Source organism: Peromyscus maniculatus, chromosome 4 (genome assembly GCF_049852395.1).
Source record: "Peromyscus maniculatus bairdii isolate BWxNUB_F1_BW_parent chromosome 4, HU_Pman_BW_mat_3.1, whole genome shotgun sequence".
NCBI classification, from domain to species: Eukaryota; Metazoa; Chordata; class Mammalia; order Rodentia; family Cricetidae; genus Peromyscus; species Peromyscus maniculatus.
The window spans coordinates 49,302,309-49,446,487 of record NC_134855.1 but is presented as its reverse complement, the minus strand read 5'-3'; the positions used below and the strand labels follow the sequence as shown (position 1 = coordinate 49,446,487).

The window sequence follows — 144,179 nt, the reverse complement described above, 5'->3', positions numbered from 1 at the left end:
GCAAAAAAATGAGCAAAACTCACAGTTGGAGAGCAGTGTGAACCTTAAGCCATCACAAAGCCAGTGCAGACAAAGCAGAAGTAATTGTTAAGGAGTTTAGCACCATTAAAAAGAAGCCTCACACTTCACACTGGGCCCCTGGGAGAAATGAACCTTGAGGGCTACCAGACTAAAAACGCAAAACTCATTTGCAAGACTTTAGAAAGAGAGAGCCCCAGGGGTTCCCAGCTTGCAAAGGGGGTTGCTTAGAAAAATCTCTAGACAACTGTTTTCCCATGTTTCACAGACACTCGGGGACTGCTGCAATTATGGTCCACAGAACCTGGAATTGCTCACATGGTGCCGTTTTATAGGTGTGCTGGCTAGGGTTTGGTTGTTTGTCTGATTCAATTTGATATAAGCTTGGGTGATCCGGGAAGAGGAATCCTTCACTGGGAAAATATCTCCGTAAGTTTGGTCTATAGGACTTTTTTTTTTTTTTTTTTTTTTTTAAATAATGATAGGTGTGGGATGGCCCAGCCCACTGTGGGTGGTGCCATCCTTGAGCTACCGATCATGGGTTGTATAAGAAAGCAAACTGATTGAGCTGTTAGGAACCAGCCTTCACTGTCTCTGCTTCAGTTCCTGCCTCCAGGTTCCTGCCCTTGGGTTGACTTCCTGTCATGACAGATTATAAGCTATGAGATGAAATAACTCCTTCCTCCCCAAGTTGCTTTTGGTCATGGTGTTTATCATAGCAATAGAAAGCAAAGTAATACAGTAGGGATGCTTGCAAAATACAAGTAGCCATGGAGGCTTGGCCCAAGATTCTAGAAAAACCCTGCAGGAGCAGGCAATATATAGGAAGGTCAAGTTTGTTGCAGAGAACCCCTGCTGTGTAAAGGTCTGGAGATGAAGCCTAAGTCGCAATGAGCCTCCAAAATGTTCACAATTCCAATAATGAGGAGCATCTGCCATAGTAAGCTGCCACCAAGTAGGACTGGCCAGCCCAAGGGAGAGGCCATGTGTAGCTGTACCTTTCTGTCCTGCCAGACAGTTCCCAAATAACCACACAAAAACTCATTATTAATTATAAATACTTGACCAATACCTTAGACTTGTTATTAACTAGTTCTTACAACTTAAATTAACCATATTTCTTATCTATGCTCCACCACATGGTTCAGTACCTTTCTTCAGCACAGAATGTTCATCTTGCTTTTCCCTGCATCTCCTTGTGCCTCTGCCCTCTTCATCCCTGTGCTCTTCTGCCTGTCTGCAAGTCCCCCCCACCTCTTCCTCCTGGCTATGGATCATTTAGCTGTTTGTTAAACCAATGAGAGCAACACATCTTCACAGTTTACAAAAAGATTATTTCATAACAGTTCCCTCCCTTTGTCTAATTAAAAAGGAAGATTTAACTTAAAATAGTAAAACTATATACAACAAAAACAGTTATCAAGTAAGAAGTACAGTCATTCTGGATGGTGGTTGCTGCACGCCTTTAATCCCAGCATTTGGGAGGCAGAGGCAGGCAGAACTCTGTGCGTTTGAGGCTAGCCTAGTCTACAGAGCAAGTTCCAGGACAACCAGGACTGTTATATAGAGAAATCTTGTCTCAGAAAATCAAGGGGGAAAAAAAAGAATTATAGTTACAATATCTAGTCCATTTGTATTTGGCAAATTTAAAAACAATACTCTATTATCTATCTTATCATTGTGAGTCTAAAGTTTATACCTAATTTTCTTTTTTATCATAAATAAGGAAAACTATAAGTTTAGCTTTTTAGTCTTTAACACCATCACAGACCCCAGAAGGATGTACTATTACCTAATGACAGGGACATCTGGCAGCCTGGAGAGTTACACAAAGTTTATCTGTAATGTTGGGGCATCCATCTTCAGCCTGCAGGCCTCTAATATCTGACAGACACTTTTGAGAAGCAGGGAATATTGAAGCACTGGCCTACCTTGTCTTGGCAAAGTTCAGCTGTAGCTGGAGAGCTTCTCTTGAGCTCCCGCCAATCCCCAGCAGTCCCGCAGCCCACTTATAAAATGAACACACAGACGCTTATAGTATTTAAACTGTTTGGTCTAATGGCTCAGGCTTCTTGCTATCTAGTTCCTATATCTCAAATTAACCCATATCTATTAGTCTATAAGTTGCCATGTGGCTCGAGGCTTACCGGTACCTTACACCTCGCTTGTCATGATGGCAGCTGGCAGCGTCTCTCTGCTTCAACCTTCCACCTCCCAGAATTCTTCTCCTCCTTGTCCCGCCTACCCTATCCTTCCTGTCTGGCTACTGGCCAATCAGCGTTTTCTTTATCAATCAATCATAGCAACATATATTTACAGCATACAGGACATCCCACAGCATTCAGCAGTTGCTTTCTTTTGTATTCTGTTTGTTCAGTTTGACCAGTATACTGTCAGCAATTGAGGCAAGGGCAGTTTCTTGTCCAAATGGCTGACTTTTGCCACAAAGAAACTATACTGAGGTTCTTCAATGCCTATCATCTTTTGTGAAGTACATTGGTGCTGTCAGGAGCACACATGTCTCATTGTCATGAAAAGCCCAAGGTTAGTAAACATATTAAATGCCACATTTTGTAGGACTTTGATGTGTTTGAAGACCATCTATCTAAATATATATGTTTAACCTTGAAAACATACCTAATATGACTACAATTTTGATTATTATAGATGACTAACTACTAACCTGTATTTCTTAATTATACATTACAGTTTAAAGAAGTTGCATTGGCACAATACCCCAAACAAGAGTAGAAACATACATATAGTATAGTAAACATAACTTAAAATTTGTATCAACATACCAAAATCAATAGTTGTTTTTTGGATTAAAATAGATTTAGTAATCTACCCTTTCCCCCTATCATTCCTATATCCCCCCCTTTTTTTATTTAGAAAGAGGTCTTTGAATTTAACTCTTTTGTTTAGCTTTTTCCCTGACCATGCCAATAACAACTTGTAACCAATCTCCCACAAATGATGACAAGCATCAATAACCCATCTCTTGAGAATGTGGGCATTGTTTTTTCTAGACTGCTTCCTGTTGTCTGCAGGTGCTGGCATCTTTGGGGGAACCTTGAGAAAATCAAGATAGTTGTTAAGTCCTGGCCGGAGTAGTCTGTGAGGCTGGACTATCTCAGTCAGCAGCCTTGAAGCTTTTCTGGATCCAGAACTCTGAGTGACAGGAGCCATAAGCCTAAGTGACCCTTGACACACATGCTGCCATATTTGTGTTTCTCTCCTCTTTTCTTAGATCTAGGCCTTGCTTAAGTCTCCATAGCACCAGAACCTCTTCTCACAGATACCAGAACCTCTTCTCAGATATCAGGTGAATGAGCTGCAGTCAAGCAATTAGGCAGTTAGACAAGAGTAGATAGATAACCTTCAGAGCAACATTTCCTGCTGGCCAAACAGCCCATAATTAAGTCCCTTCCTGCTTGCAACCCCCATTACTAAGTCCCTTCCTGCTCACAACCTCCTTTGCCTACCTATATATGCCTTGAGAGAAAAATAAAATTTTAGAGCTTGATCAGACGTCCTGTCTTGCTCTCATTCTTTGTGTCTCTTGTCCCTCTCATTCACCAGCCCTCCCTTTAGGTCCCCGTTGAAGACCCCACTGGTCGGGGCACTGAGGAAACTGTAAAGGTATTTTGAGATGCTGATCACCTGGGCCATTCATTTTCACTGGTGTCTGGTTCCCTTGCTCTGAAAACATATAAACTTTTAAAGGTAACATACATATCTGTATTAATACAGGTATAGACTGCACTGTACACAAGTCAGCCAAAGATGATTTTTGGTTTTATGTTTGAGCAGGTAAAATATACATCAGGTGTCTTGTAGTTTTCCTAGGTTTATTTCTTTTTGTCTGAAGCTAGCATTTTCAGAAGGTCTTCCCCAATCAAACCTGATCTTCTTTAACCCTTTAGTTTTCTGTGGGAGCAAAAGCATAACCTCTTTCCCAAAGCAACACATCTTTTGACTTCCATTTTGAAGTCAAGACACTTTTAATCCAGCAGCCTCTGTAATCCAATGTCTTCAGCAGCTATTGTTCATTCATCAGCAGTCAAAATATTCAAAGACAACACAATAACATACAGGATCTAGATTCCCTGTGTATTTCCCATCTCTTTGTGGCTTATTCTTTTTTTTTTTTTAATTTTACTTCTCTCTTTAAAGACTCTATCATTTTTAAACTATTCTTTTTCTGTGACTGTCTATATCCTTTCTCTTTTCTTTATTAAGCCTATGTCTACTTTTAAACACACTGTAACCTGTTTAGATTTTGGTTTTGGTTTTGGTTTTGGTTTGGTCTGAATCTGTCTTTATTGAGTATCTGTAGTATTCTCTGGTTGTATGAATCTTAAACTGCTATGTCAGTCACTGGTACAGCTCAACTTAGTGCATGATGCTAGCACATGGCAGTGGCAGCTGGCTCTACCCCTCTCCATTCCCTGAGAGTCTAGCCATGAGTGCTACAGGTGGCAGGGCCACAGGAGAGAGCCTGCATCTACCCACTGGAGTTTATGGCATGAAACCACGTGTCCAGAAGACCAGGCATGGAACCACAGGACTTAATGTTTGCCCTGTTAGGTGTTAGTCTTGCTTTGGTTCAGTCTTTCCTTGGTATCAACCTGTTGGGAATGAGACTGTTCACTTGTGACACTCTACATGAGAAATACATACCTCCTTTTGTTGTTTTTCAGGGGCTCATGGGTAAGTCTTTTAGGTCTCTGAGAAGATTTTACATTGGATTTTTTAATAGAGTTGGAACTGTTGGGACTCAGAACTCTTGAAATAGATCAAATGCATTTTTCATTTTGAAATGACCATGAGCCTTTAGGAATTGGGGATAGAATTTTATAGTTTGAATCTGAAACATCCCCCAACAGGCTCATGCTTTAAATAGGTGTTCTCTAGCTGGTGATGCAACTTGGGGAGGCTATGGAACCTTTTGGGGGAGGGGGGCTAATTGGCACAAGTAGGCTGCTGTGGGATGTTCTGTATGCTGTGAATATGTGTTGCTCTGATTGGTTGATAAATAAAGCTGTTTGGCCTATGGCAAGGCAGCTTAGAGGCAGGCAGGAAATCCCAAACAGACAAGAAGAGAAAGGAGAGGCAAGGCAGATGCTGCAAGCTGCCGCCAGCAGAAGCAAGATGTAAAGGTATTGGTAAGCCCCAAGCCAATATACATGTGGCAAAGTATAGACTTATAGAAATGGGTTAATTTAAGATATGAGAGCTAGCTAGCCAGAGGCCTGCCATAGACCATATAGTTTGTGAGTAATATAAGCCTCTGTGTGTTTAATTGGGTTTGAGCAGCAGCAGGACCTGGTGGGCCCCTGGGGTTAAGCCTTTAAAGGTTATAGGTGGCCCCTGGTTTAAGCCTTTAAAGGTTATAGGTGGCCCCTGGTTTAAGCCTTTAAAGGTTAGGCTGGGCGGTGGTGGCGCACACCTTTAATCCCAGCACTCGGGAGGCAGAGCCAGGTGGATCTCTGTGAGTTCGAGGCCAGCCTGGACTACCAAGTGAGTCCCAGGAGAGGCACAAAGCTACACAGAGAAACCCTGTCTCGAAAAACCAAAAAAAAAAAAAAAAAAAAAAAAAAAAAAAAAAAAAAAAAAAGGTTATAGGTGGCCCCTGGTTTAAGCCTTTAAAGGTTATAGGTGACCCTGGTTTAAGCCTTTAAAGGTTATAGGTGACCCTGGTTTCAGTCTTGCTCTCTGCTTCCTAGTCTATCATCATGTGAACAGCCAGCCTCTGCCACGCCCTCCCACCGCCATGGACCCAGCCACTCTACTGCGCCTTCCTCACAGACAGAGCTCAAGCTTCTGAACCATGACCCCAAATAAATCTTCCTCCCATAAATTTTTTCTCTCAGGCATTTTGTCATAATGACACAAAAATTAATTTAAATAAGATCCTGGGAATCCACTTCTTTTCCCACTCCCATAAAAGCTCTAGTCACAGAGGATGCTAGAGAGAAAGAGATCAGAAAAATGAGTTCAGTCACAAGTCAGGGCAGCTAAGTAGGGCCAGGTCCTCTGGAGCTCAGGACCAAGACCCAGACCTATTTCTCCTTGGATGAGCCTAGGAGATGAAGTGGCCTTCTTCAGCTCCTCAAATCTTTCCTCTACCATCAAATGGAGGTGGTGGTGGGAAGTCATGAGGTCTCAGGCTCTGTCTAATTTTGTGACACTCAGAGATGTCAAGAGGGACAAGAGGTCTCCAGATGTAGTCCTGTAGAGTCGGGGTGCCTGGACTCCTCAATGGTCCTGATGCTGATTGTTTAAGAACAATGTTGGATGAAGAGGATGCACTCGAACTTCCCTCGTTCTTGATTCCTTTGCAAGAAGTAAGGAGTGATAAATATTTATACCCTGTTACAACACTGTAGAAAAGAAACATAAAACTGCAAGGTTTCTTTTATATACTATGCTATTTTTACCTAAACTAGGAGAGCCAAAGTCGTGTTTTAAGTTTTAATTGCTATGCCTAAGAGATCCATAAAACAACAATGCCTCTCACCTGTAAGCCCCTTGCTTAAGGACAGACATGTCCTGAAACGCTGGAGGCTAAGGTAACAAGCCACATGTTTTCACTCCCCTAAACAAGTTTATTTGACTCAACTGCCTGTGCTTGATCACATGTAGGAAGGAGGTTCATAGGCAGGAAATACATCAAGATGTATGCTTGCCCCTGATTGGATAGAAGTGGGAGGTATGCAGGTAGGAAGTATTTCTGGATATGTGCTTGCCCCTGATTGAACCTGATAGGAAACGCATAGCCTTGAGGGTTTGCCTTTATAAGCCTCTGCATAATGTGACTCATAGCCATTTTCTGGGAACCCCTGAATGGACCTGGCCAGAGTCCATCATCCATTTCATTAAAAGCTTTCTTCAAAACTTGTGGTAGTGATCTTATTCTCAACCAATAGGATTAACAAACCTACAAACTGAGAAACTGATTCTGCCTGTGCATGTATGTGGTGTGTGTGTGTGTGTGTGTGTGTGTATGTGTGTGTGTGTGTGTGTGTGTATGTGCAGTCAACTTTAGGTCCTTTCTCTTCAGGTACCATCCACTTTGGTTTTTGAGGCAGTCTTTCACTGGCCTACAATCTGCCCAGTCAGCTAGGCTGACTGACCATCCAGCCCCAGGGATCTCCCAATCTCCACCACTTGAGAGCTGAGATAACCAGCATGTGCCATTGTACTTAGCTCAAATTCAGGTCCTCCCTCTTGCAAGTCGAGCACTTTACTGATGGCACTATCCCCCCAGCTCTTGTTTTTCAATTTTATGTAAGAATACATGGCTTTGCCAGACACATGTTGTCATGGACATGAGAAGGTAGGATGGGGCAGTCTCAGAAGCGAAGGGTGGTCCATAACTTCCACTGCATGTGTTAAAAATTTCTACCAACCCCCCCTAGCAGGGCAGCTGCTGAAAGAACAAGCCTTTTGTTTGTGGTAAGCGCTACAGAAACACCAGCATCTCCTAGAATCTTCTAGACAATCTATTGTACAAGAGATGAGAGTGATGGATTTCACTGGCCAGTGTGAAAGCATGGCCAGGAGAGGAGTCTTCTGAGGAGAAAATCAGGGCCTGGGCAAGCTTCCTGCAACCAGACAAGCAGATGCAGAGTGGAGGCATGGGCTTGCTTTCCAAATGTTAATGAGTGTTCCTAATCAGATAAATATGGCTTTCACCAACTTCTGCACCCACGCACTCCGGTTTGAGACTGGACTAGGCTGGTGTGCAGTTGATTAAACAGAGCCAAGATCTAATCCAAGGCACCTCTGGCATTTTCTCTCTTATAACATTAGGGGTGTTGTAAATAAAACAGATTCAGAAAATATAAATCTCCCATCTCTTCCAGTTCCAACAAAATCATACATCAATCGGCCCAAAGGATTCAGTACTTAGCTGAAAAAAATAAAAACAAAAACCTGTGTTTATCAGATCACAGAAAAAGTGAAGGGAGGGAGGGAGGGAGGGAGAGGGAGAGGGAGAGGGAGAGGGAGAGGGAGAGGGAGAGGGAGAGGGAGAGGGAGAGGGAGAGGGAGAGAGAGAGAGAGAGAGAGAGAGAGAGAGAGAGAGAGAGAGAGAGAGATCAATCCAGGCCTCTGTGGACAGTACAACATTACAACCTGGGACATCTTGTTGAGGAGATCACTCCGCCCCCAGCCCTGAGATGCTGGATTTCAAGTCATTGAGAAAGAAAAGCCGAGGCTCAGCATGCAGCAGAGCATCCTCACCACCTACCCTAGTGTCTGGATCTTTGACAGGTTCCTCCACTCCGCCCCAAGTGGCCACATGGCTGTAGTTGTGTTCAATCTCCAGCCCGGACAAAAGGCTAGGGAAGTTGAAGTCTCAATGAATCTGTTAGAACACAAATCCCAAACATAGAGTCCATAGCACATATTTTAATTCTTTCTTTTCTTCCTTCCTTCCTTCTTCTTTTTTTTTTTTTCTTTTTTCAAGACAGTGTTTCTCTGTGTTGTTTTGTGCCTGTCCCTGGATCTCGCTCTGTAGACCAGGCTGGCCTCGAACTCACAGAGATCCTCCTGGCTCTGCCTCCCGAGTGCTGGGATTAAAGGAGTGCACCACCACCGCCTGGCTAATTATTTTCTGTGAGCATTTGCAAGAGCTATCTACGTCTCTTGAAATCTAAGTCGGGGGCTCTTAGAACTTAGAATATAACACCACCAGCAAACAGCCCCACAGACAAAGAACACAAGGGCTGTCAAGAAGGAAGGAAGGCCATTGCCTACTCTAGTTTCCTTGACTCACTGCAGCTTTAAACAGGCTCTCATATAGCCCAGGTTGGCCCCAAACAAATTACATAGCCAAGGATAACATTAAACTTCCGAACCTCCTGCCTCCGCCTCCCAAACGCTAAGATCACAGGCAAGCGCCACCACGCCTGGTTTGCCACGCCCACTTCCGCAAGCATTGTTGCCATTGTATCCAACTCTTTATTTAAACTTTCACTTGTCATAATTGAGTTCCACTGACTTTTAAAGGGCTGAAGTCATACCAATTATCAGGGAAAAACTATTTCATCAGTAGGACGTCTGAGGCAAGTTTGGCTTTACCCACTGTCCCGAACACCTGCGCGTGGAGTTGCTCCTAGGTTAGAGGGTATGGGTGTGGCCACAAGGGAGGGGGAACCATGAGATTCAACCATTACTCACCACCTGGGTTTGTTCATCCTACAAACCCTGCCAAACAACATACCGCAGGCGCAAAGAGCTCCGCCTAAGTGTCTCCACGAAACAAAGGTGGTCCTATATTTTACGTGCCTGCCCGGACTTCAGGCACAGCTTTCCACTGGAGGCTCCTTCTTTCCTCCTGTTGTGCAAGCCTCTTGTTCCAAAAGGCTCTGCATCCCAAACAAGGGGAAACGCAGATCCCCTACCAATGACGCGGGAATGAGCGAGCGTGGGTGAGCCTGCCTCCTTCAAGAAAGCAGCACCACCGCACTGGGCATGGAAATGGGTACAGGATATTTTCTGAGGCTTACGTCACGTAGCTCATTTGGAAAGTTCAGCCTTCCAAGCTTTACAGCCAGCGCTCTGTCTCCCTCCCCTGACCTGTTCCTTTAGGTTGTTTTCTGTAGCTTTTTTTGGGTGTATAATAACACGCATGTAGTGCTCTTGATCTGTTCTTTAAGGGTATCTGCAGTTGTTTGGGTTTTTTTTTTCTCTTTGTTCTTTTGGGGGCCTGCCACCCAGCTCCCAAATAATTACACATGGAGGCTTATTATTACTTACAAATACTCAGCCTTAGGTTGGCTTACTTCCTTCTAGCCAGCTTTTCTTAACTTAAATTATCCCATCTACCTTTTGCCTCTGAGTTTCTTTCTTTTCCAACTTCTGTAATCTTACTTTCACTCTTACGCCATGGCTGGTTATGTGGCCGGGTGGCTGGCCCCTTCTTTTTTTCAATCTCTATTTTTCTCCTTCTGTTTATTCTCTCTGCCTGCCAGCCCCACCTATCCTTTCTCCTGCCTTGCTATTAACTGTTCAGTTCTTTATTAGACCATCAGGTGTTTTAGACAGGCAAAGTAACACAGCTTTACAGAGTTAAACAAATGCAACATGAAAGAATGCAGCACATCTTTGTATCATTAAACAAACGTTTCAGGGCATAAAAATATGTAACACACCTCAAAATCACATTCTACAACAGATATCACTTCATAGAAGACTATGACACTTCCTCCTGTTCTCTTCCCTCTATTCTCTCAATACAGACACATTAATCATTTTGGTTCAATGAACCGACTCTGAAGACAGAAACACATCATCATTTCCTTTCTTTTGTCTTCTGGCACCCAAAGGTGCAGCTTGAAGTTCCATGTCACCCCCATTCCTATTTGAATGGAGCCGGTAGTTGTCTCTCTAAGGAGATACTTGGAGTCTTCTTTGCGCCCACACTTTGAAATGTCAAGTGGTGGAAACTGGTGTGGATCTTTTCAAACTCATAGGAAGTTTTCTGGTATCATTTCTTCACTTTTCCTCTCTTTAGTCTCTGGAATCCCTGTCAGTAAATGTTAGCCCTTGCGATCAATGCTTTCATTTTGTATGACTTCACTATTGGCCACACCTCTTTTTTGTTGTTAATTTCCTGGGAGGTAGTCCCACTTTGTTCATTTAAAAGTTCTTCTATTTTTTAACTTCTCTAGGCTCTTTTTTTCTTGTTCTTTGATGGTCCCTGAATCAAAGCATCCTGCTTTTGATGAATGAACATCTCTTAACTCTCTAAGAATATTAAATGTTCTCTTTTTCTGTGTGTTTCCAAGGTCTTGTTCTGTTGCCTGCATCATTCCCATTTCTACTAAATCTCTCTTCCCCACTTGAATGACCCGAATCTCTTTCATGTTGATTCAGATGCTGATGCCTGAAAGCAGCCTGTTCATATTGAATCCTCAGATCCCAGACCTGACTGTGGATTGCTTTCAGGCGTAGCTAGAGGACTCGTGAGCTGGGGAAGCAAGTTGGCTGCAACCTAGTGGTGGTGCGGGTTTCTCAGGGTGGGAGCCTGAAGCAGTCTTTTCTTTCTGTCTGCTGGTTCTCCCAGGGGAAATCCTTGCCTTCCTTCCCGTAGGATGTACACTTGGATGCAGTGATCATCAGCAGCGAGGACTTTCCAGCAAGAGTCCTGGATCCCATTCCTGTTCTCCTCTGTGTATTCTGAGGTGATGCCCAGAGCCCTTGGGGCTCAGTATCTCTGAGAAAGAAAACTTCCAACTTTATTCAAGCAGGTGGCAGGGGAAGGCAAAGGATCCAGACCCCCTAAGAACTGTCTGTCTTCAGTTTCTCAGCTCCTTCCAGTGTGCTGTAGCACCAGGTATCACAGAGCCTCAGGCTTTCGGGGTTCAGCTGTGGGTGGTTCATTTGGCTGGAGAGCACTCCACAGGCAAGGCCAGCCTTCCATCTGCTTTGCATCCGCCTAAACAGAACAGACAATTAAAACTCCGCACAGTCCCTCTGTGCATGTGTCTGATTCATGTATTTATATCCTTTTATTGCTGTTCTGAATCTCTAATCAGAGTTTAAGTCTTAAATCTTAAGGCTTAAGTCTCCCATCTTTAACCAGAAGCCCCTTTTCATTACATAGATTTCACATTGCTTTGCAGAAGTCTCCATGCCTGGAATTCACTCTCTGTGCTTATAAAGGTAGAAGATCTAAACTTAGATCTACCAGGTACTGGCTATGTGGCCTTGGGCTAGTTCATTCACCCTGGACCTTTTTTCCTCCAGTATTAAATTGGTTTTTGGTAAACTTGTAATGGTTAATCTTTGTTGTTGATACTTCGGATCAATTACCTAGGACGGTTGTCCCTGGGCATGTCTGTCTGTGAGTCCACTTCCCGGGAGAGTCATCTAAGACGGGAAGCATGTGGGCAGCCCCATCTCATCGCCTTGAATCCCAAACTGAGTAAAAGTAAATAAATGAAAGGAAGAAAGAAAAAGGAGAGAGTTAGCTGAAGACCAGCATTCATCTCTCTGTTTCCTAACTGCAGACACAGTGTGACCAGCGCTCATACCTCGCTGCCATGCCTTCCTCACCGTGATGGACCGTTCCCTCAGAGCAAGGGCAAAAGAAGCACCTCCTCTCCCAAGTTGTTTCCACAGGTTGGTGCTGCCCATTTGCAGGTCCAATCCATCTTCCTAGACTAATCCTCACCGGAAACACCCTCACAGCAGCACACAGAGCTGTGATTTACTGATCTTCCAGGAAGCTTTCCACCCTCTCGACTTGGCAATTAAAGTTCGTCATCATAACCAAATAACAATTCAAGAAGACGTAGTACTTCCAGATCAGACTCTTTGTGTTTTGAGGCAGGACCTCTCTCTATGTATCCCAGGCTGGCTTAGAACTTCCTCTATAGCTCAGGCTGGCCTCCAACTCATGATTCTCCTGTCTCAGCTTCTCTATGCCAACAAGTCCTGCTCACATTTTTAAGTCAATACACTTTTCATTCAAGAAAGTAAACCATTTTTCCTGAAGTATTTCTCATCTGTGTAAATGAAGTATAATTGCCTGCATATTTCACCTGCTGCATGTTGACCCCCCCCCTGAGGTTTTAAAATCGCTCCCACCGTTCTGTCAGTCACAGAATCTGGTGCATTGGAGCTACAAGAGATCTGAAAGTTTATGTGGTCCAGCTCCCTCATTCTGGTGACGATTTAGATAGGCTCAAACAGATGAAATTACTCACTGATAATATGGAACTGTATCCCAGGCTAATGATAGCTTGAAACTGGAGCACCTGAGAGTACCCACCTGAGATCCTCCTAAGCCTGGGTTCATAAACATTCCCTCATTGGAGTGAGGCTCACAAAGCTCAAAGACCCCTCAGCAAGGATATGAAAGGGTTAACATTGCTGGAGTTGGGGACATTTCTGTAGAGGTGTAGCTGTTCCTACATTGTCCGTATTTCTGCAAGTAGCCTTCACCCATACTCTACTTAAACTCACCAGTTCAACAAACTAGACTTGGGTAGAATCAGTTCCTTGGTCCATGGCTGGTGCCCTACCTGGAGTGAATAATCAATATTTGTTCATGTCTCCTAGGAAAAGTTAACACCCAAGGGCTTCAGGGAAGAGTCAGAATCAAAACTTGACCCAGCTCTCTCCACTGTACTCAACCGGATTACCCAGAACAAACAGACGCTCAATAGGTTTCTGGTGTCCTCATCATGAACTAACCTCCCATGTTCTCTCCATTGGCCACTAGTCTGTTTTCTGTTGCTAAGGAAACAACCAAGACTGGTACTCTATAGGAAAAGAGGTTTATTTCTTTCTTATAGTTCTGGAAGTTCAAGGCATGCATGGTCTTGGTACTGACTGAGCTCTAGTGAAGCTCTTATGCTAAAGAAAACAATTCCATGTTGTTGTTCCTATCATTGGTTTGTGTGGTGTGAGAAAAAGTCCCTCAAAATTACCATGGAGCCTGAGAAATAAGAGTGCGAAACGAGAGGGTTGGCTCAGTGGTTAAGAGCACTGACTGATGTTCCAGAGGAACCCGGTTCAATTCCCGGATCGTCTGGAGTCCGATCACGCCAGGATTATAGATAGATAGATAGATAGATAGATAGATAGATAGATAGATAGATAGATAGATAGATAGATAGATATAAAAGAGTGCTAAAAGAGACCAGAAGGAATGGTGGTGGAGATGAGCATGAGATGAGTGCCCTGCTGTGTGCCACACACGTCTGTGTATCATCGTGATGTATAGTTATGAGGTTGGGAAGGACAGGTATCAATGGAGCCCACAGACACACAGGCCATCTTAGGAGGTATCAATCTACATTTCAGCATGATGCTGAATTGCATTAAGTCCTTTGGTTGAAGTAACATTTTAACTGCAGTGAGTCATTCAGTGTACAGATACAGGGGCATGCCCTGGAACTCTGGCACAGAAAGATCAGTCAGACAGTCCTGAGAAACTGAAGCATGTAACCAAATAGTTAGCAGTTCTTAAGGCAGCTTCTTGTTGTCTGGCTCTCGCTCCCTCATTGTCTCATCCTGAGGAGCCTCATAGTCTCTATGCTGCTGAGGGATGTCTTTCTGTATGCTGTGAATGTATGTTGTTCCCATTGGTTAATAAATAAGCTGCTTTGGCCTATGGCTTAGAGGCAGGCGGGAAATCCAAGGAGAGAGACAGGAAAGAGAAATATGGAGTCTGGAGAGACGCCAGCTGCCACCGCTTGAAGGAGCAGCAAGATGCCAGCAGTCCAGTAATGCCACGCCACATGGCAACTTATAGATTAATAGAAATGGGTTAGGTTATAAGAGCTGGCTAGCGAGAAGCCTGCCATAAGCCAGACAGTTTGTAAATAATATTAAGCCTCTGAATGGTTATTTTATAAGTGGCTGCGGGACTTCAGGGCCAGGCGGGACCTGAGAAAACCTCCAGCCACACTATGCTGACTGTCCACACAGCTTCCTCATCATTTCTGGGTCAACATGACCTTCGTTTTAGCAATAAGTAGAACCCAAGTCTGATATTTTTCAGTGTTAATGCCAAACTGGCATGAGAAAGGGCCTGATTGATCTTGTTTGATCCATTGTCTTTCCCTGTTCTATCAAATATGGCAGCTGAGGTGTTGACATGCTGTGGGATATTTGTACACTGTGTGAAGACATATTGCAGTGATTGGTTTGATAGAGAGCTGATCAATAGCTAGGCAGGAGGTATAAGTGGGGATTTTGGGCAGAGAGAGGAAGTAGGAGGAGATAATTGAGGTGTAGAGGAAACACCAAAGAGATACGGAGGGAGTCAGACAGACAGAATGAAAGAAAGGAGAGAAGCCACACAGTAAAATGTAGATTAATAAAATCAGGTTAATTTAAGTTATAAGAGCTAGTGGGACAAGCCTAAGCTAAGGCTGAGCTTTCATAAACCAATAAAGTCTCCATGTTGTTATTTGGGAGCTGGCTGGTGAAACAGAGAAAGACTCACTACACTAAAAGTCAACACAAGTCAATTTGGCCATTCATGCCTGTCTCATGATTTTTGATAGATAATGGTGATTTCCAACAAGAGACACGGAAGCCATCACTTTCCCCAACAATGTCAATGTCAGGGTGTGAACACAAAGTCTGTCACATATACCACCTTGTAAATAAGCAGGCACAAAAAAATGTCATGCTGCCTGAGCATGTGAGTTCACTGAGGTCGCGGCTCACACGCCCGGCATGACCCGCAGAGTTTACTAAAGATGCCATGGCACCCGGCAGCAGCAGCAGCTCAGCGTGCATGGCCGGCACCTGTCAGGGCATGGAAGGTAACAGAGCCTTTGGTGCTCATACCTCTCTGAAGGGGTTAAACTGGCAGGCCCACTCGAATACAGCACCAGTTCAAGGACAAAGGCGCTGTCACAACACTTGTAGCCCGTCTGCGTCTGGCCAAGTCAGTTCTTTCTGGTACCCCTTCTGCTAACCAATGACTCTAATGGAGACGCAAGTGGCTATTTCCAGTCACTGTAGAGTGTGAATCTCTCACTGGCGTCCTTCAAAGGCAATCACCAGGCCCGAGGCTTCAGATGAAAATTAGCATATATACACATATGTATGCACACGGACACACACACTCACACACACACTCACCCGAGGTGCAGTTATGGGTTAGTTGGTGAAGGGGCTCTGCCGGATAAAAATAATAGGTTCTCTTTTAGAGGGCTGTCCTGGAAGCCCTGCTCCCTACCAACAATGCAGCTGACATGTCACTAATTAGCCGGCCCCGTCAGGAAAGGAATCTGGAGTATTCTTTTTTTTCGAGACTGCATTGCTATTTGATTACTACAGGGGTCCTGTTGCTAAGGAAAAGAGTACATAGTGAGGGGGCAGCCAGTGGCCTCTGGGCACTGCTTGGTCTAACTCCAATCTCTTAACCTTTACCTTGGTTTCCTTATCTGCAAAACAGGTTCATCAGTACCCAACCCACCAGCTCTTCCAGGCTTTCATGAGTACCCAGTGAAAACTCTTTGAAAACAGGAAGCCTTGTTCAAATAGAAGGTATCATTCTGAGTGTTTATCTAAGAAACCTTGGGGCTGTATGACAGTGCAAACACAACTGAACATAAACGTTCATTCTTCATTTACACCAGATGAAAGTGTCATTTTTTCCCCATCAAGCCTCCATATGGCCCGTCCTCTCACCCGTGAAGCTAACTGGATACACAGAGACTCGAGGGTGATTATGCGGCATTATTGCAGCTGGTCCTGGGTTAGGCACTGTACTGCCCACGGCTGAACTTGCCTAATCCTCACACAGTTATTGGTGGGCACCCTGTTGTGCCACTAGCTGATAGAGGAAGCAGACATTGAAGGTAGAGAGCCCAGGCAAAGGGGGAGCAGGGGTGGGACTTGGCTCTTCCATGTGTCTAAACTCCTCTTTCATTTCAAAACACTGTAGATTGTAGTCACCATGTTGCTGGATTGAATTGCAACCCTCCTCCATGCCCCTGAAAAAGGAATGTTGATATTCTAGCTGCTGATGCTGGGACAGAGACCTTCTCTGGAAAGAATCTTTACAAACATTCAGATAAAGGGCTGAGGTGTAGCTCAGTGGTAGAGTATGACTTTTAATTTGCACAAGGTCCTGGGTTTGATCCAGCGCGCGCGCACACACACACACACACACACACACACACACACACATATATATATATATATATATATATATATATATATATATATATATATATACACATGCACACACTGGATTGAAGTCAAGATGAGGTCACCCTAGGTTAGGGTGACTCCCAATCTTATGACTCATGTCCCTATGCGAAGAGGGAACTCTGGGGACTAGAAAGCTACAGGACTGGGATAGAGTGCTTACTTAACTTGCACAAAGCCCTGGGTGCATGGCGGTACACACCTGTAATCCCAGCTCGCAGGAAATGGAGGTGGGATGAGAAGCACAGGAATCGGAGGTGGGATGATGAGAAGCTTAAGGTCATCCTGGGCTATATATAGCCGTAGCTCAAGGCCAGCCTGAGATACATGAGACCTTGTCTCAAACAAAAGAGGTAAGTTTGAACAGAAACACAGAGGATAGGGCCACGGGCGGGCAGATACACTGCCTGGGGTGCTGGGGCTGTAAGCAAGGGGCATGGAGAATCGCTGGCACCCACCAGAAGCTGGAGGTGGCCTAGAGTGGTTTTCCCATGAGCCTCCAGAAGGGCCAGTGCTGCCAGATCCCGGCTTCAGAGTCTGGCCTCTCACTCACTCATGGCTGCTGCTGCCACAGAAAGCTAAACACAGACAAATATGTGAAGAGCCTGGTGTGGTCTCTACTTCTTCCACCCAGGGCACAGGGCACTTGCTCCCGGAACCACAAGGGCCTCCAGAAGGCAGAAGGTTTGGCTAGGGGAGGACTGGACCATTTCACATTCTCTACATTTCAGTGATTCCACCTTCAAATACTGTCAACTTAATTGTTACCTCTGACTTCCCAAAGACAGCTGTAAAATGGTTCCTCAAATGGAAAGGCAAAATCACCGGCTGTAGACAAAAATTAAAAATATTAAGGTACAAAGTATTGATCTGCTTGTTTTTTTCTAGCAGTCACAAGCCACAGTGTGAAAGAAATGTAGTACTGTAGACCTTACTAAGCCGCTGTGAGGAGTCTCAACCCACCACAGATCCAGCTGTTTGGCACAATGTTCTGTAGGGAGAAAGTGCTGGAATGGAAAATATTAAAGACTTTTTAAAAAATATTTTACTTATTTATTTATGTGTTTAGTGTGTGTGTGTGTGTGTGTGTGTGTGTGTGTGTGTGTACTTGTGCTATGATACACGTATGAAGGTCAGAGGACAAGCTGTAGAAGTCAGCTCTCTCACTCCATCATGTGGGTCCCAGGGATTGAACTCAGGCCATCAGGCTTGGTGGCAAGTGTCTTTTCCCACTCAGCCATCGTGCTTTATTTTGTTTTGCTTTCATTATTTTTATTCTATGTGTTTGGGTGCTTTGCCTGCACATGTCTGTACACCATGTGCATGCCTGGTGTCGAAGGTGTTACAGATGATTGTGAGCCGCCACATGTGTGCTAGGAACTGAACCTGGAGCCTCTGGCAGAGAAACAAGTGCTTGAACCACTGAACCACCTCTCCAGCCCTTGCTTTATTTTTTAATACAAGATCTGATATATTATAGACTTCCCTGTGCACCCCAGGCTTGTCTTTTGGACTCATAATCCTCCTGCCTCAGCCTCTGAAGCTGTGGAATTACAAGCATGCACCCTTATCCTTAGGCCTGCCTTGAGCAGGCTTTTACATCCGTAAGAGCCATTCACATTTACAAGAGCAGCTGCTGGTCTTTCAACCCAGAGAAATGAGCAGAACGGACATCTACCATTAGCACGACCTTGTCAAATGTCACTTTATTACCCCAGATCATAACCACCGATGTGTCTCGAGTGGAGAAAATAAATAAGACCTTCAGGCTGAGAAGAGGTCTTTTCATTGTGCTGCTCCGAGGAGAAATCTGGAAACCCAGCCAAAGAACACAGGCTGACCTTTGTTCAGACACTGGCATGAGGGAGAGTGGAAAGGGCTGTTGGGATAAAGAGATATTTGTGTTTCCGACTTGCAAGGGCTGTTGGGATGAGACACTCCCCAGCACACAGGCCCTTCCGATAAGACTCAACATAAGGCAAGAGTGTCTAGTGAGGTCTAATTCTGTTCCTCTGGAAAGTTGTAAAGACCCCACAGGGATGAAAGCCCACTATACAGACAGAAGCCTGAGGGCCTAGTGTGCCCAGGAAGTCACCCAGACCGCTGGGTGTCTCAATTGTTGACATTTAAGAGATTGACCGGCATGTAAAACACCAATTAAGCTGTACATGTTTCCTCCCCCATCTCTTTCTCTGGCACAATGCCGTCTGTAAGCATGTTCCTTGCACGCTACGGCTGGACAGACAGATGGGTATTTGGGTATTTGGGTATATGGGTATTACTTTATCTGTGGGTCTTTACACTTGCTGAGCAAGAGTGAGGATCTGGGTTCAAATCCCAAGAACACATACAAAGGCCACGAGCGCTTGTGAGGCCAATGGCCCTGCAGTGAGATGGGAGGCAGAGACAGAGAACGTCCAGAAGTTCAAGGGCCAGATAGCTTGGCATACTCAGTAGCGAACATCAGAGACCCAGTCTCACTTAAATTCACACCTAAAGTTGTGCTCTGACCTCCACACACATGCTGTGGCATGTACGCGTATGTTCATGCATGCATGCACGCACGCACCCGCAGGCACACTTGCATACCGTCCTGAGTTCACAGTGGGAAGTCAAGGCATCATCAGGGCCAGGCTATGCCGAAGACGCTGGGGGAGACCCTCTCTGAGCTGTGATAGCTCCTTGGTTTGTGACAGCACACTCCTAGCGTTCTCTCTGGTCTTCCCTTTGTGACAGCTGTCAGTCAGACTGGAGTACAGTCTCATCGTAACAAATCACATCTGCCAAGACCCTCTTGCCAGCCAAAGCCGCCTTCAGTTAGCACAGGAATTTTGGTGGGGCATGGCTGAATCTGCAGCACGCCTCTCCCTGCGATGAGGCAGGCTGCCGAAGGCTGGCAGATGTCAGTGGTACACAGCAGGGCGGGGCTGGAAAGCAGCCGCCCCAGCCTGTTTCTCATGCCATTCTCCGGGCCTCAAACCCACCTGTAAGATAGGCAAAAGGGCAAGGGGATGCTGGGGAAGTCAGCCCTCGCCAGCACGAGGCCGAGAAGGGAGAAGACTGAGTGGGCTGTGTGCGTGCGTACGTTCCCGTAGGGGCAGGAAGAGGGGGCGGACGGCTGAAGACCAGGGTCTGGATGGGTTAGGGACAAGTTGCAGACTAGTGAACACGACACAGTGACTTGGATGCTTGGAGGGATAATGAACTATTGCCCCGAGGACACTGGCCACTTTCATACCTATCGGCATATGGTTTTCATTTTTTTCTTTATGTGGATAGAGTAGGAGGAATCAAACCCAGGGTTGTTGGCATGCTGGACCCTTTGCCACTGAGCTGCATCCCTCTTTCAGCACTCTGCTCACCCGCCTATATACGGATGCTCTTCAATTCGTAACACCTTACTCGGTTCATCATTGACTTGTGTGTTAGAGACCTGTCCAAAGCTGGGATAAAAGTCTATGACCAAAGCCACTTAATAATAACTGGGCTTGGATGTTCAGAGTTAGAGTCCATGATAGCTGAGCCAAGGCACGGTGGAAAGAACTGCTGAGCGCTCTGTACCAGAAAGCCACAAGCAGGGGGCTAAGGGTCACCCTGGGAGTGACTTGAGTCTTTTGAAATCTCCAAGCCCATCCCCAGTGACACACCTCCTCCAGCAAGGCCACACCTAATCCTTCCAAACAGTTCTACCGACTGGGTACCGACATATGAGCCTTCAGAGGCCATTCTCATTCAGACCGCCAGTCAGTGATTTAAATACTGTCTTTTATAGACCCTTACTTTATGGCTCCATCAGAGCCATGATTTGTATCCTTTTGGACAACATTATAGACAAACAACTCATATGGTTCTCAGATTGGACTGTGATCTTGGGTCTTTGTACAAGCTAGGGGCACTGTCCAGAACGTCTGTCTCCCTCTTTTTTCCTCCCTGGAGAGCTCCTAATCATTCTTCCAAGTCCAACTAAGGAGTGCCTTTTCTGTGAAGCCTTCCCTGATTTCCTCAGGAAGTTAGATGCTCCCGAGTTGAGCAGCACTTTGCACACGCCTCTATTTCCATGCTTTGCACACCGTAGTTTTTTGGACAAGCTTATCCCAGGACATTTCACATTGCTGAATATTTGTTCAACACATTCACCTGAGTGTGTTAGGCTGTTGGGACTAAAGCCCGTGAAAACAACGTAAAGGGGGACGTTTTTATACGGGATCACAGTTTGGAGGATTCAATGCATTACGATGAGGAGGGTGTGGGGGGACATGGCAGCTCTCGTGTGGTGGTCAGGAGGGAGGGAGGGAGGGAGGGAGGGAGGGAGAGAGAGAGAGAGAGAGAGAGAGAGAGAGAGAGAGAGAGAGAGAGAGAGAGAGAGAGAACCTTCACTAGCTGGCTTCTCTTCATTTACCTGGGGCCCTAGACCACTGGATGGTTCCATCCACGCCAGAGTAGGTTTCCCTCTGCTAATCCTCTCTGGAAACACTGGCACAAACACTCCCGGAAGTGCGCTTTACAAACCCCCCCGGGAGCTTCTCAGTCCAGACAACTTGACAGTATCAGGAATCCATCCTCCCTCTTGACTGATGAACTAGGTCGTGTTTGTGTTTTCTTTCTTACAAATGAAGAAACCAAGCTTAGGGAAGGGAGAGCTCGCCTGCCCACCCACTCCAGCCCCACACAAATAAAACATTTGAAACTTTATTATTATTGTGTGACTGTGGGTGTGCATATGATGTGTGTGTGAGTGTGGGCATATGTTCCACGGCACACGTGTGGAGCACAGGGAACGGCTGCGAAGCGAGTTTTCTCTTCCGTTCTTCCACTGTGTCTTAGGTAGGGTTTCTATTGCTGTGAAGAGACACCATGATCATGGCAACAGTTAATTAAGGTGGCTCACTTACAGTTCAGAGGTTCAGTCCATTATCATCATGGTGGACCATGGCGGCACGCAGGCAGACGTGGTGCTGGAGAAGTAGCTGAGAGCTCTGCATCTTGTAAGCAACAGGAAATGGTCGATGTCACACCGAGCAAACCTTGAGCAAAAGATCCCACAGCCCGCCCCCCCCCCAGCAACACACTTCCTCCAAAAGGCCACGCCTACTTCAACAAGGCCACACCTCCTAATAGTGCCACTCCCTCTGAGATTACGGGGACCAGTTACATTCAGACTACAGCACACGGGCTCTGGGGGTTCTCCGGTTGTCCCAGGTTGTCAGGCCAGCAGGGTAAGTGTCTTCACCTGCCGATCCATCTTGTCCATCCTGCAAACCGGACACTGACCTGCTGTGCTGTGCTGCCGCAAAGCCTCCGCCCCCCAAATCTCTTTAACCTCCACTTGAGCAGAACGAAAAAGGGGGGCTCTTGTTCATCAGAGCGTAATGTATTTCCCAGATTAAGACTGAGGTGACTTTCAATCCTTAGGTTTTTGATCCTCAGAAATTAGCATGCAGCAACCAGGCAAGCTCCTTGGTTATTGCCGTACAGCGTAGCCTGACTTGAAACGAGTCTCCTGATCATACAGCAAGCGCCACACTTGACACACAGAGGAGGTTGGCAAATATCTGCCCAGAGTTAGATTGTGCAACGACATTGGCAACTCTGGTGCCAACTGCCCTACAAAGCAGCCAGTGGTTCCCTGGCCCTGGCACCACCTGCCCTTGCCAAAGACGGTCCTAATAAGGGGGCACCTACTACGGTGGTGGGGGTTCACAGAAGCCTCTGCGCTGTCTGATGCCTCTGTCTCCCCTCTTGGCTAGGCAGGGGAGAGGAAAGCAAGCGTGCTTCCACTCGGGAAGTGTTCAGCTTCCTACGGGCTTTAGGAGTACCTCACCTCCTCCCACTCTGGGTTGGCATACACAGGGCACAATGCCAGAGTGAGGCCTGCGGGTTGAAACTGAGCTTTGATTACCTGGGATGGTGTGATTAACGAACCTTTGATGTTGATAAGCAGCTGGGGAGCCCTTCATCTGAGCACACCCCTGTCCTTGGAGGCCTGGGATCCAGCAAAGCAGTGTAATCATTACCCAGGGCCCCAGACCGAGTGAAAGCTGGAGCTGGCCTTCAGGCAAGGCCAGGCGGCTGCAGATGCTATTTCCTCCTATGCCAGGAAAGGTTCGAATGCAAAAACAAACGTATTTATCACTTCCAAGCGCTGTGCAGGGCAGGGCATCCTGCTGCGGGGCGGGGTGTCGGTGTGCACCGGGAACAGTGGCAAGCAGCCAGAGGAAACTTGCACCCCAGTTCCCACCGCCCTGCAGCCATTCTGGAGGCCAGCCTAACACCAAGCTCAGGAGCCCGCCCCCTGGCCAGCCCTGAAGACACAGGCGCCAGGCAAGGGCTGAGCCCTGAAATCACCAGCCAACCAACTCCTGCCCAAGGGAGCCGGGCATTGAGACCAGATGAGCTGTCCCCACTTAGTCACCAAGACTCTTCCTAGCCCTGAGGTGTGGGCCAACAGTGAACTGGAACATGAGCAGGCAAGTGAGGATTTGCCTTTGAATCCTGGATGTACACACGCCCTTGGGCTCTCCGATTAAGCAACAGAAGGGCTCTCTGCTCTAAGACAATTCCACCCTTGCCCAGTGGCCAAGGGACTGACTAGCCATTTCTGGAAATGAGGGAAGTTGGTGCAGACCATGGAAGTTTGGCAGCTCACAGCCTCTGGGTCTTTTAGTAGCGCCCCTCCCCCTCCACACACACCCCAAGCCAGACTTCACACCTAATGGAACTCCTTTAAAAGACAAACTGGAGCTTGTCACCCTCCAGCTGAACCTCCCGGGAAGGCCATACCCCCATGGAGGCTATTCCAGACTCTTCCCTGGTTTTGCTGTACCAATCTGTCAATCTCCTCCCCCGACCTGCTTCACACATCGGCCCACATTTCCCAGGCCAGCCACCTACTTTCATGCCCAGACTGCCATTTTTAATTTCTCCACCTTCTTCTGCCTCTGCTGCATGGCTTAAAGGTGTCTCTAGGGTGAAATCTTCCTTGCCTTTTTTACCCTCACCCAGATAAAACCCGGGTGTCTTCCTGCCTGGGCCTTGGTAGTTCTGTGTACACACCATTAGGCACAATAACCCAAACTGCAGCTGACTTACTGGCATGTGACGATATACAGTCATATCAACTGAGACCTGATTATGAACGTTATTGAGTAAAGCGCTGTGTGTGTGAGTAAAGACTCTCTCTCTGTGTATGTGTGTGTATTATATGCATTCATGTGTTTATGTGCATGTATATGTATAGTGTTTGTTCATATATGTGCACGTGAGTGTGGAAACCACAGATTGACACTGGGTGTCTTTTTCAATTGCTTTTTACCTGATGCTCATAAATGAATTAGACCAGCTAGCCAATGAGCCCAGGGATCCCCCTATCTTTTCCTCCCTAGTGCTTGGGTTACAGGCACATGCTGTGCCCTGATTTTATGTTGGTGCTACGGATCCAAACTGAGGTCTCCATCCTTTGTGGCAAGCATTTTACCGATTGGGCTAGCTCCACCACCCCAATGACTCCTTTTTATTCATCTATCTATTCTCAGTCCAGTCACTGGCACACAAAAGCTGCTCAATTATAGGACAAAGAAATGACTGAATGTCCTTCCTTTTCCTTACGTAAAATAATGCAATTCTTAAGCCTTCTAGGAGCAAAAGGACATTTATTATCTGCAAGAAACGCTTCGCCCTGGACAGATTCCACCATCCCCGCACCCCTAGAGCAGCTCCAAGAGTACCAAGAGCAATGTGTAAATTAACTGCTTTCAGACCAGTGAACTCCCAGATGCCAACCAAGGCACTGCATGTTCAGAGCAAAGCCAAACCACACACAGAAATAAAACTTCCTAAACTACCCACACTCCAAATTGCTTTGACTGTTTTGGAAACTCCTTCTGAATGGAAAGGAGCTCCAGAGGAGAGGAGAGATTTTAGTGGCTCTCTTATGGCAAGTCTTCGGGGTTTTTTTTTTTTACTTCTGGATGCATTGCTTCCCACAAGAAGATAAGATGGGTAATGCTCCTCATTGATGGCCTTGAGTGGGCTGTCCCTGTAAAATCCACAGCCCTGAGCATCCTCATGATGTTTTTGGGTTCTTTTGATTTCAAAAGGATTATTGTTTGATGAATGTTATTGTCCTTATTGAGATTGTTGTTATTGAACAATCTCTGCAAATATTATTTGAAGCTTCTCTGAAAACAAGATGCACTAAACCCTGAAGCAAATATTTCAGCTTTCTCAAAGAGAGAATCCATAGTTCCCACATTATTATGGTAAAATCAAATCACAGTAGAGAATGTTACATCAACAAATCCCCTTTGTGGACAGAATCTCATTGGTAAGAAATGCTCTAATGTCTCAGTCCCCTTGGCAAAAGAAGGCCAAAAGTTTAACACTTTTCCTTCATCCTCACTCTACAGACCCCCTCCACCCTCTCTTGCCCACATGGTTGGAAAGGACACCAAAGATTCATTTAGCTCTCTTAAAATTTTTTTAATAAAATATAATTATATCATTTTCCACCTTCCCTCTCCATCCTCTAATCCCCCTATGTTCCTCTCCCTCTTCCTCTCAAATTAATGGCCTCTTTCTTTGGTTATTGTTACAGATAGGTAGGTAAGTAGATGGATGGATGGATGGATGGATGGATGGATGGATGGGCGGGTGGACGGACGGATGGACAGACAGATAGACAGTGTGGTGGTTTGCATAGGAATGGTCCCCAGAGGCTTATATATTTAAATGTGTGGTTGTTAGGGAGTGGCACTACTTGAGAGGAATTAGGAGGTGTGGCCTTGTTGGAGTAGGTGTGGCCTTGTTTGCAGAAGTGTATCACGGGGAGTGGGCTTTGAGGTTTCAGAAGCCCAAGCCAGGTCCTGTGGCTGCCTGTGGATCCTGATGTAGAACTCTCAGATTCTTCTCCAGCACCAAGTCTGCCTGCTACCATGCTTTTCGCCATGCTGAAAATGGACTAAACCTCTGAAACTGTAAGCCATCCCCAATTAAATGCTTTCCTTTATAAGAGTTGCTGTGGTCATGGTGTCTCTTCACAGCAATAGAACATTGACCAAAACAGACAGAGGGATAGATAGTAGACAGATGATTGTACAACTATATAAATACAACCTGCTGTGTCTGTTTTTGTTGTTTGTGCGTATATGATTTTAAGGCTGACCACTTGGCATTGGATAACCAATTAGAAGGCTCACTATTGGGAGAGGCTAGAATTCTCCCTTCCTCAGCAGTCATTAGTTGCCTGAAGTTCTTTGTCTAGGCATGGGCCCTGTGAGATTCTCCCCCTTCCGTCTTAGCATGTATGTTGATATTGTAGTTGTTCATGTCTTATTGAGGTGGCCATTTCTAGGAGACACAGTTCTACAGCAGACTTCCTGGTCCTCTGGCTCTCACCTTCTTTCCGACTCCTCTTCCCTGACCTTTAGGTGCGGGAGCTGTATTGAAGATATATCGGTTGGTGCTGAACTCCCTATGATCTGTTGATCTCCGCATTGTGTCTGACTGTGGTTTTTCCTAATGGTCTCCATTTGCTATAAAGAGAAGTTTCTTTCATGGGGGGGGGGTAAGAGCTATATTTATCTGTGGGTGTCATGGCCTGATTGCAAATGGCCCCCCAAAGCTCATACATTTGAATTCTTGGTCCACAGTTAGTGGACCTGGTTGGGAAGGATTAGGAGGTGTGGTCTGTTGTGTCACTGGGAGTGGGCTTGGAGGTTTCAGAAGACTCATGCTGTTCTTGGTGTACCTCTCAGCTTCCTGCTTGTGGCTTTCGGAGGTGAGCTCTCAGCTGTTCCTGCCACCATGCCTTTGGTTCACCTTCATGGACTCTGACCCCCCTGGAACCGTAAGACTAATTAAACCCTTCCTTTTGTAATATGCCTGGCTCATGGTATTTTACCACAGGAATGGAAAAGAAACTAATCCAGTGGGTATAAGGATGAGTTTTATAATGGCATCAGGAATCAGGCTGGTTTAGTAAAGGAGCAGCAGTAGACTGTCTTCTAAGACCCATGACTTCACAGCCCAGGGAGGTAACTAGGCTTCTAGTACCAGGCATGATTTTTATCCCGTTGAGTGGACCTTAAATCCAACTAGACGGCTGTTGGTTACCACCAAGATATGAATGCCACTGTTGTACCTGTAGGAACAGCTTGCCATGCTGGTTAGAGTTTTGGTTCATAGGTGTCACAGATGGATAAGGCTATTAATTGCAATACCAGAGGGACAAACAGCACTACAATTGTTCTATAAAGTCTCGAGGAATCATATCACTTTATATTTACCTAAAATGATATATAATGCATATAAGTGTGAGGATGTATATGTATACGAAGGTATGCCACCTAGACTGACAATACTCCCCACGGGGACCATAGACTACCTAACAAAAACCCGCATAGCAGGCATGAGAAAGCTCCATTTGAGTTGTTGGCCAGGGTAGTCCAACTGACGCCCCAAACAATGTAGGCCATGGCTGTTGCCACTGACTGCCTCTCAGAGGTTAAAGGCCAACATTTAGGACACTGGACTGCGATGATTCAGCTAGATCTTCCCTAACACCCAGGGGTCCAGTTTCTATAATAACAGAAAGTACTTTGCAAACTGCCAAGGGACAAAAGCAATCCCTGTATCTCTAATACCCCAGTCACCGTTCTTGGAAATGGTGGTCCCTAGCGGGATAAAGCAAGGTGTCCCCATGGCCTATTTCTCTTCGCCTCCCCAACGGCAAACTACTTACAGCTCTCCCAAATGCGCGGCACCCTGACACCCCCGTACCTCTTCCTAGCATTGACTCCTCTCTCAGGTAGCACCTCCTCCCCAGAGCCTTTCCCTTCTCTGAGGCTGACTCGGGGCCCTTCTAAATTGCTTGGGGTCCTCTTTCTCCTCTTCTTCGCCCGACATCAATCACACCCTTAGGGAAGGGATTGGGATGCACTCCAGCCATACCTCTCTGTTTCAGGATTCCTGGAGTTTTTAGTGTTAGAAGTTGTTCATTTTGAAGAGGCAACCAAACACTGGTATAAGGAGAAGCCTCCCCCAAACCCAGCAAGCACCTCCAGGAAAAGCCAAAGGACCTCTGAGCATTGCATGATGGTTCCCTCCAGAAGCTACGTGGGTTGAAATACAGGTGTGCCCAAGGGGGCTGGCTTTGTGCAGGGTAATGTGTGCTCTTTAGACAGAGGTGCCCCTACTTCACAAGCCTGTGGTACCCTAGTATGTCAGCCGGGGTGTGTATGCTTTCTTTCTGAGTCATATAGACACCCTTTAAGCTGGCATTCTGTTGTCCAGTGCCAACACATAGTGTCTTTACAGAGTCCAACAGTGACTGAAGCCACAACCTGTCATTGTTCTTGAAGGTGAGACCAGCAGTGGGTGTGATGGGTCATCATTCACTTATCCATCATTAGCCAGTCAACAGCTGTCTGGGTCTTTCTGGAACTCTAACTATGCCCTCAGCAGTGGCTGGCCCAGCAACAGTCAGAGTCTTCCTGGGAGAATTCGACTAACTTCTCTGAGGATGATGTATAAGCTATGACCTCCCTGCAGTTCTTTTCTGGAAAGACTGCTTCCATAAAACAGATTTTTTTTTCTCACAATTGATGGTTTTCCAAGAATGATGGCTCCATGGGGTCAGCTCCTGCCCAGCTGTCCAGGCTGAAAGGCTTATCCAAGGGGCAGATAGCCTGGTGGCACAGATAGATGTCCAGGTGACGATGTTCTCACATACGCTTGCCTCCTGCTTCCTCTGACTTTTCAGTTTTTGATCTGGATGGGCTCTTCTGATGGGCTGTGTCGGGGCAGACAAAGAGCTAAGGAGAGGGTCATTAGACCCACTGCTAATCTCAGAGGAGAGTGAAAGACAGCCCCAGCAAGGAAACGCAATCTGGGCTGGGCTGGAAACTGGAGATGTGCTACAACATGGCTCATTGTTACTGAGCAGAGAGGAAAAGAATAAACAGGGATTTGCAGCTGTAAGGAAAAAGAGGTCCAGTGAAAAGCTGCAATCTGAGCCTGCCTCCACTCACTCATGGGACAGCTATGAGGCTCCTGTTCCCATCAAGTAACAAGCATTGACTGCAGAGGCTGGTCTCTCAAAGTGCCACTCACAGAATTTGTTTAGAATTGTAATTATGAACCACAGCAAAAGAAAAAAAAGAAAAAGAGAGAGTCAAATGTGGCACGTAGCAAGAAAGAGACAGAAGCCAGGAACTATGGGTGTGCTAAGAAAGTAAGGCCCCGGAGGATGATAGGAAGCTCCCAGAGTGAGGTTTGGCACAGAGCAGAGAATGTCTGCAGAAGCCAGAGGGGGCATACCAACTTGAAGGCACCGCATATGAGAAGAGAGTGGCCAAAGACACACAGGGAAGTGGCCTAAGGCCAAAAAGCACCTTTGAATGACGCAATAAAGTTTTTCCATGCTGAAGTTTCTGAAGGATGAGCTGAGATCAAATCTCAAGGTTTTGTTTGTTTTTTACTTATTTAAAAACTGAATTAAGCCGGGCCATGGTGGCGCACGCCTTTAATCCCAGCACTTGGGAGGCAGAGGCAGGCAGATCTCTGTGAGTTCGAGGCCAGCCTGATCTACAGAGTGACTTTCCAGGACAGCCAGGGCTGTTATAGAGAGAAACCCTGTCTCGGAAAAACCAAAGAAGACTGAATGAAAACAGTAGCTAGAGAGAAGACTCAGCCAGTAGAGGAGCTTTCCGCCAAGCCTGAAGACTTGAACCCAGAACCCACACGATGGAAGGAGGGAACTGATTTCCACAAGTTGTCTTACGATACACACATACACATGCCATGTCCGTGTACATACCTACGTACATATATAAATGTAACAACTTTTTTTATTTAAAAAGAAAATCAGTGTATCTTATGAACATGGTGACGAAGGCCACACTTCAAGTACAGAGTGATGATTTTCTTTCTAGAAACAAGTCTTTATAGTTTTACATACTACCTACCAGGAGTATCACAGACACAGTACTCATGTATATACACAGAACAGCAACATACTACTGTGCAGGTACACACTACATACCACCACCCAATCTAGAAGACTCAAGGGATAAATTCATTGCATAATTAATTGCTTGCTAAATTGCTCTTTGGAGGGGTATGTATTTCAAAGAAGGACATCTTTTCCTATTTTTTTCCCCAAGGGCATGATTATGCTAGCCAAGAACACTTATATTCATCGTGCTCACCTAAGCACAAGCACCCATTCTCACAGATTTTTATTTATATTTATGTATCCTATAGTAATTGTATAGCACCTTTACTCAACAAGGTACCACAGGCATCATTTCCCACGGGCACCTGTGCATCTACTTGATTTCCTTCTGTGGTTACTTGGCATCCTTCAGCAACCAAGATCCTTCTGAGGACAGGAGGAAAACGGCTTGCTCCCAATCGGCTGAAGCCCAAACCTATCGTGATGGCTAGTCTTGGTCATCAACTGCATCTGGAATCCACTAACATACAAGCTGTTGGGTGCTCCCGTGGGGAGTTTTCTTGATCACTTTGTTTGAAGCAGGAAGATCCACCATCCATGAGGACAGCGCCCCTGGTGGCAGCCTAGATAAAAGGGCATGGGAGAAGGAAAGTCCACTGTTTGCCGGCCAGCCCTCACTCACACTGGCCAGTTCATCTATCCTGTGATGGTGGCATTCCTTCACTGATGATGTTAAAACTAACATTTTTAGGCTTCAAAAATAGACTGAAGACCAGCAGCCTTCTGGGAATCTTCCAGACCTTTGGTGTCAGATTGGGACTGGAGAGACGTCCAGTCTCGTGGACTGGACAACTATTGAATTCTCGGCCTCTCCAGTGTAAGACAACCACTGTTGGACCATCATGGCCACATCTTGTAACCCAATCTAATCCCCTTTGAATGTATATTCTTCTATCAGTTCTTTTCCTTTTGAGAATGCTAATAGACCAATCCAAACCAAGAGGAAGCTCACCCAGCTATGGCATTCTCCCCAGTCTCACACCAACAGGCCCTATCCTCAAAGACCTGTTCTGTAGTAGAATATTATTTTAAGGTATGTTACTTTTGCTTATGTTGCATTTGTTTAACTCTGTGAAGCTGTGTTACTGTGCCTGTCTAAAACACCTGATTGGTCTAATAAAGAGCTAAACAGCCAATAGTGAGGCAGGACAAAGGATAGGCGGGACTGGCAGGCAGAGAGTATATATAGAAGGAGAAAATTAGGAGAAGAGGAGCTAGGAGCCAGAGAAGGAGGAGGACTCCAGGGCCAGCCGTCCAGCTTCACAGCAAGCCAGGGAGTAAGAGTAAGAAAAGCCCAGAGGCAAAAGGTAGAACACACAATAAAGGAGCACAAGACAGCATGACAATAATGGCCAGCTGTGGTGGCACACACCTGGAATCCCAACTTTCTGGAGGTAGAAGCAGAAAGACATCCTCAGCTACACAGTGAGTTCCAGGCTAGCCTGGAATGCATGAGACCCTGTCTCAAAAGTAAACAAGCAAACAAATAAATAAATTGATATTTGAAAGAAATATCAATTTGTGGCAATTTGAAAGAAAATGGCCCCCATAGGCTCAAAGGAAGTGGTATTATTAGGAAATGTGGCCTTGCTGGAGTAGATGTGGCCTTGTTGGAGGAGGTGTGTCACTGGGGGCGGGCTTTGAGGTTTCAGATGCTCAAGCCAGGCCCAGTGTCACTCTCTCTTCCTGCTGCCTGCGGATCCAGATGTGGAACTCTCAGGTCCTTCTCCAGCACCATGGAGAAGTCTGCCTGCATGCCACCATGATTTCCTTCCGTGATGATAATGGGCTAAACCTCTGAACTGTAAGACAGCCCCAGTTAAATGTTTTCCTTTATAAGAGTTGCCACGGTCATGGTGTCTCTTCACAGCAATAGAAACTCTAACTAAGACAGTTACACACCCTGAGAACTCCTATCAAGCTAATGAAAATCTTGCTTCCCCAGGCCCTTCTTCTTGGGTCCTAGGAGCAGTGTTCTGTTTGTAATATTCTCGGGCCTGGCATCAGGCTTTGAGTTGTAGACTATAGGCACCATAGGCCAGAAAATCCAAGATCAATCTCTGAAGTGTTGTCCTGATCAAAACTAATGTGTTTCTTTGTCCATCAAGTATGAGGCCCTGGTTCTGTGATCCCTAGCACCTCAAAAAGTATTTTTTGAAGACTTCTTTAGTCCTGTTTTATTTTATGTGTATAAATGTATGTAGGTCGTCATGTACATGTCTGGTGCCCTCAGAGGTTGGAAGAGGGCATCTGATCCCCTGAAACTGGGGTTGTAGATGGTTGTGAGCCAGGTGAGTGCTTGAAATGAACCCTGGTCCTCTACAAGAGCAACGTTTACACTTAACTGTTGAGCCATCTCTCCAGCCCTTCTGAAGACATGTTCTTGATTATTTAGAAATTCTTCTTCTGATTATTGCTGGGACTGTCTATGACACAATATTTTGTTGTTGTTGATCCTGGGCTGCGTGGGCCCCTCTGCCTCACTCACCTTCCTCTGGATACCTGAAAGAATTTCTCCAGCGACTGCAATGACAGGAACAAATATTCATTTTTCTTCCTAATCCCTAGGCCCCCAATCCTGCTTTTCTCATGATCTGAGTTCCTTCTTTCCTGTAACATTTTTGGAGGAGGAAAAAAAAAATTTTTTTTGAAATATCTACAAAGGGGTGGGGATGGAGCGGAATCAAACAAGTTCCTCCAAGGTTTAGCATGCTGATGAGAAAGGGGTCTGTAAACAGTTGGTGGGTGGGGGCGGTCCAGGACTGAGCGGTCAAGGTCACGCACAGGATGCCTCCCCTGGCAGAAGAGTGACTTGGAGTCCTGTGGCCGTGAAGTCAAACGGGAAGAGATCGCTGATCATTGCAAAGCCAGCTGGCACCTGGAGAAGCTGCCCTCTGAGTACTGCCATGTGCTGGGGTCCAGCACGGCCAGTCCGGGCTGCTCTGAGCGCTCTACCTAGTCTAGCTTTCTCCAGCAAAGGGCCTAAGCAGAGGCCTTGCATCTGAAGTGCGTGCAGTGCTTGTTTCCTGGGCTCCTGTGGGGGCATCTCAGTCTACCCCTCAGTTTCCCTTATCTCTCAAGATAAGTATTTCCTCAGAGGTCTTTTGCTAAAGGACTCTCAGTCACCTGCTTCAGCTCCGAGAACCTTTAGTCTTTGTGGAGTTGGACTGTGGTTTCCGTGAAAGGATAAAATGATGCACTCCATCTTGGTTGGATAGCCTGCCTCTCTCCAGGGGTGGAGCCCATTGCTTTACTCTGAGGAGAGTCGGAGAGACTGTGGCAGTGGGAAGGCTGGAGCTTCTGCTGGTGAGAGTTCTGTCACCACTGAGAAGGCAGCAGGCAGCTGCCTCCACGGGAACCTCCAGTGGGAGTCACTCCAGGAGGCCTCACAGAAGAGGCAGTCTTCCCCTCACCTCCCGGGGTGGCAGGATAGCAGCAGCCATGGGGACTTAGGGTAGGACCGGAGAAAGACCTCCGAGGACACAGCATTACAGTTGGGTCCAAAGAGTAAAAATCATGCTTTCATTTCCGGGAAGTACAGCCTTCCACCGAGTATGAACTGCTGCATTCAGTGCAGGGTCTGACTGAAAACCAAGAAGCCCTGTTAGCAGCCTCTTCCCTTCTTCCTTCCATCCTCTGCCTTGTCTCCACCCACCTGAGGTGGACCCCCGAGGATGAGGCCTCCGAGCCCACCCTTCATTCCAGGGGAGCTGTATAAACTCCTTCTCCCTCATTAGGAAATCAGACCTCTCAGTCTTAGTTACTGCTCTATGGCCATGACCCAACACCATGAGCAAGGAAGCTTCTGTAAGAAAGCATTTAACCAGGGCTCATGGTCCAAGAAGGTTAGAGTCCATGACCACCATGGCAGGGAGTATGACATCGAGCAGGCAGGCAGGCATGGTGCTGAGGCAGGACCTAGAGGGCGTACATCTTGATCTACAAGCAAGAAACAGAGAGGAGACAGAAGGCGGGGGGGGGGGGGGGGGGGGGAGGGGGGGGGACACGACACCTCATAATGGTGTCTTTTGAAACCTCAAAGCCCATCACTAATGACACACCTCCTCCAACAAGGCCACACCTCCTAATCCTTCCCAAACACTTCCACCAACTGGGGACGAAGTATTCAAATATACGGGGGCCATGTCATTTAAACCACCACATTCTTGATTGCAAATATGTAAGTTTTCAATTTACCATTATTCCTTAAATGAGGAAGAGGCGGGCCAGAGTCGGTGAAGGGACAGACAGGCCTCTAACAAACGAACAAATGAATCCCCCTGGGAATTCCCCTGAGCAGTCTTGTTAGGGTTTATTGTAAAGTGCCCCCTCAGAAGGCTCATGTGTTAAAGGATCAGTTCCTGGTCCAGGACACTATTTGGAAGTGATTGTATGACAAGGATGTTAACCTCATCAATGGCTTATGTCCAAGTCCTATGTCAGCCGCACAATGATTGGTCTACAGCCAGCAGCCCAGGGTGGAGAAGAGTTCAAGGCAGAGTTCAGTGTCCCCCCAAAGACCTGACCACAGGGGCCCGAGTGAGCAATAGGGAAGCAGGGCTTCACCTGGAGGTGGTAGATCACGGGAGGGCTGACAAGGTTGGGTCTATTGTCTCCCTGGACGGGCCTTTTGTACTCATTCATTCAGTCTCTCTGTGTGTCTGCTCTCTCTCTCTCTCTCTCTCTCTCTCTCTCTCTCTCTCTCTCTCTCTCTCTCTCTCTCCCCGTCTCTCCCTCCTTCCCTCCTGACTACCATGAGATGAGCAGCTCTGCCATCCTTCTGTCCTGATGCTTGCATCTTGCTGTAGCTCTGAGAGCAATGGCGCCAGCCAATCATGGACGGAAGCTCCCGAAATCATGAGGCCAACCGAGTTCTTCCTGTCTTAAGCTGTTTATCCCAGGTACTTTGTCCCCGTGGTCAGAGAAAACACAGGACCTGTACAAAAGAACGGCCCCCACCACAGAGGTACCAGGTCACCTAGGAAGTCGTGGTCATGAGGCCAGTCCCCCCAAAAGGCCCATGTTGTGCTGCTGGCCCAGGCTGGGCAGGGGCTGGATTCCATTCTGCTCTTCCATGGCTTGAGGCAGGAGTTTCTGTGTAGGCAGCCGCCCGGGCTCCAGCAGCCTACCCCACGTTTTCCCTTTGCTCACAAAGCTGCTTCCTTGGCAGCTGCAATGAGGAAACCCCTGAGTAAACAGAGAGCGTGATGTTGGCCCTGAGGTCTCTCTGAGCTGCACCCCGGGGGACACACTCCAGGGTCAGGCCTACTTCCGGTCCTATTCCAGCCTCCAGTCAGCCACCATGTTGTCTCCCTGAAGTATTTCTTCGGACTATGTTTGCTCAGCCCTTGAAGGAAAAGCCTGTCTCCAAACAGCAGAGCAGAGGAACTCTCTGAGGCAGATGTCTGCTGAAGGCCAGCGCCCTCTGCCCTCCCTGCCAGAGGCCCTCCCCGGCCCAGAACAATGGCTGCAAGTCACTCAGAGCACTCCACAGACTTCCAGGTTGGCCCCCTTTCAGCAACTGTGCTACTAAGAAGCTCCATCTTGTGTGGTGGGTGTGGAGGAAGCCAGAAGCAGCCGGCAGGAGAGGCCCCCCGAGACAGAAACGCTAGTACCCTCTTTTTATAGCTGGGGAAGTAAAGGTTCGGAGGTCACATAGCTAAGAACGGGTATCCAGCCATTACTCTTTGTTTCGGGTACATGGGTTGGGGGGCTGGGCCACGAACTGGGTCTACCGGCTGGGAAGCAAAGTCCCTCCATCTGTTGCCAAGTTCAAGGACTTGTTTAAGAAATACCTGGCTTCTCTTTAGGAGGGGATCCAAGAAAGTAGGTTTTGGCAACAGCAAAATACCACATCCTTTGACACTATTATTGCTGCCATTTTTAGCCCACACACCTAAGACTTAGTAGGCAGTCTCCCCCGCTTATAAGCTCAGTTTTAGGCAATTTATTCAATCTCTCACGTGCCTCAATTCTCTCATCTGTGAAATGGAAAGACACGAGCCCCTCCATCCCAGGACAGTTAGGCTTAAGTGAGTTAGTATATGCAAATGCCTTCATGGTGGTGAGCACTATGTCTTCCTGATGGTATCTGCATCCTCAGCCGGGTCTGACGCCTCCCCACAGCTCTCTTACTCATTGCTTTATGACCTTTAATGACACCTTTATTACAGTTCTTATTGCTTTGCCTCTGAGCTGGCTAGGAACTGTGACTTCTTACTGCTGTCTCTTCTTAAGAGACTTACTTTTTTGAATTATTTTATGTGTACAAGTGTCTGCTTGCTTGTGTGCATGTAAGTTCACCACATGTATGCAGTGACCATGGAGGCCAAAGAGAGTGTCAGACCCCTTGGAACTGGGTTTGTAGATGGTTGTGAGGCATTGTGTGGGTGCTGGGAACCAAACCTAGGTCCTCCGCAAGAGCAACAAGCGCCCTTTACTACTGAGCCATCTCTCCAGTGCCCCCTTGCCGAGTCTCCAGAGCTCTTGTACAGGACTTGGCACACAGCAGATCTGCAACCAATATGTGATAAATGAATATAAAAGGGTGCTTAATCTTAAGAATAAGGCTTTCAGGTTCATCACAAAGGTCATCAGGTTTTTATAAGATTTAAAAATATGTATTCCCTCCTGCTCAAGCATTCTTGGAGACGATAAATAAACATAATGATGCATGAGGATGAAGTTAAAAGGTCTGTGAAGTGCTAGACACACGGCAGTTCCCAACAAGTGAACTCACGAACATTACCGCAAATCAGCGGTTCTCCACCTGAGGCTCACGACCGTCAGAAAACATGTATTCCCAGTGGTCTTAGGAACCGAGACACTGCCCAATAGCAAAATTACAGTTATGAAGTAGCAATGAAAATAAATTTATGATTAGGGATTCCTGAGACCATCAGAAATATATGTTTTCCTATGGTCATGACCCACAGGTTGAGAACGACTACCCTAAATGAAAATTTGTCAAGGAACCCCCTTGTGTAGAATGTTTAAAATTTAAAACATTTCAAAGACATACCCTCAAAGTTAGCACATGAGTACTAGCTGAGCACACACTGCATGCCAGGCATTGGGCCTACCAGTAGAAGTCCACCCATGCTGCCTATCCTGGAGAACACTGTTCTCTTAGAGTGGCAAAGACAGCTAAATCATAGACAATATATAGAGTGGTCCTCAGAGGCATGCCTGGACTATTCACACTGCAGAAGAGGAGTCTTATTTGCAAGTATAAAGGTTTTAAGATGGTCAAGGGGATTGACCTGGATGTGTTTTTAAGTTCTTTCTTGGGCAGCCGTGTTTAGAGATGCCAAGGATGACTATATACTTGGCTGAACAGTAAAAAGCCCTACTGGGTGGGCGCTGTCCCCTCTGGGGGATGGGCAGGGCACATCCTCCAGTGTCAGCCTGTAGTCTTCGGCACAGACAAAGCCAGTGAATGTTCTTCCTGACTGCCACAGGCTCCCAGCAGCCCGCAAACCCCCCACCGGTTCTATAAATAATAACTGGACGTCTTTAGTTCACCTTGAACATGCTCAGTGCCCTAAGGGATGAGCATTATTCTGGTGTGTTTGATGATTTCCTTCCTGCCACCCAGGCCTGGACTCCCTCTGGTTATCACGGATTAGCTTCTGGTTGTGACAGAGCCACTCTGTACTTAGGTCATTGTTTATACGTAAAGGAGGTGGGGTGGCAAGTGGAACTATGGGTAATAATTTTTCTCATGGAGATGAATAAGGGAGCCTAGGTGTTAGGCCAAGGCTTCGCTCTCGAAGGACAAGATGCTCCAGCTCTGGCCCCTGCAGGTGAACATGGCTGCTGAGATGTGTGCCTCCCACCCAGTTCAGCCTCTGCCATGAACTCACTGGAGGGGGCTAAGTCCAGTTGTTCCATGTCAGGCTCCTGTGTTGTCAACTCATTTCCCCCAGGCAGCTCTTTCCTTCTGCTTTGGAGGCCTGAGGAGCTGTGCAGTGTGGTCCCTTGTTCCCGCCAGGTCCCCTGTCCTGTGGGTCCTAGGAAGGGACTACAGGAAGAAGCTGTGTTTGAGAGAGAAGCAAGCCTTGGCAAACCCAAACTGGCACCTGAGGCTTAGAAAACTAAACATAGAGCAAAAGGCTGCTTTTGGAAACTGGACAACATCCAAAGGAAACTCCAAGACCTTGAGGCACTTGCTGAAGCCGATGAGGTTCTGAGCCAGTGAGGCAGAGGAAGGAAATACCAGGAGGCCGTAGCTGATAAAAGTTTGCCCCAAGGAAGAGTCCCCCATGTGTAAAACGGAAGCAGTGAACACTTCTAGAATAATAGACATGGTCTACAGCTTGGAACATCTAGCCAGCAAAGGTATGAAGTGAACTTGTGTAAATAATAGCGATGCATCCATGTCTTTCTCATCGTAACATATGCCTCCTGCTAAATGTTTCAAAACTGCAGAAAGTACAATGAAAACAATCAAAATTGCCAATCACCTGTCCACCTAAGAATAGACACACTTGACATTTTGGTCACCACCTCATCATCTCTTCGACTTGCTCCCTACCTATCACCGAAGGCTGATAGTCTCACCTTGTAGTCCAGGCTAGCATTGAATTGGAAGTCTTCCTGCTTCAACTTCCCAGGTTTATAGATGTTCACAGCACCACCACATCTGTCTTTACTTAAGACTTTTTAAAATCAACATCCCATGATATCGTTAATTATAATCACTTCTGTAACTCATTGATCTCATCGATATTCATTGGTGGCCTGCTATGAGTTGAGGCAATGAACAAATCATGATGTTCTCTGTCCTCCTCACAGGCCTGCACTCCTCACGGGGAGACACGTGACAAAGTTATATGACAAGCAACAGTAACTTCTCCAGACAAAAACAGGCTTTATAAGGGAAGCAGAAGTGTGTGTGTGTGGGGGGTGGGGTGGGTGCGCAGAGCCCATTTTTTTGATGTGGCACAGCCAGGGATGGTTTGGCCGATTTGGAGAGAGTTAGCTAATGTCTGAAGGAAGGGGAGGTGCATCCACAGTGTCCAGGAACAGCCGCTGCAGCCAAAGGGACAAACACACAGCACTGAGAACACGGGGCAGGTGGGGGACCATTCAGGAGTCCATGATGGCAGGAGAGGAAGGGCTTGAGCGGTAGGGTATGGGGTCCGAGTAGGGATCCTCTGCTCAGGAGGGGGTTGTGGGCCTCTCTGGAGCCTGCCTTCTTTAACTTACTGTCATGGACCATTTTCCTCATGCAGTAGTTCAAATGTGCCCCCAAAGGCCCATGAGTGGAAGCTTGGTCCATAGCCCGTGGGCTGTTAAGAATCCATGGAGCCTTTAAGAGGTGATGCCCAGGAGAGAAGTTAGGTCATCGGGGTATGCCCTAAAGGAGAACATGGAGGCTCCAGCCCATTCCTGTTTCTCACTTTGCCTCCCAGCTATCACGAGGATGAAGGCTGCCTCTGCTGTGTGCTCCCACCATGATGTGTGACCTCTACCCCAGGCCAAAAAGCAACAGGCCACCAGACCATGGGCTGAATGATTGTGAATCCAATAAGGTTTCTCTCCTTTTAAGTGGATTTCAAAAATGTCGTCTTTGCTAAGCGTGGTGGCTCCCACCTGTAATCCCAGTCCAGAGGGTAGGAGGGGCTGCGGCAGATGGATTGTGAGTTGTAGGCCAGCCTGGGCTGTATGGTGGGTGACACATGGTAATTCGGGCCTATGATCTCAGCTACTCTACAGGCTGGGGCAGGAAGACTGAAATTTCAAGGCCAGCCTGGGCTGTAGACTGAGACCAGGCTAGTGTGGGCAAGTTAGTGAGATCCTGTCTCAAAACAAAACGTGAATAAAGGGGTGGGAGTATATCTTCGTGTGAGAGTGCTTACCCTGGCTTTGATCCCCAGTACTTGGGGAGAGAAATCTTGGGCATATTTGCTTCTCTAAAAGACTGGACTGCTATAAGGAAAATATGTCACAACACAATGGAGAAAATCAATTTCCTTTCTTTATGTAGCAGTCACAAATGAGCTTGTCAGTCAGGGCAGCTCCATCTCCAGGTTAATCAGAGACCCAAATGCCCTCCAGGCTGTTGTTTCACAATCTTTTGGGGCACAGCTATTATCTACATGGCACAATGAAATGGCCTCTATGCCCACGTGGCCAGCAGTGTACAGGGAAAGGAATACTGACAGGTCACTCTCATCCTTCAGGTTAGGTCTCGGGATGCTCAGATCCCACTGGAAAGAGCTCAGTCATTCTGCCACTTACCTGCAAGAGGAATGAGAAAAGAGTGGCTTATTGCTGCCTGGGGGACAGCCCAGGATTTGAAATGAATCCATGGTGTTGGTGCGAACTAAGACTTTTCTATCTGAGGGGGTTAGGGAAAAGACACTCACTCTCTTGGTGGTCTCCTTCAGACCTTTCAGATCTTTCTTTTGCATTCTCTATTCTTTATTTTCCTGGTGAGTTTCTTCTCTCATTCTTGATGTTTTCCTTCTAGTCCATTTTAATTCTATCTTTATTCTTTTTCCTACAGCTTATATACCCCAGCAAAATCTTCCAGGCAATATAAAAATTACAATGTGGTTACATTCTGTTTTTCAAGTGAATGATTACAATGAATAAAGGACAAACAGTTAAAAAAAAAAAACCAGCATGTTTTCCATATCCCTTACATGATTAAACATTTTACGTATTACAGGTAAAAAACAAATTATCCCAAGAACCCACATACATTCATACCCAAGCAACTTGTTATAGATTAACTGTGTATGCAAGCAAGTTATTTTTCTTAGGTCTTTCAATGACAGGCAGCAGTTATTCAGTTACAAAATTATTTTGAAAGGTAATCTTATAAGGAATCTTCAAGGAATCACAAACCTAAACTTTTATATATGAAATACAATCAGTCAGCCCTACTTTAAATCTTTGGGGTGTATACACACTCATCAATAGTTTCTTATATCAGGAGACTGAGGGCAAAAATGGCTATAAGGAATTAATCATCACCTTTGGTCATCAACCAATCCTAGCAAGAAAGGTGCGTCAGCTAGTAATAATTAATTGGGCTGTTTTGTTCTTGCTCCCTGACTTTAAAGAGTTCCACATTCAACTATGTGCCTTTCTAAAACTTTGGATTATCTTCTTGGGTTTTTAACCTCAAAGCTATTTGACAAAAACATCTTAGTTTAAGTTATTTTCAAAGCTTTGTTTCAGCTGTGATGCACTCTGAAACCTGTGAACGTATCTCCCAACATTAAGGTAAAAAAAAAAATTGAGCTAGCTGGGCTAACTGGGGCTCAATTGTTTTTTTAATCATTAACCTAAACCACAGTCTATACATCTCCTCAATAGAAACTCATGTGTTGTAGCAGTGTGACACTTCCTTGTTAATATTTTTAATCATTAAAACTCTATTTAACATTATTATCATTTAGACAGTACAGCTTAGGAAGAAATCATCTTTATAATAATCCACAGGTGAAAATGCCCAGTCAAATGGGATGCTTCCATGAGATAAACATAGCACATTGCAGGCAGTGGGGATCTCCCCACACCCATTCACACCATGCCAGACACCAGAGAAAGATGGCATCACCAAGCATGTAAAGGCACAGCAGAAGCAAAAGACATGCCAGGGTCTGTGGTCTCCGGGCCTTGACTGTTTGAGATTGATCCATCAGAGTTTCCTCCTGGTGGGTTGACACCTTGAACTTCAGTTGCCACCTGCTGCTCCTCTGTCATGGCCACCAGCAGCCACTCATCTCCCAGGAAGAAGGAGAGGCCAAGTTTGGTGAGACACTACCAAGACTGGCCATGGAAATGTGGACACCAGGAAATGTGGACAACAGAAGGCCAAGAATTTAAAAGGCGATGTGTTGATTGGTGTGGTGATGCACAGTTGTAATCCCAGCACTGGGGAATCTAAGGCAGGCAGATTATGAGTTCAAGAGCTACATAGCAAAACCCTGCCTCTAATAGTCAACGGCTAGGAATATAGTTTGGGGCCAGGGTATCTGACTAGCATGTGCAAGGGTCTGGCTTCAAACTGCAAAAAAAGAAAGGTATAAAAAAAAGAAAGGTATGTCTAGCCACACACCACACCGGTTCTGGTGCCTCTCTTCAGCCCTTCCATGTTGCTGTTGCTGTGAAAATAGGAGACACTGGCACATTTGTTAGGGCAGGTTGTCTCTTCCTGGGAAGCAGACAGAAGACTCACTGACCAAATCAAACTAACCAGAGCACACGCTAATCTTTGCCTCTGAAGACAGTACTTTGGTGCTGCACTCCCATAATGGCAGCTGAGGTTTTGTGCACCGACCTGACCTTACTCTGAAGGAAATGCTTTCTGTTTATGTCATCAGACCCAGATGTCTGCAACCAAGCCAGTGTAGAGACTCACATCTGCCCTCCATCATATAAAGTCAGCATGTGGCACAAATGGTGAGTTCCTTGTGAATGTCTGGTCTACTTTTCTAACTCCACCCCCCACCCCATAGAAGGAACCCTTGGTTCATAGCCCAAGCTGGATACTGGATATGTTTTCTTCTTCTTCTTCTTCTTCTTCTTCTTCTTCTTCTTCTTCTTCTTCTTCTTCTTCTTCTTCTTCTTCTTCTTTAGCTGACGATTTTTTTCATTGACAAACCCAGGGCCTTGCGCTTGCTAGGCAAGCACTCTACTACTGAGCTAAATCCCCAACCCTGTTTTATTATTCTTAATTTTTAATTATTTTATTATTTTGTGTGAATGGGTGTTTTGCCTGCCTGAATGTATGTCTGTGTATTTGTCATGGTCCCCCTGCCTCCACCTCCTGAGTGTAGTCACTACAGACATGCACCACCAAAACCAACTAGTCTCCTTGGTTAAAATATGATGGTTCACATGGCCACTCACAATAAAGACCTTGCATTTCTCATTATCTCTTCCAGCTAGATGTGCCCATGTGTCCAGGCTCTGGCTAAGAAGTGTGAGCTGAAGGGATATGGGCCTCTGATACACACATGATGTCCTTCAACAGAAAAAAGCAAGTCTTTCCCTTCATCCCTTCCCTCCTCTTTCCATCTAAAACACAGATATAGTAGGGTCAACTGTGAGGGGGACTGCTGTGGCATAATCCTCTTGTACACTGTAAAGACTTGTCACTCAAATTGATTTAATAAAACACTGATTGGTCTGTAGCCAGGCAGGAAGTATAGGTAGGGTAACCAAACTAAGGATGATGGGAAGGAGAAGGGCAGAGTCAGGAGTTGCCAGCCAGACACAGAGGGAGCAGGAGATGAATGTGCCATGTTAATAAAGGTACCGCCACGTGGCAAAGCATAAATAGAAATATGGGTTAATTTAAATGTAAGAGGTAGCTAATAACAAGCCTAAGCTATTGGCTGAGCATTTATAATTTATATTAAGCCTTTGAGTGATTGATTATTTGAGAGCAGCTGCAGGACACAGGAAAACTTACCTTTACAGGGGACCTAGTTCTGTGATACACTAAGAGCTAGGTCACATATGGGTTTGGAATTTAGAAGAAAGGAAATGGCCTTCTGCTTTGTTGGAATCAGGCCTCTCCAAGAGCAGCTGAGCTCCAATGTGAATCTTCAAGGCCTCACGAATTCTTTCTGTTTTCATCGGGTGCCTGTTTGGCAACTTGTCTTGACTGCTCTGGCCACAGTTGGGCCTCCGCAGCTGCCACAGGCTGGCAGAGGGACTCACTCTTCATTCCCTTCCAACATGTGTGTTCAACGCACCCGCCGTGTGCCTGGCAGGGAGGCACAGACTTTAGAGACCTAACAAGTAGGACTTTTCTTCATCTTTTATTTGTTTAAAGAAGTCTGTTCTGTCTCTAGAGGCAGAGGCAGGTGGATCCCTGAGTTCGAGGCCAACCTGGTTTACAGAGAGAGTTCCAGGACAGCCAGGGCTACACAGAGAAACCCTGTCTCAAAAAGTTCCACCTGCCCCCCGCCCCCACAAACCCCCAACCCCACCAAAAGAAAAAAAAAAGGAAAGAAAGAAAAGAAAGGAAGGAAGGAAGAAACAAAGAAAAGAAAGAAAAAAAACTGGTCGTTTAAAAGGTTTTAAGCTTGAAAATAAGTCATGATGGCACAGGCCTGTAATCTCAGCACTGAGAAAGATGAGAAACAAGGATCATAAGTTCCAGGCCAGTCTGAGTCATATAGCAAGGCCTGTCCCAAATAAATAACAAAATACAATCAATCCAGAGATCTGTAGCCCTTGGAGTAAGCATCTAAGCTTAGAAGCTCTCTGGAAAGCGCTCCTATGAGTTTCCTTATTTTTGTTTTTGTTTTACTTCCTCAACTGCCTTTCCTAAGTAGCGCTCCAAAGTCCAGAGAGTCTCTTAGAGATAGTGTGGCATTTCAATGCCATGGTCTAACATTTTGAAGATGGCTAAAGTGAGGACGATGTAACCGCCCTGAAGTTTTGCACCTACAAGCCCGTGAGCCTGTGGCTGCCCTTCTTCTGGTCATCATCACTCCCCTTTCATGAGAGCAGAGGATGGATGATGGCAGATCCAGCCTGGCCTGGCCCCGCTTCTAGCCCAGCCTCTCACTCAGGTGTGCTCCAGCACCCTCTTCCTGGCCCACCTGGTGCTTTCCAGTGTCTGTGCCGTTGGTCAAACTCTTTTTGACACCTAGAAAACTCTTCAGACTCCCAATGGCATCCCAGATATCACGAGAATCATTCTGGTCCTGGAGCGGCAGCTGTCTCTCTCATGGCATGGTGGCCCAACAGCGGTGCCACGGCACAGAAGTGACTTGAGCCCGGTTTTCTTTTATGAAACACTGAGATACTAACGGTAACTCCTGCTGTAGCTTTAGAGAAGAAGATCAAAACTACCATGTCTTTGTGAAACCTCTGGGTCACTAACCAGCGTGTGACCTTGCTGAGGACTCGGACACTTTCTGGACTGTGTGCCCTACTACACATTCTACTTCGAGAACAAGGAGTGGGTTTTAGTAGGCACCACAGTCTCTGCCATGTTAAATCATAAAGACGGATCAACATTAAAATGCCATTCAACAAAGACACCAAAAAAAAAAAAAAAAAAAAAAAACCAAAATGATGAGCATGAGGCAAGAAAACAATATGTTGGTCACATATAAAACTAACATAAGTGGTATCTCAACTCTGTGAAGGATTCTTTCTCAAAAGCACATCCCCTGCCAGGCGGCGGCGCACGCCTTTAATCCCAGCAATCAGGAGGCAGAGGCAGGCGGATCTCTGTGAGTTCAAGGCCAGCCTGGTCTACAGAGTGACTTCCACGACTGCCAGGGCTGTTACACAGAGAACCCTTGTCTTGGAAAAAAAATCACATCCCTATGACATCCAAACACCCACACAAAGAGCTCCATGGCCTTTCTGGAGCCATGTCCCCGGCTGTGGGATTGATTGGCAGCCCCTCCCCAATGGGATGACTTGGGAAGTCAGCTTCAACAGAAGGGAGTGGGCTGCCAGAGGTGTCTGTGCACACCAGCCCCATGCACTTGTTCTGGAACTTCAGTGGGAAGCTAGGCACTGGTGACCCCATCTTACACCCCTACAAAGGGCGAATTTCCTTGCCTTCTTGTCCTCAAACTCATGGCTGAGCAGGAGCCTTGCCCTATGACACCCCTGTCCCAAGAGCCCGTTAGGGAGCTGTGTCCCTCTGCTTGTCAAGCAGATGCTAGATCTAGGCGGAAAGTCTCTGAGCCCCAGTCACTCAGGATGGAGGTCAGCCCTGCAGTATTATCCACCCTGATAACTGGAGGTTGCCAACAACCACCACTGGCTGTCATGGGAGAAGTCCCCAGTATAAGTGTCCCCCTTCACGAAGCCACTGAAATATCCACCATGATGCAGCTCCCCCAGCCCCAGCTCAGAAGCCATCTGAGCAGCCCAGTCAATAAAAGTCCATCTGCTGCTCATCAAGGTAGAGAGACGTCACCTCAAGCGTACCGCTGGCTACGGGGAGAGGATAGCTCTTTGCCCTGGTTTTACCAGAACTGTGACTCCATAGCATGCAGGCCCGTCCCTCTGCTTCTCCCAACACACTCCCTCTTCTCTTAAAAGTCCTCTGTTTCATTATACAAGTTCTTTCCACCACACAGTATCTGGCTACTGGCTCCGTTTCATCTACATCACAAATAGCTGTGGAAGATAAAGAAGACGAGATCGGCGCTGTGGAGACACGGAAGAGCACAGGGATGTGGCTCTAAGGCTGTCGATATCCCCACCAGCCACCTCTTGTCCTTGTGGACCCCATCCCCCCCACTCAGAATTGTGAACTTGAAGATGGTGGTCTGAGTAGGGAGAGGCCCAACACACCTGGAGGTCCAGATGTGTTCTTGTGATAGTTTTGTAAGCCCGTCCCTGCTCAGCTGACTCCGACGCGTCCTCTGTGTCCTGGGGGGGGGGGGGATTTCTTCTCCTTGCTCCCGATTTTTGAAACAGTAATGAACACTTTTCTTGTCATCTCAGACACGTGTGCTGTTGTCATGGGAGCCAAATGTCGGGGTTAGTTAGTGATCCTTACATAAAAGATGCTTCACGTGTGTGAAAGACTCAGCTTTAATTTCATCTCTGGGGTGTACGGTGAGGATTAATTACTTCATCACGGGAAAGAGGTATAGCAGAGGGAGGAGTTATCAAAAAAACCGCTGGAAGAAAAGCAGCTCTGAGCTTAGTGGCTTAGACCAGCTCTGCTGGAGGAGGCGGAGAGAGTGTAAGAGCCAGCGGAGATGGAGGACGCCAAGGAAACAGGGCCTTCTGGATCAACAGGGCCAAAGCACAAATGAACTCACAGGGACTGTGGCGGCACGCGGACTGGCGTGGGTCGAAGCCAGATGGGTTCTCAGCACTGAGAGGAGAAATGTACACGAGCCCCTACCCCTCCCCCACTCCCCCCCATCCCTAACCCGGAAGCTAAAACTCCAATGGGTAATTGCTCACCAAGGAAAAAATAGTTTTCTCCGACAGTCTCACCGGGTATACAAACCACTCTTAAGGGCAGGTCCCATGCCCAGCAGTAGATTGCCAACACAAACCAAATTCAATGTCATTTTTGGAGGTTCTTTTCTTTTTAACCTTCCGGGTCTTTTGCGTATTTATTGTGGTTTCCGGTTTTGTGTTTTTATGGGATTTCTGTGTGTGTACGTGAACACGTATACGTCTCTGTGTCTATACATGTTTCTTGTGCTTTTTCTTTGGCTTTCTTCTGTCTGTTTTGTGCCGTTACAGTTTGTTTTTATTTTATCTTATTATTATTCTTTTAGATGCCTGTTTGTTTTCTAATGAGAGAGAGAAAGAAAGGTTTTTGGATCAGAGGGGAAGGATCTGGGAGGAGTTAGGGGAAGGGAAACTGTAATCAGAATATATTGTACCAAAAAAAAAATATTTCCAATAAAAAGAAAATAGAGGGAAAAAGTGCTCTTCTGATGGCTGTCCTGTCTCTCCGCTGTCTCCCAGACCGGAATGTCCGTGAGGAGCTGGAGCACAGAGGTAGATCAGTCACCAGGCAACACTCAGGGTCCAATTCTGTTCTTGCTATTGACCCTGATTGGGTCCCACAGGAACAAGGCATGCTGACCTGCATAGAGCGGCCCAGGACAACAGGCAAGGAAACACCGGTGGGCTCCACAGCAGCAGTCCTTCATGCTTGCTCTTCATGTCCTGCCCTGTAAGATAAAAAGTAAACCACATGCATGCCCAGGTGTTGCAGGTCTTTTCTGCTTGATGCCACACAGTGCCTGCTTCCTCCCATGCATTCCCTCCATCATAGAACAGCCCTGTGAAAAGACAGGGTGTTTCCCACCCCCCAGAGCTGGCAAGGGAGTGTACCAGGTGGCCGGATCCTATAACCACTGTAGCCTAAACTGAGGAGTCTAAAAACTCTTGGTCAATCTCCGTAGCCATGAAGACCGGCAGCATCAGGGAGCATCTGGTTTTATTTATTTTACGTACATTGGTGTTTTGCCTGCATGTGTCGGTCTGTGAGGGTGTTGGATCCCCTGGAAATGGAGTTACAAACAGTTGTGAGCTGCCATGTGGTTGCTGGGAATTGAACCCTGGTCCCCTGGAAGAGCAGCCAGTGCTCTTAACTGCTGAGTCATCTCTCCAGCCCAGGTGTATCTTTTAAATACCAAATGGAATTCTTTGTTCTGTTTCACAATGTAAGCCTGAGATCTTAGAAATAAATAGCTCCGTTATGCTTTCAGGCGTCTGAACCACTAGAGAATCTGACAATAAAGAGATTGTGAGTGCAACCTCTCTCTCCCTGCGCTTTTAACTATTGAAAGTGAATTGCATGTTGCTTCTAAACCTAGACTGCATCCTCAAACTGAAATCGTTGTTTAGACAACGGTGCTTTTGGCAGCCTCTTAGCAAAACTAGCCAATTACATGAACCCCAAATGCCAAGCTTATCTGGCTTGCAAAGGCCACTTGGAGACTTAAGTGCACTGATTTGGGTCATTTTTCCAGGGACTCCTTAAAAGGAAAGCTAAGCGTGAGGATTCTTATCTGTTCTTGCCCGAGTCCCTCCTCTAATCTAGCCACCAGTGAAGTGATTGGCATGCAGCTGATATCTGCATGAGGCACCAGAGAAACGAGAAACACCAAGACAGCTAAAATGAAAATTATTCATTTCAGTATCTGGTTGTCACTTGTACTCCCCCTAGATTCTCTCCCTTTCTTCCTCCTCCTCCTCCTCCTCCTCCTCCTCCTCCTCCTCCTCCTCCTCCTCCTCCTCCTCCTCCTTCTCCTCCTCCTCCTCCCCTTTGAGACAGAGTTTCACTATGTAGCCCTGGCTGTCCTGGAACTCGCTCTGTAGATTAGGCTGGCCTCTGTTTCCCAAGTGCTGGGATTCAGTTCACCTTCTTCTTCCTCTTCTTCCTCTTCCTCCTCTTCCTCTTCTTCCTCCTCTTCCTCCTCTTCCTCTTCTTCCTTCTCCTCCTCCTCTTCTTTTTCTCCTCCTTCTCCTCCTCTTCTTCTTTTTCCCCCCCTCCTCCTCTTCCTCCTCCCCCTTCTTCTTCTTTTGGTTTTTCAAGACAGGGTTTCTCTATGTAGTGCAGGCTGTCCTGGAACTCACTCTGTAGTCCAGGCTGGCCTCGAACTCACAGAGATCCACCTGCCTCTGCCTCCCAAGTGCTGGGATAAAAGCACCACCACTGCCTAACAGGATTCCGTTTCTTCTAAAGCAAGCCATGTAATTCACAATTGCCTGTGGGAAAGCCTACAGCTTCGGAGTCCAGCACCCGAACTTTGCAAACCAGTGATGTGCCTGAGGACCTTGTTAATGCTCCAGATTCTCATTCTCAAGACCCTTCTAGTGATTTCCAGTAACTTCTGGTCACTGCCAAGGCTGCTGGTCTTTTGGTATGCTTTGTGTGTCTAGCTTTTACACCTCACTTGAGGAACAGGAAGAGGTGACTGGTTGACAGGTAATGAGCAAACCAACCTGTGTAGCATCCAAAACAATGCTGTCTTTGTAACAACGTAACTGTGAGGGCATGGTTGTGGGTAGAAGGAAGAAGCTCTTCTTATGGGACCAAACATAAAGTAAAACTTTATCCTTTTGTCTCCGTAAACACAAAGACCCTGAGAAGAAGGGTCTTTGTGTGTTCTGTAATTTGTTAAGGACTCTGCTGGGACCTGACCGTCCCTCCAGAACTCATTGATGTTCCACTGCCACGGCAACAGTATAGCTTTTGAATTGGTTTTTATGTATATGGGCGTTCCGCCTGCATAGATGTCTGTGCACCATACCATGTGTATTCCTGGTGCCTACAGAGGTCAGAAGAGGCCATCAGATCCCCTGGAACTGGAGTTACAGATAGTTGTGAGCCAGCATGTGGGTGCTGGAAATCCAGTCTGGGTCCTCTGGAAGAGCAGCTAGTGCTCATACCCGATGAGCCACCTCTGCAGGCCCCACTACTGGAGTAATACTAAGAAGGGATTAGGTGCCATGTGTGGTGGCCCACACCTTTAGTCCCAGTTCAGAAGGCAGAGACAGGCAGATCCCTGAGTTTGAGGCCAGTCTGGTCTACAAATGGAGTTCCAGGACAGCTACGGCTAAACAGAGAATCCCTGTCTCAGGAAAAAAAGGGGGGGGATTAGGCTAAGCGTGGTGGTACACATCTTTGATCCCACCACTGGGACAGCAGAGGCAAGTGGACCTCTGTGAGTTCCAGACCAGCCAGAGCTACATAGAGAGACCCTACCTCAAAATGAATAATAATAATAACTTGTCGTTGTTGTTGTTACAAAGAAGTAATCCACTCATGAAGACTCTGCCTTCGTGAGTGAATGAAGGTCATTACCCAAGAGAGTGGGTTCCTGGGCACACTGACAGATCTGTCTCATTTCCTCTCCTTGTTTTGCATAGGCTTTGTCCCTCCATCTTAAGATATAGCCAAAGGCCCTGCTAGGTGACAGCTCCATGCCCTTGGCTTCCCCAGCTCCAGGACTGAGACACACATTCTGTTCCTTTAGAAATGGCACAGTGATGTTCTACTACAGCAACGGGAAATGGACCAAAGGGGACAGGAATTGGGCATTCGAGGGAGGAGGTGAGAAGGTAGCGATGTTGAGGACCAAGAATGTCTGGGATAAGGAAGGTCAGAGCTGGAGGTCCAGAGGAGTCTCTACACGCAGCAGCTTTCGCTGGCTGCAGTGTTTTGGGGGTGGCTGAAAACGAAGCCTCAGAAAGATGCTTTCTAGATACAGGAGAACTAAACGCAGAGCATGGAGACTCCAAGAAGCTTATGCCGTGGAGACCCGGCAGCAAGGGAACTCCAGGGAGGACCTAAGAGCACAGCCCTCTGGTGCTCAGGATGCTGACTGGCCATATCCAAATCTCCCCTCGGTCGCCACATGGTCAACTGCCCGTCCTTAAGAGGCTGGCTCTTTACCTGCCTGTGCCCCATCGACTCACTGGTCAAGAGCAACGTGGGGAAGCTGTTGGCATCTACTCGGGTACCTACTCCAATATCTACTCCCATCTTCTCAGAGCAGGACTCAGATACTGAGTGGTGTTACATCACCAACCAGGAAACAAGATCCCAGCCTTCCAGTAGCTGGGTGTAAATAGGCAAATGCGTAGCATCTGAGTTCCATTTTTTATTATTACTGTTATTTTTAATTTTTTCTTTTTCTTTGAGACAGGGTTTTACTATGTACCTCTGGCTGTCCTGGAACTTGCTCTGTAGACCTCGAACTCAGAGATCCGCCTGCCTCTGCCTCCTGGGTGCTGGGATTAAAGGCATGCGCCACCATGCCTGGCTATTTACCAGAGGACAACATGGGGCCGTTGACTCTTTCCTTCCATCATGTGGGAACTCGGGCCGTCAGGCACCTTTACCCACCGAGCTGGACCAACAAGCATAGATGTGGGATTCAGTCTGAGATTTATCAATGAATTTCCCTAATGGTTCTTCTATTTTAAATTGTGTGTGTGTGTGTGTGTGTGTGTGTGTGTGCGCGTGCGTGCGTGTGTGTGTGTGTGTGTGTGTGTGTGTGCGTGTGTGTGTGTGTGTGTGTGTGCATGTGGGTATCTGGGTGTTAGTGCAAGTGCCAATGGAAGCAGGAGGCATCGAATCACCCAGAGCTGGAGTTACAGGTGGTTACGCTCTGCCTGTTACAGGTGCTGGGAACTGAACTTGGGTCCTCTGAAAAAGCAATACATACTCCTAACCAATGAGCTATCGCTCGAGCCCCTTCTAGTAGTTCTTATGTGACATTAGGCAAGTTATTTTTAGCACCGTAGATGGCTCATTGGTCACACAGAGGTTATAACTGTCGCGCCCCATAGGAGTTATTAACCTTTGAGGGAGGCATGAAGGTCTAGTACCTTCTCTGAAGACTCTTGCTGTTCTCAGGGTCAGCAATCCCCACCACCCTCACTGCCTGACTCAACTCCCCAAAACCAGTGTGTTAGGATTCTGCCACTCCAGCTATATGACCGCAGGTGCGCAGTTCAGTAGGTAAGCAAGGGGTCTTACGTCTTATGTCATCAGTGCGCTGCGTGATTGCGCAAGTACACCCAGCGCATGCATGCATGCATACATGCATGGCGTAGCTCGGTAAGCCCATGTGCGCATGTGCAGGGGACTCCTTAAAAAGCTGGACACAGACTCCTCCCCTTTCTTCTGCTCTCCCCCCCCCCCATGTCTCTTCCCAGGCCTGGTCACTCTCTTCTGTCCCCGTCCCCACCCCCTTCTCCTAATAAAGCTCTGATCATGGGTTTTGTCTAGCTTCGTGACCTTTCTCCCACGGTAACCAGGGCCATTTTATTTAAAACCAAAAGTGGGCCTGGGCAAAAAACTAGTGGCTACCTCATAGGTTTGCTCGAAGAATTAAACGAGCCTGCCACACGGCGACGCCCCCAGCAAATGCTAGTCTTCTCTCTTTGTAGCGTGGTAAATCTTCCTCGGCGAAGACAAACTTGGCTCTGAACTTGGCTCTGTGATTGGGAGGAGGTCTGTGTCCGTCCGTCAAGGCTCCAATATTACACTTCCGTCCCCTTCATTCTGAGGAATGAAGAAGGAGGAGGCTGGGGAGAGGGCACGTGCTCGGCATGTGTGAGGCCCTGGGTTTGATCCCCAGGAGAAAGAACAGAAGCAACCCCCGAGGATGGTAACAGTCGGCGGTATTTAGAGAAGAGGCCTCTGGACGGGATTGGGAGTAAAGGGACCACAGTGGAAGCCTCTGTGGAATCCTGGCGGCTTTACAGGGAGCGTGAAAGGGGCCAGGCGATGGTGGCACACGCCTCCAATCCCAGCACCCGAGGGGCCAGCCTGGTCTACAGAGTGAGTTCTAGGACAGCCAGGGCTACACAGAGAAACCTTGTCTCAAAAAACAAAACAAAACAGAAGAGTGAAAAGGGCAAGAAGATAGTTGTAGTCGCGCTCCCCTCCCCCATCTCTTCCCACACAGTGCCCTATACCACCCTGGTGCTCTTCAGCAAGCAGGTCTTCACCGCATGGAGGCACTCCGCCTGGCACTCCCATACCATGAGCCCAAACAAACCTCTCCTTGTTAGAACTTACTCTGTCTGTGGTACCGTGCCATTAGCAGCCAAGGGCTGATTAATACACTCGCGTTGGGGATCTAGTTTAATTCACGTTATTAAATGAAACCTCCTCTCGTGACTTTTGCAGGGTGAATGACAAAATCAGCCTTGTGTGCATGCGGTTTGGAAAGACGCTGGCTTTGCCAGGCCATGTAGGCAGCGTGCCCCGAGTGCAGGATGTGTACCATGGGCACGCTTCCAACCCAGCAGCCGTCTGCCAGGAGCGGCAACTCGACACAGAGGAAAGCAGACAAGAAGCCCTGTCTCCCAGAACCAGGATTCACAAATGATGATCCCGTCTCATCCCAGGCCTGTGCTGGCTAGACTCCCCTGCCATTAAAAGTGCTCCATCCCAGCTGCAGCGAGAGAAAGGAGTGGTGGTTTATTTTGCAGCCTGCCGCGCCAGCACAGCATGGAGCAAGCATTCAAACGCCGGGTTTCCTCTTTCCACAAAAGACTCTGGGCAAAACAAAGCCGGGATGAGCAGGGTCACGGGCCCCTGGGCTCTAGCGGGTCACTTACGTGCAACAAAGGCAAACCAGAGCCTGGCTGCCCACAGTTCTGTGGGCCTGGGGGGAAGTACGTTGCCATGGTGACGGTTCAGCACCAGTCCCAGAAGCTGGTGCTGGAGACTCCAGGTGCAAGGTGCGCTTCCTGAGTGGGAAGAGGGAAACTCAGAGGGAAACTCACACCAGTTCGTAGGATTTCCATGTTTTGTCTGAAAGAGGTATTTCTAGCTCATCTTCTGTTGGAAAATTGTGTTCAGAGCTCTGAACTCTGGACGAAGTAGATTTACCACATCCTGAATGTCAGAGATCATTTAAAACCAGACCAGAGGCCGGGCGGTGGTGGCACACGCCTTTAATCCCAGCACTCGGGAGGTAGAGGCAGGCGGATCTCTGTGAGTTCGAGGCCAGCCTGGTCTACCAAGTGAGTTCCAGGAGAGGCGCAAAGCTACACAAGAGAAACCCTGTCTCGAAAAACCAAAAAAAAAAATAAATAAAAAAAAAAAAATAAAAAAAAAAACCAGACCAGAGGGAAGGAAGCGAAGTTGAGGCTCGCGCTGTGGTCCAATCAGGGTCTGATAGAAAGCATTCGATAACGGTCTATTTTTAGAGACATATGGGATACTCATTAGGAGGAGAGGCCAGGGTTCAGCCCCGGCTCTATGACAGGTTTTGTGGAAGACAGTCGCCAGTGTAGAGGGATAATTTGATCTCTTGGTATTTCAGATTAGATCACCAATGAACATGAGTAAGAACCGTGGAATTTCACGGTGAGGAGAAAAGCAGGAAGGGAGTTCATACATTCATTTGCAATACCAAATGTATTCAATTTTATTTATTTGTGTGTTTGTTTATTTGGTTTCTGAGACAGGGTCTCTCTACAGAGAGTCCTAGCTGTCCTGAAACTCACTATGTAGACCAGGCTGGACTACAGCCTGCCTCTGCCTCCCAAGTGCTGGGATTAAATAAAGGTATATGCCACCACAGTGGGCATCAAATCTTATTTTAAAAGCAGACTACGTTCAGGGACAATGGAGCAATGAGTTTATTTATACTGAATTCCTAGTTCTGACAAAGGATCACTAGGCGTTCTTATTTCTGAGCCAATGCTGTACTTGAATGGAAATGTAGTTTTTGCCAAGAGAAAGCTCCTATCAGGCAGCTAGCTCTCTGACCTTAAGCCCAGACTCATCTCTGTGCCCTGTGAGCCATGTGCCTCCCTCTCCCCACAGGAACAACAAGAAGTCATTAACTGGCAAGGTAGGAAAAGTCCAGCATAACATCAGAGGTTGTGTCTGCAACCCAGCCAAAAACAGTCCCTTAACCACCAGAGGACATGGGGAAAAGGGAGGGTCGGAGAACTCCATCAGGGAGCACACTCACTCCCCTCGAAGGGTTTCTGGGTTTCTTAGAACCACAGCATACAATTTCAGAAGCTAAATGGACACTTGGGCTTGTACCGTATGATGGTTACTATCCATGGTCAACTTGATAGGCTCTAGAGTCACCTAGGAGACACACCTCTGGGTGTGTCTGTGAGGTTTCTAGGCTAAGTGAAGTGGGAAGACCTGTCCTAAATGTGGGTGCCACCCATTCCATGGGCTGAGGGTCCTGGGCTGGATCAAAAGGAGAAGGGGAAATGAGCGCCAGCATCCACCGCTGCTTCCCAACCGCAGAAGAAATGACCCGGCTGTCTCATGCCCTTGTTGACTGCCTTCCCTGCCTCCGTGGACTGTTCCCCTGAACTGTGAGCCAAGTAAATCCTTCCTTCCTTCTTTAGTTGCTTTAGTCGGGCATTCTGCTTCAGCAATGTGAAAAGCAACTGGCACAGATGGGCAAGCCTGCCTGTGCATAGCTCCTGTCCATACTGCCTATTGACCTCGATGCTCACACCGCTTTGAAAAGCTGATAGTAGCTCCATCTTACAGAAGCAGAAACACTATCCCAGAGAACAAACTGCATCCAAGGCAGCTTTGCCATGGAGAGAACGCAGCCTGTGAAGTTTTGTGGTCACCAAGCAGTGAAGCCTAAACCTAGGTCCACCAGTTGGTAGCCCTGTTCCATCAAACCTTGGGACATGACCAGTCCACCACTACCTGCCAACTGAAGCTTTCTATGCAAATATTAAAACCACAATAATAGCCATAATAACATTGTAAAGAATTTTTTTTCCTCTGAAATTTTACTCAGACATTAGTTACCCAATAGCATTATAAAACTTAGATATGAAAATAATTGGTATCTACAATTCTTGGTTTATAAAAATATGAAACAGAGATACATAGAGGTTAGGTAACTTGCCTGGGGTCATACAGTTTAAACTGCTTATGACCTTAGTTAACATAATTCAGTCAGCTAAACCTGAAAGCACTGGCCAATAATCCCAGATATGAGTGAGGTTGAGGCAGGAGGATGACAAGACCCTTCTGAGCTACCAAAGTGAGTTAAAGTCCAGCCGAGGTGACTTAGTGAGATCTCATATCAAAATAAAAGGTAAAAGGGGGGCTAGAGACCTAGCTGAAGGGTAGAGCACTTCTCTAGCATGTATAAGGTCCCAGGTTCAATTCCCAGTACTGGGGGAAAGAGGGATTAATTCAGTCATTTCACAGTTTCCAAAAAACAATGGGAAAACACCCTATCTACAGAGGGTGAGTCTCAGCCAACCTTATCTTTAAGGATGCAATTAATTGACTTAATTTGATTTGATTTTCCTGGTTCCTAGGTGACTCAAAGTTAAAAACTTATAGCACATATTCCAGATGCAAGGAATGGCGAAACCAATCTGTCACTAAAGGCTCCCTGACCAGATGAAGCACCAACCATGACAAAGGTATCTTGTCTTTTCTGAGAAGCCCATCAGCAGCGCAGCCCTGTTGGGGGATATTCGATCACACTGTGAACCCCGACTTAACATTTGTGTTAATTAAATAAAATTAAGCTTGGTTCAGGAGGCTGAGTTAGCAACTAGTTGACAGAAAGTAATCATAGAGCATCAGAGGGCATCTGGAAGAGATAGAGAGGCACACCGGAAGTAGTAGGGAGGGATTTGGAGTTGCGCAGTTCTTTTGTTTTGGCAGAGGGGAAGGACAGGCTTTTGGGAGGACACCAGCAAGGAGAGAAGGTTGCCACTCAACCTCTCTGAGCTAGCAGGTTTTCACCCCAGCCTTTGAATCTCAAGTGTTGCTCATAAATAGAATGACAGAGGTTTAGTTAAAGCTCCCTTTAGCGGCAGCCACAGAGCCAGTGCCTGTGGGAGCAGAATTCCTGCCAGGCCGTGGCCTGCGTGTTGGGCTGCTTCAGGAGAAGCAAGCTGGTAACTCTGGAGTCACACTTGCTGGCTGAAACAGCAGTAGATTAAGACGGGGCCACTGTGCCAAAGTTAAAACAACACAGCTCCACCTCGGAGAGTTCCGTGGCTCCATGGTGTCAACCGGAACTTGAGTCCTTCCTCTTCCATAACCTGTGATACCAGGTTTGGGTTGGCAGATTACATACATTGCCATATTAATTGCCACCCCAAGATGCTGGTCTGCAGCCTTGAACACATGTAGACCCCAGGGTGCAGGGTCCTAAAAAGGAATGCTCCCCTTTTAGCCCAGGAAAACTATTCCCAGGCCCATTCAGTCATCAGAGTGGCTCCTTCTTGCATCCCTGCTCTGTCTTCACAAGGGCTCAAACCTGCCTTGGTCATAGCTCTGGTCAGAGTCGTTGCTTTTCAAGCTGCGGTTACAGTCCATAAGCAGCCATCAAAATCAGTTCCACGTTAGCTTCTCACTGTTGTAACCACATACCCAAGAAAGTCACCTTAACTGCGGAGATTAGCTTGCGGTTTCAGAGGACCGTGTGACCAGCTCCACGGTTTCCCACCATGCCATGCGACAGAGAACAGAGAACAGTGCGCCGCTCTGGTGGGCTGTCTCCCTCTGTGGTTCTTGTTCTATTGAATAGTGCCTGCCCCCCCCACCTCCCAGTCACAAACAGACCTTCCCTCATTTGCTATCCTACATGCCAATCATCTCTGGGGCACCTGACAGACACGCCCACAGCTAGGCTTTGCTAAAGTCTGAGGCGTTTCTCCACCCAAACAAGTTGACAGTCGCAGCTGATGGTTGAAAAACCATGGGAGTCGCCGTCGGGGTTTCTAGTGAAGTAGAAAAGAGGGTGACAGAGCACTTGGCGTGTGAGGGTGATGATTGCTTCAAGAAACTTTGGCTCCAAGCAGTGTGTGTGTGTGTGTGTGTGTGTGTGTGTGTGTGTGTGTGTGTGTGTGTACTGCATTGTGATGTGAGTGTGCATGTGTGTGTATGTGTGTACTGCGTGCGTTGCGATGTTCCCTGTCAAGGGTGGCAATGAGGTTAAAAACCCACAGTAACAAAGGTTTGCATTGCTCATTCTGGATCCTTGGAGTCTGCCATAGAAGGTCCTTGGGAAATGTCAGATGAATAAAGTGATTTTTTTAATTGAGGTTTGTGCTGTATCCCACAGTTGCCTCTAGCAAAGATTCTCATGCTAAACTCTTTGACAAACTCAGACTGTTTGGGCAAGAGCTATTTCTCAGTAGCCAAAATGAGCAGGCCTCCTTTTGGCTAGGGATGGTAAGGGCGTAATGTGGGTCTCATTTCAGCTAATCTTCCAAGCAAGCGTCCAAAATCAGCACCGTGACTCCGACTTGTCGGCTGAAGCCATACACGACAGTTTTTTGTTTTGTTTTGTTTTGTTTTTAAAGATAGTTTTTTGTTGGAGTCCTAGAAGTTCAAGCGACAGAGATTTGGGGACAAGGCTGATCCAGTCCACACCCTCGGGCCTTGTTCTCCAGTGGCAGTGACGGTGCTAGCTGCCATCCCAGCCCTCTGGAGAGGAAGGTGTAGGCACAGCAAGGGATCCACTCATTTACGGGTGAGAACTCTTTACTTTTAATTAAGACAAATATTTGTACACATCCATGGGGTACATTATGCTAATTTGATACACGTATGCCACGCATCTGATCAAATCAGGGTAATTGGCATTTCTACCTCGTCAAACATCAGTCATTCCAATGTGCTGGGAAACTTCGGATGTTTCCGGTTACCTTGAAATATATAACAAATGGAGGTGAGCATAGTGATTGCCTCCATGTGGACACCTTGGGCTCAACCATGTCTAGAAACATGAGTCTCATCTATTCCACAACTCTTGCCTCCAATTCCAGCAGACCCAGTCTGCGTCTCTGGTGGCCCCAGACAAGAGACTCTGCCCTCTGAGCTCACACGGAGCACCCTGCAGCATAGGTCTCCCTCAGGGGCACACAGGCACAGTCACTTGAGACTGTGACTTTCAACAGCCCAACTGGGGTTCTCCGCTTCAGGCTTGACAAGCCTGACCTGAGGGATAAAGAACTTAGCTTCAATTGACAGCTACCGTAGCCTTGTGAATCACCAGGCCTCTGCCCACCACATCCTTAGGTGCCTGGGCAGTTTCAGGCCTTCTGGCCCAGAGGAATGAGCTCCTGAAATGTAGCAGTTATTTCATTTACCTGGTTTCATATTACATGCTCTATGGGAGAGAAGAGAACTGAACTGTACGTCTATGTCCCGCTGCAAATGATGCAGATGGGAAGGGACAGGGACCTGAGCCCCTGAAGGGTTTGTCAAATGAATTCTTGGTCCCTGACTCTTCAGTGATTTGCTCTTCCATTTCTAAGGCGCATCTGAGGAGCCAAGCCATTGGAAGAGGCTGGCTTGTGTTCTCAGTTCTGTCTTTTATCATTTGTTTTTCAATGCTCAGCTGAAAGGACACTAAATTCTATTTAAGAAAAAGGAAGAGGATCCAAGTGTGCTGGCATTTGCCTGTAATCCCAGCACTTAGGAGGCTGAGGCAGGAGAATCACCGGGAGTTCTGAGCTAGTCTGGGCTACATAGCAAGGCCCAAGCTAGGTACTGTCTTCTCCTTTCCACTTTTTTTCTTAGTATTTTATTGGTTTTTGCTCCGGGAAATTTGTTTGTTCATGATAGGGACTTGCTATGTAGCCATTGCTGGCCTGGAATGCTGTGTAGCCCAGGATGGTCATGAACTCGTGACAATCCTCCTGCCTCAGCCCTCTGAGTGCTAGGGTTACAGGCATGTACCACCACGCCCACTCTTCTGCACCCCTTAAAAGTGCAACCCAAGTAGAAAGACTGAACCTGACTCCAGAGGAGCAGGTGTCTCTTAGATTCCAGTTTGATTTGTGCAGCTAGTCAACAGTACCCACTCTGGAGGGGCGTTCTGGGGAGACATGTCTCTCCTGGGGATTTCCCTAGGCCAATGGCGCACATCCTTTAAATGCAGCCTTGGCATGTGTAACTCTCCTGGCAGACCCACACAGAGCAAGGCGAACTAAGAGGAGGCTGACCACCCTGCCACCCCCAGATGTGTGTGTTATGGAAAATACACCCACATCATATCTTCAGCAGCAGCATGTGCCTTTACTGAACTCGCCTCCACAATGCACAGCACCACAAGGACATTTTAAATACTCTCGAACGCCCATGCTACCTGGGGTGCAGCACTGGTTCCTGTCTGCTGAACTGCATGGAGACCAAAGGAATAAGAGCTAATGTAATTGGTGGAAGTCATTTCCAGAAACACACTGTTGGGGACACATTAGAAGGTATCTGCATTCTGAACAGGAAATCATAATACTCAAACCACTGCAGCATCCAAATTACTTTAGGGAAAACGGTCTCTAGAAAATCAGATTACAGACACACCAATGCCCCTGTCAGCTGTTGAAACAGGCTTCCTTTTTCATTACACATCATTATTTTGGTCAATTCCCTGCGTATTCTAGAATGCATCTTAACTATTCGCCATCTCTGTAATTTGTTCATAAAACAGCACCACTATACTGCAGCCTCCTCTGAAATATAGCTTGACCCATGGTAGAGGACAAAAGGAGCCATACAGTCTACTAGCAGGATCCACACAGTCCCAAGTGAAACATGTAAGGGCCTCCAAGTTTAGAACAAGTCTAAATTGGGCCTAGAGGAAGGAAATGCATAGGCCTCCTAGGTTGATGGGAAATCAGCCTTGCAGCGTTGTATTTCAAGCACCCAGGGCCCTGACGTTTATACAGGAATAGCCTTGAGAGTGAATGGTCCAATGCTGTTAGCAAGCAGCAAGATATGGAATCTTTTTGCTTTTGCAAAACGTGACATGTAAGCTATCTAGAAAATGCTGGTGAGGTGTAGGAAAGAAGAAGCCAGAGTGGGAAGGATGATGGGATAGGATGACCTTCACTGGACTCTCCCACTAGTCAGGAGCCCAGATTGCACAGTTCCTTCAGGGATTTGATGGGCAGCAAGGAGCTTATTCTGGAAATTTCTCCATGGCTCCACAGAACCCAGCATCCTCAATACGGTGCCCTTCATTTTGCAGTGGTGTTCCTTTTTGCATTGTTATTTCCTGCCTCCTGGCTTGCCTTGTTTGTGATTAGCTGGAAGCAAGTACATTATCATCATCGACCACTGACCAAGCAATCTTCTGTCCCTGGGCATTCACTGGTTACCCCATCAATCACTTTATATTGACCTTGAACTAAGATCCATGAATTCAAAAACAGCACTGTAAAAACTGTATAGGCAAACTAATGACATATCAATTTATAGAGAGCTGATTTCTTGATAGCATGTTTGAAGGGCACTGTCCCTGTCACTGAAGGCACTCCAGATTGTAGGTTTTTACCTACAATTACTAACCCTCTGGTATTATGTGTGGTGCTTGCCATGACTTCTGTCAACTCTAAGTTACTGTCAGTTGTAACCCGTTCATTATTTTATTTGCTGTAAAAAACAAACATATTACCAGCCAATTAAAAGTGCCCACCACAGTGCATTTCATTGCTTGTGAAGCTGAGAGAGCTAAAGTCTCAAGGCCCCTTGCTTGCATGGGCCCCTCCAGTGCAGTCACGTGATTATCTTTTTGTGAAACCTGCAGAAAATATTTTGGTTCTATCTGCTGGCCCGCCGTCTCTTTCCACCCTGACTTCCCCTCGGGTATACTTCTGCTTGTGGTCAATGGCATTGGGGAGACCACAGGCAACACTGGGGATCCTATTAAGGGGAAGTTGGCAGGAAAACACATTTTGTCTATCTTGGGGATATGTTCACGTGGTCACAGTCATGTCTGCACTGAAGCCACTTCTCATCATTCTGGTATAAAAACGGCTTCTTGTTTTTCTGCTTTCCATCACACTAACTTCCCTTGCAGCCAGACCCTCAAGTGTAGGGCTGGAGGTTGTGTCCAAGAATACAAACATGCCTCATTGAGCTCATGGGAAGAATCCGACAGGGGCAGGAAAAAGGAACAAGGTTTGAGTCAGAAAGTCTGTGGGAAAATCCCCCAAGCCTCACAGCTCACATATAAAAGAAACTTCATAAAGATTTTGCCAAACTTAGCAACCATCCTGGCAATTTCTATGACACTGCCAAAAATAAATGACGAAGTTGGAAAACATTTTCGTAAGTTATCAATAGGAAAATACAACTTTCTGTCAACCATAGGGACAGTTGGGTGGTCTAACTATTCTCTTGGTAGAAAAATGACATAATAACTTCGTTGTTGTAGAGACAGCTTTGACCAAAGCAAATCAGTACAGAGACATTACAGAAGTGGGTCACAAAGTTAATTTTTAAAATATCATGAGATATTTGGGAGAGGGAGTATTTATGTTGTTTGTGACTTCTGTGCCCCTTTAAAAAGTGGGTAATTTTGTTTTGTTTGTTTTATTTTGTTTTGTTTGTTTTGAGACAGGGATTCTCTATGTAATAGCCCTGGCTGTCCTAGAATTCACTTTCTAGACCAGGCTAGCCTCGAACTCACAGAGATCCACCTGCCTCTGCCTCCCGAGTGCTGGGATTAAAGGTGTGCACCACCACCGCCCTGCTATAAGTGGGTAATTTTGTTGATTCTTCATCTAAGCAAATATGCTGTTGCCTAATTTTTAATACATAGCTTATACTCTCTTTTTAATTTTGGGGGGAGAATTTCATACATGAGTACTGTATTGACATTATTTTTATTAAATAATATAAAGTTCAGGCCCCATAACCTAGATGCAGCCTGGGATGCCACCCCAATTTCAGAGAACATTTTAGCATATAGGGAGGAAGTGTATGTGCTGGAGTTGATAAAATATATAGTACATGCTATTTCATTTAGTCCCACACCATGGCACTGTGAGGTCAGAATGATCATTTTACAGATGAGGAAAACAGCTCAAGAAGTTGAGAACGTTTCCCAGAATTGAGGGCTCGGGATTAATACTATCCTGATTTCACTGACAGTGTTCAGATATTGATGCCACAATCGGTGCTGGAGTGGAATCACTCTTCAAGGAGCCCTGGGTTCTTTTATTCCTGCTGATAGTAAAATGCCGAGCTGGGATTGCAAGCAGAGCTGTCAATCTCAACCCTGAAGTCTCACCATAACTTCTGGAAAAGAACTGCCGTCTGCCAGCACCTTCCAGTTAACCCTTCAAAAAGGTATTTCATTTTTCACCCTCAAGTGGAGTATTGAGATTTAACATCTGTCTTCCATTCCAAAGGCTCAAGAGTTTACAAATCTGTCCCCTAACTCGGAGGCTGGCTCCTACCCCACCACTCCACCTGTCCAAGAGGACTTTGCCACTAGATGTTATTTGAGCTAAGTATGTTAAAGTCCTCTTTTTCTCCTGATGCCCGTGTCTACCTGGAAGGAGAAACTCAGTAAGGAGTTCTTGGGTCCTTAAGAACTAATGAGGAGACTGTGTCATTGAAAAGCGGTAACACCAAAGGACTCGCAGGAGGAAGGCAAAGTGTTGGTCCTGGCAGGGTTTGTTTTACTTTGGAGGCAGGGCACAAAAGCACAGGATTCTGGGTACCTACGGGACAACTGGTACTGTGGTTGTTCTCAATTCCATTCTAATCAGGATATTGCAGTAATTAAAAAACCAGCTGACTGGGGCCAGGGAAATAGCTCAGCAGGTAAAGGCACCTGCCGCCAAACCTCATGATCTGAGTTCAATCCCAGGGACCCACATGGTGGAAGAGCAAACCAACTCCCATAAGTTTTCCTCTGACTGCCCCCACACCTCTGCCCCCAGTGAATAAATAAATGTCTTAGTCACTCTTCTAGTGCTGTGAAGAGACACCATGACCATGGCAACTCTGATAAAAGAAAGCATTTTAATTGGGGCTCACTCTCAGTTTCAGAGATTCAGTCCATTATCATCATGGCAGGGAGCATGGCGGCATGCAGGCAGACGTGGTGCTGGAGAAGGAGCTGGAAGTTCTGCCTCTAGATCCTCAGGCAGCAGAAAGAGAGAGAACCACTGGGCCTGACTTGGGCTTTTGAAACCTCGAAGCCCGCCCCTAGTGATGCACTTCCTTCAATGAGGCCACACCTACTCCAACAAGGCCACACCTCCTAAACCTTTTCAAGTAGTGCCACTCCCTGATGACTAAGCATTCAAATATATAAGCCTATGGGGGGAGGCGCTCTTATTCTAACCACCACCATCAATAAATAAGTTCCAGCTGATTAGTTACTGATGCAAAATTCCTCTTGACTACTAAGCCTGTCCCAGCAAATCCAGTACTTCAGGGGACAAGATACAAACAGGCTGCTTCCACTGCCATAGTTGGGACCGTCCATCACAGGGAACATACCACCAGCTATCAGCATGAGGGACTCTCTCCACTCACCACGATTTATAGGGAGAAAGCCAGAGCTTTAAGGCAAGAGTACTGTGGGATATCTTTCTGTATGCTGTGAATATGTGTTTCTCTGATTGGTTGATAAATAAAATGCTGATTGGCCATTAGCCAGACAGGAAGTACAGGTGAGGCAAGCAGACAAAGAGAATTGGGGGAAGAGGAAGGCTGAGTCAGGAGTCACCAACCAGACACAGAGGAAGCAAATTGACAAGGCAGAACTGAGAAAAGGTACCAAGCCACATGGCTAAACATAGATAAGAATTATGGGTTAATTTAAGTGTAAGAGCTAGTCAGTAATAAGCCTGAGCTAATGGCCATACAGTCTGTAATTAATATAAGCCTCTGTGTGTTTATTTGGGTCTGAGTGGCTGTGAACTAGGTGGAACACAAGAAAACTTCCAGCTCCACAAGAGTCCTTAAATCTCCTTAAAACTAGACACTGATTTTGTTGTTAACTGGCTCACAATGTTTTTAACTCAGATAAACAGGAATTTGTGATCTGCCAGGTGTAGTGGTGCACACTCTTAGTCCCAGCACTCGGGAGGATGAGGCAGGCAGAGTTCTATGAGTTTGAGGCCAGCCTGGTCTACAGAGAGAGTTCCAGGACAGACAGGACAGTAAAACCCAGCCTAAAAAAAAAAAAAAAAGTGTGATCTATAAGACAGGCAGAGGCAGAGGCAGAGGCATGGTCGTAATAAAGACCGGAAGCTGAGTTTTTATCTGCTGAGGAGTTGGTGAGAACCTGGGGATTAAGAGGCTTGGAGCAGGAACGCCTTTAATCCCAGTACCGGGGAAGGAGCCCTCTCTGTGGGACACGACCAGAAGGGACCCAAACGTTCTGCCTGAGGCCAACCCAGGGCCCAACTTTCCTGTGTTTTTCTGTTGCAAAATCCAACAACTTGGAGGTGTTGGTGAGATTGCCCTTCTGAACAACCTGCTCAGCTGAGATCCATTCAGGAGAGGTTTCTCAGAAGCCTACAGTCTGCAGTCTGAGGAAACAAGATCAGCTGAGGAGCTGACAATGAGCAAATCGTGACCAGAGAACACAAAAAAAGGCACCGCCAACCACCGAATCAGATCACCAGAATCATAAGCCTACCCTACACCGACTGGGAACAGGTAAGCCCCCATCTCTGGATCAGCAGACCAGGTCTCTAACCCCTAGGCCCCAGCCACGGGAGTCCCAGGGACCAGACAGCTACCTTTCCCTGCTCCCCCACCAGAAAACAAAACCAAACCAAAAAGAAAACCAACCCCTACGAACCCAACAACCACTGCACCAATTGGAACAGCTGCTCCCTGAGAGAGAACCCACTAACACTGATTGGACTAAGCTGTTCCTGGAGAAACAGAGCCCAACAGCACCGATTCGACCAAGAACTCCTAGTGGACCAAGACTATCAGAACAGGAGAGGCACCTTCAGACACAGACACCGCCTGCACCAAGCAGAGGAAGAGATGAGTAGACGTCAGTGCAAAAATACAGGCAACAACATAAGACCTATATGACAACATCAGGACCTAGCGATTCTACACCTGCAAGACCTGAACATACCAAGGCAGAAAAAGCAGAAGACTTACTTTTTTAAAGGGACATAAATTACTTAAACAATATTAAAGGATTCACCAGATTTTCATTTTTAAAATGCTAGATCATTTTAGTTTTTAAAAATACTACTGAGCTGGGCAGCGGTGGGGCACATAAAATTCTATCCTGCTAACTGCTGTAACTGGGCAGTAATGGCTCACACATTTAATCCCAGCACTTGGGAGGCAGAGGCAGGTGAATCTCTGTGAGTTCAAGGCCAGCCTGGGCTACAGAGCAAGATCCAGGACAGGCTCCAAAGCTACACAGAGAAACCCTGTCTCAAAACAAACAACAAACAAAAATCCAAACAAACAAAACAAAAAACGAGGGTTCAGGAATGAGGTGGATTAAGGTCGAATGTATGTGCAGCCAAGGCTGGACAAGGGTCCCTGGAAGGCTGTGCAGTTCCAGACTCCAGGGAAGCTCAAATCTCCTGTGCAAAATCGCAAGCTAGAAAGGTGTGACTCCGTGTTAAGACTATGTCTGTCTGTGTGGTGCTGGGTCAAGGCCTGGAAGGACGTAAAGGGACAGAAATTAGAGAGGAAAATGTTTTGTGTATGAGAGATGAATCGGGATGAAGGTCAGAGAAGGCCTTTCATTTTACCTTTTAAGTAACTCTTAATGATGCTGCAATTTATTTATTTTGTCACTGTTGTTGATTCAGGAGGCTGGTTGATTTGGCAAAGCTTATTGGTATTAACGGAAACCAATTGCTGTTTTTGTTCAAGTAATAAATAATGCCCTTCTAAACACAGAGTGGAATACATTTTAGAAATAGCTGTGGAATGGAAGGTCAAAACAAAAGTAGGGTGAGGTGATTTCTGTGCGCCTCCACACTCTGCATTTAGTAGTTTGACTTTCGGGCCCCAAATAGGATTTTTGCTCAATAGTAATTTTTTTTGTTTGTTTTGGTTTGTTTTGTTTTTGGAACAGAGTTTTCTCTGTGTAACAGCCCTGGCTGTCCTAGAACTCTCTTTGTAGACCAAGCTGGCCTACATAGATCCTCTTGCCTCTGCCTCCCCAGGGCTGAGATTAAAGGCATGCACCCCTACTGCCCAAGAGCTCAATAGCATTTTTAAAGATTTGTTTGTTTGTTTGATTGTTTGTTTGTTTGTCGAGACAAGGTTTCCCTGTCTAGTTTTGGTGCCTGTCCTGGATCTTGTTCTGTAGACTAGTCTGGCCTCGAACTCACAGAGATCCGCCTGCCTCTGCCTCTGCCTCCCGAGTGCTGGGATTAAAGGTGTGCACCATCGCCGACCCGGCTCTCGTTTGCTCTTCTTATTGCCGGAGGCAGCAGTTTTGTCCTCAGCTTTTTGCCAAGATAATGAATGGTTAAATGGTCCTGCTTTTCTTTAATTCTGCTGGCCACAGCAGAGCATCTGATGTGGTGAAAGCAGCTGCATCCCAAACCCCTGACATCAATCATTCCTACACTTGGGGAGTTGCACACCTTAGAGGTACTTCCTTTCTCATGGTAGAAGCGAAGCAAGCCAGAAACCAGCCTGTGCCTGCTCCTTTTGCAGCCAGGTCTCCCGCCTAGGGCCAGATCTGCTGGTCAGTGCTCTGACCCATGGCTTCATTGGGCAGTGAGATCCGTTTCCTAGAAAAGATGGTCTTGGTGGCTCTCAGGAGCAACTGCTTGTGAACTGACCCGTGGGGTCTAGAGCTGGAGGCAGTGACGGGTCATTTGCACAATTCTCAACTTTAAAAAAACTTATCTGGATTAAGCTCATATATGTGATGATGCACGTAATTTCATATATATATATATATATAAAACATATATATAATATAATATAGCAATACATCATGTAATTTATCAATACATAAAAATGGGAAGGGCAACTCAATTTCGTTCCTGTATGAATGTGCAGTGACTAAAGTTTGGAGACTAGCGCTCTGGGTGACAGCTCTGTAAAAGCAGGACTCTGGCTCACCAGTGCACCCTCAGCAGACACCCAGGCAGTGTACGCTTGGCTGAAATGTAGCCAGCACCGAGAGAGAGCACGTTCAGGCATCCGTCTGTAAGTTCAGGAGCGAATGGGGGGGAAGGGAAGCCCTGGGAACAACCTGTAAGGTCACTCCTCCCCACCAAGAACAATGATGATCCAGCCCGGGGCCTCCCACAGGCTGGGCAAGCCCTGTATCATTGAGCCGCATGCCCGGCCCGAGTGTAAGGTGCTTGGATTCAGTAGTTACCTACCGTCACAGTGAAACGTGGATGGGAGACCCGGTGGGGGCAGGGGCTGTCAAGAACCTGCAAAGTCACTTAGGAAAATTCTGTCCCCTGGGTTCCCTCTCTCGGCTTTGCTGACCTCCCACACAATCTAATTCCAGCTCCTCCCTTCTCGGCTGATACAAAGACCTCCGTCGGCTTTGAGGTGGGGGCGGGGCAGGCCTGAGCCGGAGAGAAAGGGAAGCCCGCAGCAGGACGCTCAGCCAAGAGGGAAAGCGGCCGACTCTGCGGGCCCTCCCGCTCCTCCGGCAACAAGGTGAAGAAGGGGAGCCTCCTCCGGTTCTCGTGACGTTGAAACAGTCACCCACCATGTGGGTGTGGATTCACCCCTAGAGCCTGAATGTGTCTGTGCGACACAGCTCTTACCCCATAACCGGGTGGTTGGTTTGTTTTTTGTCATTTTTAGAATTCTGCATCAGTCAAACTGCAAACTGTCTTTTTCTTCCTCCCTCCCTCCCTCCCTCCCTCCCTTCCTTCCTTTCTCTCTCTCTTCTTCCTTTCTCTCTCTCTCTTCTTTCTTCTTTCTTTCTTTTCTTTCTTTCTTTCTTCCTCCTCCTCCTCCTTCCTTCCTTCCTTTTCTTTTCTTTTCTTTTCTTTTTTTTTTTTTTACCGGTTGTTTTCTTCTTAAAAACCTGAGAATTGGAAGGCTGGGTGGGTGTAGGATCGGCACAAAGTAGTGGAAACACCCGACTCACCCACCAAAGAACAGCCCGAGCTAGCGTTCTCTGGGTGGGGGAGGCCTCAGCTGCTGTATTTGGAGGCACAGGTGTGACCTTTGGCTGGACAGGTCCACGGGGTCAGCCTACCCTAAGAGAGGGTCTGGGGCTAACCGTGACCCGCAGAACAGGTTCCTACAGTCAGACTGGCCACCAGCCTTGCTTCTCAGGCCGGCCTGCTCTGTGGGAATCTGACCGTTAGGACAGAAGCAGCAGCAGCCAGTGTCAGTGCATTGGGTAGTGACAACACCCCTACACACACACACACACACACACACACACACACACACACACACACACTCTGGAGAGGGGCTGCTTGCAGAAAGCTGTTCCTGCCAAGGGCTCTCCTGCTCCCGGGAAAACAAGAGAGTTACAGCTTCCAAGTCTCCACAAGGAGACAGAACTGAGGCCCTCCTCCACTGGACCACCTGCCAGACTCCTCAGAAAGGCGTTTTTCTCCCGTCTTGCTCTATTTCATTTTATTTTTAAATCAATATTTAAAGTTAGCACCGATAGCAATGAGTTTCAATATGACATTTTCATACATGTGTCCTTATACTTTATTCATGCTCCTTACTGATTTAAGATGTGAAACGTCATGGAAACCTTCCAGACATTTTTCATATGAGGTTTAATCACAGAAAATAATTGTACATATTTGTGGGGTGCGATGTGATGTTTGGACATAGGTTTATATTTTGAAGTGGTTAGCATTTTCTTTGTATGTGTTGATAGGAACATTTAAAAATTGCTCTCTTGATAATTTTGCTTGTGTGTGTGTGTGTGTGTGTGTGTGTGTGTGTGTGTGTGTGTGTGTGTAGGCCAGAGGTCAAGGCAGTGTTTTCCTCAAATCACTTTCTCCTCTTTTTTCCCCAGACACATCTGTCGGTGGAGCTCAGGATTCAGCTAGACTGGTTAGCCAGAGAACAGGATCCCCCTGTTTCTGCCTCTTGAGCATTCTCGGAGGTCCTCACTTGACTTGTGGAATGTGGTGATGATCTAGCAACCCCAGCCTTTCCTGGACGGTCTGGTCCCTCTGACTTGCCCTGTAGACTCTACCCAGTGCAATGACTTGTTCTACTAACAGATACGACTTTTCAAAAACTGGAGTTCATCCTGGAGTACCCCCTACCCCTCACCCCCGCCACCAACTCCTTCCGTCTCCTTGATTTTGTTTTCTTTCCCCTGCAGTTTTTCAGTCTGCCCTGACCATAGGGACCCACTCAGCGGTCCACCTTCAGATGGTGGGGAGATGATTCGAGGGAGGGGTGGGTTCACACCTGTTACAATCGTGCCTACCTACTGTACTCTCCGTTCTCTCTTTCCTTTTTAAAATCAATCTTATTTTTTTTATTAGTTTGTTTAAATTGTCGTACAAAATAATGGGTTCCATTGTGACATTTACATATATGTATATGGATATCATTGTTATGCTTCCTCGTTAAGGAAATTGTATTCCCAAAAGTTCCCAGCACGCTTCTTGAAGGCTTTATTCAATTCAGGGAAGAAAAAGAAGGCAAATCAGAATTCCAAACCTCAAGTTCCAACAAGGAGTGGCCAGCCTGATGGCTACTCCCCATGTATGAACTTGTCTGACATTTTTTTCAATCCTGAGACATAATTTGGGTGACTAATATCCCCTGGGATAGGCCAAACACTTGATCCCTCCCCACCACACCCATATCCTCCAGTGGGTCTCAAAAAACATGTGCTGATTGTTAGGCTGCGTCAGAACCTTCAAAGCAAGATGCTGCCCCCTTCCTCCTCTGGCTGGCCTTGACAGAGACCTCAGGGTGATGGTTGGTAGAAGCAGCCAGGGTCCATGCTGAAAGAAGAAAGCATTACCCACTGGCAAGTGCCTTGGCCATGGAGAGACAGCTGCCGGGCTTTTGAGGGGAATCAGAAGAAAAACAGAGAAAGGGAGTGTGGATAAACGAAAAGGAGTGGTAAGGGAGCTTGTGGGAAGACACTCTATGGCCATCTGGATTCACGCGAGAGGAAATATGGAAGACAACCTGGAAGCCCCTCCCGTCTTTGGGGTCCCCGGTCCTGAACTCGGCTCCACTCCCTGGCTGGCAGCAGCCTTTCTTGTTGAGGTCTGCAAAGGGCAGAGTATGGAAAAGCCTGGGACAGGCTTGGGAAGGGGGCAGGGAAAGTGGCTATTTGTCATCAGATTTCTTTGCTTAAACAATGCCCGGTGTCACCAAGGGATCAGCGAGGTGACATTACCTTCCTGCACTCAGAGTGTTGTCGACTTCTCTCCCTGCCCCCCAGTAAGGCTGAGACCGTAATTATAGGGAAGGTGAAGGATTTTGCATCTCTCTGGAAAACCAGTCAGACTCTCCCCATCCCCCCCGCCCGACTCTGCTCCTTTTAAATCCTGGGATTTTCCATCATTAACCATCAAATGAATTCTTAAATAGTTTCTTGCTAATCCCTGTCTAGGTGATTACAGACACACACATACACACACACAGTCTGGCTGAAGCAAGCAGCAGCGGGCAGAGCCGTATTGATGGCAGCCATCCTGAATTATTTGTTCAAAGAGAAGGAATGTCCTGGGGCTTTGCAGGCAATAAGCACATCAGAAGTCCAGGGATGCAGCTCTCTGGGTGGTGGAGCCTGATTGCCCATCCCTAGGCTGCCCTGTGGGTGTGGCATCACCGGTCCCTCTTCCTTGAGCCTGGCTCACTCAGGTGGCTTGGAGCTCTGGGGCTTACCACTCAGGAGGGGCTGTGTAGGAGGGTGGGTGTCAGGAGAAGATTGTTGTTGTTGTCACATACCTTAGAGACTCCATTTTCTGGTCAAGACGTCATTCTGCTTTTTAGCTTCCAACATGCCATTGCCAGGGACCTGATGGAACAATTTATTTAGCATGGTAAACTGGGGGTGGAAAGAAATTGCTGACATGCAGTTTTGATTGTTGCAGTTTTTAAAAATTCCATGCAGGAGGCTCCCTCCCTTCATCCAAGGTTTCCAGCTCATTTTGAAAACGAGCCATCCACTGATACGTGAATTTTTATTGTGATTACTCATAGACTGAATATTATCCCACCATAAAAAGCAGTGAAGCTCGATCCAGCAAATGTCATAGGTAAGTCTCAGACAGACTGTGCTAGGGAAGACAAGATGCCTCAGTGGCTAAGGGGCCAGATGCGTAAGTCTGACAACCTAAGTTCAACCCCCAGACTGGAATTCATATAAAGGTGGAAGGAGTGAATAGACTTCGCAGAGCTGTCCTCTAACCTACACACACACACACACACACACACACACACACACACACACACCATACACACAAACCATACACACACACACATACACACAATAATTAATATATTTTTAATGTTATAAAAGTTCATGCTAGCTGGGCGGTGGCGGTGCATGCCTTTAATCCCAGGCAGATCTCTGTGAGTTTGAGGCCAGCCTGGTCTACAGAGTGAGATCCAGGACAGATACCAAAACCACACAGAGAAACCCTGTCTTGAAAAAAAAAATAAAAATAATAAAAAAAAAAGTTCATGCTAAGTGAAAGAAGCCACAAAAGGCCACATGTTGGGTGATTTCATGAAACTTCCAAATTGGCAGATCTATAGAGACAGGAAGCAGATTTGTGAATAACAAGCCCTGAGTGGAGAAAGAAGGAGAGTGGCCAGTGGTGACACTTTGCAATTAAATAGTAGTGATAACGACATCATCGAGAATAGATTAGACATCCCCAAATGACAGATTGTCTGTTATATGAAATTTTTAAATGCTAGACTTTAAGTAGGGGGTTGTCTTAACCTTCATCTTTAGCAGAAGGCTTCATTCCTGAGTCCAGCCTCAGATTACAAAATTGGAACTTGTTAAAAGCTTTCCAGAGTTAATCAGCCACCAATTTCCCCCAATCAACCCAATAAAGGAAACATTTGATTAGGTGGCCCGGTGGCAGCCGCTCCTTGTATACTGACCTTGGTCGGTGTTAATCATTGTAAGGCTGAGTCTTATGCAAGCCCAAGGAGGCTCTTACAGAGGCCAGCCAAGAAAGCAGCAGGGTGGAGATGAATGTGTCCAGTCCAGGGAACTGAAAGACACCCTGAAGCCTAGGAGTTTGCCCTCACTGAACCACAGAGGATAAAGTGCCTTTCCCCGGCCACTCCTTAGAGTGGGGACAGGCAGACTGGCATTTTTGTTTAAAAAAAAAAAAGAAAAGAAAAAAATGTTTTCAGGACAGAAACACAAAACCTATCCTTCGTGTCCCTCAGGCAAAGGGAAAGAAGCAGAGGAACTTGGATATTTCCTGCTTTAAAACAAAACATTTAGGAGCCGGGTGGTGGTGGTTCACACCTTTGATCCCAGCACTCAGGAGGCAGAGGCAGGCGGATCTCTGAGTTGGAGGCCAGCCTGGGCTACAGAGCTAGTTTCAGGACAGTCAGGGCTATGCAGAGAAACCCAGTCAAGAAAAACCAAAACAAACAAAAACCATCTAGGGCTGGGAGGTGGCTCCTTGTTTAAGAGTACTGGCTGCTCCTCGAGAGGACCGGGCTTGGTTTCCCATCACACACACACAGTAGTTCAAAACCTCTGTAACTCCAGTAACTCAAGCAAGCACCCATACATACAAAATAAAACCTTTTTACTTTATTTTTTAATAATTGATTTATTTTTATTTTATATGCATTTGTGTTTTGCCTGTATGTGTGTCTGTGTGAAGGTGTCAGATTCCCTGGAACTGGAGTTACAGACAGTTGTGAGCTGCCATGTGGGTGCTGGGAATGGAACTCAGGTCCTCTGGAAGAACAGCCAGTGCTCTTAACCACTAAGCCATCTCTCCAGCCCCCTAAAAACTTTTTAATTTAAAAAACAACTTGATTTTCTAATCCTTTAATTCTTTTGTTTGCTTGTTTGTTGGTGCTTTCAAGACAGGGTCTCAATATGTAACCGGCTGTCCTGGAACTCACTGTGTATATATAGACCCGGCTGACCTCATAGAGATCTGCCTGCCTCTGCCTCCCAAGTACTGGGATTAAAGGCGGGCGCCAGAACACCTGGCTCTAATCAGGTAATTCTAAGGCTTTTACAACATAAACTATGCAGCTATATGTATGTTTGCATACACTTATGGGTAATACATACATTCGAAGAATCCCAGCAGGTCACTCGAGTCTCTTAACTGGGTTGTATCATGGCAGGATCAGGAGAATTCAAACTGAACTGTCTCTCACTTGGACACTCCACAAATATCAGTGGGGGGAAAAAAGTATGGAAGGATCGCTCCAGATTATGGGAAGCTAAACAGGCCTAAGAGAAGCTACAGTGCATGAAACTTGGCTAGAGCCTGGATCGGAAATTATTTTTTAATTAAGCTGCATCATTAAGCTAAGGTGTGGTGGTGATATCCTGTAATTACTCCAGCATTCAGAAGGCCGAGGCAGGAGGATCAGGAATTCAAAGTCATCCGAGGCTACATTGTGAGATACTGTCTCAAAAATAAATGACGGAATAGCCAGGTGTGATGATGATTATCTTTCATCCCTGAACTCGGGAATCTGAGGCCAGCCTTGTTTACACAGTGAATTCCAAAGAGACCTTGTCTCAAGCAAATAAATAAAAGAATTACTAGGAGGATTGAGAAATTGCAATGTAGACTATTGGAAACTGGAATTGTATTTGTGATCAATGTTAAAACTCCTAGATGTCCCAGGCAGTGATGACACACACCTTTAATCCCAGCACTCAGGAGGCAGAAGCAGGCAGATCTCTGAGTTCAAGGCCAGCCTGGTCTACAGAGTGAGTTCTAGGACAGCCAGGGCTACACAGAGAAACCCTGTCTCAGAAAATCAACAAAACAAACCCCCTCCCAGATGTGCCCTTTGTAAGACACAACTGCAGACGGACTGCTTTGGGGAGGCGTAGACTGAAGGGGTGGAATCTTAACAGGTGTACAGTTAACCTTCCTGTGTGTACATGTATGTGGAAAGAGAGGTAATACTCATACAGGCTTTTCATTTGTTACCTAACAATTGTCCATACAAAGACAAGCCAAGGTCTGGTCTTTGCTGTTTAAAACTCCCTGCCATTTATTTTATCACTGCAGTAGTAAAGAGTAGAGCAGGTAGGACTTTAATTCTGAGTCACTAGGCATTTTCTTGTAGCTTCCTTTTTCCTTAATTTAATTATAAAACCCACACTCCCAACCAACCGAGAGTGCACTTTCCAGGGCCCTCTTGGCGGCCAGCTCTGTCTGTTTGCTCACAGGGGTGGGGGCACGACAGGACATGACTGCCAGCTGCCTTTCTCCTCTGCCAGCTGATCTGGGCCCAGGCAAAGGCATCTGACCTGGAGAGATGGCTTTTTCCAATCGATCCCCATCCTCCCACCCCGAGCGGCCTTCATGATTTTACACATGCGCACTCAAGCTACACATACCTCTGATGATCCAGGGCTTTTTGACTGGTGATAAATCCTGACCCCTGCAGTAATTAGTCTCATTATGACACACTTCTGGTCTGTGGGACAACTTGCCAGAAACTTGGGCTCCTAAATAGGCAAAGGGACCTTGAATCTCAGGTTTTTTACTTTTATATTGAATTTTATTGACCAATAACTTAAACTGCACTCGTGAATGAGTGCATGTGTGTGTGTTTCCACTCACGTGTGTGTGCATGCATGCACACTCATGTATTTATGTATGTGGTGGCCAGAGGTCAACGTTGGTGTCTTGTTTTTTTGAGACAGGCTATTTCACTGAACCCGGAAGTCACTCATTAGGCTGGCCTGGCTGGCCAATGAGCTCCAGGAATCTACCTGTCTGCACCTCCCCAGAACTAGTTATAGATAGTGTCTCCACACCCATTGTTTCCCATGGGCTCTGGGGATCAAACTCAGGTCCTCACTTTTGAGCAGCAGGTACTCACTGAGCCATCTCCCCAGCCCCGGCTTAACCTCTTCAAGCCTCAGTTTCTTCATCTCCAAAACAGAGTGGCATAACCACCCCACAGAGCTAATTGAGCATCAATTACTAAGACTGTGTACACACAGTGCCCAGCACACGCAGCACATCACAACTAACCAATCTCAAAAGGACTCTTTAAACATCTTGATCTCAACTGTTCTGACAGTAGGTTATGAAAATCAGACATCATTTCAAGAAGTAACCTTAATCATAGAAAACGGATTATTTAGTAAAGAATTTAACTTTTCCTGAACAATTCACTGTGAGAAAAAAAAATTGAAAAATGATACTTTTAAAGGGCAAACTTATTACACAGTGACACTTCCAAGGTTTATTATTCCCAGTATTTAACTACTTATCTTTTCAATTTTTACACAAAGCTAATCATTAATATTATCGTATTCTAGAAGTAATTATTTTAAAAGCTTTTGCTGTAATAGCTGAAGCCTCTCTGGCTATTTCTGGTATCGAAGAAGAGGAAAGTGTTTATTTCTCTAGGACTGACAAAAAAGAGATTGATTTTTTGATGCCAAGAAATCACTTAGCATTCATGTGACTTCAACTTCATGGCATCTTGGAATATGTTTATCCTTAATCAAAATTCTTCTAGAGGCGAGATGCCAACTGTCTCTCTCTTTCTCCTACCTTCCCTCAGCAGTCAGGAGAGAGGCTGGAGACAAGGTCATGATCTTAAGCTTTTCAGCCACGAGGTTAACATTTGAGATGTCACCTGCTACCCACCCACGATCGAGTGAACACTTCCCACACAATTCTACTTAACACCTCCTGTCTAAAGGATAATATGAGAGCTAGCTTTCTGGAAGAGAAACTGAGGCATAGAAAGGGATTGAAAGCTTCCAGACTTGGGTCCCAGAGTCCACCATTCATCATGTGAAATATAGTCAGTAATAGATGTACACGTTTTCCAAATAGCCTCATTCCCACACTTGACTTCAGGGGAGGAAATATCGTCTTTTACATTGCCCCCACATTCAATGCAAATGAAGACAAAGGGGTTTTTTAACATATACATAATAAACATGAATTTGGTAGAGAACAAATCTTTCTATGCATTACTGTGGAAGGCTAAGTGTGTAGGTCAGTGGTGGAACACTTGCCCAGCACTCATGAAGCCCTGAGTTTGATCTCCAGCCCTGAAAAAAAAAAAAAAAAAGAAAGAAAAAAAAAAGAGTTATTGTTAGTTTAACCATGTCAAAGTGACAGATCATTTTAAACAGGGAGATATAAATACAATTTTATAGTAATTTTATGAACCCCATTTGCAGATGGGGGAACTAAGGCACAGAAGGTTAAGTAGTTTGCCAGGAGTCATGGAAAGCTCCTGGGCATGGACAGACACACTTCACTCACAGTCACGGACTCCTGGAGTCAGAGAGGCCAAGAGGGCTTTCTAAGTTTGCTCTTTTTACTTAGCATTTAATATTTTCTCATGAAAATATTTCAGGTATCACATGCATAATTTTTCACATTAGAAAACTCAAAGGACCAGTTCTAAACAACCAACCACACATACGAGCTCACTCTTCCTTTAAAGACCATGGAACTCTATTTGTGAGTGATATTCCATAACCTCCCAGATATACTCAAACATCATTTCATTGCCCACCCACCGGGTGTCGGCTGGAGCTATTGTATATGGCACCCATTGCATCTTTACAAAGTCACCACAAGGTATAAACCAAAACTCCAATTTCAATTTTACATGTGCCTTGGGGCAGTATGTAGCTTATAAAATGGAATAATTATGTGCACAGTAGCACTGTCCTCATATATCTGTTGATCTCTTTTTCTTAAGAATATGGTGACGCTGGATACCCAAGTGATTGTTATTGGACCAGTATCCCCAGGGATCATTAGTCCCAGTCTGTTCGGGCAGATGTGTTTTATAAAAGTCCTCTGTAAAGTATAGTCTATTACATAGCAATTTTCTCTGGGTTGAAAATTCCACAAAGACAGGGGAGGGAGGCTCCTGAGACTCAGGAGGCCCCCTTTCTGAGCTTATATAAGCCATATGAAATTGTCAGGGGAGAGGGGACACCTAAGTGGTATAACTGCCTGCCAGTTTTGCAGGGGACGGCAATAATGCCACCGTCACCCATGCCAGGATGGGCTTTTCAGTGAGGAGACAGCTGCCCGAGTCACCCGTGCTCCTGATAAACTCACTGGTTCACCAAGCAGGACTTGGATGGACTCATTTCTTTGGTCCATCATTACCTTCTCCATTTGGAGTGAACAGAAGCAGATGCACCAGGAAAAGTCATATAACAAGCTGGGGTTGAGGACCAACACTGTGGGTTTCAGATGGCAAGTAGGAATCATTTCAGATGCTTAATCCCAATTAACAGATGATGGTGTGAGAATCTGGGAAAGACCATGATCCCCTGGGCTCAGAGGCAGAGTGCTGGGAATAGGGACCACAGGTAGCAGGTAACAGGTCTGTGTCTGTCTTGGGTACAGGGAGCTGGGGTTTGAGGTGTGCTAACCAATGCCAACCCAGCTCCTTCACTTTAAAGATGAAGAGACTGAGGCCACAAAGCTTATAGATCCTACTATGTTAACAAAACAAAACTAGTGAGAAGCCAAGGCTAAACTCAATTTTCACCTCTTAGTCAAGATGTTAACACAGTTGAGTGACTCCCACGTTGACTCCCGATGCCAAGGAGGATGTAAGGGCAGCCCGGCAGGTAAGCAAACTGTGCTAGCACAAATGTCTCCATGTGACTGAATCCAGTGCCCCTCATGTTAGGAGGCCAGAGAGCCCTGAAGCAGGTGTGACCCACAGTGGCCAAGTGGGCACCATATGATTCCCTCTCTACTGTCATTCCCCTGTGGCTGCTAGTAAGAGTGTCCTTAAAGAGGGCCAGACAGAGCATGGCAGGGCTGGGTCAGGAGCTGTAGCCACAGCCTCAGCTCATTACTAAGCTCTGGGAGAGGCTGTTCAAGAATGCACTGGTCATGAGCAGGCTGCTGCCCTTCTTATGCCCCCAGGCACATCTCTCTCTGGCATCACATCATTGCCTGTTTTACAAGCCTGCAGGGGTGACTCACATGTCCTCGTGTGTGTGTGTGTGTGTGTGTGTGTGTGTGTGTGTGTGTGTGTGTGTGTGTGTGATGTGGTGTGGTGTGGTGTGGTGTGATTCACAGATCTGTCATAAAGGCTCCATGAGTCATTCACTTCCTGACCAGCACACTATGGAGACAGCCTCAGGATGCACAAAAGCACAGGAAAGGAGCCCATTGGCCTGGGTGAGCTATGTGTTTTCAGGAAACAGGTTGTTTTTAGTGTAACCACATATACACAACATCTGAGCTAAAAGTCACAAGCTTATGTCGCCTCATTGAGACAATGCTCTGTTCCTAATGACTTCTTAAAATTACGATGAGAAAAATGTAAATTGCATCAGATTTAGCATTTTAATCGTGTGTAAGTGTGCAGCTTAGTGGCATTAAGTATGCTACACTATTGTGTAAATGCCACCACAGTCTATCTCCAGGACTTTTGCATCTTTCCAAACAAAAACTACCAATTAATACCAACATGGTCCTGCACCACACACCCACTTCCCCATACCAACATCTTTCCTTCTCATCTTCACTGACTCCTGTCCTGCCCTCACTTATCCCTGGCAATCTCTTCCCTTAGTCTCTGTGAGCCTGATTATCACCTGTTGTTACACTTCACTAATCATTTAGGTTTTCACATGATTTCTTTAAACACACACACACACACACACACACACACACACACACACACACACACATATGGTTTGAATTCTTGTTTATTTCTTTCAGAGTTTCCAATATATAAATGGAAATGACTGGCCTTTCTCCTCCTATCTGGTAGCTGTAGCTGGAGAAACAGAGGTGCCTAAGGATTGTTCCAATTGAGCAATTAAGTTTGCTTAAGAGAGCTAAATCCAATATAATGCACCAGTTTGCCCCAATCCAGTGCTCCCCACCTGCAGCAGGATGCATTGAGAGGGAGCCACAGTAGCTCCCTCTGCCAGCCAAAGTCTTCTGGAGTACCAAAGGAAGGAGAGCAGGGTGAGCTGTGGCATCCTCGTCTTACTGTTTCACCTCCTGCATCCACAGACCAGCTCCGGGTCTCTGGATGTGGAAAGTAAGTTATTTGCCCAATCACTGTTCCCCGAGGAAAATCTCACAGATACACTCTCTATGCCTAGCCACCCAGCCTGAGGCCAGCATGGATGACCCCATCCCCCACCCGTGTGCCCAGCATGGGAATTACATAAAAACAAAACCCAGGGAGGGGCAGGTTGGGACAGTGACATGTTTGTGGACTGCAGTAAAAAAACAAAAAACCTGTAATCATGCAATCAGGAAGCACAGTGGCCATTTCGAAATGTATGACCAAGCCCCATGCACACCTTCCCTAAGCACCCTCCTCCTGCCCCCACCATGAGCCTTGAATGGCTACTTTCCTATCCTTCTTAGGACAAAGGCCAGATTCTAACAAGACCTTCAGGCTTGCCTGTCTGCCCATCCCTTTGTACCTCCTCAGGTTTGCTTTGAATCCTCCTGTACTGGCTCACAGCGACATCTTTTTCATTCAGCTCTATGATTATATCACTTCCCTTCTATTTGTAGGCTCTTTGCACATTCTAATCCTTATCCATAGAATACACTTCCTGCTCAGCCCTTCATCTAGTTCAACCCCTGAGATTCTTCAGCTTCACAAGCTCAAAGCACAGTCCCTGATTCCCCTCATCTCCCTGTCATTCTCCTCTCTCCTTATCATCACTTCAGTTTTCCTCATGTGACCAGTAAGACAATCACCTCTCCTTGTTTTCAGATTTCCTGTGAACATTAGATAGTTTTTCAGTGACAGTCAGAAAACAGATATCTAGTCCAGCTTTCCAGTGTGCATCCTGTACTGCAAAGATTAGAAAGTTAAAAACCTACAATTCCTAGACTCCCTTGCAGCTATATTTTCCGGATGGCATGGGGATCCTACCAGTCATCTGTCTGCTTGCAAGTATGATGTAGAAGGTTGAGAAGGAGGAGGACTGGTTAAAAGGACTGGTTAAAAATATCCTTTGTGTGCAGCAATAGTCCTGTGGGACTGGAGTCAGGAGTACTGATATCTGGCTTAAAGCCAACCCTTCTGGTTGTAGCTTTCTGACTATGGCAGAGGTAGACAATGTCTCAGCAAGAGCCATTTTTGGGATACAGTTGTGGAAGTCATCCTGGAGATGCAGCCTGATGCCTGTTCCTCTAGCCTTTGCAGACATGCTGTCAGTGCCTACTCCCCTGTATTAACTCCTTTTCTGCCTCCCCTGCTCAGTGTATCTGCACTGAACGCTGTCTGATAGACATGAGAAATTGCTTCTTGAGCTATAGACTGCTTTGGAAATGTGGCTTATGCTCATTAAGGCTTGTGAATTGCCTCCTTATTTAATCCTACAATTCAGAATCACTGAAGCATGAGGGCTTCTGAGTATCAGTTTGCAGTTTGGTTTCCCTTTGATAGACTTGTTTCCCCTTACCTGGCAAATGGGAGCAGTCTGGGGTTTACCATGTGCGGCCTTGGTAGAGAAATTGCTGAAGCTGAACATCTCTTAACTGATCTCCCAGAAGGGCAGAGACATTCCTTTATAAGGCAGAAATCTCAAGTCATACCAAGTGATCGTACACGCCTCTCTCACTTTGACAAATGCATCCTGTATCCTCGATGCTGGCTCATTCTTCAGTCATTCCCAGCTCTGTAGGGACAGGAAGAAAGGAAGCAGGCTTTGGTGTCTACTCACACTTCTCATGGTCCAGGGCTGCCCATTCCTGCCCTGGGGATGATGGCCCCCGCTGAGGCTACTGGGGCGGGTCCCACAGGATGACAGTATGGAGGTCTTGCTTCTTCAGCACATTTTTTCTCCAGTTGTCTAAAGATTCTGGCTCAGCTACAGAGAGCTCAGCTGGAATGCCCTGGGTGTGGCATTCATGAGCTTGAATGGAAAACCTAAAGCTCAGAGGGAGTGTGGGTGAGACCACACTCACATCACCTACAGCAGCCTCAGGCCTCTGGTTATTTCCCAGCCCATTTGACCACTCCTTAGATGCTTGTGGCCATTGCCTGCCAGGATGAAAGAGTCTCTACGAACGGAAGTGTGGGAAGGAAGGGGGAGGAATATTAATCACACAGAGCCTGGGGGTGAAATACAGAGAAGTGCCAAGAGCAAAGAAAGGGGAAAACAAATTGCAGCCAGGCCTGGGGGCACACTCCTGTGATCCCAGCTACTTGGCAAGCTGGAGGAGGAGGACTGTAAGTTCTATGCCTGCCTGGGCTACAGTTCCAGGCTAGCCTGGGCAACTCAATATGATCTCGACTCAAAAAGTTCTAAAGGAAAGGAATGATTGGGGGTACAGCTCAGTGAGAGAGTACTTGCCATGTGTGTGTGTGGGGGGAGGGGGTTGTTGTGGGGGGAAGGGGTCTTAGGAGCCCTGTACTATAAGGAAGAAAAAAATCCATAGCCAGGTTAAGCTGGGATCTGTGTTGGCCTATGTAAAGTGAACTTGTGTCCCTCCTGAGTGGGAAATGTCCCTTTTTAATTCGTGTACATGATGTGACTGGCTGTGGAGGACCAGGTCCAGGATGTCCCTCCTCAGACAAAGCTCAGCCCTGCTGACTTTGGGACAGGGTGGCTGAGTGCAGGAGCCAGCCCACCCCATTTTCATCAGAACCACCCCGGCTAAACTGGTCTAACTCAATGGTCTTATTCAATGAAAGTAAATACACTGAGCTTTAAAAATGAAACCAGGGTCAGGCGGTGGTGGTCTATTCCTTTAATCCTAGCACTCTGGAGTCAGGGGCAGGCCGATTTCTGAGCTGGAGGCCAGCCTGATCTACAAGAGAGTTCTAGGATAGCCAGGGCTTCACAACAAAACCTTGTCTCTGGGGGAGGGGCGGGAATTGGGTCTGGAGAAATTGCTCAATGGTTAAAAGCACCTGCTGCTCTTACACAGGACGCACGTTCTATTCCCAGCACCCGTCTAGTGGCTCACAGCCATCTGTAACTCCAGTTCTAGGGGATTTGGTGCCCTCTTCTGGCCTCTGTGGCCACTGAGCACGCACACGATGCCTGTGCATACAAGCAAGCAAAACATTCATACATATAAAGCAAAAATAAATAAATCTTTAAAAAAATAAAAATAAACAAACAAGCAAACAACAACAGCAAACACCCGGAAAGCCACTGAAGGCTTCGGTCTTCTGGAGTCCCAGTCTGTATGTTGTTTGTTCACCCATCCACTGTAGGATCACGGGAGGTTTCTATGGGGCAAGGGTACAATGCTTGCACTGAGATCTGCTGCAGAGCGTTAGTGCTAAGAGGTCTCCTGGAAAAGACCCTCCCTCCCCCTACACACACTCAGGAGAAAGAGAGTCAGACAAGAAGAACTTGGACCCTTGATGGCACCCTGAAGCGGAGTACAGGCTCTGGGACTCACCAATGCCTTCTAGATGGAAGGGGACAGCAAAGTAAAGAGGAAGAGCTAATCGGGCTTGAAAATGCTGTGAGCGGAATGGAGCAGCGCCTCTCTGCTCTAGACCCATGAGGCAGAGAACAGCCCTGAGGTGAAAGCCAGCCACTCCTCAGCTCAATACAGAGGCCAGCTGGAGGTCAGCTCCTAAAGGCTCCAGAGCTAGAGTCAGGAGGCTGTGTCCAGACCACACACAGGCCGCTCGGAGGAATCTTCAAACGGTGAAGGTGACCTTACGGGAACAAAAGGACCTGCCTCAGCAAGCAAGGCCAGGGTCCGAGAAATAGCATACCAGAGGTTCACACCTCGTGAGAGGCCCCGAGGACTGTGTCCTGGCAAACACAGGCTGCGAACACAGAGCAGGGTGATGTTTCAGATGGAACTATGAGGCTACTGCTTTGGCGGCTTGCCTAGATGTAAGCAGTGTCCTAAGAGGCAGGAGAAGGGCTCTTTCCACCGGGGTGACGAGGGGGGCTGCTCCCAAGACATCGTCTCCGCCTGGGCCTTGCAGGGTGAGCAGAACTGGAAAGGTTCCAGGCAGAGGAAACGGTGTGAGCAGGAAGCAGAGGCAGAAAAACGGAAAGTGAATTAGAAGCCTGGCCAGCAAGACAAGGCTACACAGCGGAGAGGACGATCACAGGCAGATGCCTCTTCCAAAGCCGTCTCAGCTAGACGTCACGACGCCTCCCCCCCCCCCCAGTCCCCTTAACAGCTCCTCTCCCATCCCTTGTAACGCAGAATGAGAATGGTGCCGGTGTCCACGTGCCTCTGACTGCTCGTGGGAAAAGAAAACGTGCTTGAAGCACAGAGGCGATGCCAGACAACGGTTTTCTAAAGCAGCACTAGCTCTTTCTGGGCAGTGGGATCACAGAAGGACCCTCTGCGGCACGCTGCGTCTTTTCAGGAGTCCCTGCAGCCCTGAAGCTCCCTGTGGTCTCCCAAGGTTCACGACACTCAAGAACAAACACTTGTGTCTTAGAAAAGCTAGAAACCCTTTACAGTCGGGGCTCACTGTAAACGACAGGGTCACATATGGACTAGTCAACAGTAATCTCGGTTATTTTTATCATCATACAATGAAGTCAGGAGGTGGAGAAAGACTCAGCGTGACACGAAGCCAGCAAGTGCCTTTCCGCATGTGCTCTGACCTGCCATCCTCATGGGGGGAGGGGGTTGTGCCTCTTTCCATGCCAACCAGTACCAACGAGTGTCTTCAAGAAACCAACTCTTAGAGCGGCGTGTATTCTTGGAAAACTGAGCAGGAGCAAACCGAACACAATCTGTTCATAGAAAGTGGATGGCATCTCTAGGTATACTATGTGGTTTTTGGATGCGAACGTGTGAGCTTGGGGATGTCTCCCATTGGTGTGCACTAAACCTTTCTTCTTGGTGATAAGTGGGCATCCTTTCTTCATGACTTCCTTCTGTGCCTGGCTAATTATTTGTGTGTGTGTGTGTGTGTGTGTGTGTGTGTGTGTGTGTGTGTGTGTGTCTGCCATGTGTGTGTAGGCCCCCTTGGAAGCCAAAAGAGGGTGTCAAATCCCCAGGAACTGGAGTTACAGGCAGATGTCTGGTACCAGATGTCGGCACTGGGAACTGAACTCACGTCCTCTGCAAGAGCATGGAATGCTCTTAAGCACTGCAGACTCCTTAACTGGTTCTTCTGAGGGCCACAGCACCATACCAATGATCTCATTTGACCTCTTTAAAGACCTGGTCTTTAAATACAATCATGTTCTGAAGAACTTCATGTTAGGACTTCAATATACGGAAGGGCACACAAGTCAGTCCACAGAACTGCAAACAGTTTAACCAAGGACGGCACAATCACAGACTGGAATATCAGATAGTTGTTAGAAATAAGGCAGCCAAAGAAAGCCTATTTTAGAAGTTCTGGAATAATCTCCAAGATAAGTACATTATGAATAATGAAGAACTCTATATTAAACAATGAAATACTGTGGCAAGGATGGAATAATACGCTTTCACTTGGCTTACCCATGCACTAGCCAGTATATGGGCCATCTTGGGATTTCCATGGGGTAGGGCAGGAAAGGCCATCTCAGAAAAAAAAGAAAAAGAGGTCTAGAGAAACTAGGGGCTAGAAGTGGAAAAGTGGACGAATTTCCACTGTGATTGCTCATATACATGGGGAATTATTGATTAAATAATACTACACCATAGATATTTGATTTTTTTCGTGGAATATTAAAAATTAAATTGAAGGTGTAGAAAGGTACATGAGCACGTTCAGGTTTGTTGGGTGAAGCTGTAGGTCAATAAGGAGTTTGCTTTGTCCTCCAGCATCTCCCCCACCCCCTGGCTGCTTCTTCACAAATACCTCCTCACAGAAGCTGTCTCCATGGCAGCTGGCCAGTGCTGCCGGGCTCCTTTGTGGCTCTGTTCAGGCTTGTGCTCTCTCTCTCTCTCTCTCTCTCTCTCTCTCTCTCTCTCTCTCTCTCTCTCTCTCTCTCTCTCACACACACACACACACACACACACACAGAACCAGATCCAACTGCAGAAGTGGAATTTTCCAGAATCTTCGCGAACTTTGAGTAGCTGTGGCGCGCTGTCAGGTTATTTCCCACTGCCGAGATGAAGGCAGAGGGGAGGCGGTGAGAGAGAGAATCCATCACTCCAAACGCAGCGAAAATGAAGGCGCTGCAAAGCAAATAGCCGAAAATCTCCCAAGTGTCATTCACGGTTCGAAAAGACTGTTTTTAGACAACATAATAATCCACTACAACATTTATTCCGTCGGCAAGATCGTTTCAGCACAATTTTACCTTTCCATCTTCGGCGGCGTGGGGTGATTTCTTTAGTAGTCATCCTTTGTCTTTCCCAAGTTTGGGGTTAAGATTAATCTAAACGCTGACGTGGGGAGGGAGGGGGATGAGGCTCCAGCTGCCGACAGAAGTGGGGGGGGGCCTCTGGTGCCCTGGGGCTCTCTGGCAGTCTTGTTCTCAGCACGAACCTGTGCAGTTGACTAGGTCCAGTTCCAGGCCTAGCCCACCTCCTCTTCTCTGCCTCCCTTATATTAGGACAGTGGTGCTCAGCCTTCCCAACGCTGCGACCCTTTGATCCAGCTCCTCATGCTGTGGTGACCCCCAACCATAAAATTATTTCCATTGCTACTTCACAATTGTCATTTTTCTACTGTTAGGAGTTGCAGATATCTGTGTTTTCCAACGGTCTTAGGTGACCCCCATGAAAGGGTCTCTTGACACCCCTCCCAAAAGGAGTCAAGACCCACAGATTGAGAAACTCGGCTTTCAAAAAGCTTTGCAACATTGTTTGCAACAGCAACATTGTTCCCTCACTAAGTAAACATCCTTTTGCCTGTTTCACCCGCTACCAGCTAAACTTATTTTGGTATTTGGATGTCAAATCCCCAAGGAATGGCAGGTGAAACGCTTTAGACCGGGTAGGCAAGCCTTAGCACCTGGGTCTGTCATTCATTTGGGGACACTTTTTGCCTTCCCTCCCTTTTCTGCCCACAGTGCACTCACTTGGTATCTTTTTGCAAACTAGAAAAGGGAGCACCCTGTGGCCATCTGGCTTGGAGCGCTTACTGGAGGAAAGTGTCAGGTGCTGAGACAGCCCCGTGCAAGCTGGAGCTCAGAGTCCAGTAAACAGCACTGCCCGATTGCTTTAGCAGCTGCAATCTCAGCCTGGGCCCCTGTGTGGACAAACTGATCAGCCTTCTGGCGCTGTCAGGGTCTCTATCCACCCAGGTCTACACAGCTAGATCCCAAACCGACTATGTGGAGCCTTCACACCACATCTCAGCTTCCTAGGGATGCATCTGTTTTTTGAAAGCAGCCGGGTTTTCCCATTCTTTGCACTAGATTTCGATCAGGCGAGCTTGCCTTATAATTCAAACCTTTCCCCTTAAGAGCTGAGACACAAAAGCCTCAGACTTGTATCTCACGCACACATACGATGCCAGGTCCCTGTCCCAAGTCAGAGTGCAGAAAAGACGCCGAATCCTCGGTCAAAAGAGGAAGCTCCAGGAAGCCACATCTTCATGTCCCTCGCCTTCACGGCACCTCTCCACTGTGCCCACATCTCCACATCTCTTACTATCACACAGCCTCTCCCAGCCACATGCTGTGAGGTCCGCATCCCTTCCCAGCCTAGCTTCACACAGCTTCCTTCTCGCCTTTGTTCTCCGATCTTTGGAGTCTCCTTTGAAAAATTGATTTATATCATTTTTTTTTTAGCATGATTGAAGAACTGACTACCTTTGAGATCTGAGTCATCTGACCTAAAGGTATTTATTCATCCTTTCTGTCAAGTGTGTGTGTGTGTGTGTGTGTGTGTGTATGTGTGTGTGTGTGTGTGTATGTGTGTGTGTGTGTGTGTGTGTGTGTGTGTGTGTGTGTTCACCGTTCAGGCTAAGTCCAGGCAAACACTCCACCATGTCAAAAATCATGGTGAAATAGTTACAGGGTTCATCTCACTGTCAATACCAAACACTTGGTACAAATGAATGAGGCTCTCAAACCCCCGGGCTGGGTTAGAATGAAGACGAGAAGGAGCGCAGGGCCTTTAAAGAAGATAAAATGCTGGAGTGAGTTAGTAAGCTTTGAAAGTAGAATAAGGGGGGAAGGACCTTTCCTTAGTTGCATTTAAAGTAGCATACGAGACCTGGATTCACGTTCATTTCATTATATCATCCTCCTTATATCTGGCCCCAGAGAAGAAGCTCACCCCCCCACCTTGCCATCAAGCTTACTTTCATTTTCCCGGATTCCCATTTTATCTCTATTTGTTTGAAGCGCCAGCTCATGGGTTCGTAGCTTTAGTCATTGGTCCTGGCTAATCTCACGCCAGTTCCAGCCCTCTGATCCGAACTGATTTCAAGTCAGTAGGTCTTCACTGTTACATAACTCTGAACGTGGGGAAGGCCGCTGACCTCTGCCCACATTCCTGCCGTTGTAGCACTTCCTTAGCGGTCTCTTTCTCATGTGAGGCACAAAGTCCACACACACAGCAAGGAGGTGGATCGCTTGCATGCAGGGCTCTGTCGAGGAGTCAGGGCATAGGGCACCCTGGTTGCTGACAACAGAGGCTGCCGGAGTCCAGAGGAGAGGGTGGGCAGGGAGCTGAGCGGAAGAGAAAAGAAAAGCTGTGTGGAGGCCTGGGGTGGAGGTGGACCTGGAGGGTGGTGCTGGAGAGGCAGGCAGAAAGGAGAAAACGACCCTGCTCTGCCTGGTAGATGTTAGCTTCCTTTTCCAGCCCACTAGCCACTTCCCCTCAGAAGTGCCTTTTCCCTTCTTTTAAGATGTCTTTTTTTTGTTTGTTTGTTTGTTTGTTTGTTTGTTTGTTTTTTTCGAGACAGGGTTTCTCTGTGTAGCTTTGCGCCTTTCCTGGAACTCACTCGGTAGTCCAGGCTGGCCTCGAACTCACAGAGATCCACCTGGCTCTGCCTCCCGAGTGCTGGGATTAAAGGCGTGCGCCACCTTTGTATCTATTACTTAATTTAAAAAGAGGAAATATGAGAAATACAGCAGGATTTGGCTGAATGAAAATCAACAAGGGACTCTTGAATCATTTATTTGTGTTTGTTTGTTTGTTTATTTTGGTTTTTGAGACAGGGTTCTTCTGTGTGTAGCCCTAGCTGTCTTGACCTGTCTCTGCCTCCCGAGTGCTGGGATTAAAGGCATGCGCCACACGGCCCGGCACTTAAATCCTGGATCTTAAGTATAGCTTCTTTTCCTCCGGGGATCACAGTCAAGCACCTCTCATGCTGCGAGCCTCTCACACTGAGTTCTGAGCAAAGACTGTGAGCAGAAGTAGAGTTTTCCCAAAGCAGTGTGGTCAGAACACACTTCCCATGTGCTGTTCCTTTCCTCCTTCTCATCCTCCTGATGAATGAAGTCCACTCTGAGGCTGAAGAGTTTCGGGTCATTTTTCACGGCAATTGACCTGAGACTAAAACAATATCTATCCCATCTCTTTGAATGTGTATGGGTGTTTTCCCTGCATGTATGCCTGTGTCCCACATGTGTGCCTGGTGAGGCCAGAAGAGGTCATCAGATCCCCTGGTGGTGATCCACCATGTGGGTGCTGGGAATTGAACCCAGGCCCTCTGGAAGAGCAGGCCGTTTTCTAAACTGCGGAGTCGTCTCTCTAGCCCCTATCTCTACCATCTCAGGAACAAACACAGAGTGGGGAATGGGACAGAAAATAAAAAAGTCGAGTGCTTCATCTCAAGTTATTTTGTTTTACAAGGATATCAAACAAGACCTAAGACGAGCCTGGCAAATCCTTGTAATCTTAGCACTTAGGAGGTAGAGACAGAAGAATCAGGAGTTTTAGGCCAATCTCAGCTAAATAGAGCATGCAATCTATCCTGGGCTACATGAGATCTTGTCTCTAAAACAAGGCCTAAAGTCACCTGAAGGACAAAGCTTCCAGCTTTGGCATAGACTAGAAATCTTTCCCATTGTAAGAATTATTCAGACCAGCTCAGCTTAGGTCATGAGCCCACCTAGGAACCAATCAGAAAGGCCAGGAAATATGATGATGGCCCTGGTTATCTCTGGGAGGAGTAGAACATTTCATTCCAACACCAGGACACCAGGAGTGAAACAGCTCTTCACAAAGTGTACAGTTCCCCACGAAGAAATCAGAGTACCACTCTTCTTTTTAATTTATTTATTCTGGTTTTATGTGCGTTGGTGTTTTACCTACATGGATATCTGTATGGGGGTGTTGGGTCCCCTGAAGCTGGAGTTACAGAAAATTGTGAGCTATAGTGTGGGTGTTGGGAATTGAACCCAGGTCCTCTGGGAGAGCAGTCAGTGCTCTTAACCACTGAGCCATCTCCCCAGCCTCCAGAGTACCACTCCAAAGGAGGGGAAATGGATGTGGGATCCACACTCAGGAAAAGGGTTTTACTTTAGGTGCAGGGCAAGCTGAACTCTTCGCTGGGACTCTGGAAATGGATTGAAACGGGCTGAGCAAGAGGCAGTGAGGGCTGTCACTCATAAAAGAATTGCATCACGCACCAGAGACAGCAAGCTAATTAGGAAATCTGCCATGATACCTTTTTGCTGCCTCCGTAAATTCTTCCCTAGTAGACCAAAGCTCCTCTTTCAGTGCTCTCCTACCCAGTATTTCCCTGCTCTAGCCCTTCTCCAGCATCTTCAGCCAGAGCAGTGGGTCTCAACCTCCCTCAAGCTGTGGCTCTTTAATCCAGTTCCTCATGCTGTGTTGACCCCCAACCATCAAATTTTTTTGTTGCTACTTCATAATTATAATTTTGCTTCTGTTATGAATTGTAATATAAATATCTGGGTTTTTCTGATGGTTTTAGATGACCCTGTAAAGGGTCGTTTGTCCCCAAAGGGGTCATGACCCACAGGTTGAGAACTGCTGAGTTAGACTCTAGACCAGACCCCAAACATCTTCATTTACCATGGCTTTATGTCCTGAGATGAAGTCATGCAAATCTTCCAATTTTATTCTTCTACTCAATATTGTATAGATTATTCTAAATTCTCTGGATGCCAATATCAATTTTAGAACCAACTTGTCAGTTTCTACTAAAATTTTGTTTTGAGGAAAAATACCATCTTTAGAAAATTTTTTATATGTTGCACAAATCCAAAGGTCCTGAGTTCAATTCCCAGCACCCACATGGTGGCTCACAACCATCTGTAATGTGATCTGGCACCCTCTTCTGTAGGGTATAATAAATAAATAAGTCTGAAAAAGAAAAAATAATAATAATAAAAAAAAAACCACACCAGGCGATGGTGGCGCACGCCTTTAATCCCAGCACTCGGGAGGCAGAGGCAGGTGGATCTCTGTGAGTTCGAGGCCAGCCTGGTCTACAGAGCAAGATCCAGGAAAGGCGCAAAGCTACACAGAGAAACACTGTCTCGAAAAACAAAACAAAAACAACAACAACAAAAATCCTAATTGGTCTTATAATAAAAACCCGGAGCCAGATATCAGGATAAAAGCTGAAAGATCAGAGAAGCTGAGCAAGTCACCACCCCTTTTACCTTACCAACTCCTCAGTCTGAAAGAGTGTGAATTTCTGTCTCCTCCCACCTTATATTCCTTACTCTGCCCAGCCATATCACTTCCTGTTCCAACCTTCCTAGTGCTGGGATTAAAGGTATATGATCACAAGTGCTGGAATTAAAGGTGTGTGCCACCACTGCCTGGCTCTGTTTCTCTTTTAGACTGGATTAATCTCATGTAGCCAATGTGGCTTTGAACTCAGAGGAATCCAGACAGATTTCTACCTGTGCCTCCCGAGTGCTAGGATTGACCTCTATGGCTAACTCTGTAGCCAGCTCTGCCACCTGATCTTCAGGCAAACTTTTTATCCTAGATTACAAACAATATATCACCTAATTTATATTTTATGCGTATGAGTGTTTTACCTGTGATATATATAAATATATATGTGTGTGTGTGTGTGTGTGTGTGTGTGTGTGTGTGTGTGTGTGTGTACCACTTGCATGTGTGGTATCCACAAAGTTCAAGAGAGGAAGGTGTTAGACCCCTAGAACTGGAATTACAGATGTGAGTCACCATGTTGGGCCTCTGCAAGAACAAGTGCTCTTAATTACTGACCGTTCTATCTCTGAGAAATAATGTCTTATGAAATCAAGTTTCTTCAGCCCATGAGCATAGAATGCAATTAAGTCCTAAAGTTTCTCTCAGCAGTATTTTGTAGTTTTCAATGTTTGGGTCAAATGTGTGATTTACTAAATTTAACTCTGTATATCTGTCTTAGTCAGGGTTTTTATTGCTGTACGGCAACTCTTTTTTTTTTTTAATTGTATTTATTTATTTGTTATGTATACAGTGTTCTGCCTGCATGTATGCCTGAACGTCATAAGAGGGCACCAGATTTCATTATAGATGGTTGTGAGCCACCATGTGGTTGCTGGGAATTGAACTCAGGACCTCTGAAGGAACAGTCCATGCTCTCAACCTCTGAGCCATCTCTCCAGCCCAGCCATGGCAACTCTTGTTGCTGGAGGGCTTCTCTCCAGATCCCACCAAGCCCTGCAGTCCCACAATCCACATATAAAATAATCACTCAGATGCTTATATCACTTATAAACTGTATGGCCATGGCAGGCTTCTTGCTAACTGTTCTTATAACTTAAATTAACCCATTTTTATAAATCTATACCTTGCCATGTGGCTGGTGGCTTACCGGCATCTTTACATGCTGCTTGTCCTGGCGGTGGCTGCAGTGTCTCCCCCTTTCTTCCTGTTTCCCCAGTTCTCCTCTCTCCTTGTCCCGCCTATACTTCCTGTCCCACAAAGGTTTCCTAGTGAGATCTGAGCTTGCCATACCCAGTGGGGCTGCATTAGAGGATTTCTTGACCGTTGCATGGTTTCCAGATGATGGGAAGGGTCTACACTTGACTGAGCTAGGGGTAGATCTTTCACTCCACTCCTTGGTATTCCTATAAATGGCCCTTTAGAAGAGACAGAAGAGGCCAGTAGATAATGATCCAGGCCCTCCCGAGGCTATCCTGTGTTCCTGTCTGTTTCTCTCACCTCTATCCATCTGTCTAAATATTCCTCACTCCTTCCTCCTCAGAGTACCCTGGAGAAAAAGTGAGAGGGGTCCTCTCACAGAGAAATGGGTAGGCTTCCCCACAGATGGTGCCTAAACAGGGACCAGGGACTTGGTGAAAGGGGGCTTGGGGATCCCGTAGGAAGCAGTTGGGCATGTCCAGTTTTGTAGTATAATGAAGATGGGGGTATTCTGTTTCCTGGAGTGTAGATAAAGTAAGGCAGCTGAAAGAAATGCCAAAGTTAAAAATGAGGCTGCAGCAAATATCTCTCTATCCAGGTTTCTCTCTCTCTCTCTCTCTTAATTTCTATCTACAAAAATTTAGAAAAAAAATTAAGGTAGAATACAGGAATATAGTGTAAGAAAAAACAGGATAAGGTAGAATATAGGAATATTACATAATAAAAAATTTAGAATAAGAAAAGCAACAAGACAGAGGAGCTATGTTCTTGGTTTTCCAACTATGGGACTATGAACACAAACTCCTGGGGAAGAATCTGAGTCGTGAAAAAAACACCTTGAGGAAAATAGGCAAAAAAAAAAAAAAAAAAAAAAAAATTCCTGTGGAAGCTTTTGGCCTGTGCATAGATTAGCTTTAAGCCCTGAGCGGCAAGGGAAAATATTTTTCCCTGAGGCAGACAAGGGAGGAATTGAAAGACTTAAAAAACTTAGTAATCTTTCTCTCAAAAACTGAAAGCTTTTCGGGTCTTTCCTTCTCAGATTTCTTTTCTCCCTATAAGGGCAAAATTAGATTCACTTGGAAATAACATCTATCAGAATGGGAAAATCACCTGTAATTGCCCTAGAAAAAAACAAAAAACCTCTTGAAACATGGCAAATCCTCTCTCCTAGTCCTGTCTCCCCTTCAAGCAAATATTAGAAAAACAGAATCCCGTGAAGCACAGCCTATGCCTGAGAGAATACAGGCAGAAAGCTGAACAGGGGCAGTTTCGCCCCAGGGTGGAGCCACAGCAAAGGTGGTGTAGGACCCAGGGAAGGGCTGCTGGTGTCGAGGAAGTAGTGGAGGCTTTGGTATCCTCCCTGCAATGAAAAAGACAGGATCTGATTTCCTAGCAGTAGCTGCAATACAGGAAAAGCTAAGGCAAAACTGGGCTGTACAGAACCAGGGACACAAGTCCCTACCCCCAGAACAGGAAAGCAGTTAGCAGAGGAACTGAGCTGTGGCTGAAGCATCAGCAACTCTGCATCTTGGGGGAGGGGACAAGAGGGGACAAGTAGAAGGATCTATCGTGGGAAAAATCTCACTGAAAAGGCTGAAGTGACTTTTATTTCAAGCACTTTCATTTTCTTTCACTGACCCGGTAAGGCAGGAGAGCAACCAAGCACCCATCCATGAGTGCTTGCGGGCAGACGCAGCCCACTCTGGGAACAATGTCAGGTGAAGGAAATACATCTGCCTATGCCAGCTCAGGGAGAACAGAAATCTCCTGTGGCAAAAAAGCAAAATTTTGGTTTCAGTACAAACACAGATCATGTAGACAGGAACCAGGAGTGCAGCCGCCGCCATCGGTTGCAGCTGGACCTGAAAAGCAGCTAGGGGAATGTAGTTCATAAAATCGGGGCAGCATAGGCAAGCAGGCCCCAAGAAAAGGCAGACTGGGACAAAAACTTTCAAACGCTGCCCAAAAAACTCTGCTTTTTCAGCTCAAAATATTGCTTTTTTCCCAAGCGCTGCTAGAAAACTTAGCTTTACTTTCCAAAAATGAGAAACAGGTGATGCTTGTCAGGAGGCAATTAAAATGCTAATGATGCTTCTCAAGTCATTTTGAATTGGAGAAATTATTTGCCTTTTAAACGGCAGCCTGCAGGGAGTGATTCCCCTGCAAATCTAATGGGGGGAACAAGGAGGCATGTATTCAGAAAGGAGTGACTGTTTTGTAGATGGGGACCAAACTCCAGAAAATCTAGCTGTCTTACAAAATAGAGTCACTTCACTTGAAAGTTCCCAATAAGAAAATAATGATAAATTAGAAAATGCTTAGTGAATGCACTGATATTTGTGAGAATAGGAAAAATGTGCCGAGTACTGAAGGTTGAACAATTACAACTACAGTCTGAGCTGAATGACTCATGATCAGAGTGGATCACAGCAACTAGTGAAATGGCATCAGGGGTTGAGAAGCTAGTGAATGAAGTGAAAATACTAAATCATGAAAATATCCTTCCTCAAAGTGAGCTAATGAAAGATGTGTTTCATAAATAAAACAACACATCTATGTTCTTGACTTCTTTGGACAGTAGCAGTTTCTGTGAACAAATAACCTTGTCAGAAACATTGAGCTAATAAAAATCTATCAAAGACAAGGCATCGTTGAAAGAGCTCATGGCAATCTAAAAAAGCAGCTTTAAAAAATTAAGAAAGGGGAAAATTGTACTATTCCCAAATGAAGCTTGCTGGCTATCCACAGGAGTCTCCTATCAAAGTTGACCATGAACTCTGGACTTTAGAAATGAAGCCATTCACGTACAATTTTAACTGTTGTAACTCAAGATTTGCAAACTCTCTGTCTTGTTGAAAGAACTCTGTTAAGAGATCTCTTCTAGATGTTTGCTAAAGTCTATAAAGTAGTCCTATAGAGTTTGCTTTTGACTGTAAGTTAGTTCTGTTAAGAGATTCTTCTAGACATTTGCTAAAATTTGTAAAATAGTTCTATAGAGTTTCCTTTTGAATATAAGTTTGTAAAAAGTGTAAATATGTATAGTGATATTCATGCTACTTGTAAATATGTTGAATGTAAGTTTGTCAAGTGTAAATGTTGAATATAAGTTTGTAAAAAGTATAAATATGTACTAGAATTATTTTTATTACTCCACCAATATCTGTTTAGTATAGACAAATTAGGTAACATTAATTTTTAAAGGACAAATCAAACCAATCACATTAGAAGCATCTTGAAGTTTTTATTACTCTTTTACCTTTAGATATATTTGAACATTTTTTATGATAGCTCAAAATATAATTTCATGGTCTCAGTGGCCCCTAGAGAACTTAAGTGAAGGTGTCATAATTAGGGGAGCTTTTATGTCTTCTTCCTCAAAGTTTCCACTCCTCATCTGTTTCTGTTTAGAAAGGGGTAGTCCTCCAGCAATCGAGTTAGTTTGTACAGAAATTCTACTGCTGTAATAGAGACACGTGTATATATGAGCTATTTAAACAGCTAAAAGTGTCTTTATAATTAGCATGGGTTTTTTGTTTACTTGAGTGGATACTTTGAAGTGTTTTGAAATAGCTATTTTCTCCTAGGAATCAAAATAGTCTCTTGAAAATTTTATTGAACATCTGTTAGGAGAGAGTTTTGATTTAGAAAAAGGCTTGGTGCAGCTAAGACTGCTGTAGTCACCTTAGACCCATTCCAAAATGGATATTCCACCTTAATTATCCTCTACTCCTTTACTGGGAGGTGTGGCAGCTATGGAGATCACTGTGGATGTTTGCAAGCTCTTAGTAGGGACCTGGGTCAGAGCTGAGTTAAGCTCTGTACCCCCTCTTGCCAGAGGCTGGTAACCAAAGATTGTCAACTTTCTTCTTCTTCATAGCTTCCTGGATATATATATATATATATATATATATATATATATATATATATATATATATATATAATCAAGAAGGATGACCTAAGATAGACACAATCTATCTGAGGGGCCTGGGGGGCCCTTTGTTATATCAAGAAGGAGGAATTGTGGAGGCCCACAAGGTTTCCTAATGAGATCTGAACTTGCTTTACCCAACAGAGCTGCATTAGAGGATTGCTTGACCACGTATGTGGTTACCAGATGAGGTGATTGGAAAGGGTCTGTACTTGTCTGTGCTATGGGGAGCTCTTTGGCTCTACCCCTTGGTATTCCTATAAAAGGCCCGTTAGAAGAGACCTTAGAGGCTGGTGGATAATGATTCAGGCCCCCCTGAGGCTATCCTGTGTTTCTATATGTTTCTCTCCCCTCTATACTTCTATCTAAATATTTTTCACTCCTCCTTTCTCAAGAGTACCCTGGAGAAAAAATGGGAGTGGGCTTCCCACAGGAAAATGGGTAGGTCCTCCCATAGAGTGGCTCACTTATGTTTAGTTTCAGAGGTTCAGTCCATTATCATGGCAGGGAAAATGATAGCATGCAGGCAGATGTGGTGCTGTAGCAGCTGAGAGTGCTACATCTTGTAGGCAACAGGAAGATGACTGAGACACTGAGCAGTATCCTGAGTATATATGAGACCTCAAAGCCTGCCCGTGAAGTGACACACTTCCTCCAACAAGGCCACGCCCACTCCAACAAAGCTACACCTCCTAATAGTGCCACACTCTATGAGATTATGAGGGGCAATCACATTCAAACTCCACAGTATCTCATATTTTTATATAACAATGGCATTTTTAAGAATTCTATTAACATATATTAGCTATATGTATTAATGGGGTTCATCTTGACATTTCACACATATGCATTTTGTTCATATTCCCTCCCCCTCATTACCTTCTCCTTCACCCTTGACTCCTGCTGATTCCTGACTCTTCCTAACTAGACATTCTACCATGTGTGTGTACGTATGTGTGTGTCTGTGTGTGTATGACCCCCATGCATTTAATTAGCATTGCTTACATAGTTATGGTGGAGAGGGTATTTACAGGCCTACAAGCAACCTACCAATGTCTATGACACTGAAGAAAATGTCTTCCCTTTCCCCAGCAAGTAAGCAGTGGTTTTGCTTTAGGGAGTTTGGGGGTTTGTTTGTTGCAGTGTTTGTTTGAGACAGGGTTTACCTGTGTATCCCTGGCTGCCCTGGAACTTGCTCTGTAGACCAGGATGGCCTTGAACTCAGAGATTCTCCTGGCTTTGCCTCCCAAGTGCTGGGATTAAAGGTGTGGGCTACCACCACCAGGCACAAACAGTGCTTTTTAATGTTATATTTCTGAAGACTATCATGTAGAAACAGAATTGATTGTTACATGTTGACCTTGTTTCCTGCAACCTTGCTAAACAGGATGTAAAATGTCAGTCACTTTGGGAACACTTCAGCAAACCTACAGCTAACAATATGGCTCAGCAAGTCCACTTTTAAGAAATGAAAACATATCCCTATAAAGACTGGTATGCAAATGTTCATAACAGCTTCTTTCATACCAGTCAGAACTGGGAACAACCCAAACATCAATCAACAGGTAAACAAATAGAAATATGCCCATGCAAAAGAATCACCACTTAGCCACTGTGGTGGTTTGAATGAGAATGGCCTCCATAGACTCACATATTTGAATTGCTTGGTCCTCAGTTGGTAGAACTGTTTGGGAAGGATTAGGAGGTGTGGCCTTGTTGGAGGAGGTGGGTCACTAGGGGTGGGCTTTGAGATTTCAAAAGCCCACACCATTCCCAGTTGACTCTGTCTTCCTCCTATGGATAAAGACTCTTAGCCACTGCTCCAGTGCCTGCCTGCCTGCCTGCCAGCTGCCATGCTCCCCACCATGATGACATAGACTCTAACCCTCTGGAACCATGAGGCCCCAAATTAAATGCTTTCTTTCACAAGCTGCCTTGGTCATTGGTACTAGAAAAATAACTAAGTCAGCCATAAAAAAAGAACCGAACGAATAGAATGCAATAAGATGGCCATTATCTCAAAAGCATGATTCTGAGGATGAGGGTCCAGACATGAGAGGATGTTACAGGAGTCTGTTATATAGAGTTCTAGGGGCGTCCGTTTCAATATATCATGGCAGAAAGCAGAGCAGTGCTTGCCTGGAACAAGAGAGAAGGAGGCAAAAGAAAAGGTCACAGTGAACATGAACGGTCTGTGTCTTGATGATGGTGGTCATGGGGCGCTTCACAGTGAACATGAACGGTCTGTGTCTTGATGATGGTGGTCATGGGGCGCTTCACCTAGGCCAAAACTCACTGACCTGTGCATCAAAATGAGCAAATTAATTTCCTATATGTTTTACCTCAAAAACCCTCAAACCTTCTCAGGCTACCTTTTAGGAAGCAAGAGGTATGTGTCCAAGAAGCAATTGAACTTCAAATAAGACAGAAAAGGGATGGAACTTTCCACACCTCCACGACATCTTAGTCTGTAGATACAACACTATGTAACAGAGTGTTTTCCTAACAAAGCAGTGGCTAAGGGGAACGGGGACACTATTTGGCATTTTGTTTGTTTTGTTTGAGACAGGGTTTCTCTGTGTAGCTCTGGCTGTCCTGGAACTCACTCTGTGGACCAGGCTGACCTTGAATTCACAGAGATCCCCCTGCCTCTGCTTCCTGAGTGCTGGGATTAAAGGTGTGCCCACCACTCCCGGTGCTCCTCAGTATTTTAAAAGTAGCTAGCATGCAGTCGATAACATACCCTCTTTTATTTAAAAAGAATATTTTATTTAAAATTGTACATGGCACCTGAGCGCTTGTGCCCCAGGGGCATCAGACCCCCTGGAGCTAGAGTTAAAAGCACTTGTAAGTCAGCTGATATGAGTGCTGGGAACAGAACCGGGCCCTATTAATCACTGAGCCATCACTCCAGTCCCTCACTTTATTTTAATTAAATTTAAATTACTCCATGTGCCCAGGGAAACCACCTTGAACAGCACAGCAAGGATGGGAAAGATACACTCCGACGTCTCCATGGGTCTAGTACCTAATCTTAGGCCTGGTAATAAAGACAGAAAAGGACAAAAATAAAATGCAAATAACCCCACAGTGGTGTCGCAGCACTAAGTAGTGTAAGGAAAACGACACGACATCATGACATGATGCGAGCCAGCAAACCCAAAAGCCAAGTCCCCACTTGGTCAGTTGGCTCCTCTTCTGTTAGGATGCAGCCTGCCTGTGTTCCCGGCAGGCTTTGCTGTTGTGATGGAGCCTGAATGGGAGAGCGCGAGGAGGAATACCAATCGATATTTGCAAAGCACTGTGCATTCCGGAGGTACCAGACTAAACTGGGCTGGGGGGAGGCCGCGCTCACACACCTCCGGTTCCATTTCGGCTTTGACATGCTAATCCTGCAATCCCTACAGAGCACGAGCCACCTGCGCCTCATAACCCTTTTGATTTACATACACACGTGTGACCTTTCCCGTCCTGGGGCCACTTTAGCCGTATTGACCGCTGACTTTCAAGGAAAAGGCGCTTAGCAACTGCATAGGAAATGAAGCTTGCCCCTTCGATGTTGGTGGCCTGCAAGGATAAAAGCGGTAGGGGCGAATGAAAGCAGATCCGCCGTGAACAACCGAAATGGATCCAGGAACAGGACCGGGAGTCCTCACTTGCACCCTGCCTGGTTCCCAAGTTGCTCTGATCTCTCCAGTCACCTCTCGCCCCTCCCTCCGCTGCTGTCTTTTGTCTTTGCAAGCCGGGGGAGACCGACAATAGATTATTAACTGTGCATGCAGGTGTTATTGAAGAGACCAATTTGTGAACAATGGCCCTTCCCACGTTGTCCAAACAGAAAGATTGTTCCGCAGCTGTTATTTGCAGAACCTGTCAGCGTTCTCAACGCTGCTAACGGCGGCGCCAGCTGTCCTAGAGCGCGGCTCTCCCGGCGGCACCGCCCACTGCTGACAGCGCTGCCGGGCCCTCGCTGCGCAGCTGCCCACCGCTGGCCGCACTCCATGCCCCGCTGCCGAGCGCCCGCGCCGGACCCGGCTCCCCGCCTTCCTCACAACAGCTCCAAAACTCTCTCCTGGGAGCATCCTTCTAGTTCCCACATCTCCGGAGACGTGAAAACAGGATCCAGAGAGCGGCTTGGGAAGCCTAATGCCTTGAGAGTTTGAAGGACAGATATTCGTGCAGACATGATGTAAAATGTGTGGCCCAGATGCCAGGTTCGGATCTTCTCTGTGGGATCTAAGTGCAGTCGTCTTGAACCCACCAATTCTGCACTCTAGGGATGCTCCAGATTTTCTCCCGGGAATGCTTTCATTCCCTCACCTACCCTAAGGTAGAGTGCAACCCTTTCAGTGCGTCCCTAAATAAAGCATCTGCTGGAGTATGCTGTAAAGTCTTCCACCGGAAGGGGACACTTTTCGTCTGCATCCAACCCCTATGAGCTTGTTTCGTTCTAGAGAACTCTGACTTCTTCGTGTGTGTGTCTCACCCCCTAACACACACACACACACACACACACAGACACACACACACACACACACACACACACACACACACACACACGCCATTATACCATTGGCAGTTCTCTAGTCCGCAGGCCCTTCCTCCAAGCCTTCCTACCCAGGTCCTACCAACCGCTTCCAAGTGGCAGGACTCCCTCTCCTTCAAGGAAGAGGCTCTATTTTATTCCTGGTACAAAGACCTTCAGTTCCAGGGGTGTCCTGCTGGCGCCAGAATGTCTGCTGGGCTGCCAGCTTCTCAAAAACCTCACTGGCCTTCTGCACTCCCCTTTTCTCATTTTGAGATGACTCCCCTACAGAGGCGGTGAGTTTCCCAAGGACTAGAAAAAAAGTCCATTGGCGCTTTCTGTCCTGAGTTTCCAACAATGACCTGAAAACCATCCACAGTTGGAGCTTGCCCCGTGGTCTTAGTGCTATTCCTATACAAATTTCATTCAAACGGCCATAAGCTTTCCCAATTCCCCCAAACAGGGACTACAGCCTTAGTCTCCAGCCTGCCCTGGGATTTGTGTGCCAAATTCAAGTCTACAGACACGAGCAGATAACATTCTGTAGGCTACAGTACCGTCCACCTTATACTAGAGTCTCAGTTGATAATGTACATTTTTTTTTCACACACGAATTTCTAAGACTTCTGCCTCCTTCAAGTACAGAGACATAAAGTAGATATTCAAGCCCTCTTCTTAACCCCATTTTAGGCTGATGGTGACATTCTAAAATGATCAATCATATTCTTTCTGAAGTAACCTTAGGTCTCCTTTCCTAATTTGCGATGAAAGAAAATGTGTATATTAAAAGCATTCTACAATTCCTTGTCTCTTTACTTTTAACTAAGAAAAGAAATGATAACCATTCTAAAAAGAAAATATTAACCCTCAACTTAGCAACCCCTAGTTGATTTTGGAATATTTATTAACAGTCTGAAGAAAAAACAGATAATGTGGACAAAGTTCTTCTCAACATCCTAAAGAGTACTCTGAGAACTCAAGAGATTGTAGTTTCTCAGGATTCCTGAGAATTATGTCCACCGCCCCCGCATTTCCCCAAAGCCGGGGCAGCAATATAGATCCACACAGGACTGCACTTCCTCAACACAGCGTTATTTCAGATGCAAGTTGATCCACTCCAGGGTACAGTCGCTCACACGCAGCAAGCCCGTGCCTGCATTAAGATGGGTAAGTGGCTGCCGGCCCAGCCCAGGCGCTGTCTCCCAGCAGAATTAGAATGCCACAGGCCATAGGGATGAGAGTGTCGCTGAATGTTAACAAGCTGGGTGGAAGGCACTTACCTCGGTGCCACATTAGGCTGGGGAGCAAACTGAACACCACACAAATATTTACCTTCAGGGACCTTTGAGAGACCTCTGGGGGAAGGAGAATAAATCTGCCCACGTGTTCACTCATAATGATTCCCAACAGCCCCACCAGAATACAAGCCTAGCATGTCATTAAGCAGGCGTCTTCAGTGGCTGCTGAGCTGTGTAAATACATTATAAATAAGGCCACAGATCCGCTTTGCTGGCAGGGTGGAGGTGTAGCATCTGGATACAGGATCCTTGTCTCCCAAATGGATTCCTTCTCTGGAGGCCCAGAAAGCAAGGAGTTTGCCGGAGGATCGTATTTCTCCTTCTCATGGGTCATTTAGAAAGAAACTTCTAATCTGAAAGCATATATGCTCACTTTTACGGTTTGGAAGAAGGAGAAAGAAATGAAAACGATTTGATTTAGCTCTCTCCACACCGATTTACCCAAGGAAAGCACTGGGATTAGTAAACCCAGCGACAGCCATTGAACTGAATGAAAAATGAGTTTCCTCACCAGGCCGCAGCAGCAGGGCTACCTCGGGGCTCTCTGTCAGACCCTAAGAAGGAAAAGTGCATGACCTCATGTTGACCTCTGAACATCCTTGGTGCCCTGCATGGTCCCAGGCAATGCGAAGAACAGGCTTGCCATGGCAAAGCCTCGGGTTACACACACTCCTGCCACACAGTGCTTTGGCACAAGGAAATGGCTCTCCAGGCTAAAGACTCTCTGTGTCATTAGTTTCTCTCCCCTTCTCCTCCCAGCTCACCAACAGCCTCAGCAGGGAGAGGCCAGCCACGCCTCAAAAAAACACAAGTGTCCTTTTAAGTATATTGGACTCTTAAACTTACTAGTCACCAAGGGATAGACGCCAGCCAAAAAGGGATGCCGACATGAATTTGGGGCAAGGTGGGAGAGGAGAGGCACACACGCCGCCAGTGAGTGGGGAAAAGAAAATTTCTCCTTCCCCAAAATGGCTTAGTCAACTGGGAAGGAGTCTGATCGCCTCGCCACGCTTCTCCGGAGCCTTCCGCCTCCTCTGCCTTCGTAAAGCCCAAGTCCCACCAGCACCCTTTGCTACCCGCTGGAGGAGGGCAGAGGCTTCATACAGGATAACAGGATCTCAACAACAGCGGAAGCAGAAAGGAACTCAGATCTGAGCCGAGAACCAGGACCAGGATACCCAAGGGGCGGGTGGGCAGAGGGCGGGCAATGTCTCCCAGGCGGGAAGAATTCCTTCTGTGCATGGTGGGTCCTCTGTGTATGGCACCTAATTTGTCCATATTGAGAGAAGACATTGTTCCGAGGGGAACACCACATGGCGATGCCAGGGAGAGCTTGCAGGTGGCATGGGGGACTGGCCCGTTCTCTCTGTGAAGGCCCTTCACCTTCCATCTTTTAGAGAGTCCGCGGCAGGCAATGGCTTGCTCCCTGCCAGCCCTCAAATGCCACCTCACAGAAAGACCTCGCAGGGAGGCTCCTTCTAGCCTCTGCCTGTTCCTCCATGTCACCGCTGCTGCTGCTCACATCCAGCCGTGCTGATGTGATTGGACCAGGACGGCTGTGAAAATAGACGGTGAAGAGGGGGAGAAAAACTCCCGAGAGTCTCCACATTCAATCACACCCTCCTCAGCCTGGAGGCTCCCAGCAACAGCCCTCCCGTTAGCATGATTTACAGCTGGCTTATTAACCAAACCCCACCACTTCTGGCTTGTATTTGGGCCCCGATACAAAGGAATGAGTAAAAGCTGTTTTCTCCACAGCGGTATCTCGCCTCCTTGGCAGGTGGCAGAGGGTGATGTATAGGAGAGCTGGCATCTCCTCCTCCTCCACCTCCTCCTCCTTGGAAAGGAATTCAGCACACAACACCCCTGTCAGCCAACCTACCAGCCAACTGACTCTCTGGGGGCAGCAGCAAGGCTGGCTCCAGCTGCCTGGAAGAGGAACAAGCCCCACGTGGCTGAGGACCCTGCGCCAGCTCTGTCCTCTCCTGTGGTTCCAGTTCCCACCCAGGCAGCCTCTGCATGGATGCTCCCAGCCCTCAAATTCTCCTCCCTCATCCTTATGTGTAATCAATTACGGTAAAAATGTCATCGGAGCGTTCTCCTACTGCCTTCTCTAAAAGCCCGTCAGTTCCATTAACGCGGCCCATCATCCGCCACTATTTTCCTTTATTGCAGTCCATACATCAGCATATTCTCCTGGATGCAGAGCTATCGCTATGCTAATAGAGCCTTTTTTCCCCCTAAATGATGAAGCTTCTAGAACAGTTTGCACATTTCTTGTTTCCCCTATCTGTGCTCTCACAGAAACAAAATCGGACGGTGTCTAGAGGGAGCAGTTGGTGGCACAGAGCTCCTCTAGCACTTTCCATCATCCGGCCCATGGACGGCCCTAATATTATCATGCAGAGGTCTGGGGCTGCAAGCTGATCAGGAGAACAGAGACCCGTCAGGAGCTGGCTTTTCAGAGCAAGCATGCTACGCTTTCTCGGATGTGCTGTTACCATACAGAGGTTTTAAGAAGGAGCAGATGAAACCAGAGTACCAAGTTCCTACCCTATCTTAGGGCTGCATCCACCTGTCAGGGTGCTAAGAAACCCCCGGAACCATCTAGAAGGAGCCTCAAGAGCCAATCAGCCTGCTCTCTAGTGTCAAAAAGAAAGCATTAAACGCTCCCATTTGCATTAGCTCGAGGCAAGATTGAAAGGATACACATGGTCATGGGGGTGGTGCAGAGTAAACAATATTAGCATGCTGATAGACATTAAGCAATATCATTATCTCGGTCTCGTGCCAGATAACTTACTCTCTAAAAGCCTTGAGTAGTTTCTCTCAGGTGCCTTCAGCACAGCCCTGAGAAGTGTCACTGTTAACCCCATTTTAAAGACAAAGAAACAGAGTCCCAGTTCTGTGGTCCCATAAGAGCAAGTCCTGGCCGCAAGCTTTGAAGCCAGGTCGAGCAGACTGCCAAGTTTCCTTTCTCACAGTCAGCCCTGTGAGTACCCTGGCACCTGCAACCTAATTCTAACACAGGTCACCAAAGTCCCGGGGAACAAGGGTTGTCAAACTTAGCCAAAATGAAACAGTACCCCAACTAAATTCGAATTTCAGATAATAATGAACAGCTTTTTGAAACGTGTACATCTCATGCAGTAGCTACAAATAATTATGCTAAAATATTATTGGTTTAAGTGGAATATAGACTTAACCAAAGTCTCCTATTTTACCTAGGACTCCTAATGTAGCATTATTCCCTTAAGAGAACCAGCCAGCTAGTAAAGGTTAGAAACTATCTCAGGAATGATGGTTGAATTTATCCAAGTCATCTGGTCTCCAAATTAAGACCCAGAGGATCGATGCTGGTTGGTTCTTGTTGATGTTTTATCAGCTTGACATAACATTTAGGAAGAGGGAATCTCAACTGAGAAAATATCTCATCAGGCTGCCCAGGAGGCAGGTCTGTAGTGTGTTTGTTTTTTTGTTTTTTGTTTTTTAATGTGGGAGGGCCCAGCCCACTGTGGGTGGTGTCACCCCTGGGCAGGTGGTCCTGAATTGTATTTTAAAAAGCAGGCTGAGCAAGCCGGGAAGAGCAAGCCAGTAAGCAGGACTCCTCCCTGGCTTCCGCTTCAGTTCCCGCCTCCAGGTTCCTGCCCTGGCCTCCCTCAATGGACTGTGACTCCAGATATGTAAACCAAATCAACCAGGTCCTCCCCACGCTGCTTCTGGTCATCACCTTTATCACAACAATGGAAAGCAAACGAAGGCAGGATCTTCGTCAGGGACCTGATGGGAACTTCCCACCAGGACAGGCTAGAGCTGGACAGCCACAACCCTGGAAATGCCCTAAAAAAACTGGTGCATCCCTGCCACCCCGGTCTTAGGGCTGCAGATACACAGCTCTTTTCTCGGCTCCCTTTCATGATGTGTCCCCATGTCACATCCTCCTCTGCCAGAGGCAGGAAACTCCTTCCTGCTCCCACCCTGCCGTCTATTTTAAACAAAGGAACTAAGAATCTCTCTCATCTGGGAGAGCAGAGGGGGGAAATGGCAGTTATATAGCCCCACCACCACCAGAAAAAAAAATTACACTGGATGCCAGAACAAGTTCATACTGGTAAACACCAGCTCTGGCCAATGCGTTCATTTTTCATGTGTGAGCATGCTCTGACATCTAGATGCCATTTCAAACTGAGAATTGGAGAGAGCGGTAACCAGGCTTTCCTGGCACTAAATTCTCTCCCTTCCTTCCTCCTCTGCAGAGAAGCAAGCATCACAGTTTCCACCTCACCTTTCGTGAGCACCCCACTGCTCTGACCAGTAGAGCAATAACCCTAGCCAGAAAGTTCCTCAGGCAGTTCTGACACCAAACTCCATGACCTCTCCTACCTGGCTCCCATCTCTAAGTTATCGGGATAACACACACAGACACACACACATGCACGCACACGCGCACGTACGCACACGTGACAAAACCTGCTTTTCTCAGAACCTAGCATTCTGACCCCAGCTTACTCTAGACAAGCCAAAAGCCGCAGGCTACCCCACACATGTAAGGCAGCACCCCCTTCCAGTTTCATAATTGTCTGGTTTGGCCAGTCTGAGCTCTGGGGATCAGAGAAGGGTTTTGGAGCCTTGGCTAACCCTGAGGGCAGTTACTGTGGCTCATGTCTACACCCAGGACCAGGGATTCTCACAGAGAAAGCCTGCCTTCCCCCCACAAAAAGGAGCCAAGTACAGAATGTCCAGGAAGACAGTTCAAGTGCATTTAATAGTATGCTAATTTATGTTTTCATATTTGAGTAATATAAACAATAGGCACTAAATGCCTATTGCTTTTCCATTACAGAAGAAAAGCTCCCTTCTTGGAAGTGACAGGAGTCAAATCTTCCACATTTCATGGTTGCAATAATAGCTAATGATTAAGAGCCACCTGCTACCAGGCACCACACTAAACTGCTTACATAAAGTGTCTGCTCACTCCCCAGCCATCCCACAAATCTGTCAGATTGGCAGACAGAGGAATGCCCAGCTAAAGAGTAGGTAAAGAGCCAGGCAGCGGTGGTGCATGCCTTTAACCCAGCACTCAGGAGGCAGAGGCAGGTGGATCTCTGTGAGTTCGAGGCCAGCCTGGTCTATACAGTAAGCTTCAGGCCAACCAAGGCTACACAGTGAAACTCTGTCTTGAAAAACAAAGCAAAAGATTAGGAGCTGTTGCTAGGTCCAAGCAGCTGACTCCAAGATCAAACCCGAAATCACTCCACATTTGTCCATGCACTGGCATGCCCATGCACTTGGTTTCTCATCACTTTAGATACTGCTTGCTTTCTGTCCTCTCCCAGAAAGCTGAGACTATGTTGAGAATTAGGAAAAGAATTATAAAGTCAAAGCTATTACCTCGTCATTTCCAACAGTCTATAGATGGTATGCATTGTGTGCATGTTGAAAGGCCAACACTAATAAAATTACATTTTGATATGGCTCTTTCTTATTAAGTCCTTTGCCAATGGAGGAAACATTCTATTGAAGTCCAGGAAAAAACATGCTTCATACACACACACACACACACACACACACACACACACACACACACACACACACAAATGGTAGCCACTGAAAGAACCAGTATTGTGGCATCACTAAATGAGTGCCTTGGACAAACTATGTGCTAGGCGAATGCCATTCTGATGCTGTGGGTGAGGGTACTCTGAAGAATTTTACCCCTCCCTAGCAACCTCCACAGTTGTCTGGTTTGAATGTGTTTCTCGAGAGCTCATGTGTTGAAATGTAATCCCCACCATGCAGGGTAGAATTTACAGGTAGAATCTTGATCCAGCAGTGGGGGTTAGAGTTGGTGAGGGGGTGGGAGTCTTTGGAAGGTATTTAGGATTAGTAAGGTCACTGAGAACGAGCTTCCATGAGTGAACCCTGACCGCTTTATCAGAAGAAGTGAGAGAGGAGAAACGTCACACAGACATGACTGACTCAGTGTGATCCCATCCATGGACTTAGGAGTGATCTGCCAGCAATTCGGCCATCATTAGTTGTTATCCCTGGACCTTGGACCTTAGAACCAGGAGCCAAAACACACTTGTCTTTCTCAAATGTATCCAGTGTGGGGGGCTGTGTTACTGACGGCAGAAAGTGGGGTGGCTCAGCAGGTGAAATTCAATAGATCCTTCAGTTACTAGACAGGTTTATACTAACCAGGTTTAACTGAGTAGCTCTCCAACAGAGCACCCCCCAGGTCTGGCGTTAGACCCCAAGAAGAGGTAGTGCCAGACAGATCATTAGAACAGTACCAACTATTGGAAAAGTCTGCGTTCTATACCTTTTCTCTTTCTCTCTGCCTTTCTTTCTCTCTCTTTCTCTTTTCTTCCTTTCTTTTTTCCTTTCTTCCTTTTCACGTGTATGTATGTATGTATGATGTAATGTGTATGTTTGTGTTTTACGTGTGTGTTCGTGTGTGTGTGTGTGTGTGTGTGTGTGTGTGTGTGTGTGTTCAGGGTGCACATGCATGTGTGTGCACATCAGGCTGGAGGTTGACATTGGGATCTTCCCTGTTTCCACCTCCCTCCTTCTGAGGCAGGGTCTCTCAATCAAACCCAGAGATCTCCAATACAGCTGGTCTTCCTAGCTGGCATGTTCCCAGGATCCCTTATCTCTGCCTTATCCGGCGGGACTTGTTACATGGGTTCTAAGGGTCCAACCTCCAGGCCTCCTGCTTGGTTGCATGGCGAGCATTTTAACAGCTGAGTCATCTCCCAGCCCCCAAGAGAGTACTTTCAAAAGTAAAACACCTGAGGACCAGTTTTCTTGTTGCTGTGTGAGCCTATCCGCTCACAGTTCTGAAGTCTAGGCACACAGCGGGTTTCCCCCTGGATCCGGGGGTCTTAGGTATAGTTCACTTCCTTGCATCCATGAGACTGGCATCTCAGACTCTCGTCTGTCAGCCGGCACTGCCTTAGCTCCAATAAACCGCTCACGTCCCTTGCATCGTGGCCTCCACCTTCAAACCGCAAATGGCATGGCAGATCCTCCCTTTGTTTCAAATCTCCCACTTGGGAACCAGCCATGGGGAATTCCACCTTTAAAGGGCTCACCCAATTAGGTCAAGACATCAAGATAATTCTCCCTTTACCATATCACTGGGGCTCATCTTAGAACACTTCCTGCCATGGGTGAACAAGATTGGAAAATAACGTCTTTCCAAACACTGTTGGCAGTAGTCCAAGGACCGCTGAACTCTGAAGGGAAACAAGAACACCACTTTCCTAAAGTGACCAAGGAAGTATGGTCCCCAAAAAGTTACCCATGGGATCCTCACTGAGAAAACAGCACCAAAACAAACGAGCCGTGACCTGGAGCTGGGGAGACCTGGAGCCGGGGAGACCTGGAGCCGGGGAGACCTGGAGCCGGGGAGACCTGGAGCTGGGGAGACCTGGAGCTGGGGAGACAGACCTGGAGCTGGGGAGACCTGGAGCTGGGGAGACCTGGAGCTGGGGAGACCTGGAGCTGGGGAGGTGACTTCACCGATAAAGAGCTCACAATGCAAGCCTTTGGACCTGAGTGAGGCTCCCCAGCACTCACAGAAAAGCCAGGGATGGCAGTGTGCTTCTATAACTCCAGCACTGGGGGGTGGGAGGTGGGGGTTGGGGTGGTGACAGCAGATCCCAGTGGCTCACTGGCCAGTCAGTCTAGCCAAAACAATGAATTCAGGTACCATGAGAGGTCCTTTAAAAGTAAGGTAGAAAAGTGATTGAGGAAGACGTGCTGGCGTCAACCTCTGGTCTCCATGTGCATCTGTACAGCCAAGTTTACACACCCACCCCTGTATACACGGGCACACATGCACACACACACACACACACACACACACACACAGAGAGAGAGAGAGAGAGAGAGAGAGAGAGAGAGAGAGAGAGAGAGAGCGCCAAACCTGAGCAGTTGTCTTGAAGGATAAGAAGGTTTGAATGTGTGCAAGTGTGAGATCAGATGAAGAGAAGCTTGGCCATGAAGGATGGGAAAGAGGATTGGAAAAGTAGCAGTACTGTAGCAGGTTACTTCTTGAAAGTCTTCTGCGTTTTGGAGAAATGATAGCTCAGCAGTTACCAGCACTAATTGTTGTTCTAAAGGACCCAGGTTCAATTCCCAGCACCCAAATTGGGCAGCTCACAACCATCTGTAACCCCATTCCAGGACACCCGCCTTCTGGCCTCCAAGGGCACTCCATACATGCAGCGCGCATACATACGCTCAGGCACACACACACACACATAAAGTAGGTAGATCTCTTTTTAAAGGGCCCTGACTGTAGGTAGAGAAAACTTCAGTGGAGAAGAAAGAACAAAGACATGACCAAAGGCACAGAGAAGGGCTGGGCAGGGACCAAAGGAGCAGAGAATATGTAACTATGGGGACAAGATGGACTTCTGCTTCTCGGCTATGCCTGGGAAGAAGCGATGGGAAAGCCTCCAGATGTGGAGGTGGGAAGAGAGCAGTGGGGCGTGGTGGTTCCGGTGTCAGTGACTGTAAAGATGAGCCCCCGGAACACACAAGGTTGAAGAAATGAGATCTCACACACGCAGTGCCAGGATTTCTTTTCCAGGCAGCTTTCCCCTGGCGGGGCCGAAATGCTCCAGGAAATAAGAGCAGAAGAGGAAGGACGAAGGTTTGCTGAGCCGTCCTCATCAGAAGTGTGCCCGTACGGTGGTGGCGCACGCCTTTAATCCCAGCACTTGGGAGGCAGAGGCAGGCGGATCTCTGTGAGTTCAAGGCCAGCCTGGGCTACCAAGTGAGTTCCAGGAAAGGCGCAAAGCTACACAGAGAAACCCTGTCTCGAAAAACCAAAAAAAAAAAAAAAGAAGAAGAAGAAGTGTGCCCGTCACAAAGAGAAGTGGAAACGGCGCGAAAGTGCTTCTACTCCACGGGAAAGGTGTGCGAGACCGACCACAGAACCCGGGTCAACCTGATGGCAAATTCATCCCGTTCACCTAATTTGTCTTCTTATTTGCCTGTAACCAGCCAGGCAGTGACAGGCATAGTTACCACTGTTAGCTCAAGAAAATGCAACCTTTCCCACTCATATTTTGAAAAAAATTATTTATTTACTTATTTAGGTTATGCAAGACAGGGTTTCTTTGTGTAGCCCTGGCTGCCTTAGAACTCACTCTGTAGACTAGGTTGGTCTTGAACTCACAGAGATCCATCTGCCTCTGCCTCCTGAGTGCTGGGATTAAAGGCGCGCGCCACCACTCCACTGCCTGGCTAAATCTTAACATTTTTAAAAAGATGTTTTTGTTGTTGTTTTATGTGTATGAGCATTTTGTCTGCATGTGCACTTTGTGCATGCCTGGCACTCATGGAGGACAGAAGAGGGCACTGTGTCTCCTGGAGCTGGAGTTATAGGTGGCTGGGAGCTGCCATATTGGTGCCAAGAACTGTACCTGGGTCCTCTGCCAGAGCAGCAAGTGCTCTTAACTGCTGAGCCAGCCCTCCAGTCCCCAATTATATATATGTATAATTGTATATATATATGTATAATTGTATATATATGTATAATTGTATATATATGTATATATATGAATAGTTGCTTATATTTTATATGTGTAATATATACTACATGCTTATATATGATCTACTATATACATAATTTTAAAAAGAAACTTAGAACTTACAAAAGAAAGGATCTCTTGTTGTTGCTTTTCCACGTGCCAAAGCCATCCGAAGACAGTAAGGAAGGGTACTTGGGGAAATTTTATCTAATGAAGTCAGTTTTCCTCAAGTGGACAGCTACTACAAAAGAACAAATGTTTGATCCAGTTCTGGTCCAGAATGATGGCTCTTGTGCAGTGTGTGTGTGTGTGTGTGTGTGTGTGTGTGTGTGTGTGTGTGTGTTGTTGTTGTTGTTGTTGTTGTTGTTTGAGACTACGTAGCCCTGGCTAGTCTCAAACTCACAGAGATCCACCTGCCTCTTTCTCTGGACACTTGGATTTAAAGGTGTGCACCATCATGCCTCATATTTTCCAGTTCTGTAAGAGGAATATACAATCTTAACCTCCTTAACATAATCTTTGACCTTGAATCTTCTCTTCCATCTGACGAGCTAGATTTTACTGCAACTTAGGAATTTAGCTCAAATTGCTAAGGGTTTGTTATTGTTGTTTTTATAGATTAAAGACACCTTTGCTTAACTGATACGAGTCAGCTATGTGCCATCACTTAGTAGAAATTGATGGATAACGATGATATTTGCACAAATACATGAAGAAATGTGTAATATGTCAACTTTAAGAAAGTTATTTTAGCTGGGTGGTGATATTGTACACCTTTAATCCCAGTACTTGAGAGGCAGAGGCAGGTGGATCTCTTTAAGTTCAAGGCCAGCCTGACCTGCAAAGCAATTTTCAGGACAATCAGGACTGTTACACAGAGAAACCCTGTCACATACACACAAAAAAAAAACCCAAAGAACAACAAAAAAAAAGGAAGATAGTTATTATAAATGTTATAATGTTGTTTCACTGAAAATATTCTAATAAAGCAATAGAATTTGATACATTGTGTGTATGCATTTTGGATAAAAGTTTGTGATATCAGTCAGCCATATAAAAAAAGATGATTCATAATTTAAAACAAGTGCCAAGACTTAGCAAATGGACCAGATCAAACATCATTTTAGAGAGATAAGAAGAAATAGATTACTTTGATGGATTCCATTTCCTAAAGTTATTTTAAGTAAAATCCAGGCCAACGTTGGATGAAGTCCTTCCAAGGTAAGACAAAAATGAAAGCCTGGTTGGCCAGCCTCCAGCATACCCTAGAGAAATATTATTATGACCCAGGAATATTGAGGCAATGGACTGTTCAGCAATAGCCATAGATCTCCTATAGATTAGAACATTGATCATGTTCAAGGCCATGAGGACACTCAGAGCAAAATCAAGACAGAAATCCGTGTGCTATTGGGCTTAAGGTTATCCTTGTCTTTCCAAGCGAAAAATAAAGATGCAAAGAAGAAAAACCAATCGTTCTTATTTACACATTAGCCCTGGAACAAATACTGCTCAGGTTTGTTCCATCTCATACCCCCACCCCCACCCCCCAGCAATTTGAGCTAGGTCATTATGGAGAGAGTGACAGTGTTTTGGCTGAGATAGAGTCAGAGTGGGGGTACAAGATGACATTGTCATCAGGGCAGGAGTAGGGTGACCAACCATCCCACTTGCTCAAGACTGAGGGATTTCCTGGGACAGGGAGCTTTGAGCATAAAAAACTGTGAATTATGATTAAGTTCTTTGAGCCTCAGATTTCCCATCTGTTAAATGGGATGTCAATATGACAATGCCCATGATCACTAACTAGTGACTTCAAAAGCATTAGCTACTGCGTTACTATTCATCTTTGCCACATCCAATATTGTTTTTCTGAGGGTTCTACTCTATCAGCTTTGGATCTAACAACATGCATGTTCTGAGGCTCATGGTATAATTACCAAACTATCCTATGTGCATCGGAGTGTAGATTCTGAGTGTTGTGCAATCCCTAAAGCATCTAATAATAAAAAGTACCTTTGTCCAGGCAAGTGGGCAAAGTGGCACACACCTTTAATTCCAGCACTCGGGAGGCAGAGGCAGGCAGATCTCTGTGAGTTCGAGGCCAGCCTGGTCTACAGAGTGGGTTCTGGGAATTCCATAGCTATGTAGAGAAACCCTGTCTCAAAAAACAAACAACAAAAAAAAAGTGCCTTTGTCCATCTCCCCCAACTTTTTTTTCCCATTCAACTTTTTTTTTGCCTGAAGTATACCTTAAATTTTAAAATTGCCTTAAATATTATAGCTTTAATACATAAACACAGTAGAATGATCTGTCATATTTGAAAATTAGACATGTTTTCCCAAATACTGTATCTATTAAAAGGGCCAGATGGGTGGTGCCAGATGCGGGGGTACATATTTTTATTCTCAGCACTGAGGAGGCAGGCCCGACATATCAGATGGATAGGGCTATATAGTGAGACCCTGTCTCATAAATAAATAAATGAGTAAAAGGTGTCATTTATCTGTAATTTGTATACTAGCTGCCTGTCCCCTTCCAAAAGACAACTTCAGGGTAAAAATAGCCTAAGACAGCTAAAAACAAATGAAGAAAAAAAGTGTGGGTTTTTTGTTCTGTTTGTTTGGTTAGTGTGTTACGGTTTCTATTGCTGTGAAGAGACACCATGACCATGCAACTCTTTTTTTTTTTTTTTTTTACACTTTACATATACATTCATTATACTGTGCATCAGAATCAGAGCATTGACCGTGTTAGGAAAGCACTCTGGCACTGAGTTCTCACATCTCACCCCCTCCCTGCAAGTCCATCACCCAAATTCCCGTAATTCTTTCAGGAGACGGGGCATTTGGTCAGATGGGACAGGTCTGCCAGCGTAAGTGGATTAGTGGGTCAGGGGGTCAGGGGGTTATTGGAGGAGTGACTTTGCTAGACGAGCCAGGTCTACCCAGTGTGTTTGCTGTGTCACCATCCTGCAATGCTTCCCACCACACCCCCGACCATGCAACTCTTATAAAGGGAAACATTTAATTGAGGGGGCTCACTTACAGTTTCAGAGGTTCGGTCCACTATCATCATGGCAGGAAGCATGGTGGCATGCAGGCAGACATGAAGCTGCAGGAGTAGCTGACAGTCCTGCATCTTTCAGGCAACAGGAAGTCAACTGAAAGTCATACTGAGGGACGCTTGAGCAAGACACCCCAAAGCCCACCCCCACAGTGACACACTTCCTCCAGCCAAGCCACACCTCCTAAGAGTGCCACTCCCTTTGGGGACCATTTTCTTTCAAACCACCACAGTGGGTTTTTTAGTTTCTAGAGACAGGGTCTCTCTATATAATCCTGGCTGTCCTAGCCACTATGTAGGCCAGACCTCAAACTCTCAGGATCTACCTGCCTCTACCTCCCAAGTGCTGGGATTAAAGGCGTACATGCCCTGAAAGAAAGAAAAAAAATCTAAATATTTAGTAGGATTTAGTAGGAGAACAATGTGAGATGATCCCTCACTTCAGCTATGAGCTTCCTAACAACCACAATAAAATTAGAAACAGACTTCCCATCTAAAATAAAAGGAAAGCACAGAGTGTATCTAGAAATCAATGTCTTCCTGTTACTGGGTTCTGAGAATTATCATGTATTGCCTTACGTAAAAGGCACAAAGTAACATAACAGTGTATTGTAGCCTGAATTTCCTGGAGACGTCAGAATTTCATGTAACCATTTCTACAGACCCTTGAGAAAAAGCAAGGACTGAAGAGCAGGCCCTGTTTCAGTAAAAACAGAATTTTAGCTTTGGTTTTCGTCTCCCAGCCCTCCGGCTCCTCCTCCCTGCTTCTTCCTGGACTCACATCCATTCATGATTTGCTTGCCTCTCTGTTCACTCAGTGCTGGTACCACATCCAGCAAAACAATCTTTTGATTCTAATAAAAATCAGGTATGTATGTTGGAGTCTGGTGATCTTAACTTTGGCATTTCTCAAGTATGAGCCCAATTAACACTGGTCATTTTGGACAGTGTTCACCAAATCTTTCTGGTTTTCTTCATTTGCAGACACACAGTAAGATTTGCACCCCTCAGCCAGATGTGGTGGCACATGCCTATCATTCCAGTGCTCCCAAGACTGAAACAAGAGGATCTTGAGAGTGAGACCAGCCTGAACTACAGAGCAATACCCTGTCTTCAAAAGAAGAAAGAGGGCTGGGCGGTGGTGGCGCATGCCTTTAATCCCAGCACTCGGGAGGCAGAGCCAGGCAGATCTCTGTGAGTTCGAGGCCAGCCTGGTCTACAGAGCAAGATCCAGGACAGGCACCAAAGCTACACAGAGAAACCCTGTCTCAAAAAAAAAGGAAAAGAAAAAGAATATTTGAAACCGTGTGACATCTTATGATCAATGAAATGTGAACATTAGCAATATTAGTAATATGTGGAATTACCAACTGAAAATGGAAGTCTGGACATCTTTTGCCATAGCATTGTGTGGTTGCCAAGGATGTTTGACATACTCCTTACTTCTGAAACATATAATTATATGCAGCTAAATTAAAAATAAGTAAATTGGACTTTAAAAAGTTTTTAAAAAATTATTGTGCATCAAAGGGCATTCCTGGGATGGAGCAATCATTCTGTTGCTGAAATGCACTTGCCCAGGCATGAGGACCCGAATTTAATTTCCCAGAACCCCACTTTTTAAAAACAAAATCAAGGCTGGAGAGATAGTTCAGCCGTTAAGAGCACTGGCTGCTCTTCCAGAGGGCCTGAGTTCAATTCCCAGCACCCACATGGCAGCTCACAACCATCTATAGTGGAGTCGGATGCCCTCTGCTGCTGTGTGTGAAGACAGAGCACTCATATACGAAAAATACATGAAGAAATATTTTTAAAAATTTAAAAAGCAAAACAAAACAAAACCCACTGGACAGGCTGGAGAGATGGCTTAGCAGTCAGAAGAACTGGGTTCAGTTTTCTCAGCACCTGAATGATGGCTCACAACCATACGTAATTCTGGTTCCCCAGGGATCTGATGCCCTCTTCTGGCCTCCATGGGCACCAGACATTCGGGTAGTGCACAGACACACACGCAGGCCAAATATTCATACACACAAATAAACACACGTATGTATTATGTATTTGTTTATGTGTATCATATACATAAATAAATAAATCTTTAAAAATTAGAGGGGGCAGGCATAGTAATGGTTGTAATCCCAGAGCTGGGGAGACAGGGACAGACTGACCTCTAGAGCATGAAGTTAGCCGGGTAGTCTAGCTTCCTTGGTAAGTTACAGGCCAATGAGAAATCCTGTATCATAAAACAACATCATGACAGCTGTAGTAGTAGCATTTAATCCCACTTGGGAGCACTTGGGAAGTGGAGGCAGGAGGATCTCTGTGAGTTCGAGGCCAGTCTGATCTACATAGAGAGACCTTGTCTCAAAACAAAAGCAAACAAAGCAAACAAAAACAAAAGAAAGAAAGCCAAGGTTGGCAGCATTTGAAGAATGATAGTTGAGGTTCACATCTGGCCTCTATATGCACCAGAACACACACACACACACACACACACACACACACACACACACACACACACGACATTATCACCAAAATAAAAAGACAAGGCACACAATGGGAGAACTGTTTTTAATTATATATATGAAAGGGATCTATTGACTAAAACACGTAAGTTACTACAACCAACAAAAAGACACATAACACAGTTTAAAAATAAATAAGAGGCCTAGGGATACAGCCCAGTGATGGAGCCACGCCAGACACCCACAGCTCGGGTCCGACTCCCAAAGCTGCGGTCTTCGAGAGCACTGGACCTTCTCTCAGCCCAGATTGTGTGACTCAGGCATTTAGGGGGCTGGACATTCAACAGACACCAAAAGCCAGCCTGAGACAGTGGCTCTGAGCTCATTGTCTCGCAGTGATGATGATTCAACACGCAGAAATGTGTAGGCATGAGCAAAGCAAGCATTATTAAGTAGAATTTAGGGGGCAAGGTAAAAAAAAAAAAAAAAAAACTACTCAGTGTTGGGAGGGTCACCAAGAGAAGAGAAAGGACCTTCTTGGAAGACCTGTGGTAGAAATCGGACAAACATGAGGTAATTTCTATGGAGACTGATTCATTCTCTGAATGTATCTGGGGCTGAGCCAATTAGGGGGTGGCACACTCTCTGCATGGTCTCCTGGCCCACCAGGAATTAATTGAGTACAATTCACTCACCGCTCATCCAGTTAGCAGTGGCTGAAGCTCCCTGCTGGCCATCTTGTAGATCTTTTTCTTAGTTGCTGACCTTGACTGTCTGCTAGCCCTGGCCAACACGCTGCTGCCCAGCTGCAGGTGTTGCCCATCTCCAACCTTATCTGGCTGGTAGCTTGCTGACCGTCAGCTATGCTTTCCGTTTCCTTGACATTTGTGTATCCAGCTGGCAGTTTTCACTATGGGCCTTTGCCCTTACTATCCACAGAAAGCCAACTCCTTCCTGCCTCACCAACACCATGAAAGAAAGAAAGAAAGAAAGAAAGAAAGAAAGAAAGAAAGAAAGAAAGAAAGAAAGAAAGAAAGAAAGAAAGAAAGAAAGGGAGAGAGACAGAAAGAAAGAAAGAAAGAAAGAAAGAAAGAAAGAAAGAAAGAAAGAAAGAAAGAAAGAAAGAAAGAAAGAAAGAAAGAGGAAGGAAGGAAGGAAGGAAGGAAGGAAGGAAGGAAGGAAGGAAGGAAGGAGGAAAGAAAGAGGGAGGGAGGGAGGGAGGGAGGAAGGGAGGGAGGGAGGGAGGGAGGGAGGAAGGAAGAGAAATCAAGCCAAATAAAGAGAATTTAAATGAGTATTTCTCCATAAAAGATACATACACAGACACCAAGCACATGGAAAGATGCCCACATCATTAGTCAACGGAGAAATGCAGTTCTAAACTGCACCGACTACTGAGTCAGCTCCAGTGAAAAAGGCAGACAGGAGGCGCTGGAGAGAAATGAAAGGAACTGGAACCCTTCACTGCTGGTAAGTGTGTAGAATGACCCAGTTATGGAGAAAATACTGTGCCAACTTCTCAAAATGATAAATGCAGAGTTATCTTGTAATTCAGCAACTTCATTCCTAGCTATATGCTCAAGAAAATTAAAAACACAAATTCATACAAGATGTATACATGCGTTAATTACAATACCCGCAACTCAACAACTCAAATGTCTATCCATCAACATGTAGATAAATGAAATGTGGTCTGTTTGTACAACGACAGAAAGAAATGGAGTTTCGTTATATACTCTAACATGAATGAGTCTTTAAAATAATGTGGTAGGTGAGAGAAGTTATATATGAGAACCATCCAGAACAGGTAAACACACAGCAGCAAAAGCACATTAGTGGCCACCAAGAATTAATACACAGGAGGAATCCTGCTAATAACTACAGGGTTCTTTCTGCGGTAATTAAAACATTATGGAATTAGTGAAGGTGATAGATTAGATTGTACAACATGTAAATATAACAAACCCCATGTAATTGTGTTCCTTAAAATGTCACATTGTAGCCGGGCGTGGTGGCGCACGCCTTTAATCCCAGCACTCGGGAGGCAGAGCCAGGCGGATCTTTGTGAGTTCGAGGCCAGCCTGGGCTACCAAGTGAGCTCCAGGAAAGGCGCAAAGCTACACAGAGAAACCCTGTCTCGAAAAAACCAAAAAAAAAAAAAAAAAAAAAAAAAAAAATGTCACATTGTGATGGCATGTAAATTATATCTCAATGTGGTATTTTCTCAAAGTATCCCCGAGGCTGAGCTGGAGACTGGGCTCAGCGGCAGAGCACTTACATAACATGCACAAGGTCTCTGGGTTTGATACCCAGCAGGAGAGACAGCTAAATGAATGAAAGGCTTGTATACAAGCGTGAGGGCTTGAATTTAAATCCCCAGTGCCAGCTTAAAGTGTGGGTACTGCAGTATTTAAATCCCCAGCTCCAGCTTAAAGTGCAGGTACTGCAGTATGCACCTGAAATCCCAAGACTGGGAGGTGGGCTCAGATGGAGAAGAGTGATCCAGTCAGCTTCAGTTTCAGTGGATGACCCTGCCTCAAAACCAAGGTCGACATCTACAGAGGAAGACAGCTGACCTTGACCAACCTGACCTCTGGCTTCCCCAACACATATACACACACCACATACACACACACCACAACACACATACACACACCACACACATACATACACACCACATACACAATACACATACATACACACACATACACAACATACATATACACACACACACCACACACACACACATACATAACACAACACAACACACACACACACACACACACACACACACACACACACACACACACACACACGCTTTAGCTGAGAATGGCTGGCTGAGGCAACGATCAGGCATTCAAAGCCATCCATGTCTACAGAGCAAGACCTTGTCTCAAAATCCTGAAAATAGGCTGGAAAGATGGCTCAGCGGTTAAGAGCACTGGCTGCTCTTCCAAAGGACCTGGATTCAATTCCCACCACCCACTTGGGAACTCACAACTGTCTGTAACTCCAGCTCTAGGGAATCCTACACCCTCACACAGACATGTATGCAGGCAAAACACCAACACACATAAAAATAAAATGAAAAAACTTTTTAATTCTAAAAACAAAACAAAACCTGAAAGAAAATGAATTTTCAGAAGGCAAAATAGAACAGTGTGACCTCAAGTAGCAAAACCCCTCAACTTTTGTTGAGTAATTAAAGACTCCTTTTTATAATTTTTTCTTTATTATTTTGGGAGTTGAAGAATAGGTATATGTGTGGGTGTAAGTCAGAGTTGGTTCCGTCCTTCCATCATATGGGTTCTGGGACTCGAACTCAGTTCATCAGGCTTGACATCAGGAGCCTTTACCTATCTTGTCAGTCCTAGGACTCTCTGTTGCAAAATATTTGTTTACATTGTAAAGATGTGTCTCTGCCTAAGGTGCCTTCCAATTGGTTTAATAAAGAGCTTAACGGCCAATAGCTAGACAGCAGAGAATAGGTGGGACTTCCGGGCAGAGAGAGAGAAACTGGGAGGAAGAATCTAGGCCTGCGAATTCACCAGCAGACTTGGAGCAAGTCGGATGTGCCGTCCTAGGGAGAGGTAATTGAGTCACAAGGCAAAACGTAGATTTAAAATATATGGGTTAATTAAGTTATAAAAAGGCCAAGCTTAGGCCAAGCCTTTATAATTAATAATAAGTGTCCAGGTCATCATTTTCAGGCTGGCGGTCCAAAGACAGTCCAACAAGAAAGCTTGCTATAACTCTCTTAAACAAATCAAATTTGTATGGGTCCCAAAGCTCGTTTAATTATTTTCATTATTACCTTACTTAAGTCTATGCAAATATAAGTTTCAGCATAAGGTTCATCGGTTTATACATGCAAGCCACTACATAGTCAAAATAAGCTTACAAATTAAGCATATTCAAAACTACAAAATAATCAAGTTATCAGCATTAAATGGACAAGGGAGACGATGCTGTTTTCTGACATTGTCATGGTCGGGTAGACACTGACAGCTGTGGTGAAGTCTCTCCTCTCTGACTGTTCAAATTCCTGCAGCGTCTCTGTCCGCCCACTCTCCACTTGGCCCAAAAGCATCTCACAAATCTACGGCAGGAAATTCTACTCTGCATTAACACAAAAGCAAACCCCTGAACCACACACAAAGAAAACATATCAGAACTTGTTCGTAAAGATTACTCAGACTGGTCGGTGGTGGCACACGCCTTTAATCCCAGCACTCGGGAGACAGAGACAGGCCAATCTGGTCTATAGAGTGAGTTCCAGGACAGCCAAGGCTACAAAAAGAAACCCTGTCTTGAAAAAGCAAGAAAAAAAAATATTACTCAAAATATATTTATAACAGGGTTTTTTCCCTGCCAAAATAAGGCAGTTTGTATTTTTATGCTCTAGCAAAATCTCATGTCTCTCAGTACGCTGTAGCTTTTCCTTTACCCCAGATCTACATCAGACCATCCACAACATCCACAACACCCACGACCTAGGAAAGACATGTTACCACCAAGTCTAGTTTGGTGAGTTACAGAGGTGAATGGGGAGGAGCCACTCAAGGCAAAAAAAAAAAAAAAGAAAAAAAAAAGATCTAGCTCGGCATGCATGGCATGCATGAAAACTCACCAACACTGCATCTCTCCCTGCCCAACATGCACTGAAGAGGGTCTCCTCCTATCATTTACACAACCTTAGAGAAGGGATTTGGAATCTTGCAATTTTCTGAGTTTCTTGAGCCTTCTAAGTTTCCATAGTTTCCTGAGTCTTAGGCACCCCCTTTCTGGAGGGAATGCTTCAACTCAGAAGAAAGAGCTAAGAACGCATTTGCTGACCCTAGGGTTCCAGGGATCCCAGTTTGAGAAACACCACCACAGCTTTCAGATTTGTGCCTGCATCCAAATCAGGTAGGAGGGCTTGTTAAAATGCCGAGTGTGGGTCCCACTTCAGTTTTTGATTCAATAGGTCCAAGATGAGGAAGAGTTTGCCTCTGTAACAGTTCCCTGACTTGTACTGAGGCTGCTGCCCTGGGGACCACTGCTTGAGAACCACTGCCCTCTAGCTTTCAAACGCTCAATAGCTCTCTCCCTCCCTCTCTCCTTCCCTCTTTTTCCCTCCCTCCCTCTGTCCCTCTGTTCCTCCCTCCCTCTCCTTCCCTCTCCCTCTCTTCCTCCTCTCTCTCTTTATCTCCCTCTCTCTCTCCCTCTTCTCCCTCCCTCCCCTTCTCTCTCCTTCCCTCTCTCTCCTCCTCCTCTCTCTCTTTTCCTCCCTCCCATGTGCAAAAACTAATGAGCCTTTCTTAGATTCTCATGCAGAGTGTGCCCAGAGGTAGTACGGGGAATTTCTCATTAATAAACCTTCCTGATCCATTCACCTCTAGTCAAAGGTTTCTATAGCAACCCAAGTTCCAGCACAAGGCTCAGGCCACATTTTCACCAAATGCAGCTCGATGAGTGGAAATAAGTAACCCCCTTGTGATCAACCAAGAAAATGAGAAATAATCAAAGAGTAGCACCAGGCCTGACTGGAATTAATTCCCTGAGATTTAGGTCCAGGAACACTAGGCACCTACCAGAGATTACTTGAGGTTCAAAGCAACATTTCCTGACACTATTTTCATGGCCTCTGCTCCATGTATGAGGATATTTTTCCTTCCTTCTTTTTAATTGCCTCATAGTCTTTCTGAGAGGCCACACGGGGTGTGTGAGACTATGACCTCTGAGACCACATTTCGAATAGTAATTCTGTCGCTTGCTAGTTGCCATGGCCTTGGGTGGTTATTTAACCTGTGGAGACTTCAATCTCCTCATTGGTTTACTAAAAAAAAAGCAGCTCCAGCCTGGATCCTGAAGCTAACCAATAAACAGAAACAACTTTTAAGTGTTTATCATAAAAAAGACCAGGAATCGTTTCCACAAACGAAGAGGGAGCTGATGTAAAAGCTCCTACCATCATCCTGGTGGAAGACAAAGACAAGAGATGAGATTCTAGAGTCCAGGATCACCTGAAGATGCTGGGTCTCTGGAGTCCAGTGTGGTGGATACTCTCCAAACAGCCTCCTGGGGGAGGGGTGGGATCACTGAGTTTCCCCACCACCCGCCCACACACACCACACACTCATATGTACTTATACACACACATACACATGCACACATACGAACACACATATACACACACATGTACGTGCGCACACACATATATACGTATATACATGTACATACGCATGTACACACATACATACACGTGCACACATGTCCATACATACACACACATGCACACCCCTTCAACTGGACCAGTTCCTTCCACCATACACCCCCACAGAGGTACCCTGGAGCCCTGCTCTATGGATAGTGCTGCAGTTTAGGGGCCACATGCATTTGAAGATGAGGACCTCGGAGCGAGCCCAGAGCTGCTGGGGAAAGCCTCACATGAGAGTCCTGGTCTGCCGGGGAAGGTGTGTTTCACACTGACGTTCACTCGCCTTTTCCTCAGAGCCCCGACAGCTCCTTCCACACCTCTCGGCATCTCTTTGTCCTCCCGACTCTCATCACGCTGCTCCTTCCTCCCATTTCCTCGCCCACACTCCGCAGCAGACAGCAAGTTGGCTGGCCTCCCAACCAACAAGACAAGGCACTCCCTGGAATCCTGGGGTAGGGGTTGCACAATTCAGCTGCCAGATCCAGTAACGTCCCCTTCTAGGCGAGTGCCCGTCTCCACACTCTGGGTCACACAGGCAGGCCCACAAGCTGTGGCACCCATCCAACCACGCCACAGGACGCACCAGCTCCTTACACTGCCCTCCGTCTGTGTCCAGACCACCCTAGCTGGCCTGCTTAGAACTGCGTAGATTTTTCCAGAGTCCCCTCCTTCCAACACTCAGGGCTGCGGCTTCTCAGGTGAAGAGGGAGCAGACAGAGGTGACTTTGGAGACCTCTCTTTCCGCCATCATCCTGGGACACCTGTGCTGTTTGCATTGGCACGTGGCTAGTTCCTGGACACCTCTGCCCGCCTGTGTTTCATTCAGCCACAAACAACTCAGAATCCTGGCAACCTGGTCCCGAGTGATTCTCTGCTAACCACTGAGAAACTTCGGGAACAAAAGGCCCCCACGTCTTTTCATTAGAAGTGGTGCAGGATACATTGTCAAATTCAATCCTTCTTACAAGTAAGTTATTTGTAAATTTAAACAAATCAGAATCGCATTAGGACAATTAAGAGAAGAAAAAATATTTTATCACACAGGGCCTGTGTGAAAATATTGTACCAATTTGTACTGCCGGGCATATAAACGAATCTTTCCTGCCAGGGCGTCTCTCACAAATGGAATCCAGATGTGAACTTGAGTCCATGCCTGGTCAGCACAGGCTGGTCTTATGAAACTCCACAAACACACAGTTGGCCAAACACTCTGTTTATCGCTTTATTGTTTCAAGTTTGATATAACCAGGGCAGAGTTTTAGATGGTCAGTGTGTGTGTGTGTGTGTGTGTGTGTGTGTGTAGGCCAGAGGACAATCTTGAATGTTATTTACTCCTCAGACACAGACACTTTTTTCTTTCTTTTTTAAAGATAAGATCTCTGGCCCTGAACTTGCCAAGAAGGCTAGGCTGGATTGTCAGGCAGTCACGGGAACCCATGTGCCTCTGTTTCCCCAGCACGGGGATTACAAGCCTGCAAGCTTGCATGGCAAGGACTCTACCAACTGGGCCATCTCCACAGCCCCAGTGTTAGACCTTTTCGCCAGCCTTGCCCTGGCAGCACTTACCAAAGTGTGGCTCAGCGTCTCCAGGGACCCGGTGGAAATGCATGGTCTCAGGTTCTGTCCCACACTCCGTATTGAGGCGGAGGCCAGGAGAGACAGAGCTGAGCCGTGTGGCATTATCAGGACTTTCCCGAGTTTCTGTTGCACACCAACTTTGTGAACCACACTGGCCTGTGACGTCAGCATGAGTACGCCCTTCCTTCTGGGTTTTAACAAGCCCTGCAGGTGATAGCGGTGTGCGTAGTGTGAAAATCACTGGGCTATGTTCACACGCTGGTTCACATGAACTAAAGTATTGCCTTTTCCCACCCTGAAGATCTGAATTTGGATTTAGATCTCAGACCTCCTCACCATCTGGAATATTCCAGCTTCTTGTACCGGTTTATTAAGTACTCTCCACTCAGGAAGGCTTTGGCCGTTCAGGGAGGGGGGATTCGCAATAAGACTACAGTGAGGATTGTAACTCACTGGCATTGTCCCGCCGGAACAATCCAGTTCCCCTCTCCCAAGCTGTCATCTTCCATTTGGAGAGAAAGGAAGGTTATGTACCTGTTCCAGGCGCGCCACACTCTGCTGGTAAATGCGTCTTTCCTGTAATTGACTGAGCGTGTACAAATGCCCTTCTGTGCCCACTAAGAAATAGCAGGGCCCGACATGGGAACGAAACCCTACTTCCCTGTTCCTTTTTTTCCCTACGCTGTAAAAGCCCTTCATCCCTTCCGAGAAGAGAGGAGTCTTGGCAACGAGGGAGGCTTTTCCTCCAGGGTGACAAGAAGCACTTTCTCGCCACGCTTTTGTTGTGCTGTTAGATTCGGAACCCTTTGGCCCTGAGAACAATACGCTGCAGTTCCTTTATTCTGGGGCTTTCTGCTGCGCTTTCTCCCACCCTTAGGATAATGGGCCACCATTTTAACACCAGAGGACAGGTAGGCCCGGTGACTGTGAGTCAGCCAGGCCTATAAGCACCCTGCTCTTAGCGGGGGCTGCTCTGAGAGGCCCAATTTAAAGCAAGCCGTGTGGCACTCCAGTTAAGGCCTGGCGAGCAGGAAATGGACTCCCACATGAATAGACTGCTAACCACCCTGGTGGGCACACAAGCCTGTAGGTAATTTGGAAAATTTCGGAAGTCAGTGAAGATGAATAAATAAGAGACCAGCCAATTTCCTTTTTCGTTTTTTATGAAGACTGAGAGCGTCGGCCACAATCTTCCTGGCATCACTAATGAATGAAATGGGGGTGGGGGGGTGGGCTTTTAAATATGTGGTGGTGCTAAATAATCTCTAACTAAATGCGTGAGGGGGCGTGAAGAATGTACATCCTCCCTGCGGGACGGAGCGAGGGCTGCCAGATTGCGTGTAGCACTCTCTCCAGATCAGTGAGGAGGACTTAACCGGGGAACGTCTTCCCTTGCTCTACACCAGAGATATTGTATGTCTTTAAACACTGCTTCCGGTGACATAGAACCAGCCATAACGCCCTAGCCTCTAGTGAAATGAAGGTTTGCTAGTTATCCCGGTAATTAGATCATCCTAGACAGCCAATCTGGACAAATCGTGTCCCACAGTTAATGTTTCCCCTCGTAATTATCTGATGTCTGTCTACATGCAGCCCTTTGGATTAACCAAGTACCTGTCTAGTCAGCAGCTTGCTGTACGGAGAAGCTGCCCTTGGGGTGGGGGTGGGGTTCTCCTCCTGCTACCCTTACCCCTCCATCTGTTACTGCTTACACTTCCCATCCCTCTGTCAGGACCTACAAAGAAGAAGAGGATAGACCTCTGAGCCTGTGATTTAGAGAAGCTATTGGGAATGGTTCAAGCCCGGCTTTCTTTTTAACTGACACTCATCTTGAATGGCTTCATGCATTCCACCCAAACACTCACCTTTAAGACTCGCCAGAATACAAAAGGGCTGGGACCTAAACTCCGCTGTCTTCAGAGTGCCGTGCTCTACTTTGTTCCAATCCACTGCCCCGTGACCAGGAGTTACACAACTGTCCTCACACGATTTGCCAAAGCCAGAGTCTAAAAGTCAAAGATTACCTAGAACCGAGGTGTCTCCTGGGTCCCCATGGCTCTGAGACCAAGCTGAACTATTTAACAAGAATCGAATAATTGGTCTGCTGTGGTGGCCCACGTGTATAAACCCAGTACTCAGGAGGCTGAAGCAAGAGAGATATTGCAAGTTAGGGGCCACCCTGCACTGTATGTTGAGTTCTAAGCCAGGGTGAGACTCTGTCTAAACAAAGAAACAAAGAGAATGGAATACCAAAGAGAGAACACCAAAGTACCTCTGTAGCAAGATAAGGATCGAGACAGACTGGTGTCTAGGCTAGGCGTCTGCATTTTTAAGCTATATGTCTCTAGTTACTTCATAGCTAGACATGATGGGTTACATAGCAAGACTTTCTTAAGAAAAAACCCAAAGGTTAGAGGTACAGCTCAAAGATCAGGACACTGGTGTAGCATGTGCAAGGCCTTGTTCAATCCCCAGGACTAAAATACAATAAAGAAATAAACTGCCTAAGCAAGACAGTGTTCTGCCTTCACGCCACCTGTCATTCAGGACAGAATGAGCATCTCTGCCTTCCCCAGGTGACGAGAAAGGATGATGACATCTTTGGAACTTCTCGGAGTCCAAGACGATACTTACCCTTCTAAATGTGAGTGGGGCAAGACCCCGGGAAATACTTAAGCTGGAGCAAAGGGAGCGAGAGCAGCAGTACGTAGTGAGCAGGCTCCGCCCTGATTCCATGGTCAATCCTGAGAATTGGGACTGACGACTAATCCAGGATTCTTACATGTCATTTAGAATGTATTTAGTCACAAGAAACAGAGTGGGTGGGGGTGGGGTGGGGGTGGGGAGAAACTCTCATAGAGGAAGTGAGGGATTTGATTCAGCAAGGCAAGTGCGCATCACGATTCTAAGACTCTGAGCACAAGATCGAATCTTCAAAGGCACTTGGGAGGAAATTTCCAAGACTTATGATCTAGCCAGAGGAAACTGAAAATGCCACTTCAGCAACAATTGGAAAGTCACTAAACATAGATTTGAGGAAGAGAAGACCCCATTTCTCTTTTCTTTTCTTTTTTCTTTTCTTTTTAATTTGGTTTTTTCAAGACAGGCTCTCTCTGTGTAGCCCTGGCTGTCCTGGGACTCACTGTGTAGACCAGACTGACCTGATCCACCTGTCTCTGCCTCCCGAGTGCTGGGATTAAGGGCATTCGCTACCATGCCCCGCTAGACTCCATTTCTTCATAGAAAGGGCAACAGATGTGTACAGGAACGGCAGACACTTTGGAGAGCATGAACCACACGTTACATGGCCAAGCCCTACAGAGGAAAACCTCACTCTCTCTCCCGAGGCCTGTGTGCTCTCACAGGCAAATTCTTGGTCTTTGAGACGGCCTCGTTTACTGTTCCTGCCTCATCCATCACTCTTTGTGATTGTGTATTGCATAAATAAACCTCTGTGGCTTTGTTTATAACATTCTATATTCTGCGAAGGTTCTCCTCACTCACCTCTTCCCAGCCTGCCTGTGGAGCCTGGTCCAGATCTCTGCTGAGTTCAAGCTCCTCCAAACCCCCCCTTCCATTCGGGGCCAGGCCTTGCTCACGCAGTTCACAGTTCGTGTTACTGGGTAACTAATGCACCATCCCAGGGCACGGTGCTAGGAAAAAGAATGCGCAAGAGGGCCAAGCCTTTGCTCACCACTCTCTTGGTTTGCTTTTGGCAGCAGCTCGGGCTGGGGATAAAGCGCAGCGGAGGCATGCTCACCTGCTGTGCCACGCTCACCTGCTGTGCCACAAAGCCATGAGTTCGATGCCCAGGCTGAAAGAAATTATTTGGTAATACAAAAATAAGCAAGAGCCTTAGCAAGGATGAGTAGAAGTTCATGAGAAAGGTTGGTAAGAGCTAGAAAATGGCCAAGTTTCAAACAGAAAACAATAGTTGATTCTGAGTCCTCAAACAATATTTTAGCGATGCACACCTGGCCTTCGTGTTCCCGGCTCTACACCGTGTGCTCCCCTTTGCTTTAGTATCTCGGGCTCAGTGTTTTCTTAAGACTGGTTAGCAGGAGTGTGAAGGGGAAGCTGATATGTCAGGAACCTCAGAGCTGCACCGGGCACACCTTGCCACCAGGACAGAACATCTGGCCAGTGTCCCATGTTCCCCGTCTTCCGTGAGCATCTTTGAAAAGAGGGTTAGCTACCAATCAAACTGCAGACTCTTCCTTCTTTAGGCTATTCGACAATCTTTCCCGGTTGTCTTCCTTTGAAAACTGCCATCCCAGAAGAGAAAATCTGTTCTCTTCCCTTCTTAATTCTGTTTTCACAAATGTGGATGTCGTAAATGGATTGCCCTGCTCCCTCACTCTTGGCTCTGAGCCTTGGTTCTTGGAGTCAAAAAACAAAACCAATTAACCCACGGAAGCATCATCTGCACGGAGTTAGGCTTTGACTTTCAGAGTTGAATGTATGCCTAGTGAGGATCAGGCTGTTTTCCTTCCCAAGGCCTGGAGAAATAGACATCCGATGACGCCTCCCCTGACTGGAGATGGACCCCTCCTTCTGTGATGGCCAATCTTTCTCACTTGACTGGGATTTAGAAACACACCTGGGGGAGTGGATTCTGGAGACACACTTCTGGGTATGTTTGTAAGGGAGTTCTTGAGAGGTTTAGCTAATGAGAGAACACCCACCGGCATCTCCTCCAGTCTGAGCAACGAGGAAAAAGGTGAGGGGCAGGACACCAACATTGTCTCTGCTCCCTGACTGTAGACACATTGTAACCAAGCTCCTGCCATGACCTTCTCTGCCATTACAGCCTCCCTCCCTCCCTGCCCCCCCCCCCCCCAGCTTTTTGAGACAAGGTTTCCCTGTGTAGCCCTGGCTGATCTGGAACATGCTATGTAAACCAGGCTCTCCTCGAACTCACAGAGATCTGCCTGCCTCTGCCTCCCAAGTGCTGGCATTAAAAGCGTGCGCCACCACCACCACCCCCCACCTCCCCACCCCCCCCAACCCCCACCCCCCAGCTGTACTCTACTCTCAAACCATAAGCCAGAACAAACCTTTCTCTGTTACACTGCACTTTTATCAAGACGATTGTCACACCAGAAATGTAACTCACATACCTTCTAACACAAAGCCTTCCTGGAGAGCCAAGAACTAGTGGTCAAACCCTTCATGGGCGTCACTAAGCAAAGTAGCACAGTCCCATGGTGAAGAAAACGGGATAGGTCCTCCCACCCGCTCCAGATGATTGCAAAGCAGAGTGCATGGAGATAATGTCCTCAGTGTCCATGAATAAAAGAGGCAGGTAGGTGTCACTTCTGAGAAAGAAAATAAGACTGCGAAGTAGGGATGAAAGGGGGTCCTTAAAGGTGTCCGTGCGGCTATATATCTCGATGCCACTCTTATTGTGAGTATTGGAAAAGACATCTCCCACTCTCTGCGAATTTACCGCATAGAAGACGTCACTGGAAGCATCCAGGTACGGGGATAAATCCTACAGAACTCCAGCTAGAAAGCAGAAGAGGGATGGGAATGGATGAGGATATTAGGCTGTGTGTCTGGTTTCAACCTGTTTCCAGCCTTCCACAAAGGTAAGATGGGAGATGATGAAGAGCTCCCAGGAGCTCCTGGAAACACTTGTCTGTGAGAAGGCATTGGTGCTCACCCTCAGGGCAGGTTTCTAAGGTCACACATGCACCCTCATCCATCAGCCTCCGTGCTGGACACACTGTTTACCTAGGATGGGAAGCTCAGTGGGAGGGGTGGTGTGATGACCCGGAACAGCTGCCAGCAGAGAGAGAGCATGGCGGTTACAGGGCTGTCTAGACTTCTACCCCTTGAGTTACAATGAAGCAGATGTAGAGCTCACAGAACGAACCACCCACCAACAGGGTCTTCTCAGACAACCTGTTTCTTTCTTTCTTTCTTTCTTTTTTTTTTTTTTTCAAAACCAACTATACATGCCAGAAGGGTGTGTTAATTGGCAAGTGATTTCCAAGCAACTATATAACAAGTCACTATAGTTCCCACAACTGGCTGGCTCTCAACCCCAGTTTAAACCAGACTCCCCCTGAAAATGTGCCTGATGGGAAAAGGCTTACAAGAAATGAAGGCAGGGACTCTGAGGAGGCCTCTGAGGAAGGAGCCTTCTGTAAACGGGGAACAGCCAGGCGCAGGGAACACAGTGGATTTCCTCTCTGACAGTGTGGAACTTCATTCCCGTGAGCAACCTCTTAGGCGTCTTCAGAGGCCAGACTGAAGCGACAGGCAGGCAGGCTAGAGCGGAACCCCAACTTTAAGGAGAAGCTCAAAGGAGGTGAGAGTTAGCTGCAGGGATGGCAGGACAGAGGCTCCTTGGCCAGGCTTCCACGCCCACTCCATAACTGATGTGGGCTCTGGGCACCAGAACTGCCATCCTCACACTTGCATGGCCAGAACCTTAACCACCCAGCCGTGTCCCCAGCCCCTCTTCTTTTCAATGCACCCCCTTCCCCGAAACAAATAAACAGATGTGACGATCTGGCATCATCTCGTATAACTGAGCACACAATCACAAGAATTGTATCTCTCAGGTCATTGCATTTTCCCAATTTTGATCACTATCATCAGTCTGTCATTATGGCATGCTTAAGCAGAGACCTGTGCCAAGCGCTCTTCAGAGTGCTTTCCACGTACAAATGCTGTTACTACCCTGTGAGGCAGGGATCATCCCTAACCCTGTTTGATGGGGAAGGCAATAGGCAGAGCCACAGCTCTGTACCTCGACATCACACCCACGGCCAAGGACCAGGGAGCCACAAAGACTTTTCTTAGAGGAAAGATGGAGCCGGGGGCTTGGTTTCTGTAAGGGCCGTCCGCCAGCGCTCAACTGGGGCTGCAGAGAGAAGTCCAGAGCGACCAAGCCTGGGGAGCAGAGGCTGAGCTGGAAAGAGAGACCTTCGATTTATCGCAAGAGACCTGGAGCCTCTTGGGAAATGACTTGCATTTAAAATGCGAATGTCGGCGTGGGAGAGGGGGCTTGGCTTGCTGGTTAGAAAAATGGCTGTTGTTCCAGAGGACCAGGGTTTGACTCCCAGCCCCGGTGATAGCTCACAACCATCCATATCTCCAGTTCCAGGGGATCAGATGTCCTCTTCTGACCTCCCAGAGCACCAGGCATGCACATGGTACACATACATACATGCAGGTAAAACACTCATACACATAAAACAAATTTAAAAATAAAACTGCAAATGTCAGGAGAAAACTGGACAGCACAAATGTTGCAAATTCCAGAGAGAGAAAGAAAATAACATCTAGAATATTGGTTTGGCTATTAAACATGGCTTCAGCTGTGTGTGGTGGTGTACACATGTTATCCCCCCCCCCCCACTCAAAAGACTTAGGCAGGAAGATCTCTAGTTTAAGGTCACCCTGGGCTACATAGAGAGACCTTGTCTGAAGAGGAGGAGGCTGGAGGCTGGAGAGAGCTCAGTGGTTAAGGGTACTGGCTGCTCTTCCAGAGGAACTGGGTTCAATTCCTAGCTCCCACAACTGGCAGCTTACAACTGTCTGTAAATCCAGTTCCAGGAGATCTGACACCCTCTTACAGACATACATGCAGGAAAAACAGCAATGCATGTAAAATAAAAATATATAAATCGTTTACAAGAAAGAAAAAAGAAAAGAAGGCTGAGTGGTGTTGGTGCACACCTTTAATCCCAGCACTCAGGAGGCAGAGGCAGGAGGATCTCTGTGAGTTCGAGGCCAGCCTGGTCTACAGAATGAGTTCCAGGACAGGCACCAAAACTACACAGAGAAACCCTGTCTTGAAAAGAAAAAAGAAAGGAAGGAAGGAAGGAAGGAAGGAAGGAAGGAAGGAAAGAAAGAAGAGAAAAGAAGAGAAAAGAAAAGAAAGAAGCATATGTAAAATACAGTTATGTACACATCTTCATTTGAAGAATGTGCATCCATTTTCAACTTGTCTCCAATAGCACACAACACCATTTTGATCCCTGAGTGTAGACCAGATTAATTGGATTACAAGTTTTATTCAATACCAACAACCAACTATATAAAAGTGAGGTAGGTTTCTTCTGTCTAATCTGGTGCAAAGCTCTCTGCTCTAAATTTTCAAAGTGTAGAGGTACAATTTGACAGTCAAGAAGCAAAGACCAAGGACCCGTTCAAGGCCCTGGTATCTTCACAGACTGCCACCTCTTCCAGTTATAACTTACAAGTTACACCAAGCCAGAGAGTGTGTCCTGAATCAAGAGTCGGTCACTACTTTAGTGAAGCAAAGCAGAGAAGCAGGCCTCCACATTACGAAGCTCGGTCACATTCCTACTTCAAAAGAAAAGCTTGGATGTCCATCCTTTGAAGCAATGCAAATTCAGTTCATGTGCTTGTAGGTGTTCCTTAAGATTTCCTTCGGAGGAGCGTTGGAGAGGTGGCTCAGTGGTTAGGAATACTGGTTGCTCTTCCAGAGGACCCGGGTTCTGTTCCCAGCACTCACACAGCAGCTCACAACCCTCTGGTTATAACCAGGTCAGGGGATCTGATGCTCTCTTCTGACCATCGCAGTCAATGTATGCATGGGGTGCACAGACCTCCATGCAGACAAAGATTTGTACACAGCAATTAAAAATAAATAAAATCTAAGGTTTTTTTTTTGTTTGGTTTTTTTGAGACAAGGTTTCTCTGCATAGCCCTGGCTGTCCTGAAACTCACTCTGTAGACCAGGCTGGCCTCGAACTCAGAGATCCACCTGCCTCTGCCTCCCAAGTTCTGGGATTAAAGATGTGTGCCACCACTGCCCAGCTTTTTAAAAAAAAATGTTTTAAAAAAATTACTTCCTTTGGCGGTGTATGGGATCTATCTCCAAGTATTCATTGTGATGAATGAACATTTAATGTTAAGCTAATTAATTAATTTTCTAATTTACCTTTTTGGCACAGTTATTGATCCATTTTCAGTCTTGAAAATAAAGACTGTCTTCCAGACTGCTGGCCAGCTGGATGGACCCGTAAGTAAGATGGGGTTCTGGTAGCTGCCCTTGACACTCAGAATGCAGCTTGTCTGTGCTTTCCTGCCCAGGAGGATGGATCTAAGGTGAGTCATCAGCATTCCGATGCTGTCCTTTGGAGCAGGTGATTTTATGAAACAGAGGTCTTTCCTACAAATGTGACACCAGCTGCTCTCACGTCACTGCATGTTCAGCGTCTCCCAAAGGCTCCCCGTGTTAAAGGCTGGAGCACCAGAGTGGTGCTGTTGGTAGGTGTGGAGCCTTTGGGAGGTGAGGCCTCGTGGGTATTCCTTAGGTCATTGGGGCATGCTCTCAAAGGAGATCTTCGAGTCCTCGCCCCACCCCCACCTCTCTGGGGCACGTGAATGCTCTCTCTCGCCCTTGCTGGCTCCCCCTCTCTCTCATCCGTGAGGTGGACAAAACTGTCCATGTGTCTCCCCCATCTCTCTCTCTCTGTCTGTCTCTCTCTCCCCCTTTTCTCTCTCTCTCTGTCTGTCTCTCTCTCCCCCTTCTCTCTCTCTCTCCCTCTCTCTCTCCTCTCTCTTCCCTCTCCCCTTCTCTCTCTCTTCTCTCTCTCTCTCTCTTCTCTCTCCTCTTTTCTCTCCCTCACTCTCACTCTCTCTCATTCTCTTGCTCTCTCACTGTCACCCATGAGGCAGACAGTTCTCTACCCCACACCTTTCCATCATGTGTTGCTTCCTAAAGCATCAGGACAAACTGACCTCAAACTAGAACTTCCCAAACCATGAGCCCAAGCCATCTCCTCTTTATAACCCGCTCGTCTCAAGTATTTTGTCACAGTCACAGGAGGCTCACACACCAGCCAACCTGGGAATTAGGGTCATCCGCTTCAGTTCGTGGGTACTAGAAAACTGACGCCATGGCAGCAAGTTCCTTCGGCCCGCATTCAAAACTCCCCTGTGAACCTAGCATTTGTCAAGAGCTGCTGAGTGTCATTGCTAAATGAAAGGTAACTGCCCTTAGGACAATACCAAGTGATCCTCTTCATGCCGCAGGCCATGTCACTGTCATGGTCTGAAGGACAGTACCAAGCATTCGCAGAGTGGTGTGCTTTATTACCCACCCCCCATTAGATCATGTCCTAGAAATTTCTCTCAGAAATTTCATTTCTCTCAGAAAATAATATTTTTCATAGAAGCAATATAATATCACAATCTTGAAAGCAGATCATGGGGGAAAAAAAATCAGTAAACCAAGTCTCTAAACTGGCTCTGAGTTTTCCCATCTTACTATTGTCAGACAGGTGACAATACTAGAGTGACATGAACTGTAGGCAGCAAAATTTCATTTGAGGGAACTGAATTCACTTTCCATGACCCAAGAATTGACCATCACAGTTGGGAATCTGCAGCGGGGAAATGCAGCGGGAAAATGCAGCGGGGAAATGCAGTGGGAAAATGCAGCGGGGAAATGCAGCGGGAAAATGCAGCGGGAAATTCGGCGGGAGGGGAAGGTCACACCTGGTGAAGGGCGACACCTACTGGTAGGCTAGCACCCTGCAGCTCAGTTCTACTAGACATTTCTGAGCCCTGCAATCTCAATGACCAGGTATGGCTGGAGAGAGTCTTGTTCCTTAGCATCCTAAACCCTCTTCCAACCTGAGTGACCTGCTCCCAAATAAGAGATTGCCGCTTCTAACACGGAAACAAAAGCTGACTAGCTCTCCTCTCCCTAACCATGGGCTCAGCCCATTAAACAGGATCGCCAATGATTTTGAATCTCAAGAGACTCCTAGAAGAAAAGATTGGGAGCATGGAGGCACAACCAACCACGCCACAACCCCGCAATGGTGTCCCGGTCAAGCCGCAAATGTTCTGATGTGATTCTTTCTACTGTGACTCCATCCCACCCCCACCCCCATTTCCTGCTTCTAGCATATGCCTCTCCACACGTACTATAAATTTTCCCGACTACCCATGATTCTTCCAATAAACTGCATCTCCATTTAAGGTGGCAGAGGAATTTTCTGTTGGGTAGAACCAGCCACTCCAGCTGGAACACAGTCAAGCACGTGTGTGGGAGGCATTGTGTTACACCACCACACGTCTCGGCTGGTCCTCCCCCAACAAAACTTCATGTGGTAAAAATGGCCTGAAAATGCCGGGCGGTGGTGGCGCACGCCTTTAATCCCAGCACTCGGGAGGCAGAGGCAGGCGGATCTCTGTGAGTTCGAGGCCAGCCTGGGCTACCAAGTGAGTTCCAGGAAAAGGCGCAAAGCTACACAGAGAAACCCTGTCTCGAAAAAAAAAAAAAAATGGCCTGAAAAGACACACACACACACACACACACACACACACACACACACACACACACACACACACACACACAAAGACTAACCTGCCCGGGTCCCACAACTAGCTTGGCAGAGGCAGGCTACAAAGTCAGCCAGTCTGATGCCAAAATTGAGTCTCTTAAGTGATCCATTACTTCACAAAGTTTTTGTTTCTGTTTAAGCTGGGATTCTTGAAAGCTTGAAAGCCTCTGGGTTCACATAGCTGGTACCTGCAGAGAGACTGGCCTGTAAGGGTGGAAGGAACCTGCCGGCTGAGGCGACCCTGGAGACCGCTTCACCGCGAGGCTAGAGAGGTTCACGTGGTTTTCACCAGTAAAGGACTCTTTCCAAGTCCTAAACTGCATTTTGTGTATGAATGTAGATTTATGTCATGAAGGAAGATCATCCCCTGAGGGAGGAAGCCTGGATCCACCCGGATGAAGCCATGCATAGGTCAGATTAGAGACTCAGGTTCCAGATCTGAAGCTCAAGCAGACGCAGCCCTGCAGAATATGGACTTGATTTAGTTGTTTGATTGCTTATTTCGTCATTTGGGTTTTTAAGGATTGATCTATATTTATTTGATGTGGATGGGTGTTTTGTCTGCACGCATGTCTGTGCACCACATGCATTGGATCCTCTGGAACTGGATGAGTTAGACAGTTGTGAGCTGCCATGTGGGTTCTAGAAATGAAACCCCAGTGTTCTGCAAGTCCAGCCAGGGCTCTGAACCTCGCAGTCCCCAAGTTTTTTGATACAGGGTCTTCTGTAGCTCCAGCTGGCTTCAGACCCTCTTTGCAGCTGAGGTTGGCCTTGAACTCCTGACTTTTCTACCTCACACATCCCAGCTGCTGGGATTGCGGGCATGTGCCACCATGTCCATTTGCTTCAGAAGATGGCTTTTAAAAATCACAAATAAGCCGGGCGGTGGTGGCGCACGCCTTTAATCCCAGCACTCGGGAGGCAGAGGCAGGCGGATCTTTGTGAGTTCGAGGCCAGCCTGGGCTACAGAGTGAGTTCCAGGAAAGGCGCAAAGCTACACAGAGAAACCCTGTCTCGAAAAACCAAAAAAAAAAAAAAAAAAATCACAAATATGCTGGGCGGTGGTGGTACGTACATCCCAGCACTCAGGAGGCAGGGGCAGGCGGATCTCTGTTAATTAGAGGCCAGCCTGGTCTACAAAGTGAGTTCCAGGACAGCCAGGGCTGCACAGAGAAACCCTGTCTTGAAAAACCAAAACTAAACCAAACAAAAACAAAAAAATAAACCTGAATAAGCCAGGCATAAGAGCCACACTTATACTATCCCAGCATTCAGAAGCTGAGGTAAGAAGATTGTTGGGAGTAACAGAATAGCCCGTGTTGCTATAAAATGAGCTCCAGACCAACCTGGGAGACACTGAAGAAACCCTATCTCAAAAAGACAACAGACGGCCTAGACATCTTTGTGGTTAAGAGCACTCCCTGCTCAGGCTGGAGGGATGGCTCAGTGGTTAAGAGCACTTTCTGCTCTTGCAGAGGACCCAGGTTCGGTTCCCAGAACCCACATGGCAGCTCACAACTGTCTGTAACTCCTCTTCCAGCAAATCTAATGCCCTCTTCTGGCCTCCACTGGCACACATATGGCACATATGGTACACATATATAGGTGCAGGCAGACACAGGAAATAAGAATTAAGAAAACGCAAACAGCCTTGAAGACCACCATTGCTCTCTTGTGCCCCAGGGGGAAGGGGAGGGCTGGGAGTTATTTTTCATTTATCCACACAGGTCTCAGTACACACTCCTGGGGCTTTAAAGACCACTCACTATCAAATAAGATAGAATACTTTACATCTCTTAGTAACAAGACTGAGTGTGAGTCCTGGTCATCAGGCCCTCTTTGGAGAACCAGCCAGACATGTCCCTGAGGAAGATCGCTAGCCAAGCCTCATCTGGGCCACTAAGGGAACCCTGCTTTGATGTAATCACCTGATGGCACACATCATGAATTTCAACTCCATAACAGTGTTATGAGTACCAAGTGTTGGGGTGCCAGCCTCCTGCATTTTTGCACACAAGGTGAGTGTCTCACACCTTGCCCTGGAACTAGCTCTTACTAGACATGCATAGGCTGGGGTTTCTCTCAAAATCACACTAATTGATAACAGCCATCTGTCTAGAGAGCCACTAGTCAATCATTGCCAAGAAGACCTCCTGAGAAGGTGGCCTTCATCACTAGCCAGCCTCTTCTGTATGAGAACATCGGGTATATGTGCACAAGCTACCTTATTAGACGCTCTGACCCCATACACACATGTGGTGTGTGCGAGCCATGACTGTGTTTCCAACGCAATGGTCAAGACCTACGTCAGCCATTTTTGTCTTCCTGTCTTCTTTCTTTGGCGGGGGTGAGGAGGGGCCTGGGCTGGTCAGATTTTCTTTTCTTTCTTTTTTCATTTGTTATTAATTTTAACTATATCTATTTATGAGGTTTCAGCACATGAATAGGATATGCACTGAGTGAATCAATGTAACCAATATTTCTTCCCTTATCCTTACTTTGTGTATTGTGCCTTTAAGCTTCTCTCTCTTGTATGAGAGAGAAGGCTTATCTTGTAGAACTTTAAGAGGATTACAGAATTGTGATTACTAGCGGCTGAGGGAAGTGTGGCATGGGAGGCTGGATAATGGGCCCCCAGACACAGATAAAATTAATAACTGCTACAAATTCCAGTACTTTACAAATTCTTCAGTAAAATGGATGGAACCTGAGGACATTAGTAAAACTAACTCCGATGCAGAAAGGAAGGGTTTTTCAACTGAGATGAACAAGGCTGTAAGCCAACAAACCCTCCCCTGGCTGCACACTCAAATCACCTGGGGAAACTTCTGGAAAACACTAACATTAAGATCCTACCTCAGAAAACCTGACTCGGTGGTCTACAGCGGTACCCAGGCAGGGTTTTTAAAGAGTTTTGTTGAGATGTAATTTGTATGCCATAAAATTCACCACTGTAAGTTGAATGGCATTTTAGTGAGGACACACAGTTGTGCCGCCAGCTTGACAGTCCAGCCTCGCTCTGTCTTCCCTCCAGAGCCCACGGGGGTCGATGGACAGTTTCTTCATTTTTTTTTAAGATTTATTTTAAAACATTTTAATCACGGGATGGGGGTATGTACAGAGGCAGCAGAAGCCGTGGAGCTGGAATTACAGGCAGCACGAGCTGTACACTGGAATGGAATTCCGGTCCTTTGCAAGAGCACTCTGTCTTCATCTCTGAGCCATCAGTTCCGTCCTCTCCCTGTTTTGACCCCCAGCCCCACACATCACTGTGGTCCACTTCTAACCTCTGCACATTCCAAGTGCCGGTGTTGCCTAAAAAACGATGTCCAGTGAGATGGAGTCTGGTGCACAGACGTGGCTGTGAATGACCATTCTGGACACCAGACCTAAGTCTCTAAATCTTTACCTCACAAACTTTGGTCATTTTCTGTGAGACTGCTTCCCTGTGGAAACACCTCTAATTTCATATCAAACATTCCTGGGGAAATAAAATGAGTTTCATGGCAAATAGCCTGTAACCAGCTTCACGGGGACATTAATGAAAGATGCCTACACACATATCCACACCCCTAGTAAACACGGAGTGTACGTTTCTCCACAGGCTTCAGGAATACAGAGCTCTTTTGTTCTGTGGTAAAATTAAAAGCCGGAGGTGCTACCTTCAAAGTCAACTTCATTGCCTTAAAAACTAACAAAAGAACACTTACCTCAAATTGAAAGGCATGATGATTATTTAACTATTGTTGTCTTTAAATGTTCAGAATCCCCCTCGGGGGGAAGGTTCTGAGAAGCACAAAGTATTTTATTATTATGTCATATAAACGTGAGCATGAGAACACACCGGCGCAGGAAGTCCTGGGAAACAAGCGGCCATGCAGAGTGGATGTTCTTTTGCCATTCGAGGCATGCAGGGCAAGCAAGTACATGTGAAAGGGTGGGCCCAGGGGACAGGAACGAACACGAAAGATTTCACAGAAACATCAGCCCCAGAGGTCTACAGACATGTGAGCAAACCACAGCCAGAGGCTGCCAGTGACTCAGAGATTTCTCAACTTGAGCAGCCATCCTCCTGCCTCCTTCTTTGGCCAGAGCAGACAGAGCCGCAGACAGCAGCTGCCAGCCGCACAGCCAGGACTTGGGAAATGTTATGGGGTGCAGTCAGAACGTGACACCACCCAGACCGCTCCCAAAAATTGCGAAGCTTTAAAACGGTGCCCCGCAGCCAAGGAGGTGCTATCTAGGACTGAGCCACAGAAATTCTCCGGCAACAAGGTTGTCAGCACTCGAGACATGGTTCTGAGGCAAAGTAGCCTTCGACTGTGGATGGGGGCGGGGGAGAGAGGGGCGGAGCCTGGATTCTAGTCAAGTCCAAATCTGCACCCCGACTTGGACTCCTCAGCTTTTGATGCTAAGGATGAACATTAAGCTACCCCCCATCACCACCACCACCACCTCTAATGATCAACTGGTAGTTTTTCTACATTCTTCATCCACGGGGAAACTTCAGATGAGTTCGGTTTTGTTGTTGTTGTTGTTGTTGTTTAAATCACCTGAGAAGATTGAACACACGCTGCAACCTGCTTTTCACCCTTCTCCAATCATGAGAGAATGGAGAATTGAGAAAATCTCAGAGAAATGAGAGAAGAAAACTCCCAGAGTAGCAGAGAGTACTGTTAGCCCTAGAAATGACTAATAATAATAATAATAATAATAATAATAATAATAATAATAATAATATAAGTAAATGACTTAGAGTAGTGACAATAGAGCAAGTCAACCTCTGGAAAAAAGGACCCATTCCTGAAGGACACAAAACAGATATAACCAGATTAAAGAGCCCAAAATGGACGGGAGAGACCAATTGTATGGTGGGATGGATCCAAGAGTTCCAGATTAGACAGAGAGGATAGAGAGTACCTGTGGAGAGTGGAAGGTTCTAGGCCACCCGTCATCAGAGGTGGCTGAGGCAATATAGTACCGCACACAGGAAAGTGGTCCTACACACACACACACATACACACACACACACACACACACATCATAGGAACACACAAGCAGTACAGACAAGTCCCAAAGGCGTCCACACCCTGAATTTGGTTCAAAGAAACAAGACAACGTCTACTGCTTTGCCTCACCCAGAAGAAATGGACGCATTGTGTCCAGAAGACGTCCTGACTCACACTGCCCGGCCCCATGCCTTCACCCGCCTCACCACTAGGGAGAACTCATTCTCAGCCCATACTCTCCAGGCCTCTCATACCACAAGAGAACACACGATCACAGAGCACCAAACATTTAGTGAGAGCACTGTGACAGAGAGACAGACACCAAATCCACGAAGACAAGAGCCACCCTCAAAACCGAAGGCATCAGAGGCTCATTTCACAGCTTCGCCGGCAGAATACACACAATGGAAGAGAGACTTGTGACAGGTGACGAAGAAAGGTTCTCCAGGAGAGGAGTAGAAAAGAGATTAAATGCACAGCACGGACATACATTTACGAGAGAGAATCTGAAAGAATTCCTAAAAGAAATAAAATTTTGGCTTTTTTTTTTTTTTTGAGGGGGGCTCTCATGTAGCCCAGGCTAGCCTTGAATTCTCCAAGTCACTCTATGGACAAGGACAACCTTGAACTCCAGAGCCTCCTGACTCCTGCCAAGTTCTACAGTTATAGGCATGCACTGTGGCTAGCTTTAAATTGAATATTTTAAAGAAGTGGGGGAAAAAAACCACTGTGTGTTAAGAACTAAAGAGAATATATTCAAATGCTGTCTCACCAAATAGTGACTATCAGTGAAGACAGAGGAAATGTGAACAACCAAATAGAAGTCTGGAAAGAAAGATGCATTAACTAAAAATTCATAGCCCTCAACTAATAATTCTAACTTTTAGGCCCTATACCAAGAAAACAGAAGAAGACACAAGATTTAATCACCATCATGAAAACTATCTACCCAAGGTGGAAAGTCCAAAGTAAGCGAGCAGCTTCTCATAGATTAACTATTAGACAACATCCAAAGTGCTTATACAAACCCTTGTTAATGTGTAACGTGCTCCTGGTGTCAAGCTGAGGTAGGAAAACAAAAATCAAGACACAGACTAATATTAAAATAAAAAGAAGTATAGAAGTAAATGATTTTCAAAAGGAAATGCCCCCAAATATTTTAAAACTTTTTAAAATTATGACTTCTGTTTTTTTAATTCTGTTTTTCTGATTTTCCCTAATGAGTACACATTTTATTCAAATTTTTTATTTTAATTTTTAATTGCTTGTAAGATCTGAACAGACTATATGAAGGAGGAAAGACCCTCCTACCTCATGATGGGCTTCCTAAAGGAAATGAAGATGAGAAAGTCAGTCATGCCTTCCCTGAGGGGAGGGCTAGTGTGTCCTAGACAGAAGTCACAGAAACTAAGGAAGAAGACAGTGGATACAGGAGAAATTCAGATCCTCCCCACCTGAGAAATGAAGAGATTTGCCAGAAGCTCTAGGTGTTAGAGGCAATGTTGACTGCTGAGGTCATGAGCAGAGGAGGGTGATGCTGCAGCCGGGGACCCCAGGGAATAGATGCTTGTCTAATGAAAGCCTCATGAGCTGTGTGGAGAACTACAACAAACCGGGTCTTTTTCAGAGAGCACCCCCATGTGCTCCTCCCATCCATCGCCTCAGCCTTCCCAGGCTTTGCACAGCAACCACCCAGGGAGGTAGTGAGTGCCACTCTCCTTGTAAATTGCAAGCTGTTCCTTTGCCGAAGAAAGAAGCTCAGGAGGGTTTCCAGAGTCTAAATTATATCCTGGTAAGATGAGGAGTGTACCCACCCCTGACATGGCAAGATGCTATTTCCTGGGTCTGTTTACGGCTCTTATTTTTTTTTCCCCCTCTGACTTTAGAATTTACAAAACATCCTAGATGTACATGGATCCATCCCTGTCCAGCTATAGCTCCCATCATCTGTGGCTTTTTTAAAAAGATATATTTATATATTATGTATACAGAAGAGGGTGCCAGATCTCATTACAGATGGTTGTGAGCCACCATGTGGGTGCTAGGAATTGAACTCAGGACCTCTGGAAGAGCAGTCGGTGCTCTTAACCTCTGAGCCATCTCTCCAGCCCTCATCTGTGGCTTTTAAGGTGTACTGAATGGAGGGAAGGTTTTCATTTTAAAATGTAAACAGTTTTAAAATGTTAAAGTCACCAACTGAGTGTGTTGCTATGCCTGTAATTCCAGCGCTAGGGCCGTGGGGGCAGGAAAATCAGGAGTTCAAGGTCATTCTCTACTGCATATTATATTCAAGGATAGCCTGGGCTACATGAGACTCTATCTCAAAAGAAAAATTACAATAACTTTTCTTATATTTAAAAGCATCATCAGAATCCAAACACTAATGAATGGAATAAACTTGAAAACTCTTAAAAAATGATGCTAGCAGCCGGGCGGTGGTGGCGCACGCCTTTAATCCCAGTACTCGGAGGCAGAGCCAGGCGGATCTCTGTGAGTTCGAGGCCAGCCTGGGCTACCAAGTGAGTTCCAGGAAAGGCGCAAAGCTACACTGAGAAACCCTGTCTCGAAAAACCAAAAAAAAAAAAAAAAAATGATGCTAGCGACTTAAAATTGTGGAATTAAATCCAAGTCCCACAGGAGACACCGAATGGCACAGATCCATTGTCCCCACAATCACGGAGCATCTGTGTGCTTTGAGCCATGAATCATTCTGATTGCTAAGAATGGACAGCTTCTGAGTCTTGCTTAAGAGAAGCAGAGGTATTCAGTGAGGAAGAGGCCATCTTGTCTCTAGCAGCTCCAAGCATGGCAAGGAGCCCAGTAAGATGCACCAGGCAAGATGCACCAGGCAACCGGTACACTCAGCAGAGGTGAAGACCGCCTTCCCATTGGCTGCCCAAAGATTCCGCCCACCATGGCGGCATGAAAGCAGGATGTGTAGAAAGACGGAATTTCTGTAGGCAGCCATGAGAGAAGGACAATGAAAGCAGAGGTAGAAATATGAGTCA

General features: G+C 46.4%; 2 long non-coding RNA genes across 3 annotated transcripts; both read right to left on the bottom strand.

Moving 5' to 3' along the window:
- Nucleotides 1–10,122: 10,122 nt before the first annotated feature.
- On the bottom strand, nucleotides 10,123–21,756 carry LOC121828679 (uncharacterized). Its single transcript, XR_006071171.2, has 3 exons — nucleotides 21,603–21,756; nucleotides 11,845–11,952; nucleotides 10,123–11,467 (listed from the first exon to the last, which is right to left on the bottom strand). It is a non-coding gene; the product is annotated as an uncharacterized LOC121828679 (long non-coding RNA).
- Nucleotides 21,757–69,992: 48,236 nt separating this feature from the next.
- Nucleotides 69,993–127,599, bottom strand: LOC107399624 (uncharacterized). 2 transcript variants are annotated; one of them, XR_013050511.1, is made up of 4 exons: nucleotides 124,812–127,599; nucleotides 80,986–81,201; nucleotides 71,304–71,373; nucleotides 69,993–70,618 (listed from the first exon to the last, which is right to left on the bottom strand). It is a non-coding gene; the product is annotated as an uncharacterized LOC107399624 (long non-coding RNA). The 2 variants fall into 2 exon arrangements; XR_013050510.1 differs by having other exon boundaries at nucleotides 69,993–70,345.
- Between the last annotated feature and the right edge of the window lie 16,580 nt (nucleotides 127,600–144,179).